The following is a 124,309-nucleotide window of genomic DNA, read 5'->3' on the forward strand; positions in this document are numbered from 1 at the left end:
ATCTCTTAAGACATCAAGAGGCTGATTTAGTCGTTTGAGAGGCTGGTCCCGATTTCGGAATCAAGGAGCCATTCGAATTGGTTGTTTTGGATAGGACTCTGCTGTTCCATTGGTTGACTGTTCTCAATGTCAGAAAGTCCTTCCTTATTTCTAGTTTGAATCTCTCCTTGATCAGTTTCTATCCATTACTCCTTGTCTGGCATTCGGGGTACTTTGAAAATAGCTTGATCCCTTCCTCTCTGTGGCAGCCCCTCAAATATTGGAAGATACTATCCTGTCTCCACTGGTCCTTCTCTTCAGTAGACTAGCCATGCTCAGTTCCTGCAACTGTTTATCTTATGTTTTAGCTTCCAGTCCCCTCAACATCCTGGTTGCTCTTCTCTGCACTTTTTCTAGAGTCTCAACGTCTTTTTCATAGTGTGGTGACCAAAACTGGATGTAGTATTTTAGGTGTGGTCTTAGAGTGGTATTAGTACCTCCCTTGATCTTGATTGTATCCCTCTGTTAATGCAATTTAGGATTGCATTGGCTTTTTTGGCTGCCGCTGCAAAACGCTGGCTCATATTTAACTGGTTGTCCACTAAGATTCCAAGATCCCTCTCACAGTTACAGCTATTAAGTAGGGGTGGGATTGAAAAACTTTATCAACTGGTTCTCTGCCCAGTTGCTGGGTGGGCGTGGCCATGGGGGCGTGGCCTAGTCAGTTTCCTGCACCACAGCCGTGGGAGGGGTGTGGTGTTTTCACCCACACCAGGCTCTGGAGGCTTTACTTGAGTCTCCAGGAGGGTGAAAATGGCCTCCCCGGGGCTCTGGAATCCCTCCGGAGGCCAGAAACAGATCTGTTTCTGGACTTCCGGTACTTCCAGTAGGCCCGTTTGCCCTCCCCAGGCTCCAGAGGCCTTTCTCGAACCTCCGGGAGGGCAAAAACAGCCTTCCCCGGCTCCAGAGGCTCTTCGGAAGCTGGAAATGGACCTGTTTCCAGACTTCCAGGACTTTCGGTAGGCCTGTTTTTTGCCCTCCCCAGGCTCCGCGCAGGCCCTGCACTTGATGAACAGGCCGCGTGGAGATTCCTGGAAGGGGAGGGGTGGGCGGCATCAGCTGGTCCTTGTAACTATCACTTTGGCGAACCAGATTAAAATTAACATCCGTTTCGCCTGAACTGATCCGAACCGGCTGAATCCCACACCTCCTATTAAGCCTGGTTTTACCCAGTCTATATGTGGTTGCAAAAGGGGATCATGGGACACTGCAACCGTCATAAATAGGAACCAACTGCCAAGGGGCCGAATGTAAATCCCATGACCATCGGGAAGCTGCAACGGTCGTAAGTGTGAAAAATGTTCCTAAATCACTTTGTTCAGTGCCGCTACTTTGGCCCAAGTCACTTCAAAGTTACTTGTAACTTCAAACGGTCACTAAATGAACTGTTGTAAGTCAAGGAGGGCCTTTATTTGTTTATTTATTATCCCACCTTGGTATGGAAACTAATCAAGGAGAGAAGCAACCTGGAATTGAGGAGAAACTTCCTAATAGTGAGGAGAATTAACCAGTGGAACAGCTTGCCACCAGAAGTTGTGAGTGCTCCAACACTGGAGGTTTTAAAGAAGCGACTGGACAGTCACTTGTCTGAAATGGTATCGGGGGTTGGACTAGATGACCTCCAAGCTCCCTTCCAGGTGTATTCCGACTGATTGAAGACAGAAGCACTGAATAAAAGTCTATTGCTATTTTTGTCTCAACTATCCTGAAGTGCTTTTTTTTTTCCCAAAAGGAAACTGGACTTAATTTTATCTTGGAAAATGCTTCATTTTTCATCCCAGAAGCTTCTTCAGTTCAGCTACAGGTAGTCCTCGACTTATGACCACAATTCAGCCCAAAATGACTGTTTGCTAAGCAAGACATTTGTTAAAATGGGGTTCTGCCACATTTTACAACCTTTCTTGCCCTCGCTGTTAAGCGAATCACTGCAGTTGTTAAGTTAGCCCCAGGGTCATTAAATGAATCTGGCTTCCCCATCCATTTGGCTTAACAGGAGTGCGCAAAAGGTGACCACGTGACACCCCCCCCGAGACATCTCGACCGTCATAAATACGAGTCAGCCCCCAAGCACCCGGATTTTGATCATGTGTCCAAACGAGATGCTGCAACTTACGGCCGTAAGTGTGGAAAAACAGTGCCTTTTTTCATGGCCGTTTGTAACTCCGGTCGCTAAGCGGACCGTTGTAAGTCGAGGATACTACTTGCAAATGGATTTGTAGATTTTTTTAAAAAACGATTTCCACCCCATCTCAAGTTCTGTGGAGATTTTTTTTTTTTTTAATTTGAAAGGTGCCCCTTTCAAATCCCCTTGAGCGACGACGGCCTTCCTCCCAAGACGAAGCATTTAAAAGAAAGAGCAACCGTTGTGCAACCATCTTAAGAGAAAAGATTTAAGCCAATCCATTCAGCTATTCCAACAGATTTTTCTCTAAGCCTTCCATCCACGCCCTGCTCCTCACACTCAGTCCGATAATCACATTACTTTTGTCATTAAAAGGTCTCCGTCCTCTTTATGGCAAGGCCTCAGCTCTCCCTGGGGTTCCACAGATTAGGAAAAACAAGGCCAACGGAAGTAATTTGGTGACCCTTTTTCAAGTCCTCCTAAACTCTGAAGATCGTGCTCTTTTTTTTTTTTTTTAACAACTTCCCCCTTCAAGTGAAAAATTGCAGACCCATCTGGAATAACTCTTTGTTTACGGTGTGGTCAATCGTGAAAAAACTTGTAAGTAAAAAAAAAATACAACCGAAGTCGGGGTGTTTTCTTAAATACAATACTGCCCCCTTAAGTCCATGTTATAAATAGCATTTCACATTGCGTTTCTTCAGAAAGAAGGTGCAACTTTTGGGCCTATACGGTAGCCCTCAACTTACAAAAATTGCAGACCCATTTAGAATAACTCTTGTTTACGGTGTGGTCAAACAGAAAAAAAACTTATAAGTTAAAAAAAATACAACCGAAGTTGGGATGTTTTCTTAAATACAATACTGCCCCCTTAAGTCCATGTTATAAATAGCATTTCACATTGCGTTTCTTCAGAAAGAAGGTGCAACGTTTGGGCCTATAAGGTAGCCCTCAACCTACAACAGCTCGTTTTGTGACCGTTCAAAGTTGACACAGTGGCTGGAAAAAGAAAAGTGACTTAGGACTGGTTTTCCACACTTAATGGCCATTGGTGGCAATCCCCATGGTCTCGTCGTCAAAACGACAGAGGTCCTTATAGTCAAAGCAAGGGTGGGTTGCTGCCAGAATTACTGCCGGTTCGGCGTGCAAAAAATTTGCTCACGTGCGCATTTGCACCTGAAAAGGTCTGAGCATGCACATGTTAGAAAAGGGGGAAATTAAATTTTTGCAATGAACATTGTTCTGCATGCGCAGAACCAAAAATCAAGATGGCGCCACCGACAACAGAACCAGTTTGGGGGCATGGCAGGCCAAGATACTACCTGATCGGCTGAACCGGTAGGAACCCACCTCTGAGTCAAAGCTATGGTTTTCCAATAGTAACGCATGGACCGAGTTGGACCATAAGGAAGGCTGAGCGCCGAAGAATTGGCACTTTCAAATCGTGGTGTTGGAGAAGGCTCTTGAGTGTTCCTCAGCCTGCAAGGAGATCTAATCGGTCGATCCTCAAGGAAATCCACCCTAACAGTCTTTTGGAAGGGAAGATCCTGAAGCTGAAGGGCATGTCCTTTGGCCACCAAAGGACTTGGAGAAGACCGTGATGTTGGAGAAGATGCAAGTCAAAAGTAGACGGGGACGACAGAGAATGAGATGGTTAGATGGTGTCATGGATGAAAGGAGCATGAATCTGGGCAAACTTTAAGAGCCACCTGAAGACAGGGAGCTGGGATGCTATGATCCAAGGGGCTGCCAGGTGTTGGAGACAACTTAGTGACAGAACATCAACAAAACTGATGGCGTCCTCATTACTACTCTCCTAACAGAATGAAGGGGATGAGTAAAAATCAGGAAGAGACAGACCCACAAATACATTTTTATGGCATAGGAAAGTGAAGACAATTACCCAGTGGAACAGCTTGGCTCCAGAAGTTGTGGGTGCTTTGTCAGCATGGTGATGTCTCTGCTTTTTAACATGCTGTATAGGTTTGCCATAGCTTTTCTCCCAAGGAGGAATTTTCTCCAATATCATAGTTTTTCTCTGCTTAGGATTACATCTCACACACAGCATTTTTAACTAGACCCGTGATGGCGAACCTATGGCAGCGTGCCACAGATGGCACGCGGAGCCATTTCTGAGGGCACGCAAGGCATTGCCCTGTCAGTTCCAGCATGCATGCGCACGCTGGCCAGTTGATTTTCGGCCTTGATTTTCGGCCATTTTTCGTCCTCCAGAGACTTTCCTAAAGCCCCCAGAGGGCGAAAAACTGCCCAACGTGCAAACAGGAAGTTCGGAAACAGACTTCCGGTTTGAGCATTGGGCTGTTTTTCGCCCTCCGGGGGCTTCAGGGAAACCTCCTGAAGTCTCCGGAGGGAGAAAAATGGCCCAATGGGAACAGAAGGCCCAATGGGAACAGAAGTCTGTTCTCGAACTTCCGGTTTGTGTGTTCGATCATTTTTCATCTTTCCCAGGCTCCTAGAAAGCCTCTGGAGCCTGGGGAGGGCAAAAAACGGAACTACCGAGCCTACCGGAAGTCGGGAAACAGGCTGTTTGCAGCCTCCGGGAGGGTGGAGGAGGTCGTTTCCACCTTCCCTGGGCTCCAAGAAAGCCATGTGCACATGCGCAGGGCAGCAGGGAGGGTCACGCGCACATGTGCAAGGGCCATGGTGCAGGGGGGCATTAAATTATGGGGATGGGCACGCGCAATAGCGCACATGTGTGTGCTTTTGGCACCCGAGGCGAAAAAAATTTGCCATCACCGAACTAGACTATTATTTTAAAAAATAAATTCATGCTCAAATCTCGGTAGAATGTAGCCCACCAGAGGTGGGTGGCTGCCGGTTTGGATCGGCCGAACCGGTAGTAGCACGGCGGGAGGCCCCATCCACTCGCCTGGACGCTTCTGCGCATGTGCTTTCTGCTGTGTGCGAGTGAGCGTGGGAGTGGGCCCGAACCAGTATTAACAAAATTGGCAACCTACTACTATAGCACACAGTACATGGCACACAGTTTTCAAAGATACTGCTTTGCTTGTAACTCGTGTGGGATGAAAAAACAGAGAGGACAACTGGGACATCCAGCTTGTATCTGGGGTCCAGGGGAGGGGGGGGAAGGGGGTATCCAAAAAGTCAAGACCAGTGAAAGCCCCTCTCTCCTTTTTAAAGTGCTTTCCAGGTTACTTTAAAAGTATTTCTGTATCGCTTCTTCTGATCCCCAATCATCTTTTTTCTCGTTCGCAATTACGCCTGGTTTTTTTGCAGGACATATTTTCCAGGTGTCTTGCTTAGTGGCTCTGCCTGGTTTGTTCAATTAACAAGCATTGTCAAATGGATATGTTGGTTTTCTACTTTTATTAACAGCAGTATTTTATTTCATCACAATCTCATTTTATCATTGTACAAATTGCAGTTCGTTTTCTCAAGAAGAAATAACCAAAATAAAGATCTCCCTCTCATACTCTCTCCATCCATCCATCCATCCATCCATCCATCCATCCTTTCATGCAATAACCTTGGAGGTGTGCAGCCTTTATAGGAAAAATAAGCAAAAATGTTGAGAAACAGAAATGACACAAATTTGTGTCACCGTTGACACCAATCACGTCTGGATTTTGTTCTTGACTAAAGGTGCTTCAAACCTTTGGCCAAAATTTTAAGTGGCAAAACTTCACAACCTATCAGTCTCGCTCAAAAGCCAACAAAGGTTTATTGGAGATTTAACAGGTTGCTTGGATTATTTCTTACGTCCTTGTTCCCTTTTTATTTCCTTCTCAAAATGATTCAAAGCACCTGAAGGCTTTAATAAAAGAGTCTTTCTTTTTACAGTAAACAGTAACCCAGTTGGAAGGGACCTTGGAGGTCATCTAGTCCAACTCCCTGCTCACGCAAGTCTCACGCAGGAGACCTGTTCTAGGGATTCGAACTGCCGACCTTTCTGATCGACAAGCTCAGTGTCTTAGCTGCTGAGCCTAAGAATGCATATTTACCATGATGAGCCTCAATTTGAAAACTATAAAGCCTTTCTTTTGCTGTTGCACCTTCCTTCCATATACAGGCAGTCCTCAACTTGCAAAAATTCATTTAGCGACCGTTCAAGGTTACAACGGCACTGACAAAAGCGATTTATGACTGTTTTTCACACTTACGACCACTGCAGCATCCCCGTGCCCTTGTAATCAAGATGTTTAGCAGCTGGTTCATATTTATGACGGTTGTAGTGCCCAAGGTCAGGTGCTTAATCTTCTGACAAGCAAAATCCATAGAGTAGTCAGATTCACTTAACAACCGAGTGACTAATTTAACAACCGCAGTGATTCACTGAACAACGGCGGCAAGACAGGTGGTAAATTGGGACAAAGTTCACTTAACAAATGTTTCGCTTAGCCACGATAAATTCTGGGCTACGTTACGGTCGTAAGTTGAGGACCACCTGTAGTAATTTCAACCTTCACTGGTGTTAAGGCTGGTCAGAACCAAAATGGCTTAATTTGCAAGGGATTATTTACACACTCCCTTATCTTCTAGCATGGAAGCACAGCACAAGTGGCCACAGGCTTAGCATCATTCTTGTAAAAGTCTGTAAAAGCAATTCTCACTCATATCTGGGTCATTCGCATCCTTTTAGAGGGTCGTTGAGGCCACTTGGAGGTTTGACTGTGTCCTCAGACAAACCTGAGTGGTGCAAATAGTTCCTGTAGTCTGCAATTTTTTTCCTCTGGAAATCCATTCCTACTCCCACATCACGCAATGGGTCTTCCTCCAAAATTGTATAGCCAAAAATCTGTAGAGATTCTCAGTCATATCCAGGTCTTGGTTGTGCCAAAGGTGCTTTTTTTCAGGAGGCAACTGGACTTTCTTGGTGTGTTTTTTTTTGAAGACGTTTCGCTTCTCATCCAAGAAGCTTCTTCAGCTCTGACAGGATAATGGGGAAAGGGAAGGATTTATACTCCTTGCAGACAGCTGGTCATTTGCATCCTTTTAGAGCAGGGGTGTCCAAACTTGGGAACTTTAAGACTTGTGGACTTCAACTCCCAGAATTGAAGTCCACAAGTCTTAAAGTTCCCAAGTTTGGACACCCCTGTTTTAGAGGGTCCTTGAGGCCACTTGGAGGTCACCTGAGTAGTGCAAATGGTTCCTGTGGTTGCAAATTGTTTCCCCTGGAAATCCATTCTTTTACCTACACCAGGAGTGTCCAAACTTGGGAACTTCCCAACTTTGGACACCCCTGAGCTATACAATTTGGGATGAACACCTTTGAAATGGTGTGGGAGTTATGAACAGATGTCCAGAAAAAATGCCAGACTACAGGCAGACTACATTAGCCCTATTCAGATGAAAACCCAAGTGGCCTCAACGACTCTCTAAAAAAGGATGCAAATGACCAGCTTGCCTGCAAGGAGTGCCGATCCTTCCATTCCCCCCACCATCCAGTCAGAGCTGAAGAAGCTTCCTGGATGAGAAGTGAAACGTCTTCGAAGAAAAAAAAAGAAAGTAAGTCCAGTTGCCTCCTGAAAAAGTACGAAACAACACGCAAAGACACACACAAGTCTTCTGCTCTAGGAGTGTTTCCTGGTGACTGGATTTCAAAGTAAACAGCCAAGATCAAGAGTAGGATTTATTCAAGTAGAACGCCTCCCGGCCAATGGCAAGCGACGACAAAGCGTCTCAAGTATTTTGAGCACAAAAGTTCTTCCAAAAATTTGTCTATTCTCTCTTTAATGCCACCTCCTAAGTTAACAGCTGGCCTGCCACCTGTTGCTCCCCTGAATTCCTTAAATTAAGACAATACAGGTAGTCCTCGACTTACAACAGGTCATGAAGTGACCATTCAAAGTTATGACGGCCGGGGGGAGGGAAATGACCTATAACAGTTTTTTACCCTTATGATGGTTGCAGCATCTCCACGGGATTAAAATCCAGATGCTTGACCATCACATTTATGATGGTCGCAGAGTCACGTGATCTGCTTTCGCGACCTTCCGATGAGCAAAGTCAATGCGGGAAGCACTTTGCAACCGTGTTATCCGTTTCACAAGTGCAGTGATTCACTTAAGAAATTGTCTTCTTTTAACAACCTCATAATAGCTTGCAGGGCGGAGTCTAGGCAACTGAATGGAGCTTTGTGTTTACTGGCCCAATGCCCTTCCTGTTGCCAATGCGGAGTTATATTTTGCAGATATAATCTCGACGTGCCCAGAGAGAGAAAAATATCTGCCTCTACCTAGGATCAAACTCACAGCCTCCTGATTGTGAGGCAAGAGCTCCACCTCTAGGGACACCGCACCTCTCTATGATTCACTTAAGAAATGTGGCAGGAAAAGTCAGTGAAAAAGGGGCAAAACTCGCTCAACAAATTTCTCTCTGTGCCACATAGATTTGGGGCTCCGTGGTGGTTTTCGTAAGTCGAGCACTATCTGTATGGAGTCCAGCTCCACATAGAAAGACAGCTAAGTAAGTGGGACACGCAAAGGCAAAGGAGATTAGAAGTCTTCTCCTTCCCCAGTTGTGGGTCCTGCCGCTCAATGAAGAACAGATAGAAATTGTCTTGGCTTCCTATAATGAGAGAGATGGATGGGACGCCACCAGGTGTGGGTTTCTGCCAATGTTACTGCCGATTCGGTGCTCACTCAATGTGCACAGTTGCCTGTAAATAGGTCTGAGCATGCGCAGAACATTACAAATGTCAATAAAACATGTTGCGGTGACCGGGGAACCGGTTCAGGGGCGTCGCGAGTCTGTCGACCCTACCAGTTCGGCGACCCAGTCGCAATTTTGACTACCGGTTCATTCGAACCGGTGCGAACCGGTAGCAACCCACCTCCAGACGTCACTAACCAAAGCTGAGCCGTGTCAGTTCCAGCTCATCTCAAACGGACCTCTTGATTGAGAATTGGGAGAAGCTAAAGAAAGCTGAGCAAGATGAAGATGAAGAAGAGACAATCCAGAAAGGAGACGATCCCCAAAGGCTAACCATTGCCGCACAAAGCCCCCACTATTATCCAGTTACTTTGGGCATTTTTTAACCCTCTTGTGCTTCTGTATCCACAACTTCATGTAGTGGACTTCCAAGAGGCGAGCCTGCAGGACGGAGATGGGGTCAGAAGGGTTGTTGGCACGCAGATCCAGATGGTGAGCTCCTTCCGGGATCATGATGGCCACGAGAGTGTCCGTGATATTCTTTGTCACGCCACCGCCGGACCAAGGATCGAGCCCTCCGTTGCTGGCAGAGAATGGAGAAGACAGGCATTGTATGTTTTAAAGAAAACATATATAAAATGTTCTATCCTTGGCATCTACCACCAATGAGATTGGCCAAAATATATCCGAACATGAATCCAACCTGCTGGAAGTGTAAAAAAACCGCAAGGGACTTTTGATCGTGTATGGTGGACCTGTCCGGAACCTCAAAAGTATTGGATTAAAATTTGGAAATGGATACAACAAATTACAGAGGAACAAATAAAATATAAACCGGAACTCTTTCTTCTGGGAATAACCAAGGGGAAATATAGAAAGAAAATTAAATGCATACTAATACACCCCTTGACTCCAGCCAGAATAACGTTTGCCCAATGTTGGAAACAAAGTAAAATGAATTAGTGATTCAGAAAGTTCTAGATTGTGCAGAAATGGACAAGTTAACATTAAGATTAAAAGACAAAGAGTTTGAATACTATGAAATTTGGGATAATTGGTATAAATGGTTGCATAAGAGGAATAAAGCAAATTCAGCCAAGAAACAATAGAGAAATGTATAGAACTGTAGATGAATGTATGTAAATATAGAAGCGATTGATTGATATACACAGGTATGATGACACAACAATGTTAATGTGGTGATTATAGAAGGAAAAAACAATAAAAAATTGATCAATGGAGAGGCATGAACGGGGTACTTGAAGGAGAATGCAGAGAAACAATAACTACAATAATTCCATCGCGAATCACGATTTGGGTTGCTTCACCTCTCGCATCAAGCATCTTAAATTATGACATCAACACTCAAGAATCAGAAGACAGTTCCTTCTGCATCTGTCCCAGTATCTGATTATTTTTCTTTATTTATATCCTGCCTTTTTTTATTTTTATAAAATTACTCAAGTGGGCAAACATACTTATTGCGGGCACAGTGGTTAGAACACAGTATTGCAGGCTAACTCTGCCGACTTCCAGCAGTTCGATCCTGACTGGCTCAAGGTTGACTCAGCCTTCCATCCTTCTGAGGTGGGTAAAATGAGAGCCCAGATTGTTGAGGGAAAGAGGTTGACTCCGTAAACCGTTTAGAGAGGGTTGTAAAGCAATGTGAAGTGGTATGTAAGTGCTACTGGGAAGGAAGGGAGAGAGGGAGGGAGCGAGCAAGCAAGCCCTGGTGGCGCAGTAGTTAGAATTCAGTATTGCAGGTTAACTCTGCCCACTGCCAGGAGTTTGATCCTGACTGGCTCAAGGTAGTTGATTCAGCCTTCTATCCTTCTGAGGTTGGTAAAATGAGGACCCAGTTTGTTGGGGAGGGAGGGAGGGAGGGAGGGAGGGAGGGAGGAAGGAAGGAAGGAAGGAAGGAAGGAAGGAAGGAAGGAACCATGGGGATTGCAGGTGGTAAAATGAGGTCAGCAAAATGAGAACCCAGATTATTGGGGGGAATATGCAAATAATAATGTCTCTACACTGTAAACTTCCCAGGAAGTGCTGTAAAGCATTATGGGGCATTATAGTATATAAGTCTAAGTAGAGCCATAGTGGCACAGTGGTTAGAATGCAGTATTGCAGGTTAATTCTGCCCACTGCCAGGAGTTCGATCCTGACTGGCTCAAGGTAGTTGATTCAGCCTTCCACCCTTCTGAGGTCGGTAAAATGAGGACCCAGTTTGTTGGGGAGGGAAGGAGGGAGGGAGGGGAAGGAGGGAAGGGGTAGGGAAGGAGGGAGGAAGGGAGGGAGGGAGAGAGGGAGTGAGGAAGGAAGGAAGGAAGGAACGAACGAACCATGGGGATTGCAGGCAGTAAAATGAAGTCGGCAAAATGAGAACCCAGATTATTGGGGGCAATATGCAAATAATAATGTTTCTATACTATAAACTGCCCAAAAAGTGCTGTAAAGCATTATGGGGCATTATAGTATATAAGTCTAAGTGGAGCCATAGTGGCACAGTGGTTAGAATGCAGTATTGCAGGTTAATTCTGCCCACTGCCAGGAGTTCGATCCTGACCAGCTGAAGGTTGACCCAGCCTTCCAATCCTTCTGAGGTGGGTAAAATGAGGACCTAGATTGTTGGGGGTCAATCGGTTGACTCTGTAACCCACTTAGAGAGGGCTGTAAAGTATATACGTCTAAATGCTACTTGCTACTGGTTATGTACAATACAAACTCACCTGAAAATGATGTTACTGTGCGCGCTTATGTTTTTCCCACCGTAAATGGTGGTGATCCAGGAAGGGCGGGGTCGTACCCCCCAAGCTTTGAAACATTCCTCTGAGTAAGCATGGAAGTCCCATTTCTGTGGCTCAAACATATCATTGACACCGTCTGAACACATGGGCATTACCATCTCGGTGCAAGCCTTGGAGACGAGAAGGGAAAAAGGAGAGCTTAATTTCATAAGATCCCCGCTTGGAATAGGTCTGTCAGAGAGACAGACGTTCATATGCGAATCCCTAAAAATGGGAACTCTTAAAGATTTACGTATTACTAGCTGATAAACTGGCATTGCCCAGGTATTTATTTACAGAGGGGAAAATGTCCGGACCAAACATATTTTCTAGCGTTGGATTTTCCTCCTTACCAGAGGGAGCCCCCTTGTGGAGTACGGTGAAGCTGTTACCATGGCAACTCCACTGTGCTGTACAGTAGAAGCCATTTTACGGCAGTACGGAAGAGGCCATTTGAAGGCACAAGAGGCTGTATCTTAACAGAACACAGACATGTAAGTCATCTGTGTACCAAGTTTGGTTGAAATTGCTCGAGGCGTTCCAGAGTTATGTTGGAACACACACACGCACACACAAACACACACACAAACACACTTTTATAGATAGATAGATTTATTATTAAATTTATAGGCTGCCACCTGACTAATAGAGCGACCATGGATAGATTTCCAATACAGGTAGTCCTCCACTTAGAGCAGTTCATTTAAGGACTGTTCAAAGTTACGTCACTTGAAAAAAAAAGGGGGGGACTTACGACCGTTTTTCACACTTATAAACCACTGCAGCATTCACACAGTCACATGATCCAAATTCAGATGCTTGGCCACTGGTACGTATTTATGACGGTTGCAGTGCTGTGTGTGTGTGTGTGATGTGACACCCCCCTTTTTTGGGGAGACATTCTGATCCAGGAAAAGTCAATGAGGAAATCAGATTCACTTCACCACCATGTGACTGACTTATCAATGGCAGTGATTCACTCCACAACTGGGCCAGGAAAAGTTGCAAAATGGGGCAAAATTCACTTGACAAATATTTCCCTCAACGACAGTGATTTTTTACCTCAACTGTGGATGTACGTTGAGGACTGTGTGTGTGTGTGTGTGTGTGTGTGTGTGTGTGTGTGTGTTCCAGCATAACTCTGGAATGCCTTTTTTACCTCAACTGTGCATGTACATTGAGGACTGTGTGTGTGTGTGTGTGTGTGTGTGTGTGTGTGTGTTCCAGCATAACTCTGGAACGCCTCAAGCAATTTCAGCCAAACTTGGTACACAGATGATTTACTCTCTGGAAACAAATACTGTGGGGGGTAAGACACCTCTAACACTCCTTGGGGTGTGCGCTCTGTTAAGATACAGCCTGTTGTGCCTTAAAATGGCCTCTGCTGTACAGCGCAGTGGAGTTGCCATGGTAACAGCTTCACGGTACTCCACAAGGAGGCTCCTTCTGGTAAGGGAGAAAGTCCAACATTAGAAATTACATTTGGTCCAGACATTTCCCCCCTATAAATAAATACCCGGGCAACGCCAGCTAGTAAGTGAATAAAAAGTTGTAAAAGTGCCAAAACGATTAGAACAAAAAGTTACAAATCAAAAAATGACTATGGCTTTCACATTGGAAAAACAAGGGGTGCCTTACATCATGAGGGCTGTTCACCCACCCCTCCCAAAATTGCCATGGTCATGACGGGGTGCACACCCACCTGGTAAGACCAGCCCCGGAGGCCCAAACTTTTCGTAGCAGACCGAGTTATGTTCAAACAGGATGCATGCCCCGTGTAATTGTAGTAGATGTTCACAGCCTGGAAAATATTCTGCAGCAACAGCTTGTCTGGCAGTTTAGGTTTTTTCAGGTATTTGCAGATAACCTAGAGGAGGGGGGGAGGAAAGCAATAGAGAAGAATTGAGTCTCCCCAAAATAGCAGAGGATTAAAGATTCCAATCCTGCACAGAGAAGCTTATTTTTGGCACATCTGCAAAATACAAGCAGGGCTGGACACACAACCGCAAATGACCCCTGGATTTCTGTTGTCAGGTGAGTTTTGCCTCATTTTCGCGACCTTTCTTGCCTCCATTGTTAAGCGAATCATTGCAGCTGGTAAGTTAGTCACGCGGTTGTTAAGTGAAGCTGGCTTCCCCCCCTTGACTTGCGACCTCAGAAGGTCGCAAAAGGGGATCCCATGACATTTGGACACGGCAACGGTCATAAAAATGAACCACTTGCCAAGCATCTGAATTCAAGTCACATGACCATGGGGATGCCGCGAAGGTCATAACTGTGAAAAATGGTCGTGAGTCACTTTTTTTTCAGGGCCGGCATAATTTTGAGTGGTCCCTAAACGAACTGTCATAAGGTGAGGACTACCTGTAAAGGATTCAGGCTACGCAGCTAGACAGGAATTCCTTGTTTTACAACCATTTTTTTAGCGATTGTTCAAAGTTACCCTAGCATTGAAAAAAGTGACTTATGACTGTTTTTCACACTTATGACCCCTGGTCACGTGATCAAAATTCAGACACTTGGCAACTTGTTCCTATTTATGACAGATGCATTGTCCGTGTGTGTGTGTGTGTGTGTGTGTGTGTGTGTGTGTGTGTGTATGTGTGACATGATCCCCTTTTGAGACCATCTGACAAGCAAAGTTCACGGGGAATCCAGTTTCACTTAACAACTAGATTACTAACTTAACAACTGCAATGATTCATTTAACGACTGTGGCAAAAAAAGATGGAAAAATGGGGCAAAACACACTTAACCAGTGGTGCTATTCAGCCGGTTCTATCCGGTTCAGACGAACCGGTAGCAGCGGTGGGAGGCTCTGCCCATCCGCGCGGACGTCATCACGTCCCGTTTTTTTACCCTCTGCGCATGCGCGGAAGGTCCTGCGAGCGTGTTCACATTTGTGAACCAGTAGCGAAGGTAAGTGAATACCACACTTGCACTTAACCAATGTCTCACTTAGCAACAGAAATGTTGGTCTCAATGGTAGACGTAAGTCGAGGACTACCCGTCTTTCAATTCTGCAGGTAAACCCAGTTGGATCGGAATCACAGTGGGGGAAGGGTAGGCAGAATCCAAATCACTTACCCAAATCTGATTAAATTCAAATTAAATTTCAATTAAATTTCAAAAGTCAAATTGTCAGCAAGACCTGGGTTGCCTTGAGAGAGAGAGAGAGAGAGAGAGAGAGAGAGAGAGAGAGAGAGGGAGGGAGGGAGGGAGGGAGGGAGGGAGGGAGGGAGAGAGAGAGAGAGAGAGAGCGCACTCCAGCATAACTCTGGAACGCCTTGAGCAATTTCACCCAAATTTGGTACCCAGATGACTTATTCTCTGGAAACAAATACTGTGGGGGCAAGACACCCCTAAGACTCCTCGGTGTGTGTGTGCGTGTGCACGCGTGTGTCTGTGTGTGTGTGTACCAGCATAACTCTGGAACGCCTGGGCTGCTGAAATGAAAAGGAATGAATTATATCTATACTGTCAAATCACAGAACTTTTGACAGCGATAGTGTGCATTTTAGATTCAGGTGTGTGTGTGTCTGTGTGTGTGTCTCTGTGTGTGTGTTCCAGCATTACTTTGACTTGACAGTATACATATAATTCATTCCTTTTCCTATCTAATACAGGGTTAGCAAAAATAAATACCCGGGCAACACATGGTTGTCAGCTAGTTCTTAATAAGACGATATCTATCTTTTTCCACTTGTCTGAATCCTTTTTCTCAGCTGGAAGGTCCAGGATTTCCCAAACCTTTTCTGGCCATATGGGAAATAAAAGAGTTGCTTTTAAGAGGCTGCAACTTTTATGGAGAGGGGGGGAGGGGAGAGAGCGCCTCCCATTTCTCCAAGGGGACTATTCCCCCCCCCTCATGCCCCATGACTGAAAAGGATTAAACCAATGTATTCAAGCCAGCTGAATGAATCCACCTTTCTAGCTACTCAATAGCTCTCCCCCGGTTCAAGTCTCAGAATAATCACATTAGTTTGGTCACTGAGAAAACCCATCCGAGTTTCTAAACAAAGGGGGGTCAGGAGGGAGGTAAGAGAAGTGACTGGAAAAAGCTTACGCCACCCAGGGGAAGCTGAATACGTTAAGTTTTTCTTTTTTTTTTAAGGATTTGACCAAAGAGGTGGGGGGGGGGCGGGAAACCTTCTTGATTTTAGACTCCGGATGGACTGGAATATCTCGTGTGAAAAGTATCTCTCAGGCGAAGCCCCGTCCCCGCCACTTCATAAACAAACCAACAAACAAACTTGTGAAAAGTATCTGTCAGGGGACAGATCTGCCACCACCATTTCAAAAATAAATAAATACATAAACAAATAAATAAATAAATCTTGTGAAAAGTAACTCTCAGGGGAAGCTCCTCCACCATTTCATAAATAAATAAACAAACAAATAAATAAACGAACAAATAAAATCTTGTGAAAGGTATCTGTCAGGGAAAGCCCCGCCACCATTTCATAAATAAATAAATAAACAAAATAAATAAATACAATCTTGTGAAAGGTATCTGTCAGGGAAAGCCCCGCCACCACCATTCCAAAAATAAATAAATAAATAATTTTTTTTAAAAAAAATAAATCTTGTGAAAAGTATCTCTCAGGGAAAGCCCTGCCACCATTTCATAAACAAACAAACAAACAAAATAAATAAATAAAATCTTGTGAAAAGTGTCTCTCAGGGAAAGCCCCGCCACCACCATTCCAAAAATAAATAAATAAATTTTCAAAAATAAATCTTGTGAAAATATCTGTCAGGGAAAGTCCCACCACCATTTCATAAATCAATAAGCAAACAACAAACAAATAAAATCTTGTGAAAGGTATCTCTCACGGGAAACCCCACTACCCTCATTTCAAAAACACACAAACCTCTTTATTAAAAAGGTTGCAAGCACCAAGGACACCTAGAAAGCTCAAATCATAATTGACAAATCTTAACAAGCCAGGATTCAAGGGTTGCTTACAATAACAAAAATCCAAGAGCCTAAAATACAGCATTTCTCAACATTAGCTATTTTAAGATGGGTGGACTTCAACTCCCAGAATTCCTCAGCCAGCAAGCTCAACTGGAGCAATGCCGGCTCCTTCCAGTAACACAAGGCATTTTTCAAAGTTACAACCCAGTGGTGCTATTCAGCAGTTCGTGCAAACCGGTAGCAACGGTGGCGGGAGCAATGGTGGGTTCAGATCAGTTTGGGACCGGTAGTTGTATGGTGGAAAAGGCAGCGACCCAGGCCTACCACGCCCCTGAACTGGTCAGAAACTCAACAAGGGAGACAGATCTTCGGAACTCCAAAGCCAACAGAATATGGATAACTTTTATTCAAGATGGAATCTCACCCCTTTTTTCTCTCAGGACTTTAATTTTGGCGTCTTCTGGAAAAGGCCAGTTGTGAGGTGGGTCATAGAAAAAAAAACGAAACAGACATATTGGGTTCAGTTACCTTAACTGGCCAGGCAGGGAGAGGCTGTAAGAAGGCGGCTTCATACGGATAATCTACCATGGCCACGTATGTCCATGTGCCACTCAGCCATTCTCTGAAGGTGACGAGGTCTCTTGTGGTCTTCAAGGGGCTGCACAAACGAAATGTGTGGGAAAGCCACTGTAAGCCTTTCTCTAAAGAGAAAAAAGATCAAGAAATTACAGTTCAACCTCTCTCTCTCTCTCTCCTCTGTCTATCTATCATCTATCTATTAACCATCTCTCTCTCATCTATCTATCTATCTATCTATCTATCATCTATCTATCTATCTCTATCTATCTACCTATCTCTATCCATCTCTCTCCCTCTCTATCTATCTATCTATCTATCTATCTATCATCTATCATGTATCTATCTATCTATCTATCTATCTATCTATCTATCTATCTATCTATCTATCTATCATCTATCTATCTCTATCCATCTCTCTCTCTCTATCCATCTCTCTCTCTCTCTCCGTCTATCATCTATCTATCTATCATCTATCTATCTATCTATCTATCTATCTATCTATCTATCATCTATCTATCTATCTATCTATCTATCTATCTATCTATCTATCATCTATCTATCTATCTATCTATCTATCATCTATCTATTTATCTATCTATCATCCATCTATCTCTACCTATCTACCTACCCTGGGGGTGGTCACTACTGCCTCTTCGCTCGTGTATGCGCCGCTCATGAGCAGTGCGATTAAATTATTCTGCGTATGCGCAGAACCAAAAAACAAGATGAGAACTGGTTCTGGGGCGGGGCAGGCCTGGGTCACTGCCGGTTCCAGTGACCCAGGCCGCCAAACCACTACCGGTTCGGCTGAACTGGTAGGAAAATATTTTTATAGAACTACTTCTGCTTTGTGGGAGTAGCTTGATGGCCATGTGACCAGGGGGGAGTGGCTTGCCAGCCATGTGACTGTGTGGGCGTGGCCAACTTGTAAAATGTGGTGAAACTCACTTAACAACGCTCTTGCTTAGCAACCCAAATGTTGGCTCAGGAACTCTGGCATTGAAGTGTGCAAGTCTTAAAGCTGTCAAGTTACAAGACCCTTGCACCCCTAGCCCTTTAGAAAAAAAACCCCAGGGGTGTTCAAACTTAACAGCTTTAAGACTTGTGGACTTCAACTCCCAGAATTCCTCCTCTCGCTCTTCATCTTGATGATGTGCGGACGGGCGGAGGGAGGGAGCTGAAACCGGTTCTAAACAGCACGGTAGATTTGTGGAATCTCTTCTATAGAAGAGGTTAGAACTGGCAGGAACCCACCCCTGCACTGATCTATCTACTATTCATACCCACCTACCTACCTATCGATCTATCATCCATCCATATCTATCTACCTATCAATCTATCATCCATCCATATTTATCTATCTATCTCCTAGTGGATGATCACTTGAATATGTGCGGCAGCAGCCAAAAAGGCTAATACAATCCTGGATTGTATTAACAGAGACATAGAATCAAGATCACATGAAGTCTTAGTACCACTTCATAAAACCCCAGTGAGACCACGCCTGGAATACTGCAACCAATTTTGGTCACCACACTGCAAAAAAGATGCTGAGATTTTGGAAAAAAAGTTCAGAAAAGATCAACTAAGATGATCAAAGGCCTGAAGACTAAAACATATGAAGAATGGCTGCAGAATTTGGATCTGGCTAGTCTAAAGAAAAGAAGAAGGAAGGGTGAAATGACAGCAGCGTTCCAAACTTTGAGGGGCTGCCCCAAAGAAGAACAGATCAAATTATTCTCCAAAGCACCAGAAGGCATGTCAAGAAACAATGGATGGAAACTAATCAAAGAGAGAAGCAACCTGGAATTAAGGAGAAACTTCCTAACGGGAAGGACAATTAACCAGTGGAACAGCTTGCCTCCAGAAATCATGGGAGCTGCATCACTGGATGTTTTTAAGAAGAGACTGGACAGTCACTTGTCTAAAATGGTATAGGTACTTCTATTATATGCTTCTATTATACGCTTCTATTATATGCTATAATATTTGTGTGTGCGTGTGTGTGTGTGTATGTGTGTATGTGTGTATGTGTGTATGTATGTATGTGTGTATGTGTGTGTGTGTGTTACAACCCCTGGTATGCCCAAATATGGGAGGGAACTCACTACTCCCCCTGTCTGTCTATCAGCTCACTACAGGAGACCATCCAGGCAGAAAACCATATTTTTAATGTTGCCTTTTTATATTTGCGTTGTATTTGTGCTGATAAATAAATAAAGGGAGAGTAGTATAGATCTATTTCAAGCTATTTAGCTCTCATCAGCTAGCCATACCCTTACTGGGATTCGAACCTGGGCTGTATTACATATTAGGTATATGTATTAGCCACTCAGCACAAATACAACACAAATATAAAAAGGCAACATTAAAAATATGGTTTTCTGCCTGGATGGTCTCCTGCAGTGAACCGATAGACAGAAAGGGGGAGTAGTGAGTTCCCTCCCATAATTGGGCATACCAGGGGTTGTAACACGATAGATAGATAGATTAGATTAGATAGATAGATGATAGATAGATAGATAGATAGATAGATAGATAGATAGATAGATGATAGATAGATGATAGATAGATAGATAGATAGAGATGATAGATAGATAGATAGATAGATAGATAGATAGATAGATATAGATTAGAGATATAGATTAGAGATATAGATATATGGATATAGATATAGATATAGATATAGATATAGATATAGATATATATGAGTTACTCAACCTTGACCACTTGGAAGATGAATGGACTTCAACACCCAGAATCCCCCTGCTTAGCAATTACTCGTTAACTTCTTACCTGTGTCAGCAATACGTTTAATGGCCGCCCAGGAATTTCGGATGGTTTCCGAACAGCCAATCCCACTTTTTTTGAAATCTTCGGTCACTATCTTATAAAAGGAACCGCAGGGAACCAAGCTGTCGAACTGCCAAATAGGGGCCGACGCAGCCAGAGCTCTGCAAACAAAGGGGCAAAATACAGGTAATACTTGATTTATAATAATTCTCTTAGTGACCGTCCAAAGTTATAACTGCACTGAAAAAAGGAACAGATGACCATTTTTCACACTTATGACCATTGGTCATGTTATCTACATTCGGATGTCCCAAAATCACCCAGCCAGGTTTCATGCTTAAGGCGGGATTAGAACTCACAGTCTCCTCATGATTGGCCGAAAGTGAATCAGCTGGCTTTCATGCTTAAGGCGGGATTAGAACTCACAATCTCCTCATGATTGGCCGAAAGTGAATCAGCTGGCTTTCATGCTTAAGGCGGGATTAGAACTCACAATCTCCTCATGATTGGCCGAAAGTGAATCAGCTGGCTTTCATGTTTAAAGCGGGATTAGAACTCACAATCTCCTCATGATTGGCGCAAAGTCACCCAGCCGGCTTTCATGTCTAAGGTGGGACTAGAATTTACAGTCTCCTTACGATTAGCCCAAAGTCACCCAGCTGACTTTCATGCCTAAAGCGGGATTAGAACTCATAATCTCCTCATGATTGGCCCAAAGTCATCCAGCTGACTTTCATGGCCAAGGTAGGACTTGAATTCATGGTCTCCTGCTTTCCAACATGGTGATCGCTAAACTTGAAACCTAAGTAGCAACTGAAACTAGTAGTATTTGAAACTAGTAGTAATCAAAAACCAGCAGCGGAGAAATGTGAAGCTAGATTCAGAAACTAGCTGGTTCCAGAGATAGGGCCAGGTTACTCCAGACTTACCCAATTACTACATGGGGATATTTCATTCGGAACCAGGCAGCAAGCATTCCACCATAAGACCCTCCTATAGCTATCACTGGAGTATTCTGCGTTCCAGGAATCGTATTTTTCAAGTGTTGGATAAGTACCGCAAAATCAGCCAGAGCTTGCTGCGAAGTCAGGTAATTCAGATGCTTGGCATCCTGAAACGAGACCACAAAACTATTGTACGGCGTCTTTAGTATATTTACTTACCTTCAGTGGTGGGAGTGTGCTGGCTTAACAACCGATTCGGTGATCGTGGGGTACATGCGCGCCTGCGACTGATGTACAGCCACACAAAACTTACCTTCCATGTTACTTCTGGGGAGCAACACAGCTGAGGCGCGGCAATCCACTCTGCTGCGCAAATCAGCTGAAAGGATATAGGTAAGTAAAGCGCAGGACGGGGGGCGGTCCAAATGATTGTCGGAGCGAACTGGTTCTGGCTCCCGGCTGATGGTCAGAGCTACCGGTTCGCCCAATCTGGTCCGAACCGGCTGAATCCCACCCCCGTCAAAAGAAGAGATTCCTTAGATCAGAGGTCTCCAATCTTGGCAACTTTAAAACTTGTGGACTTCAACTTCTGGGAAATTTTGATTTTGGCTGTCAAGGTCACAAAAGGGGATCACATGAACCCGGGACCGGAGGTCGTATTCAACAGGTTCTGACCAGTTCTGGAGAACCGATAGCAAAAATTTTGAATAGTTTGGAGAACCGGTAAATACCGCCTCTGACTGGCCCCGGCCCCATCTATTCTCTACCTCCCAAGTCCCAGCTGATTGGGAGCAAATGGGGATTTTGCAGTATCCTTCCCCTGCCACACCCACAAAGCCACGCCCACAGAACCGGTAATAAAAATTTTTGAATCCCACCACTGCCTGGGACACTGCAACCGTCATGGATATGAGTCAATTGCCAAGCGTCTGAATTTTGATTCCACGGTCATAAGCATGAAAATGGGTCGTAAGTCATTCTTTTCAGTGCCGTTGTAACTTTGAACGGTCACTAAATGAACTACTGGAAGCCAAGGACTACTTGTATAGATGAGTTCAACGTATGAGCTCAATCCGTGACTACTCTGAATTAGAAGTTGATACTTACGGTGTACGACTTATTTCCAAACGGCAAGGATTCCCCGTAGTATCTGTGTTCGGCAAAAACCAGGATCGCATCCAATTCTTCGGCCACATCCCACATGAAACCCTGGAGTGGAGCAAAGGTTGTCAGTTTGTTTTAAAAATAATTCAGTAAAGAATAATCTTCAATCTTTCAAATGTTTATATTGTAAAAAAAAGCCTGAACTATTTTAACGGGATATGAGATAATCAATAGAATGGAATGGAATGGAATGGAATAGGATAGGATAGGATAGGATAGGATAGGATAGGATAGGATAGGATAGGATAGGATAGGATAGGATAGAATAGAATTGAACAGAACAGAACAGGAAATTGGAATGGAATGGAATTAGGAATAGGAATAGATTAGGGAATGGGAATAGAATAGAATAGAATATTATAAATAGAATAGAATAGAATAGAATATAGGAATGGGAATAGAATAGAATAGGGAATGGGAATAGAATATTACGAACAAAATAGAATAGAATAAGGAATAGAATAGAACAGAACAGAATGGAAGAATGGTAATGGGAATATAATAGAATATTATGAATAGCATACAATAGGGAATATAATAGAATGGTAATGGGAATATAATATTATATTATAAATAGAATAGAATAGGAATAGGAATGTAATATTATGAACAGAATGGAATAGGGAATAGAATAGAATAGAACAGAACAGAACAGAATGGAAGAATGGGAATAGAATAGAATATTATGAATAGAATAGAAATAGGAATAGAATAGAATAGAATAGAACTATTGTCACTTTGAATATACACCAATTGGCATACATTAACAATGAAATTTCGTTGCATACAGCTCTTAAAGGTTCGCCACCTGTAATTTTACACATCCTAAACATGACAAGATAAACAATTAAATGAATACAGAATTATGTATATGCCCTGATATATAATATGACACAGAGAAACAACACAGTCTAGTTATACATGTTTATGGCGAGAAAAACGAATCTTGAGAGTTTACCAGACGGAGGGCATAGGGAACAAAATAGTACCGTATTATTTGCAAACCAAGCGATGTCCCCTTCATTGCCAGTGTAAAAAAGGATTGTCCCCGTGTCTTTCTTCCAGTGCTGGTCTGCGATGAGGTAGCGTTGTTTGAACGTGCAGTCTTCAGCAAAACCAAAGTGATCGATCTGAAACAACATGGGGGAGGGCGAAACCTTAGAGCAGGGGTGTCCGAACTTGGGAACTTTTAAGACTTGTGGACTGGAATTCCCAGAATTCCCCAGCCAACTGGCTGGGGAATTCTGGGAGTTGAAGCCCACAAGTATTAAAAGTTCCCATATTTGGACACCCCTGCCTTAGAGAATACAAAATAACTGGGTTGGAAGCAGGGGTGGTTTCCGACAGTCACTACTGCCCGTTTGCTCGTGGACGCGTCCCTCGTGCACGCACTCTTTGCGCGCATGTGCAGTGCAATAAAAATTGCTCTGCGCATCTGCAGAAGCAAAGATGGTGGTGCCTATGGCACTGCCCAGAGAACCAGTTTTGGGGCGTGGCAGGCTTGGGTCGCTGCCAGTTTCAGCAGCCCAGGCTGCCAAACCACTACCGTTTCGGCCGAACTGATCTGAACCATTAGGAATCCACCACTGGTTGGAAGGGACCTTGGAGGTCATCTAGTCCAACTCACTGCTCAAGCATGGCTGTCCAAACTCTTCTTAAAACCTTGGGTGATGGAGAACCTGCAGCTTATGGAGGTAAGCTGTTCCACTGATAAACTGTTTACACTAACAGGAATTTTCTCCTTAATTCTACGTTTGATAAGCTTCCATCTATTATTTCTTGTTCTGCCCCCCACCCCCAAGGGCTCTGAAAAATAGATTGACACTCCCCCTTTTCTTGCTATCATGTCACCCTTAGTCCTTCTTTTCATTAGACCTACCAAGTTCCCACAACCATTTGCCGTATGCTAAGCCTCCAGTCCCCTAATCATCTTTGCTGCTTTTTTTCTCTGCACTCTTTCTATCTAGAGTCTCAACTGTTTTGTTGCATGGTGACCAGAACCGGATGCAATACTCCAAGTGTGGTTTTTGCCTAGGCATTATAAATTGGTACTAACACTTCATCTGATCTTGATTGCATTCCTCTGTTGATGCAGCCTAGGACTGTATCCTTCATGGAGTTCATAAAAAGCAGAGAAAAAGTTAAAAAAAAACCACACCTATGGACCGAGGACAGCAATAATGTCCTTTCTGCCTAAATGATATTTAGTCTCGCCTGGACTACTGCAACGCTCTCTACATGGGGCTGCCCTTGAAGAGCACCCGGAGGCTTCAGCTGGTCCAGAATGCGGCCGCGCGGGTTATCATGGGGTTACCTAGGTGCTCCCATGTTACACCCCTTTTAGGCGGCCTGCACTGGTTACCGGTTGTCTTCCGGGTGCGATTCAAGGTACTAATTATGACCTTTAAAGCGCTCCATGGCTTAGGCCCAGGGTACCTGCAAGACCACCTACGGCCACCAGTAGCCTCCCACCGTCCAGTGCGATCCCACCGAGTTGGCCTCCTCAGGGTGCCGTCGGCCACACAGTGTCGGCTAGCGACCCCCAGGGGGAGAGCCTTCTCTGTGGGAGCGCCTTCCCTCTGGAATGAGCTGCCCCCAGAGCTTCGCATAATCCCCGACCTCCGCGCCCTAAAAAGTTGGCTTTTCCAGCAAGCCAGCCTGGCCTGTTAATTTTATCTAATTTTTAAAATGTTAGTGTTATATTAATTCGGTTTGTTTCTTGGATTGTTTCTAATTTTCTTTTAAGTTTTGTAATATGTGTTTTTTAATGCCGTACGCCGCCCTGAGTCCTTTGGGAGAAGGGCAGCATATAAATCCAATAAAATAAACAAACAAACAAACAAAAGCATCTAGAAATCATTGCAAAGTAGCAGCTGCCAAGGAAACTAGCTGGGAAGATGCAAACATACATATTGGACACAGAAGATGAAGACTGGACAGGAGGAAAAAAGAAAAAGAGACAGCAGATGGAGCTGTAAGGTAACTTAAATCTCTTTTGGTCCATGTATCTTACCTTATCAGGGCTTATTCGAGACTTTAGAGTTAAAGCATGTAAGACTGCTGTGATATGGTGTTTTGTTAAAATGGTGGGTAACCTTGTTTGTTTTAGCCCAATCCAAGCACTTCAAACTTAATTCCTTAAACTAAAGTCTGAGGAAAAATTATTCAGAATGCATATGATGATGGTCGTACATATTCTAATGCATCTTCCAGACCTTAAAGGAACTTCAAACCAATCGATAGTCCTCAGTTTACATCCACAATTGAGCCCCAAAATTTATGTTGCTAAACGAGAAATTTGTTAGGAGAGTTTTGCCTGCATTTTATGACTTTTCTTGCCACCTTTGTTAAGTGAATCACTCATCGTCTTCATTTAACGACCCCATAATCCCTTGTGGGGTGGACATTGGGAAACTGAACGGAATTTAGCAGAATGTTTTAATGGCCCGATGCCATTCCTGTCGCCAATACGGAGTTCTGTTCAGCAGATATATTCTCATTGCGCTCAGAGAGATAAATATCTGCCTCTACCTAGGATCGAACTCACAGCTTCCTGATTGTGAGGCGAGAGCTTCACCTCTAGGCCACCGCACCACTTCGTTATGTGAATCACAGCGGTCATTAAAATAGTAACAGGGTTGTTAAGTGAATAAGGCTTCTCCATGGGCTTGGTTTATCCAAAGGTCACAAAAAGGGGATCGCATGATCCCCGGGGCACTGCGACGGTCGTAAATATGAGTCAGCCTCTGAATGTAAGTCACGTTGAACGTGGGGATGCTGCAACGGTCATGTGTGTGGAAAATGGTACAAGTCACTTTTTTTCAATGTCATCGTAAGTTTGAACGGCCACATAAGCAAACTGTTGTTAAGTCGAGGACTGCCTGTTATTGATGGGCTCCATGTCACCCCGGAGTCCTCAGGCCCATTGGCCAAACCACATCTTCAGGGCCTTTCAAAAGAGTGTCAAAGTGGGAGGCCGATACTATTTACACAGGGAAATAATGTTTAAGGATGTTACACGGGAAGGGAGCCACCACGGTAAAGGCCCTTCTTCATCCAGACGAAGTTCCATAAGAGAGGGAACCCTTAACATTCCCTGTCTCCCCGATCTGGTGGGTCTGGTAGATGTGACTGTGGAAAGATGGTCCTTTAAATGACCTGGTCCCAAAGCCATGTAGGGCTTTACAGGTGACACCAAGAAGCTTGAATTGGGACCGTCTGGAAGCCAGTCAGAAACCAATGCAGTTTGAGAAAGGTGGCATGTGTGCATACCTACACCTGCCCAAAGCCAAGCTGTTCCCCTGCACTGTTCAGAACCAATGGAAGCGTCTGGATTGTTTTCAAGGGCAGCCCCTTGCGAAACGCATTGCAGTAGTCCAGACAGGCGGTGACTATGGTTTGGATGATGGTGAGCAGGCCTTGTTTTGATTTTTCCTATAACACAATGACTGCTTTATTATATCACTAGCAATTAGACACACGAAAGGAAGGGAAGGGAAGGAAAAGGAGAGAGGAAAGGAAAGGGAAGAGTGGAAAGGAGAGGAAAATAGAATGGAGGAAGGGAAGGGAAAAGGAGAGAGGAAAAGAAAGGTAGAGTGGAAAGGAAATAGAGTGGAAAGGAGAGGAAAATAAAGTGGAGAAAAGGAAGGGAAGGGAAGGGAAAAGGAGAGAGAGAGAAAAGGTAGAGTGAAAAGGAGAGGAAAATAGAGTGGAGGAAAGGAAGGAAAGGAAAGGAAAAGGAGAGAGGATAGGAAAGGAAAATAGAGTAAAGGTAGGAAAGGGAAGGAAAGGAAAGGAAAAGGAGAATGGAAAGGAGAGGAAAATAAAGTGGAGAAAAGGAAGGGAAGGAAAGGGAAAAGGAGAGAAAAAGAAAAGGAGAATGGAAAAGAGAGGAAAATAAAGTGGAGAAAAGGAAGGGAAGGGAAGGGAAAAGGAGAGAGAGAGAAAAGGTAGAGTGAAAAGGAGAGGAAAATAGAGTGGAGGAAAGGAAGGAAAGGAAAGGAAAAGGAGAGAGGATAGGAAAGGAAAATAGAGTAAAGGTAGGAAAGGGAAGGAAAGGAAAGGAAAAGGAGAATGGAAAGGAGAGGAAAATAAAGTGGAGAAAAGGAAGGGAAGGAAAGGGAAAAGGAGAGAAAAAGAAAAGGAGTGGAAAAGAGAGGAAAATAAAGTGGAGAAAAGGAAGGGAAGGGAAGGGAAGGGAAAAGAAGAGAGGAAAAGAAAGGGAGAGTGGAAAAGAGAGGAAAATAAAGTGGAGAAAAGGAAGGGAAGGGAAGGGAAGGGAAAAGAAGAGAGGAAAAGAAAGGGAGAGTGGAAAGGAGAGGAAAATAAAGTGGAGAAAAGGAAGGGGACGGAAGAAAAGGAAAGGAAAGGAAAAGGAGAAAGGAAAGGAAAATAGTGGAGGAAGGAAAGGAAAGGGAAGGGAAAAGAAGAGAGGAAAAGAAAGGGAGAGTGGAAAGGAGAGGAAAATAAAGTGGAGAAAAGGAAGGGGACGGAAGAAAAGGAAAGGAAAGGAAAAGGAGAAAGGAAAGGAAAATAGTGGAGGAAGGGAAGGAAAGGGGGAGTGGAAAGGAAAGGGAGAATGGAAAGGAGAGGAAAATAAAGTGGAGAAAGGGAAGGGAAGGGAAGGAAAAGGAGAGAGGAAAGGAAAATAGAGTGGAGGAAGGGAAGGAAAGGAAAAGAAAGGAAAGGGAGAATGGAAAGGAGAGGAAACTAGAATGGAGGAAGAGAATGCAAGGGAAGGGAAAAGGAGAGAGAAAAAGAAAAGGAGAGTGGAAAGGAGAGGAAAATAGAGTGGAGGAAGGGAAGGGCAGGACAAGACAAGACATGAAGCCACTCTGAAAAAGACTTTCCCCTTCACACAATCAGGAAGCTAGCTTCTTAATGCAGTTAGCCTTTCCTCCAGGTGTTCAGGAAAGAGCAACCGGTTTTAGCAGCCCACTAACAACTCGGAACAAAAACAGCCGTTTCAAAACACTCTAAAAAAAAGCAGAAGTGGAGAGGGAGCGAAGCTGCTCCTCTCTGTGGGCAAAATTCATCCCAGCTGGGAAGGCAGAAGCACCAGATGGCAAAACCGAGCTTCATTGACCCTCGTGCATGAAAGACACAGGTGTACAGGAATCAGCAAAAACAGAAAGAAAATTGTCCTCGCAGATTAGGGGGGGAAAAAAACAGAACACAATTTATTTACTACCTTATGCACGGTACAAGTCGTCCAACAATTACCACCATTTGTTCAGTGACCGGTCGAAGTTGCAACGGCCGGGAAAAAGTGACTGATGACCATTTCCCCCACTTGCTATGATCGTGGCACCATCTCCATTAATCACGTGATTTGACAGCCGACTCGTATTTATGACGGTTGCAGTGACCCAGGCCCTTTTGTGAAGCAAAGTCAACGGGGAAACCAGTTTCACTCAACAACCACCGCGTGGCTAACTTTAACAACCGCAGTGATTCGCTTAACAACTGTGGTGGCAAGGGCGGCTGTAAAAGGGGACGAAACTCATTTAGCAACCATCTTGCTCAATGGTGGACTTCAGCTCCCAGAATTCCCCAGCCTGCATGACCCGGCTGGAGAATTCTGGGAGTCAAAGTCTACTTATCTTAAAGTTCCTAAGGTTGAGAAACACTGTTCTATAGCTCAATGCATGCCATCAGTCTAGGGCAGGGGTGTCAAACTCGATTTCATTTAGGGCCGCATCAGGGTTGTTTTTTACCGGGGGTGGTGGTGGCGGCGGAGAGGGCGTGATCAAGGGGTATGTGGCCAACTCACCATCACCCGTGTCGGGGGTCGCCTGTGGTGATCCAAACACTCTGCCAGAGAAAACGGGCTCCTGAGTTCTGTTTCCGCTGGCAGAGGCACCATGGGCTGGTCCAGTGGTGGGTTGCAGACAGTACGCCCCCGGTACGGGCATACCGGAGCCTGCCCGGAGCACCGGATACTGTTGCGGTACTGTGCTCCGGAGGGCCCACCCGAGCTCCTTACCTGTCTTTTAAGGCTTCCATGCTTCCACGCAAGTGCATGGCATGTACAGCGCCTGCACGACGCTCGGCTGAGCAGCTGGAGCATCGCGGAGGCTCGCAGAGGCGGTAAGATGCATGCGCACACTGTGCGCGTCCATGTGAACGCTGCCGGGCCTGTTCCAACCGTACCGGTTGGAACAGGATCCGGAACCCACCACTGGGCTGGTCCTTTACTGTTTTCAGGGTGGCCCTGTGGGCCGCATCCGGCCCCCGGGCCTTGAGTTTGACACCCCTGGTCTAGGGAAAATAAATGCCTTGCTTCTAAATGTTAGCCTGATATACCTATCTCTACATCAGGGGTCCTCAGACTTTTTAAACAGAGGGCCAATTCACAGTCCCTCAGACTGTTGGGGGGGGCGGACTGGGGGGGGGGCATGGCTAGGTGGTCAAGTGACTGGGTGGGCATGGCGAATTTAGCAATCCATTAAACAATACACACAAATTAAACTTTTATTTGTTATGCTCCTGGGGGTGGAAAGAAGCTAGTGAAGGGATGTGTCTGCCTTGGGGGTGGGGGTGGGGGGGTTGAGGGACTTCTAGTGTGTATGTGTGTCCCTCCCTCCCTCTGGAGGCTGGGGAGGATAAAAACGGGCCCATTTTTGGCCTCTTTGGCGTCCAGAATCACTCTGCCGCCCAAAAACAAAGCCATTTTTGGCCTCCTGGGACCTCCATGCGTCCGGTTTTTGGTCTCCTGGGCCTCCAGAAGGCAGGGGGGGGCAGCGAGTAGGTAGGGCAATTTGGGCCGGGCAGCCTCATGGTCCCACGCGGGCCGGATTAATGGCTTCAGCGGGCTGTATCCAGCCCACAGGCCGTAGTTTGAGGATCCCTGCTCTACATACTCAATAAAGAGAGATCCAACCTAGAACGGAAGAGAATTTTTCGGACAGTGAGAACAATTCATCGGTGGAACCTCCCAACATCGGAGGCTTTTAAGAAAAGACAGGGCAGCCATTTGCAACGAGGGTGTCCTGCTTTTACAGGGGGATGGACTCGAAGACCTCTAAAGTCCCTTCCAACTCTGTCATTCTGTTAAAGCACCTGAAAGGCTGGACAAGAAGCAGTGGGTGGAAAATAATCAAGGAGATGACCAGCCAAGAACTAAGGAAGAGATTTTCTGACAGTGAGAACAATTCATCGGTGGAACAGCTTGCCACCTGAAATTGTGGGTACTCCTTCCCTGGAGGTTTTCAAGAAGAGACTGGGGAGAGCCATTGGTCCAGAATGGTATAGGGTCTCCTGCTTGAGAAGGGGGTTGGACTAGAAGACCTCCAAGGTCCCTTCCAACCCTATTGCTCTACATTCTATCCCAGCCACAGTTTTCCCTCACCCATTTCATCGAGCCGCTTCACGAAAGGAAAACGATGCCTCCTTGTGTAGAGAAAACCTATCAAATCACCCTGAACTCCTGGTAATTCTTTGCTTTGGCTATGCAACAACTGTTTTTCAAAGAATCGTCTTTCGCCCATTTCAAAAGGGCCGAAGGAAAGAAGAAAGGAAATGGTGTCATCTTTTGTCTTGTGGCAAACCAGCTCGGGTGTTGTTGTCGTCGTCGGTTGTTTTTCTGGGTTCCCACTTTTTCCGTAGTCACTTCCCTTCTACCGCGTCCCCAAAAAATCCCTCAGGTCTCCTTTTCCTCAAACATAGGATCAGCCATAAAAGTTAGCATTTTTGTGGGTTGTTTTTAACGTCATGAGACATTTCCACTTTCAGAAACAGCCCCGGGGGGAATATCAGTGTGTACGAAATATCCCTAATTATTGACGGCTATCACCCAAGTTCCTCCTGAGCACAATATTTCCCGCTAAAGGCTGCCCAACTTCCAGACTGGAAATTCACAAGGCAGACAGTCTGCTGAGAATAGCCAATATCCCTTTCCTTATAGAAGAAGAGTTGGAAGGGACCTTGGAGGTCTTCTAGTCCAACCCCCTGCTCAGGTCCTATACCATTTCACACAAATAATTGTCTAATCTCTTCTTAAAAACTTCCAGTCTTGGGAGCATTCACAACTCAAGCAAGTTGTTCCACTGATTAATGTGGAACAAATAATTAACTTGAACGTGTTAAGCCTTCCAATCTAACACCGGCTTCACGGATACTTCCAAAGAGTTTTCTTAGCTACATCTTTCCCAAGCCGGCTTGGATTTCTTGATGGCCTCCCATCCAAAGGTTAACCTTGTTTTCTGGACATTGGCCACCTTTGTCCTCTTTCCTTCCTCCCCTCCCAAAACTTAAAATACAAAACTTCCCCCCAAAAGATTTTTTTTCATAAAAACAGACAAAAAACCCCAATGTGTTTTAAAAGTGCCCTAAAAATCCCCTTCCTCTTTACTGAACTCTTATTGAACTCCTAAAGTTAACCTATTTAACTCCTTACTTAATTTAAGCCTTCCAAATCTATTAGTCTGTTTTATTCTTATGCTTTAATTCCCCAAAGATATCTTTCTCCCCTAAAGTATTCTAAAAGAATAAGTTAGGGGAGTACTTTCTAACTTTAGGAAGTATTCTAAAAATAATAATAATAATAGGGAAAATTCCAGAAAAGTATAGATGGGCTCCCACAATTTCTAGAGGCAAGCTGCTCCATTGATTTAACTGTTGTGTCCTTGTCTGGATATTTCTTCTTAGTTTTAGGTTAGATCTTTCTTTAAAGATCTTCCCACCTGCTATTTCTTGTCCTGTCTTCCGCTTTGGAGAATAGGTCTAACCCCTCTTCTCTAAGCCCCTCAAGTACCAGAAGACAGCTAGGATATCACCCATGCTCCTTTTCTTTATAAGGCTAGGCATCCATAGCTCTCTCCATTGTATTCATCATACAGTTCAACTTCCAATCCCTAATCATCTTTCTTCTTCTCTTCTCCTTCTCTTTTCTTCCCATCCTTTTCTCTTCTCTTCCCTTCCCTTTCTCTTCTCCTTCTCTTCCAATCCCTTCCCATCCCATCTCTTCCTCTTCCCTTCCCTTTCTCTTCTCTTCCCTTTCTCTTCTCCTTCTCTTACCATCCCTTTCTCTTCTCCTCTTTCCATCCCTTCCCTTCCCATCCTCTTCTCTTCCCTTCCCTTTCTCTTCCCTTCCCTTTCTCTTCTCCTTCTCCTTCTCTTCCCTTCCCATCCTTTCTCTTCTCTGCTCTTCCCTTCCCTTCCCATCCCTTTCTCTTTTCTTCCCTTCCCTTTCTCTTCTCCTTCTCTTCCCTTCCCATCCTTTTCTCTTCTCTTCCCTTCCCTTTCTCTTCTCCTTCTCTTCCCATACCTTTCTCTTCCCTCCCCTTCACATCCCATCCGTTTCTCTTCTCTTTCCTTTCTCTTCCCTTCCCATCCTTTTCTCTTCTCGTCTCTTCCCATCCCTTTCTCTTCCCTTCCTTTCCCTTCCCCTTCTCATCCTTTCTTCTTCTCTTCTCTTCCCTTTCCCTTCTCTTCCTCTTCCCCTTCTCCTACCTATGGGCTTCTTTCAAGATATGTTTTTTTTTTCAATATTCCCCAATTGTGTTCCTCCGGCATCACATACAATATTCTATTTTTCCTTACTTCTCTGTCATTTCAACGCCCTACCCAACCTCCCACAATGACACCAACGATGCTGTAGTTGGCCTGGTGGCCTACATGCTCCTTCCTTGAGGATAAGCTTCCAGTAGCAATTACTGCTGAGTATTCATCAGAGTAGGCGGGCTGCGTATACCTCGTAGAAATAACCTTACAGCAACACCTATTTTCTTATACCAAATTTATTTTCTCCCTTATGTAATTCAACATCACTTGAAGGAGAGGCTGGGTGTGTATTTTGACCACCCCAAGGATGATGTAATGGTTAAAGGTTGTGAGAATTCATTTCAGGTCACCTTTAACGACCTTTTCTGACCTAGGCTTCCTGAGAAAACATACCGTATTTTCTGGAGTATAAGACGCACCGGAGTATAAGATGCACCAAGAATTTGAAGAGGCAAATTTTTTAAAAAAAGTTTTTGCACTCTGCAGACCTCCCAAAAACGGCTCGTTTTTCGTGAAAATGGCCCGTTTTATGTCACAGAAAGGGCATGCATAGTCTTTAGGAGGCCTGCAAAGTGCTCCTGGGGTTGTGGGGGGCAAAAATGAGCAAAAAACGGCCCATTTTTGCTCGTTTCTGCCCTCCCCAGCCCCCAGGAGCACTCTGGAAGCCTCCTAAATGCTATGCACGGCCATTTTTGCGAAGGGGGCGGGGTTTCGGGAGGCCAAAAATGCTGTATTCAGTGTATAAGACACACCCAGATTTTCAGCCTCTTTTTTGAGGGAAAAAGGTTCGTCTTATACTCTGGAAAATACGGTAAATCACATTTAGTCCCCCAAACCCTCTTTTATTTAAATGGATGTGAATTATGGTCAGTGTCTCCACTAGATAACTGACAGTCGAGCTGAGACTTAAGTTCATCAACTAAAATGAGCAAACTTCCTCAAACCCCAAAAACAGGTTATCCTGACCTAATCCACGTATCAAAGGATAAGGTTTGCAAACACAAATAGAGTTAATTAAATTAGGGTCTCCCAGCGGAACTGCAGGTTCACATGAATACATACCCACACACCCCTCTCAAGTGTCACCCTAGAATCAGCACATAGACAGTTCCACACCTCCGGATAAGCCCCTCCCCCTATAAAAATCTGCTGCTGTACCCCATTTCTCGGCTGAAAGCCCCTAAAAGCAAACATTTTGGGTTTTTTTGCTTTTAGGAATAAATATTTCTCCTTTCCTCACAGCTGTCTGGATCTCATCTTTATTTATTCTTGCACAACCCCCCAAATTGAGTTGTAACCCCCAAATTATTCTTCTGAAAAGTCCTTCAAACCAACTTTCAAGGTGTAGGAAGTTAGCCCCCACCCCTCTCCTAGAAAAATGAAATATTCTAGGAAATATTAAAAAGGCAGAATGTTATATTTTCCCTGGGTGAGAAATGGAGAAACATGTTTTTTAAGGCAGGAAGCAGACTCACTCTCAATAGCCCCCACCCTCCTCAAGAGCCCACAGCAGATGTCCTGCACTTAAGAGATATAGAGAGAGCTAGGTCTATTCATAGGCAAATGCCCTCACCCAAGATCCAACAAAGGTAAGATCAGCCCTCTAGCCATCTCACCACATGGCACCTGGGGAGATTACATCACCCAGCAAGAGTCAACCAACCCTGGGACTCAGGGCAGCCTACAGAGTGGCCCCAGGGGAGTCTGACAACCAATCAGAATGCAAGCTCAGATTCAAAAGCACAGAGAGGGCATAAAACCCAGAGACTCTCAGCATCTCTTCCCTTTTTTTTTTCTTCACCTAACATCTTCAAGGCAAGTGATCCTGTCCACCATTAAAACCATCTTTGCAAACAGCCGCCATGTTTCCGGTGTCTTTCTCCCCACTTGGAACTGAACTGAACCTAGAAGGGCATTTCTTCCAACAATGGCAACGGGAAACCGTTCTCTTGCCAGACATGTTGGTGCCACGACGGCCAGCTATTTTTAAACGCCAGCTCTTTTCATCCCGATATGCTGATGAACTAAGGGATGGATGTCTCTTAATGACACCCGGACGCGAGCTTCCTCTTCTCTTGAGTCACTCTCGGATTTTAAGTGCAAATGCAGACTTCCCGGCAGACAGATGTTGCCGGAAGATTGCTCCCACACAGCTCAGTTCAGACATGGTACGAAAGAGTTCAATCCATGGTCCTTTGTGTAGATCAGTGTTTCTCAAACTTGGCGACTTTAAGTCCTGTGGACTTCAACTCCCAGAATTCCCCAGCCAGCTATGCTGGCTGGGGGATTCTGGGAGTTGAAGTCCACAGGACTTAAAGTCGCCAAGTTTGAGAAACACTGGTGTAGATCATCATCAACCTGGTGCCCCTCGTTACAGTTTCTTGCATGAAGGCTGGAAAACATCCGAAAGCTGCCTTCACTTCGATTGGTTGTTGTTGCTGTTGTTAGTTGCAAAGTCATGTCCAGCCAATCACGACCCCATGGACATCGTTCCTCCAGGCCTTCCTGTCCTCTATCATCCTCTGCAGTCCATTTAAGCTCATGCCTGCTGCTTCTGTTACTCCTAGTTCAAAGGCCTCCATTCTTTGGCGCTCAGCCTTCCTTATGGTCCAACTTTCTTTCTTTTTTTTTTTTATTAAAAGAGTTTTGTACAAACAAATTTTCCCCCTTTTCACCCTCCCCTCCACACAATATAAATCTCATACAAATGCTATACCCCTCCAACCCCCCCCCCGCAAAAATTCACATTCAAATATTATACCAAACACTTTACCCCCTCCCCTCGCCCCATCTTAAAATAGATTACTCATAACCCCTCTCCTCCCAACAAACACAAATTTCTTATGGTCCAACTTTCACAGCCATCCATTGCAACTGGGAAAACCATAGCCTTGACTATATGCACTTTTGTTGGCAGGGCGATGTCTCTGCTTTTTAGTATGCTGTCTAGATTTGCCATTTGATTGGTGCTTGGCAATATTAAACTTTAAAAAGTTGCATATTACATAGATGGTATGGTAAATCCTCAGCTTGCAACAGTTTTTTTAGTAACAGCACCCAAAAAAGGGACTTATGATCATTTTTCACTCTTCTAACTGTTGCCTTTTCCTGAGGCTGCTGGTTTATTTTTAACCAATAGAAAAGAATGTCTTAACTCCAGACAAACAATCAAGCAGAAACCAATACTTTAATCAAGGAACTACCCAGGAGATAACAATCAAGCAAGCTTAAGACAATATCCTCGTCAAGGAATGATCAAAGAAAAAAATCACACACCTCCACCAACACTGTCAGGGCAAGCTACTCTGAACAGGTAGTCCTCAAATTACAACAGTTTGTTTAATGACTGTTCAAAGTTACAACGGCACTGGAAAAAGTTATTTGTGACCGTTTTTCACATTTATGACTGTTGCAGCATCCACGGTTTCACGTGATTTACATTCAGATGTTTGACAACTGGTTCATATTTGTGACCGTTGTGCAACCATCTTTGGCGATCTTCGGAACGAGCAAAGTCAATGGGGAAGCCAGATTCACTGAATGACCGTTATTACTAATTTGACAACGGTGGTGATTTCACTTAACAAATGCGTCGAGAAAAGTCTTCAAACAGGACAAAGAAAAAGAAATTTTCTCGCTCAGCCACATAAATTCCCTGGCTCAATTGCGATCGTAAGGCGAGGACTGCCTGCTAATGTAATGTAGGAGCCGCTAACGCTGTCTTTAGCAATGCCAATATTGCTACAATTTTGGAGGTTTGGGCAAAACACGCCTGTCACAATAGTGACGGGCTCTGTTATCATGCAAGAATTGTTCCAAAACTCATCCAACTTCCTTTTAAAGACACTTCTGAGACCATCAAAAATCCACATCTGCCTATCCCAGATCTTTGGAAAGGACTCGATAGGACAGGGATCGTCAAACTCAAGGCTTGTAAGCCCGATCCTGCAGGGTGCTTAGATCTGGCCCACGGGACTGCCTGGAAACAGTGAAGGACTGGCCCACGGTGCCTCTACCAGCAAAAACGGAGGTTGGGAGAGCAATATGCGGCTCTCCCAAGTTCCGTTTTTGGCTGCAACGGCCTCCTGCAGCGCTCTATCAAAGGAAACAGAGCTCAGGAACACTGCACACTGCCCTCCCGAGCTCCATTTTTGGCTGTGACGGACTCCTGCAGAGCTCAGCCAGTGAAAACGGAGCTCAGAAGCAGTGCGCGTGGCCCTCCTGAGCTCCGTTTTTGGCTGCGATGGCCTCCTACAGCACTCAGCCAGTGAAAACGGAGCTCAGGAGCACCACACGTGGCCCTCCCGAGCTCTGTTTTTTGCTGTGATGGCCTCCTGCAGTGCTCAGCCAGTGAAAACGGGGCTCAGAGCACTGCGCGTGGCCCTCCTGAGCTCCGTTTTTAGCTGTGATGGCCTCATGCAGCGCTCAGCCAGTGAAAACGGAGCTCAGGAGGGCCGCACTTGGCTCTCCCGAGCTCCGTTTTTGGCTGTCACGGCCTCCTGCAGCGCTCAACCAGTGAAAACGGAGTTCAGGAGCGCCATGCGTGGCCCTCCCGAGCTCCGTTTTTGGCTGTGACACCTCCTGCAGAGTTCAGCCAGTGAAAACGAAGGTCAGGAGCACCATGCGTAGCACTCCCAAGCTCCGTTTTTGGCTGTGACGGCCTCCTGCAGCGCTCAACCAGTGAAAACGGAGTTCAGGAGCGCCATGCGTGGCCCTCCCGAGCTCCGTTTTTGGCTGTGACGCCTCCTGCAGAGTTCAGCCAGTGAAAACGAAGGTCAGGAGCACCATGCGTAGCCCTCCCAAGCTCCGTTTTTGGCTGTGATAGCCTCCTGCAGCACTCAACCAGTGAAAACAGAGCTCAGGAGCGCCACGCGTGGCCCTCCCAAACTCTGTTTTTGCTGGCAGAATGCTGGAGGCTGTCACAGCCAAAAACGGAGCTTGGGAGGGGTGTCCCGGAAATGAGTGATGTTGACATGGCCACGCCCATCCTGGCCCCCCGAGGTCAAACACAACCCTGATGCAGCCCTCAATGAAATCGAGTTTGACACCCCCTGCGATAGGAGGACAAAAATGCCAAATCCAGGCTGAAGATCTGGCTGGCTGTGCAAGGAACCGTAAACCCCAGCATCTATTCAGTTCTGCTTATAGCCGCACTAACTTTATTGCTTTCTCTGCAAACCTTCTGACACATATCGGAACATCTCCTGGGTCAACCGAAGAGTCCTAGAAAGAACAAACATTGCTGCCTTTTGAAGTAACGCCATATTTACAAAGCATACTGAATAAAACAATAAGACAATTTAACTGCTTCCAAACACAAAGGCTACAAGATGCTTTACAAAACATTTCGGCTTTTGCAGTTCATATCTACCCCTTGATACAAGGAGTATTTGTATCGAGGATGTTGAATTTATCCAAGAGTGTGATGTGGAAGAGCTCCAGGGGATGAGACGACTCTTTTCATAAAAACAAAACTTTTATTTCAAACTTTGCACACCTGTCACGAATCATATTTTAGAATGGAGTAGAGCGGAATGGAATAGAAAATGGAATAGAAAATAAAATAGAAAATAGAATATAATAGGAAATAGAATAGAAAATAAAATAGAATACAATAGAAAATGGAATAGAAAATAGAATAGAAAATAGATAGGAAATAAAATAGAAAATAGAAGATGGGATAGGATAGGATGGGATGGAATAGAAAATAGAATAAATTAGAAAATAGAGGATGGAATGGCATGGAATATAGAATAGAATAGAACAGAATAGAATCTGGAAGGGACCTTGGAGGTCTTCCAGTGTAGCCCCTGCTCAAGAAGGAGAACCTATACCATTTCAGATAGATACCATTTCAGAACCTATACCATTTTAGATCAACATTTTGAGACAGATGAATTCAGGCATTTTTTCAAAACCTAAAACATGAATTTGTTTATCACCATTACAGCTAACATGGAAAATTAACCAGGAAAGTTGTTACAAAAAAAAATTGCACTACAGCTAGTCCTCAATGTCCATTCCAAGTTACAACATAGCCCCCCGCCCTTAAAAAAAAAGGCTATTTAGACCCAATTCTGGAGTTCTGATGGCTGTAACCTGTTTTCATTTTCGGTGCTTGGCAATTCTCTACATCTTTACAGCCCATTGCAATATTCCATGGTCCACATGACCTATTTATGATATTTTGGCCTTCCAACTCTGTTATTCTGCTACTGAAACTACTCCATACCTTTCACCCACTAATTGTTTTATTTTTGTTAACTGCCGAGAGTTTACAGGTGTGCCTAGGCTAAGACAGAGGGAAACCGAAAGGAGTCGGAAGGTCAGAAGACAATTACTGTTAACGGCCGAAGATTTATCTCCATAATTAACCACGCAAAATATCATGGCCAACATCATTTAGGTCCATGATGGTGAACCTATGGCCCACATGCCAGAGGTGGCACTCATAGCTCTCTCTGTGGGCACATGCGCCATCGCCAGCTGCTCTTCTGATTTCGGCGCACACGTGCGGGCCAGCCAGCTAATCTTCCAGAGTCCCGGAAACCCGAAGACCAGATGGCTGGCGTGTGCATGCATACCTGGTCTTCGGCGCTCCAGAATGCGTGAAGACCAGCTGGCATTCACGGGGGAAACTGAAGACCAAGGGCGCATGCGCGCGCCGCCCAGCTAGTCTTCGTGTTTCCAGGGCTCCGGCGCATGCACACCAACCTTTGAGTTTCCGTGGCTCTGGCACGCATGAAGACCAGCTGGCGAACCTTTTTGGCACCCAAACCAGAACAGGCATGCGTACGTGCGCACTTGAGCTGCAGAAACTCAAAGACCAGCTGGCTGGTGCGCATGTCTATGCCGGCCAGCTGGTCTTATGGTTTCCAGCACGCGCATGACCCTGGGACAATCCAACTGTCACAAATACATGCCAGTTGCCAAGTGTCCCAATTGTGATCACACGACCATGGGGATGCTGCAATGGTTGCTAAGTGTGAAAAACGGTCGGATGTTTCTTTTTTTCAGTGCCGTTGCAACTTTGGACGGCCGCTAAGTTGTAATTTGAGGACGACCTGTCGTAAATTCGGCAGAGTTGCTTCTATACTTACGACCATTGCAACATGGTTATTAACTTAACAAATGCAATGATTCACTTAACCACTGTGGCAAGAAAAGTCGTAAAACGGGGCAAAACTCACCTAAGAAATGCTTCGCTTGAGCCACATAAATTTGGGGCTCAATTATGGTCGTAACTCGAGGACTACCTGTATCTGATGCCGTAACTTTGTAAATATTCTAGGAGTTGACGTCCCCACTATCTTAACCTTGCCAGTGTCTGAAAGCCACTGATCTATCCTAAGGGAACCTCTTGGATAATGAAGAAATCCAGTGATCTTTCAGTAGAGAACCGTCTAGCAAACCAGAGTTTCAGGAATAGAAACACCTAAACCATGTGGCCCAAATGTTTAGTTTTCAGGTGTGGTGATGATCCCACATACTATACAGGGAAACTTCCGATCATTACGAAGGAGTGGTTGAAGATAGATGCACGCAGGTTTCACAAACAGTTGTGCAACAGGGACACTGAGTAATAATCAAGTACAATCAAGCTTTCTTTTTGACTATCAAAGTTTCACTGGTTCTCTGTTCAAGGCAGCTTGGATTTTATTTTCCAATATGGGAAAGAAGAATTTGCTTGAGCAACAGACTTCCTTCTGCTTTTACTTTTGAATTGTGTCTGTCTGTCTGTCTATCTATCATTTATTTAGCATTATACAGAAGCAGCCTTTTGCCATACTAATGAATATTTGTTTCCTTTTTTTTAAATTATGCATTATGTGCAGTCTGCACATACTGCATTTAGCTTAGGGATCATGTGTGTTTTAAACAAAGTCATGAATCATTTGTCTTATTTACCAACATAAGAGCACTGATCTATTAGTTCCCACTTTTGGAGTTGGGCCATTCTACCAAATAAATCTACTTATTGAATTTATAGAGCCACCCATCTTGCTGGCATGCAACTCTGAGCAGCATACACAAAATGATGTGTGTTGCCTTACAGCACAAAGCCGTCAATGCTCTCAAGTTTGTCAGAACGATATCTACGGTGCAAACCTCCTGTAGATTAAATGGCAATTTATTTTGCACTCTGTGTGGCTGCATTTGCTAAAAGGCAACGTTTCTGCGGGTTCAAAAAATGGCTTTTGAAAAGTCAAAAGAAAGAAAGAAAGGAAAGAGAGAGAAAGAGAGAAAGAAAGAAAAAGAAAGAAGGAAGGAAAAGAGAAAAAGAGAGAGAGAGAGAAAGAGAGGAAAGAAGGAAGGAAGGAAAAGAGAGAAAGAGAGAGAAAGAAAGGCAGAAGGAAAATGGAAGGAAGGAAGGAAGGAAAGAAAGAAAGAGGAAGGAAGGAAGGAAGGAAGGAAGGAAGGAAGAAAAAAAATAAAAAGAAAGAGGAAAGAAGGCAGGAAGGAAAAGAGAGAAAGGAAAGAAGGAAGGAAGTAAAAGAGAGAAAGAGAGAGAAATAAAGTCAGAAGGAAAGTGGAAGGAAGGGAAAGAGAGAGAGAAAGAGGAAGGAAGGAAGGAAGAGAAAGAAAAAAGAAAAAGAAAGAAAAAGGAAAGAAGGCAGGAAGGAAAAGAGAGAAAGAGGAAAGAAGGAAGGAAAAGAGAAAGAGAGAGAGAGAGAGAGAAATAAATAAATTTAGCTCTCACAGGTTACTCTGAACGGGAAAGTAGAAAACAGAGGCTGCTTCAGAAACTCAGTGTGAGAAAAAGGTTTTTACACACACACACAAGCTAAGATGAGGAGTCACACTACTTAAACACACGCTAAACATTCCTGGTTACTGTCTGATTCTGATGATATCTGAAGCTTATGATTTTCTGCAGAAAAATCACAAATCAACCCTCTGTCTGGCTTTAGAACCAGTTCCTGCTGGAGATACTTCCTCCTACACCCACTACACTAACAACCTGCCCACATATAATTTATCCCACTTCCACTCCAGTCAGGCTCCTTCCTCCTCTGAATACACATCAGCAGATTATTATCCAACCTCAACAATTTTAAGATTGTGCTTTTCAATTCCAAGAGTTCCCCAGCAAGAACGAACATTAAAATGTAGGCACTGAAAAAAAGTGACTTGTGACCAGTTTTCACACTTAACATCCTCGTGGTCACGTGATCAAAATCTGGTTGCTTAGCAACCGGCATGTATTTATGATGGCTGCCCTGTCCCTTCCTGGCAGGCCTCCGACAAGCAAATTCAATACGGGGGGGGGGGGGGGGGGATCCAGATTCGTTTAACGACGGCATAATTCGCTTAACAAGAGTGGCGAAGAAAAATCTTAAAATGGAGCAAAACCCACTTAACCATCTTGTAACACCGTGCTATAGAGCGATATTCAAATATAGCTGCTATTGCTATTACTGCCTTGCTTATCAGCTGGAATTGTCATCGTATGTTAAGGACTAATGAAATGAAAAGAAGGATTAGGGGAGACATGATAGCATTGTTCCAATATCTCAGGGGTTGCCACAAAGAAGAGGGAGTCAAGCTATTCTCCAAGGCACCTGAGGGTAGAAAAGAAGCAATGGGTGGAAACTAATCAAGGAGAGAAGCAACCTAGAACAAAGGAGAAATTTCCTGACAGTGAGAACAATTAACCAGTGGAACAGAAGTTGCCTCCAGAAGTTGTGAATGCCCCAACACTGGAAGTCTTTAAGAAGATGTTGGATAGCCATTTGTCTGAAACGGTATAAGGTTTCCTGCCTAGGCAGGGAGTTGGACTAGAAGACCTCCAAGGTCCCTTCCAACTCTGCTATTGTATTGTATTGTATTATTGTAGACTACCTCTCCCAAGACTTTTTTTGGCCGGCAGAATAAAAAGATGATTGAGACCAGATTAGGAAATTATGGGGAAGAGGACAGAGGGGGAGATCCCACAGAAATGATGGGAGTTGTTGGGGGATGCCCTAGAAATGGGAAGGCATCAGACAGACGTAGAGGCAAATAAAATATTTAGATTAAGTATGATTGATGCAAGGAGACGTAAGGGCCCAAGGGAGGAGTATGTGAGATGGGTTAAAAAGCCAACAAGAGTTGAAATACTAAAAAGGGACAAGAGGTGATGGATAGATACAGAACACTTTGTAAGATTTGTCTTATTAATGAAAAAAAGAGATAGAAATTAGAAATTGGGAAAATGTATACTGTCACATAATATATTACTGTGACTACGCACACGTAAATATTAGGAGTTAAAAGATTATTATTAACCACCTGAGGGCAGGACAAGGAGCAATGGGTGGAAACTAATCAAGGAGAGAAGCAACCTAGAACAAAGGAGAAATTTCCTAACAGTGAGAACAATTAATCGTTGGAACGACTTGCCTCCAGAAGTTGGGAATGCTCCAATATTGGACGTTTTGAAGAAGATGTTGGATATCCGTTTCTCTGAAACGGTATAGGGTTTCCTGCCTAGGCAGGGGGTTGGACTAGAAGACCTCCAAGGTCCCTTCCAACTCTGTTATTTTATTTTATTCTATTCTATTCTATTCTTCTATTACTATGTGCATGTAAATATTATTATTATGTATAAGCAAATTGACCCAGACAATACACTGCTCACTAAGCACTTATGTTAAAGAAAAAAGTTTATATACACACACACATACATACATACATACATACATACATACATACATACATACATATAAATTTACAGAGGGATGAGACCATAATTGCTGGAGCTTTCTTATGATGCCAGCCAGTGTCTTGAAGGGAAAAAAAGAACTGTAAATGGGATAGGAAGTTCTTTATATCCGGACATCCTTAAAGAAGTCAGATCTGCAGTGTGACCTACAGATAAGTGCATAGAAATAAAATTTCACTGGGAATATGCAAACAACAACTTCCGCACTTTCCCAGCTATTCAAAGGCTATTGTTTTACCCCGGTGTGGTGTTTTTTTCCCTAGTTTGGGTCACTTGGCTGTGGAAATATCTGCCAGAGAAGCCTCACTCAGACCCTGGTAATCTCTGGGTTAGATTACTGCAATGCGCTCTAGGTGGGGCTAACCCTTGAAGACTATTTAGAAGCTACAATTGGCAAAAGTTGCAGTGGAAGAGTTTTGGACGCCTCTAGGGTGCCATGCATAACACCCTTGTTGTGCAAAGCTGCAATGGTTGCCAGTATGCTTCCAGGCCCAATCCAAGGTGTTGGTTGTTTATGAGATTCTCAGTCACCCTGGTCATAGCTGACCCAAAGGTGCTTTTTTCAAGAGGCAACTGGACTTTCTTGTTTTTCTCTGAAGCTCTTTCACTTCTCATCCAAGAAGCTTCTTCAGCTCTAGACTGAACGGTGGGGAACGAAAGGATTTAGACTCCTTGCAGACAGCTGGTCATTTGCATCCTTTTTAGAGAGTCGTTGAGGCCACTTGGAGGTTTATCTGTGTCCTAAGAGTCACCTGAATAGTAGGGTCACCTCAACAGTGAAGGGACGCAGGGCAGAAAGCATCCTGCAGCCAAGAAGGCGCCACACCCATTTGTACCACTCAGGTGACCCAGAGGACACAGACAAACCTCCAAGTGGCCTCAACGACTCTATAAAAAGGATGCAAAGGACCAGCTGTCTGCAAGGAGTATCAATCCTTCCATTCCCCCACCACCCAGTCAGAGCTGAAGAAGCATCTTGGAGGAGAAGTGAAATGTCTTCAAAGAAAAAAACCCACTGAAATATTGGCGACGGTTCACAGGGCTATAAAAGTACAAGATTTTCAAAGAGTGCAATTCCACAAGTTTTCAGAGATCTGAGGTTGGCAGAGTTTGGAAGGCAGGGCACATCACATCCTAAAGACAGAAGCCTCTTGTATTTCTGATTAAAGCAAGATGGTCACAAGACAGCAAATAAGAGAATCATAGCTAGATTAGAGCTAACTTTTTTTTTTAAAAAAAATTGCTTGCAGAGCTGGGACAACTTTTGGTATATAAAGGTTTTTTTTTTCATTTTCATAACATATAATCACATGTATACTATTACATGGCCAGCATCGTACTGTATTGTTAAATGTTTACATCAATTCATCTTCCCATCAACTCCCAAAAACCAAAAGCTGGGTCAACTTTTATGCAACTTAAAATGCAACTGATTTGCAGGGCTCTCCATGTCAATTACAGATTTATCGTGGCTGAAATAAATTCTGTCATACCCGCCGCCTGCTAGGACGCACAAAAATATATCAACGTTTTTTTGTTTTTCATTTCTGCTTTAAGGAGTGACGCATCAAATGCCACGTTAGTCACCAGTTAATCTGATCACACGCTTCAACTGCAAAGTGGCTAAAAGTACTTGGCTGTTGATATTTATCTCTGGATCAAGAAAAGCAGTCATTATAATGCTAATTTATTGGTACTCCGGTCCTTCCTTAGGCAGGAATATAACCGACCGAAGGGCAAGATGTCAATATTTCCCAGCAACGCCAAGGTGCAGAAATTCTCAAACAACCAAAGTGTCCCAATCATTTGGGTTTCACATTTTGTTACCACCGGATTTTAGCACACGCAACCATTCCACACATGCGCCCGGCCTCAAAAACATGCCTAAATAGGATGGCATAGAGCCCAGGCAGGTGAGCTCTCATCTCACAATCAGCAGGCTGCAGGTTCAATCCTAGGTAGAGGCAGATATTTCTCTCTCTGGGCACAATGAGAATATATCTGCTGAACAAAACTCCGTATTGGTGACAGGAAGGGCATCTGGCCAGTAAAACACTCTGATAGCTCCATTCAGTTGCTCAGACTCCACCCCGCAAGGGATTATGGGGTCGTTAAAGGATAGTTTATGTTTATGCACAGAGATGCAACATCATATTCTTTGCTCTCCGATATTCATATATTTATATTTCATTGAGTTTTCTAGCGGTTCTGATATTCAACTTTCTACCCAAGGGAATGGCCTCTTCTGTCTGGTACATTCTGGTATATTCACCCATCGAGCAAAAGAAACAGCTCCTTGCTTTTCCTAATTTTTGCAAATTATAAAGATTTTCTAAACCAAGTGCCCAGAACCAGAGTGGGCTGAGTCCCACTATCTGAAAGTAGCCTATTTGGAACTGGGCTGTATGAGGAGTGGTAAGCCTGTGTGCATGCACACATGTGCACAGGTCAATTTGCACAAGTCAAGCTGCTTGCACCTACGCGTGTACACTGACCTGCTAGGCACACAGCCTGGTTCCTCTCCTTCCACCCCTCTCCACCCCCCACCCCCCACCAAGCCGGGCTACCATGCCACAAAGTTTGGGGAGAGCTGTTCTACACCACACTAAAAAAATATTTTCTAACAAGGAATCTGGGGGAAGATTGGCATGCTTTTGTAACTTTGCAGAAAGTTCCTAAGCTTAATTCTGATCCAATTTTTACAATTAGAATAGAATAGAATAGAATAGAATAGAATAGAATAGAATAGATCAGAACTAGGGTAGGGTAGGGTAGGGTAGGGTAGGATATGACAGAATAACAGAGTTGGATAGGACCTTGGAGGTCTTCTAGTCCAACCCCCTGCCTAGGCAGGAAACCCTATACCGTTTCAGACAAATGGCTATCCAACATCTTCTTAAAGACTTCCAGTGTTGGGGCATTCACAACTTCTGGAGGCAAGCTGTTCCACTGATGAATTGTTCCAACTGTCAGGAAATTTCTCCTTTGTTCTAAGCTGCTTCTCTCCTTGATCAGTTTCCACCCATTGCTTCTTGTTCTACCCTCAGGTGCTTTGGAGAATAGCTTGACTCCCTCTTCTTTGTGGCAACCCCTGAGATATTGGAATAATGCTATCATGTCTCCCCTAGTCCTTCTTTTTATTAAACTAGACATACCCATTTCCTGCAACCGTTCTTCATATGTTTTAGTCTCCAGTCCCCTAATCCTCCTTGTTACTCTTCTCTGCACTCTTTCTAGAGTCTCCACATCTTTTTTACATCATGACAACCAAAACTGAATGCAGGATTCCAAGTGTGGCCTTACCAAGGCATTATAAAGTGGTATTAACACTTCATGTGATCTTGATTCTCTCCCTCTGTTGATGCAGCCTAGAACTGTGTTGGCTTTTTTGGCAGCTGCTGCACACGGCTGGCTCCTATTTAAATGGTTTTCCACTAGGACTCCAAGATCCCTCTCACCGTTACTACTATTGAGCAAGGTACCACCTATACTGTACCTGTGCATTTCGTTTTCCTTGCCTAAATGTAGAACCTGACTCTTTTCACCATTGAATTTCATTTTGTTTCATTAGCTTGGGATGTCCCAATTGAACAGGATGCAAATTCACCTGGGACAAGAGTGTAATGTTCAACCTATTTGCCACACCACCAGCTTGCTTAATAGACCTATTAGGAAAGCACAAACCACCGTTTAACTTTCCAAATCACGGAGTCACACAGCTGTCTCCACTTCTAACCTGTACAAATGAATGTAACACTGCCACGTTTTGAGGAGAAATGGAACCGAACAGAATTGCAGAGTTGGAAGGGACCTTGTAGGTCATCTAGTCCAACCCCCCAGCCCACCCAAATACGAGAGCCTACATCTGTGATGGCAAACATACAGCACATATGCCACATGTGGCATGCAGAGCCAACCAGCCGTTGCCCCAACCCAGCTCCACAGTGCATACATGCACACCTCCCACTGGCCAGCTGGTCCTCAGTTCTCTAGCGTTCATGTGGGCATGTGCATGTTTATGAACAGAGGGGGCACTCGCACAGCATTCTGGGGTCTCGCGTGGCTCCTCCATGCCCCATTTTGGCTTTCAGTTTGGTGCAGGCTGCCCCACGCCCCATTTGGGGCCTGGAAATCTCCTGCATCAACCTGGAAGCCAAAAATGGGCATGGGGGTGCAGGGCGCATGTGCAGGGAATGTGCACGCATGCACGGGGGTGGGGCGCATGCACCAGGGGTCACTTGCATTTCATTTTGGGGTTACGCGCTTTGGGCACTCGCCACCCAAAGGGTTAACCCATCCCTGCCCTACATCATTTCTGACAGAAGACAGTCCAGTCTTTTCTTGAAAGCACCAGTACAATTGAGCTGGAAAGAATTCCAGGAAGCAAGACTGGAACATATGTTAACTAACTTGCAGGCTTAAGACGACAACCAAACTTCCTATATATATATACATATATAATCCTATACACATACATACATACATACATACATACATACATACATACATATATATGTATTTGTGCTGATAAATAAATAAAGGGAGACTAGTATAGATCTATTTCAAGCTATTTAGCTCTCATCAGCTAGCCATACCCTTACTGGGATTCGAATATCCATTTGGGCATACCAGGGGTTGTAACACAAATACACACACACACACACACACACACACACACACACACACACACATATATATATATATATATATATATATATCTTGCATAGAAGTTGAGCTTCTGAAAACTCAGCAAACTCCCAAAATCACACCTTAAAAGTCAGCATTATTCATCCAATTATTACAGGTAATCTTTGGCTTACAACCGTAGATGATTCACACCTTGGTCAGTGTCTCTTCACACTTCTATTATCGGGCAGAAGCCCAGCCAGCCAAACAAATAGGTTTAAAAAGAGTTTTTATCCTTGGGCTGTTAAGACTCTTAAACACAATCACTCCATGCACACATGGAAACGTATGACTAGTTTTTCTTTCTTTTTTTCCCCCTTAATTACTTGCATAGGGATTATTCTTTATACTATTTATGTTGTTTGTATTTTTTGACATGGATTGCACCAGTGAGGCTAACACCAATTTCGTTGTATAGACGATGTACAATGACAAGTAAGGCTATGCTATTCATTTAGCGACCGTTCAATGCCACCGAAAGAGACTCATCGCCATTTTTCACGCAACCGTTCCAGCATCCCCATGGTCACATGAGCAAAATTCAGACCCTTGGCAAACAACTCATATTTATGACCGATTCCAGATTCACTTAGCAACTGTGTCACTTAACTTAATTGCAGTGACTCACTCAACAACTGTGGCAAGAAAAGGTCATAAAGTGGGACAAAAATGGCTTAACTCTCTGGCTTCGCAACAGAAATTTTGGGCTCAACTGTGATCGTAAGTCAAGGACTATATCAAATGATAGTGGCTTATTTCATTGATAAGCCTGATGTTCAGCATCAAATTTTCCAAACCTCAGAGACATCAGAAAAGCTTTTAAGTCAGAATAATTAATACACAGACTGCCATCCAAGGACCATTTATCTGCAATATTTTTTCATACAATCTTGCAAACTTTCTCCCCAATCTATTCTTCTCTTTCCCAAGCCCTGTTCCTTTCAAAACACCCATCCTAGTCCATCAAAACAAGACAGGTTGACATTATGCATTAATCTAGCATTTCTCAACTCCAACAACTTGGGAGATGTGTGGACTTCACCTTCCAGAATTCCCCAGCCAGTATACTGGCTGCGTGTCAATTGAAGAATTCTGGGAATTAAAGTCCACATAACTCAGTGATGGCTAATCAGACTGAGTGCCTAAAGTGCCCGAACCCCCAAAATGCAATGCATGCACGCCCCCCACATGCCCTCCCGCATGCACACAGACCCCCTGCCCTGCCATACCTGCATGCGCAAGCAGCTGCCTCCCATCGGTCAGCTGGTCATCGGGTCTCTGCCATGCATGCGCGGGGGGACAGTCACATGCAGGGAGTTGAGTGCGCATGCGCAGGGTACATGCAGGGGCATGCGTGGCAGAGACCCGATGATCAGCTGACCACCAGGAGGCAGGTGTGCACGTGTGGTAGAGTTGAACTAGAGTGACGGCTCCTGTGCCCATAGAGAGGGCACTGCATGCCACCTGTGGCACACATGCCATAGGTTGGCCATCACAGACATAACTTAGGTTGAGCAACCCTGATTTAGGATCCCGCCATCCTGCAGCAAATTCTCCTCTGCTGTTTTCCCACAACCTCAGAGTGAAATGCATTGTAGTCCCAGGCATGTCGATGGGTAAGGCCTGCTAAACTGTGTAGGATCAAGGATGTGCTACTAGGAATCCAGCAAACCATGGTTAAAGTTATCACGGCATTAAATCCAGACCACTTTTTATTGGCTTGCTTGCCAGTCCACTTTTCAGATTCAGAGAGTTGGAAAGGGACCTTTGTAGGTCATCTAGTCCAACCCCCTGCCCAAGCAGGAGACCCTACACCATTTCTGACAGATGGCAGTCCAGTCTCTTCTTGAAAGCTTCCAGGGATGAAGCTCCTACAACTTCTGTTCATTTGGTTGATGGCTTTTGATGGCTTCTCTTTTTATTCTTGATTAAGGAGTATTTTATTCTCCTTATGTACACTGAGAGCATCTGCACCAAAGACAAATGCCTTGTGTGTCCAATCACACTTGGCCAATAAATAATTCTATCCTATTCTATTCTTTTCTTTTCTATTCTACTATTTCCTATTCTGTTCTATCCTTTCCTATTCTGTTCTATTCTTTCCTATTCTATTCTATTTTTTTCTATTCTATTCTTTCCTATTCTATTCTATTTTTTCCTATTCTATTCTTTCCTATTCTTTCCTATTCTATTCTTTCCTATTTTATTCTTTCCTATCTTATTCTTTCCTATTCTATCCTATTCTTTCCTATTTTATTCTTTCCTATCTTATTCTTTCCTATTCTATCCTATTCTTTCCTATTCTATTCTTTCCTATTTTATTCTTTCCTATCTTATTCTTTCCTATTCTTTCCTATTCTTTCCTATTCTATTCTTTCCTATTTTATTCTTTCCTATCCTATCCCTTCCTATTCTATTCTTTCCTATTCTATCCTATTTTTTCCTATTCTATCTATTCTTTCCTATTCTATCCTATCCCTTCCTATTCTATTCTCTACTATTGCGTTCTTTCCTATTCTATTCTGTCCTATTCCTATTCCATTCCCATATTCTATTCTATTCTAGAATGCGGAACTCACCGCCACTGGAGACAGGCACCATTAAAAGGGAAACTGAAGGGAGAGGATTCAGGAAGAAATATAGGATGTTTTGCGACGAAGGGGCTCGAGAGGAAGCCGCCCGGCTCTTCCTTCCTTACCTTCTGTGCGATATAGCAAGTGCGGTAAGACCGCAGCCCCACGAGCCGGGAGGAATCGGGACGGGGGGCCGCGTAGAGGCGAGGATGGGCGAAGATGCTCCGGGCACGCCCGAAAACGCCGACCCAGGCGAGGCAGAAGAGCCACCCGCCCCACAGCCCTGCAAACACCCGCATAACCGTACAGCAAGCGACCCAAATCAAGACTGCCGCCGTTTCTCCCCTTTTATACCCGGGTTCTGGGAAGGAGGAGGGGCCGAAAACCGTCTGACCCCGCCCATAACCCGAGACGGACGAATGAGCGGCTCCTGTTGAAAAGAAGCCACGTCCCCCACTCGATGATTCGCCGAGAGAGAGAGAGAGAGGGAGGTGGGAGGAGGGACAGAAAGGCAGGTAAGCCTTCGGAAGCTTTCTGCGATTGGTTGCGGCCTTGAGGCAAAAGCGTAGGCTGTGGCTTTTATACTCGACGTCCCGTCCCCGCCCCCGGCATCCCCGGCTTCGTGGTTGCCACGGCAGGTAGAAACAGCGAAGCCCTCCGATTGGCTAGAAACGAGAGAATGGGCGGGGCTGGGGAGAAAGATTGAGTTGAGGCGGGAAACAAAGAAGGGGCGGGCGTTTGAGCAGTTCCCCTCCGAGCTCCTCGCTGATTGGCGCCCGGGAGAAAAGAAAGTGTTGTCGTCACTTCCGTCTTGATCCTCGAGGTCGCTTCTGGAAGAAGCAGCCGCGTACCTGTTGGAAGGTGTGTTACCATTACTCAGGCGCAGAGATGGAAGAATAGCCGTCTCGTTTACCTCATTATTGTTGTTGTTGTTGTTGTTGTTATTATTATGCATAATTGTTATTTTTTTAAATTTGGAATAGGTTGAAGTTCCTCCTCAGCGATAAAAGTTCCCTGGGCGACTTTGGGCCAGTCCCGTTCAGCCCGGCCTACCTCACAAGGTTGTTGTTATCTTAAAAAATAGGAGGGAATACAATGCAGGCTGCCTCGATCCCTTATACAAAAGGCGGGGTCTGAATTTATTTATTTTTTATTTATTTATTTGGTTGGTCAAATGTACAAGATAACAGGTATAAGTATAGAATAGAACAGAACAGAAGAAGAATAGAACAAGAACAGAAGAAGAATAGAACAGAATAGAATTCTTTATTGGCCAAGTGTGATTGGACACACAAGGAATTTGTCTTTGGTGCATTTGCTCTCAGTGTGCATAAAAAGACAAGATATATTCGCCAAGAATCATAAGGTACAACACTTAATGATAGTCATAGGGTACAAATAAGCAATCGGGAAACAATATCAATGGAAATAGAGTAGAATATAGAATAGAATTTAATACTAGAATAGAATAGAACAGAACAGACGATAATAGATAATGGATTGGAATAGAGGAGAGATAGAAGAGAAGAGGAATGGAATAGAACAGAACAGAACAGAATTCTTGATTGGCCAAGTGTGATTGGACACACAAGGAATTTGTATTTGGTGTATATGCTCTCTGTACATAAAAGACAAAATACATTCGTCAAGAATCTTAAGGTACAACAATCTTAATGATAGCCATAGGGTACAAATAAGAAATCAAATCATACTAGGAAACAATATCAATATAAATCGTAAGGATACAAGCAGCAAAGTTACAGTCCTGCAGTCATAAGTGGGAGATGATGAGTGATAGGAACAATGAGAAGAGTAATAGTAATGCAGCCTTAGTGAATGATTTGACAGTGGGGAGGGAAATATTTGTTAAGCAAAGCGATGGCGTTTAAGAAAAAACTGTCCTTGTGTCTAGTTGTTCTGGTGTGCAGTGCCTTACAGCATCGTTTTGAGGGTAGGAGTTGAAAAAAATTATGTCCAGGATGCAAGGGGTCTCTAGATATTTTCACAGCCCTCTTTTTGACTCGTGCAGTGTACAGGTCCTCAATGGAAGACAGGTTGATAGCACAAATAAATGGGGACAGTAGGACAGGGACGGTAGGCACGCTGGTGCGCTTATGCACGCCCCCCTTTATGGACCTCTTAGGAATGGGGTGAGGTCCACAGTAGACGGTTTGAGGTTGAAACTGGAGGGGTGTGTGTGTTGAGGATGTAACAACAAAGTCAGGTAGAGCATTCCAGGCGTTGACCACTCTGTTGCTGAAGTCGTATTTTCTGCAATTGAGTTTGGAGCGGTTTACCTTTGTTACCAATTGTTGCCTGTATATTATTGAGATTGAAGCTGAAGTAGTCATTGACAGATAGGATGTTGTAGCAGACAATTTAGCGTACTAAGCTTAGGTCAGATCATAGATGGCATAGTTCCAGGTTGTCCAAGCCCAAAATGTCAAGCCTGGTGGCATAAGGGATTCTATTGTGAGCAGAGGAGTGGAGGACTCTTCTCGTAAAATACCTCTGGACCTGCTCAATTGTATTAATGTCCGATATACAGTGTGGATTCCAGGCAGACGAGCTGTATTCGAGGATTGGTCTGGCAAAGGTTGTTCACACCAACCAGATCTGTTCTTGGATTTTTCAGACTTCGCTTTCCATCATCCCCAGCCAGCACTTTAACTACAGTTGTTCAGGCAGCAGCTTTTCTCGCGACTCAAGGCCTCACTGTCTTGGGTGAAACACCAGGGTGGAAAGTTGGGGCAGATGGAAATCCAATTCCTATTTCAAGAGGGAACCTGAATGAAGGTTTCTTTCAGGAAAGTTGAGATTTCTGAGACAACTAGCATTAAGTTGTTTCAACCACTACCCTCAAAACAGCGCTATAGGGCAATGCACACCAGAACAACTAGACACAAGGATAGTTTTGCCCCATGCCATCATTCTGCTAAACAACTACTGTGAGACTGTTTACTAAGATTATTAATATTATTATTCTCATCTTTCCTATTACCTATTTCCTTTTCTACTTATGATTATAACTTTGTTGCTTGCATCTTTATGGTTTATATTGTTTAATTTAGTTTCCTAGTACGATTTATATTGATTCTACCACTAAATGTTGTCTATTATGATTTATGATGTATTTTTATGATGACTATGATCATAATTTATAGCTTTTATGTACACTGAAAGCTTCTGCACCAAAGACCAATTCCTTGTGTGTCCAAATCACACTTGGCCAATAAAGAATTCTATTCTTTGCTGTGCTGTTCTATTCTAGTCTTTCATATCCTATCTTATTCTATCCTTTCCTATTCTACTCTTTCCTATTCCTATCCCTTCACGAAATCAGACTCTTTCTTCTCTTCCAGTGGACGGATTTAAGCTGCATGTCTTCATCTTGGTGGTCTCCAGCTATGTTGGAACCAGCTTCTCTCACCCTCATTATCTAGGAAGAAATTGGGTAGAGCACATTTCCATCTGGCAATTTCTGGTGAGCTATCCATTCATTTTGTCTTTTTTCCTGGAACTCCTGGGTTTGACAAGGTTAATATTGTTGCACAAGGAAAGTGAATGTAACATAGTCAGGGTTAATTAAAACTTATTTTTCCCCCCAATAGATCATTGTGAAAGCACATGAATGGCGGACACTTCCTGGTTGCCTCTGTGATTTCCATCCAGAACAGCAGCTTTGTGTATCCATCATGTCACAATTGCTTTTCCAGAATATCCCTGCAGTTCAAACGGTATGCTCCCTCTCAAGAATTACGGTTAGTCCTCCACTTATGCCAGGGGTGTCAAGCTCGATTTCATTGAGGGATGCATCAAGGTTGGGTTTGACCTTGGGAGGGAGGGGTGGGCGTGGCCAGGATGGGCGTGGCCAGTTCAACATCACTCAGGTCAATGGCGGTTCCTGCAATCCTCTGCCAGCGAAAACGGAGCTGGGGAGAGCCACCAGCGGCTCTCACCAGCTCCGTTTTCAGGTGCGGGGGGCCTCCTGCAACACTCCGTTTTTGCTGGCAGAGGTATTGTGGGCTGGTCCTTTGCTGTTTCCAGAGCCAGATCTAAGCACTCCGCGGGCCGGATCTGTCCCCCGGGCCTTGAGTTGACACCAGTCATTTGTTTAACCACCAAAGTTACAACAGCACTGGAAAAAAATGTGACCGTTATTCACACTTAAGGCAGCATCCCCATGGCCCTGTGATCAAAATTTGGACACTTGGCACCTGGTTCATGTTTATGACAATTGCCTGGGATCAATACCGCGATATACTCAACCTCTAATAAGCTCTACCTTTCTCAACAAACGGAACCAAGGTTTGTTTCTGTTTAGAGGCTTAAGTTGTGGCAGGTGCGAGACTAGCCAAGGCCTCCTGCAGTAGTGAGGCTTTTCATGATACAGAAGGATCTTGACAAACTTGAACATTGGGCGCTATCTAACAAAATGAAATTCAATGGTGAAAAAAATAAGGTTCTACGTTTAGGCAAGAAAAATGCACAGGTACAGTATAAGTGGTACCTTGCTCAATAGTAGTAACTGTGAGAGGGATCTTGGAGTCCTAGTGGACAACCATTTAAATTGGAGCCAGCAGTGTGCAGCAGCTGCCAAAAAAGCCAACACAGTTCTAGGCTGCATCAACAGAGGGATAGAATCAAGATCACATGAAGTGTTAATACCACTTTATAATGCCTTGGTAAGGCCACACTTGGAATACTGCATTCAGTTTTGGTCGCCACGATGTAGAAAAGATGTGGAGACTCTAGAAAGAGTGCAGAGAAGAGCAAGAAAGATGATTAGGGGACTGGAGGCTAAAGCAAATGAAGAATGATTGCTGGAATTGGATATAATGAAAAGAAGGACCAGGGGAGACAGGATAGCAGCATTCCAATATTTGAGGGGCTGCTACAGATAGGAGGGGGTCAAGCTATTTTCCAGAGGGTAGGACAAGAAGGAAAGTTATAGAAACTAATCAAGTAGAGAAGCAAATTAGAGGACAAATTTCGTGACAGAACAATTAATCATTGGAACAACTCGCTTCCAGAAATTGTGAATGCTCCAACACTGGAAGTTTTTAAGAAGAGATTAGACAACCCTTTGTCTGAAGTGATGTAGGGTTTCCTGCCTAAGCAGGGGGTTGGACAAGAAGACCTCCAAGGTCCCATCCAACTGTTTTTCTATTCTAACATTTAAATCCCTTCATTGTCTTTCTTTTGTCAGATACAATTGCCAGAAGTGTGGTTGTTCGGGCAACACCAAAGAAGCAAACTACAGATACCGACTTTCGTTGGAGGTAGCTGACACCCATGATGTTTTTGAGGTCACCGTATTTGGAAGCTGTTTAGATACCTATTTTGGAGTTACAGCAAAAGGCTTGCAAAGGTAAAGAAAGGAATTACTATGTAGAGAAGCATCAGGCTGTTCCTTCCATCTATTTGAGTGATTTAATTATATCTCTCAGAACAGTTGCTGTTCAGTTTGCTGCCTGGATACCAAGCTGGTATATATTAATAATGGCAATTAATTTCACAAAGCTATAAAATTTGTGGCAGAGCCAGTGTGTAAAATGGAGAAATGTTCTCAACTTGAGTCTAAAAATTCTTCGAGTTCACATTTCCCTGAATTCATAATTAACCTCTGGAAAATTATCCCTCACCTTTCTCTTCTCTCTATAAGAACACTGGAATATCTTCATTAACACCAATTCTCTATATTAAAAGAAAATATAGCTGTTGGATTCTTGCCCAGAACATTTAAATTCTGTACTGAAAATGGGTAGGTAAGGTAAATATTTTTCCCCCAACAGTGTAAGGTGGTCTAATTTATTTTAAACCAGCCGATAACCCAGCGTTGTGTGGATATTTATTTATAGGGGGGGAAATGTCCGGAGCAAACAGAATTTCCTTTGACAAAGTGACAAAATTAGTGGACCAGAGGAATGCCATCGATATAATTTACCTGGACTTCAGTAAGGCATTTGATAAAGTAGATCATAACCTACTACTAGATAAAGTAGAAGAATGTGGGTTGGACAGCATCACCACCAGATGGATCCGTAACTGGCTGACCAACCACACTCAACGTGTAGTCCTCAATGGAACTGCATCTACATGGAGGGAGGTATGCAGTGAAGAACCCCAAGGCTCTGTTTTGGGCCCAGTACTCTTCAACATCTTCATCAATGATTTGGATGAGGGAATAAATGGGGAACTCATCATATTTGCAGATGACACCAAGTTGGCAGGAATAGCCAACACTCCAGAAGATAGGCTTAAGATACAGAAGGATCTTGACAAACTTGAACATTGGGCACTATCTAATAAAATGAAATTCAATGGTAAAAAGAGTAAGGTTCTATATTTAGGTAAGAAAAACCAAATGCACAGGTACAGTATAGGTGGTACCTTGCTCAATAGTAGTAACTGAAAGGGATCTTGGAGTTCTAGTGGACAACCATTTAAATATGAGCCAGCCGTGTGCAGCAGCTGCCAAAAAAGCCAACACAGTTCTAGGCTGCATCAACAGAGGGATAGAATCAAGATCACGTGAAGTGTTAATATCGCTTTATAATGCCTTGGTAAGGCCACACTTGGAATACTTGCATTCAGTTTTGGTCGCCACGATGTAGAAAAGACGTGGAGACTCTAGAAAGAGTGCAGAGAAGAGCAACAAAGATGACTTGAGGCTAAAACATGAAGAACGGTTGCAGGAACTGGGTATGTCTAGTTTAATGAAGAGAAGGACTAGGGGAGACATGATAGCAGTCTTCCGATATCTCAGGGGTTGCCACAAAGAAGAGGGAGTCAAACTATTCTCCAAGGCACCTGAGGGTAGAACAAGAAGCAATGGGTGGAAACTAATCAAGGAGAGAATCAACGTAGAACTGAGGAGAAATTTCCTGACAGTTAGAACAATTAATCAGCTCTGCGCATGCGCACACTGGGAACAGGCTCCAGCTGTTCCTCCGCCTCACTGCTGTCTAGCTCTGAAGGCAGCTGAGAACTGTCAAGACGGCCTCGGCCCCCTCTCTGCCTCCAACTCAGAGCCCTCATCAGAGCCTTTTCCAGCCTCCAGAACTGGCCCATGTTCCTCCCCAACCTCCTCACTGTCCGAATCTGCTGCCAGCTCTGCTGGCCGCTGGCGGGCCACAACAATATCTGAAAACAACTGTCAGTTGGGAAGGCAATTCCTGTGTAATTGACAACATGATTTCCATGATTCTAACCACGCATTAGAGATACCTAAGGTTTTCTGGAAGAATCTGATGTATGAAGATCCAGTTGAAAAAAATGTATCAGCAGACAGTTAAACCATCCAGAAGGATTTATAACTTACGCAGATAAATGATTATCAGCAAAAGAGGAATTGGGTCAGAAAGCAGAAATCTGTTGCTTGTTTATTGTGTCCCTCGAAATCCTGAATTCAGCAACATGGGCTGGGTTTTTTAAAGAGCTTGTGGGAGATGTTCACAAGGAATATGAAACATTTTGTATTTGTTTGCTTTCCTTCCTGGGTTGTAACTTTTAACAAGTGTTGTGAGAGTGCTATTAAATTAGACATTGAATTATTCTCCATCAAGGTACATCAAAGAATTGAACCGCGAAGCAGGAGAGGACGAAAACAATGCCGTGTTTGGTGCCGTATCTCATGCCGTTGAAACTTGCTTTGTTGGGAAAAAGTTTGTCTTCAGGATTAAGGTGACGGTTCTTTTCGGAATAAATCTTTTAGGAAACATGCAATTTAAGCATGACGGATAATTTGCTTTGTTGGGCAACCTTCTGTGCATGCCTGGCCAGGTTTCCTCTGTAAATTATGAGCATCCTCATCATTGGCATTTCACAGCCTGAAATAGTCCCAAAGGTGCTTTTTTCAGGAGGCAACTGGACTTTCTTGTTTTTTCTTTTGAAGACGTTTCGCTTCTCATCCAAGAAGCTTCTTCAGCTCTGACAGGATAGTGGGGAATTGGAAGGATTTATATTCCTTGCAGACAGCTAGTTATTTGCACCCTTTTAGAGGGTCCTTGAAGCACTTGGAGGTTTTTCTGTGTCTTCAGGGTCACCTGAGTGGTGGAAATGGTTCCTGTAGTTTGCCATTTTCTCCTTCTGGAAATCCATTCCTACTCCCACACCATTCAAAGGGTCTTCATCCCAAATTGTATAGCTAAACATCTGTAGAGATTCTCAATCATCCAGGTTCAGGGTTGTCCCAAAGGTGCTTTTTCAGGAGGCAACTGGACTTTTAGCTGTATAATTTGGGGTGAACACCCTTTAAAAGGTTTGGGAGTAGAAATGGATTTCCAGAACAAAAACTGCAGACTGCAGGAACCAGGAGCACCGCTCAGGTGACCCTGAGGACACAGGTTAACCTCCAAGGGCTTCCACTACCCTCTAAAACAGTGGTCCTCAACCTGTGGGTCGGGACCCCTTTGGGGGTCGAACGACCCTTTCACAGGGGTCGCCTAAAACCATCGGAAAACATATATTTTCGATGGCTGTAGGAACCAAGACACCAATTTTATGGTTGGGGGTCACCACAACACGAGGAACTGTATTGATAGATAGATAGATAGATGATAGATAGATAGATAGATAGATAGATAGATAGATAGATAGATAGATAGATAGATAGATAGATAGATAGATAGATAGATAGATAGATAGATGATAGATGATAGATAGATTAGAGATAGATTAGAGATAGATGAACAACGTGGATAAAACAGGTTTCTGAATCCTCCCTTGTCAGGTCGGTGAGCAGAGGAAGACGGTCCAGGCCTGACATTTAATTTCATCAACAAATAACTGAATTTCATTTCTTTGCAGAGTTCTGACACGCCCTGCGTTGCCCCTTCTGACAAGCCCTTATTGCAGAATGGCCGCCAAAGGGAGAGAAGCACCAAAGGTCTCATCGCCTGTGAGATGTTCCTACCCCACCCTGGCCTTTTGGGCTACACCGTTATCCACTATATCGAGCAGCAGCAAAGTTGTCCGTTGAAGCAGAGTCCTGGGGCTTTACGGCCTCCGGATCATGTCCTGGCATCTGATCACCCAAGCGGAGAGTTAAGGAGCCTCCATCTCTCTGGCGATTTGGATGTGACTCAATCAAGTCACAGAGATGGCTTTTTCACCCTCTGGCCTTACTCGTTCGAGCTAACTTGGTCATCCGCCTCATCGGAAGGCGTAGAACCTTCTGCAGCTTTAGATACACGCGAGGCCAGCTCGGAGAATCGAAAAGACGAAGATGGAGCTATCCCGTCACACAACCAATCAGTTTACAATTTCAAAGGCCAAACTTTGACGCCAGATAATGGAGAGGTACACAAAGGTCAGAAGTCTTGTTTGTATCCTTCTCCGCAGAGTCTCACCCCTAGGGACGAGCTAGGAAGTAGACGTTCCACAAAAGGAAAAGATGGTGATATATTAGAAAGCCCCTTCGCATCGGAGCGGAAAGATTCTTCCTGCAAAATCAGCATCCAGTCCAGCTATGGTCTAGCAAATCCACGGCACCTTTTGCCCCATCAGAGACCTAAGGAACACCTTGCTACAGGAGGTGTAACTGCTCCAGAAGCCTCCTCCGAAGGCTTGATTGAATTTCTTGCCAGGCTTGACAGTGGCAGCTCCCCTGCCGATCTCTCAAATGGTCCAGAGTGGCGTCCTGCCTCGGTTCTCGGTGAAAAATCAGGCGACAATAAAGAGAATGAGCTGCTCGCAGAAGAACCAGACTGTTCTTGGAGAGGAAGGGATATCTACTGTTTCCCGCAGGCGGGTTCCAGTTGCCCTGAGGCTAATTTTGATGCTTCAGCAGATCTTTTTGATGTTAGCGTCGGGGGATCGACGAAAAGCACTCCAGCAACATTACACAGGCCCCAGATAGTCACGCCGCGAACTGGCAGGCTCACCCCAATCTGTATAAAATCAGAATTCATGCCAAGGGAAGGGAAGGGAAATGCTAGCTGGACTACTTCTCATTATGGGTTATCGTTATATGATACCATGGATGTCTCGATCCCCAAAACAAGTACTCCGATTGCCAGCTCAGGGTTCAAGTCTGAATGCAGCCCTGTTGGTACCCTGGACTTCACTCCCGATCCCCTCGCAAGGCCTTGTCATCCAGACAGCCTCCCTGGAGGGAAAGGATCCTTTCGAAGCCAATTACCCCTGAATAAATTGCCTTGGGACAAAGCCAGGTGTAAAAAGCCTAGGCTCCCCTCTAAAAACTCTTTGGTGAAACAACTCGTCAGCAAGTTCTCGCCGTCCGCAAGTTCAAGCAACACAGAAGCTGACACGAACAATCCATGTGGACCTCTGAGTCGCCTCTCGGCGCAAGAATTGCTGTCCGAAGATGTTGGCCAAGAATGGAGTCTTCCTTCAGGGGAAATCCAAGGTCAGGATGTAAAATCGTGGAGAAGGAAGAGAAGGAAAAGCTTCATCAGGCTTCACGGTGATGGGCGAGTTATAGAGGATTTTCCTCTTTCTGAAATTCAAGGAGGAGCCTGGAGTCCAAGAAATCTTTCCAAATTAGCAAAGGTCGGATTTCTTCCTAAAAAGAAGCAACCGGAAGAAGCTGATGTTGGAGGCCAACTTATGTGTCAACAGAGAACGATGCTTGGTCCTCCAGTCAACGAATCGCCTGACAAACCACCTTTGGTAGACTTCAGACGACCAAAACTGCTTCCCACAACTTCTCCCGTGCCTGATGTCGCAGACTGGTCTTCTGAACTCTTCTCCGATCATGAGCAGCTGCCCAACAAGGAGGCCACCATCACGAGAGATGATGATTTAAACTGAGCTTGTTTGCAAAACCTCTAGCTCGTTCCTTGGATGAGGAGACAGTTGAGTTACAGTTTCATCTCTTTGATGTACAGGTGCTTCTTGTTTAATGACCACTCATTCAGCAACCATTTGAATTTATGGTGGCTTCTGAATGAATGGTAAGTTATGACCAGGTCTTGCACTTAAGAGATGTCACAGCGTCCCTTCGCTTTATGTGATCATGATTTGTGATCTTCTGTGCCAGCTTCCATAAACAAAGTCATTGGGGAAGCCAGCAGGAAGTTAGATGCTATCATCAGGTGAGATCCTCACTCAATGGCCCACCCATTGTTTAACAATGGCAACCAGGATTGCTGGAACTGTCATTGCTAAGCAACATGAACACATTATTTGACTTAAAACTGTGTTGCTTGATGGCAGACTGTCTTGTTCCAACCAGCATGGTTAAATAAGAACTAGTTGTATTTGTCTACTGTTATAAATTTTGATATTGTGAATTGCTGGAAGTCCTATGGCTGTATATAAGAACTGTAAATAAAATAAAACAATAACTCTATGGAGAGGTGGTGTAGACATTCAAGATTACAGATTAACAGAGTTGGAAGGGACCTTGTAGGTCATCTAGTCCAACCCCCTGCCCAAGCAGGAGACCCTACGCCAGCGATGGCGAACCTTTTTTGGCTCGCGTGCCATAAGTGGGGGGAGCACAGGGGGATCGTGTGCAAGTGTGCCGCACCCATAATGCAATGCGTGACCTCCCCAAGTGCGCATGCACGCACTACAGGCGCAACCCCCCATTTTTACATGCTTTTTTCGCCCTCTCCAGGCTCCAGAGGCTTTATAGGAGCCTGGGGAGGTCGAAAACAGCCTCCCCCGCTCCCTGGACGCCCTTCGCATGCGTGCTGGCTAGCTGACAGGGCAGTGCCTCGCGTGCCCTGACAAACGGCTCCACGTGCCACCTGTGGCACGCGTGCCATAGGTTCGCCATCACTGCCGTACGCCATTTCTGACAAATGGCAGTCCAATCTCTTCTTGAAAGCCTCCAGTGATGAAGCCCCCACAACCTCCGAAGGCAACTTCTGTTCCATTGATTGATTGTTCTGTAAAATTCCTCATTTCCAGGTTGAAACTCTCCTTGGTTAGTTTCCATGCATTATTCCTTGTCTGGCCTTCAGGTGCCTTGGAAAATAGCTTGACCCCCTCCTCTCTGTGGTAGCCCATCAAATATCGGAAGATGCTATCATGTCTCCCCTAGTCCTTCTTTTCATTAAACTAGACATACTCAGTTCCTGCAACCGTTCTTCATATGTTTTAGTCTCCAGTCCCCTAATCCTCTTTGTTGCTCTTCTCTGCACTCTTTCTAGAGTCTCAACATCTTTTTTATAATGTGGTGACCAAAATAGGATGCAGTATGCTAACTAAGTATTCTTAGTAATGCTTTATAAAGTGGTATTAGTACCTCACTTGATTTTGGTTGTATCCCTCTGTTAATGCAATTTAGGATTGCATTGGCTGTTTTGGTTCACAACTTGGAAGAAGTTTCAGATCAAGTACGTCTGCTACCCACCATCTTTCCCTCAACACTGCAAGTCGTATTTTAACCCTAACTTTATATTCATGTAGTCCTTGACTTACAACTATTCATTTAGTGTAGTGGTGGGTTCCTAACCAGTTTACTACCAGTTCGCTGAGCATGTGTGAACAAAAATTGGTCAGGAAAAAAAAGGAAACAGCTGCTGCTGCTCTGGATCAGCTGGGCTTCAGAAGCTGGAATAAAGATACCGTATTTTTCGGAGTATAAGACGCATCAGAGTATAAGACGCACCAAGGTTTTGAATAGGCAAATTTTTTTAAAAAAGTTTTTGCATTCTGCAAACCTCCCAAAAACGGTCCCATTTTATTTCAAAGAAACGGCATGAAAAGCCTTTAGGCTTGTAGAATGCTCCTGGGGGTTGGGGGGGCAAAAAGGAGCAAAAAATGGCCCATTTTTTGCAAAAACAGGCCTGTTTTTTGTCAAAAAAGGGCATGGATAGCCTTTAGGTGGCTTATAGAGTTCCTGGGGGTTGGGGGGGCAAAATTGAGCAAAAAACAGCCCGTTTTTTGCTCATTTCTGCCCTCCCCAGCTTTCAGGAGCACTCTGGAAGCCTCCTAAAACTATGCATCGCCATTTTGGTGAAGGGGGTGGGGTTTTGGGAGGCCAAAAATGCTGTAGAATGTATAAGACACACCCAGATTTTCAGCCTCTTTTTTGAGGGGGAAAAGGTGCGTCTTATACTCCGAAAAATACGGTATAACCCAGGGGCGGGTGTGAGGGCCCACTTTTTAAAAAAAGAAGAGAACCCGTTCACTCTCTGTTTGAAGGCAGCACTACCACTTCGGGAGAACCGGTCCGAACCAGTAGGAGCCCACCTCTGATTTAGTGACTCCTCAAAATTACATCAGCACATGAAAAAAGTAACTTATAACCGCTTTTCACACAATCATTGCCGCATCCGCGTGGTCACGTGATCAAAATTCAGAGGCTTGGCAACTGGCATGTACTTTATGGCGGTTGCAGTGTCTGGTCATGTGATCTCCTTCGCGACCTTCTGACAAGCAAAGCAAAATGGGGAAGCCAGATTCCCTTAACAGTGTTACTAGCTTCACTGCAGTGCGATTCACCGCAGTGGCAGGAAAGGTCATAAAAACGGGGCAAAACTCACAATTGTTTTGAATAGCAGGGGAAATTTGGGGTTCCATTATGGTTGTTAGTCGAGGACTACCTGGACGGAATAAGAGAGTTCCCACTTTCGTTAAACGAACATTGGAAGCTGTGTCCTCCATCTGCAACGATGGGTAACTCTTGTGATTTCTGTAACAGTAATGTTGGACTTTGAAAAAGAAAAGTAAACGGCAAGAAAGAAAGAAGGGAAAAAAGCAACGCTTTTAAAATGTCAGCTTTATTCTCAAAAAGGCTAAAATTTTTAGCAGCTTTATTTTAATGCAAAAGGGGACATCAGTCACAGTTTGAGCACAATTCGATCCCCCCAAACATCCTGTACCAGCTGGCCCACTTGAATTGACGATACGACTGCTTTTACTGGAGGCTGATGTGGTGTAGAACCTCTGCACTGGATACCAAAAGCTCATTTGCTTCTTCCAATTACGCTCAATACGGAACATCCAGCCATGGCATGCTAATCTTAATAACCGTGGTGAGCCCATTGCATTCCAGACAAGTCAATTTGCCTCTCTTCAAGGCATGCAAGTGAAGCACCGATAGGGGAGGAAATTTGCGTTGACTCCTTGCAATTCGATGTTGGGAGTGCTGAATTTGCCAACTTGTGCGCGAGAGACTTTTGTGCGTTATCGTCCTTCCAGCAGCAGCGAGGCTTTGGTTCAAGGGTATTGCTTACACACCGTTCTTTGTGTACGCGCACAAGGGCACGCGCACCCACGCACAACGAAATCCCAAGTACAGCAAACAAAACGAATCTCCCAAGTGACTGTGGGAAGTGGGCTTGTATTTGTGCCTTTTAAAATTAGCTTTAGAGAGCTACGTACTCTGCAAGAGGATCGCAGCCTCGATAAAGCCGCCTAAAAGATTTAGAACGTGCTATTTTTTCCCCGCCCCCTCAACCGTATTTTTACAAAAAAAAAAAAAATGAAATTGTACACGCCTTTTTCCAACAAGAGAGCAAATTCCAGAGCTGGTGCTAGTGGTCTAGTTAAAAGCAGGATTCAGCCATGAGGTCTACCTGCTACGTTGAACAGCTCATTTCAAGAGGGACTTCTAAGAACTTCCCAGGACAAACACAGGACCATCCATGCCCCATTCCTCAAATGCATCAACAACAAAGCACACCCCACGTATGACATGTGTGCATAGGTATAGCCCCCCAGCCTCAGCGCTGCAGCATTCTCTCAAACAGCAGCATCCGAAATCCAGATTTCCAGGATCCAGCATTTCTCACAAAGAAGCTATTTTGGCTAAATCCAAGACCGGTGGAGCGTTATGTATAAACACTACTTCACCAGCTCTTTTCTGCAAGAATCGAAGTGGGTTTGGAAGCCCCACCGTATGGCAAAATGCTGAGCTGAGAGACAAAAGTTTTGGAACACTTATTTGATCAGAGGTGCAGGGATAACTAGTGGCCAACTTTTAAATTTGTGTCATTGGTCTCTATCCTCGGAAGGAGCAGTGCCCCGCAGGCACGAACTAACCAAAAGACGGCTGCATTTACGATCCATCCCTTTACAAGGAACACATCTATCTGTGGAGAAGAGAGTAAGCTGACCCCAGAGGAAATTTAGCTTCGGGAATACAAGAACCGAAAGGGCAGCCGTCCAATCTCAAGAGCTGCTGATTGCAAACCACCAGTTTATCCCTCTTTTTTTTTTAACTTCCACGTTTACCAAAATCCCAGAACACAGATGCATTAATACTTAGGTTTTTTTTTTTAAACAAAAACAAAATCACATACGCACGCAACACACACACTCGGTGGAGTTTGTGCCATACAAAATGGCACTCTGGGTCCTGGTTTATATAAAAGCGTTGTCAACTTAGCTGGCGCAACCCGCAGCCGTTTTCTAACGCGCCTCTCGTTTCCCCTTCTTGTAAAGATGTAAAAGGCAGGCACAATTCATCCTGAATTTCCAAGGATCCCAGATGCTTCCAAGAAGTAAAAACCATGACCTGACCAGCCGCTACCTAGCACCTTTTTTTGAATCTTTAATCTCCAAATTTTGAGGGCTCCGGGATGGGACATGTGTTAAAAAGAAAAGAAAAAGAAAAAGGGATTATATTCTAGACTGACACTTGAGACAAATGGCCAGCTTGGCATGCTCCATGATTGGGTGCCTGACTATCTCCACCAGTCAGACCGGGTCATAGCAGCCTTTGCCTCCGGAGAGAGGCCTGTAGAAGGAGCAGTCATAACTCTTGGGGTTCGAATGCGGATCAGTTAAAATTGCAACAAGTCAAATAACTGATATTTTTCCCTTCGCCGGGCAACGGAGACTCCACATTGTTGAGCAGGGTGTTCTGTCTCGCTTCGCTGATCAGCCGACAAGCCAAGTCCAAAAAGAGTTTTTCCACGTTATCGGATTCTTTTGCCGAGGTCTCCAGATAGTACATATCCTGGGCTTGGGAAAACTCTTCGGCTCTCTGTTGGGAGACTTCTCGCTTATCGGATAAATCAATCTTGTTTCCTAAAGAAAAGAAACAGGAGGGGGAAGAAATTAGGCGGGATCGAGAAAGTAATGAAGCCAACAACTGAACAAAGGATCTGCAAAGAGTAAGCAAAACCAAATTGGAAGGGGAAGAAATTAAGCGGGATTGAGAAAGTCATGAAGCCAACAACTGAACAAAGAGTAGTGATTCTTACTGAGCTGAATATCAACTACCGTATTTTTTGGAGTATAAGACGCACCTTTTTCCCACAAAAAAGAGGCTGAAAATCTGGGTGCGTCTTATACACTGAATACAGCATTTTTTGCCTCCCGAAACACCGCCCCCTTCACCAAAATGGCCGTGCATAGCCTGTAGAAGGCTTTCAGAGAGCTCCTGGGGGCTGGGGAGGGCAGAAATGAGTGAAAAACAGGCTGTTTTTTGCTCAATTTCCCCCCCCCCCAGCCCCCAGGAGCACTCTATAAGCCTCCTGAAGGCTATCCATGCCTTTTTGACAAAAAACAGACCTGTTTTCACCAAACATGGGTCGTTTTTGCTCATTTTTGGCCCCCCACCCCTCAAGAACACTCTACAAGCCCCCTAAAGGTTATTCATGCCATTATTTTGGGAAACAACAGGCCAGTTTTCGTGAAAAACGGGCCGTTTTGGGGAGGTTTGCAGAGTGCAAAAAATATTTTTTTAAAAAATTTGCCTCTTCAAAACCTTTGTGCGTCTCATACTCCGGTGCGTATTATACTCTGCAAAATACGGTATATAAGTGGGAGGTGGGGGGAGCTGGATAAAAAAAAGATTTGGGTTGCCCAAGTATGGCGAAGTCTGGTCCAGAGTCGCAGGAGGGAGGGACTTTCTCCCTGAGAGTAAAGAGGTAAAAAGTAAAAAGCTTGGGATATTTGGTATGCAGGAAAAGGGTGAAGATGGACCCTCCGTAGCCCCTCACAGAGAACATCTAATGCTTATGCAGGTCGTTGCTTTAATCTGGCAAGGTGTAGGAGATGACCAGGCTGAGGGAGGTGTCGAGCGCATCATCAGTTTGGAGTCCCTTTGTGTTCACAAGAGATCTAAATCCAGCCCACCTTGAATTCCATTCATTGTTATCTACCGCTAATTTGCTTTGACCGTTAGTAGCTCAGATTCTTGTTGAGAGCGTTAGCACGCAATAAACCTGAAGCCATTTGAACCGCCTTGCTTCCTGATCGGTTGCGCCTGACCGATCCCTGGTACGGGATAAACACGCCAATGCCTCTTACCAACTAGGACGGTGATAACCTTATTGCTGGCATATTGCTCGATTTCCCGTAGCCATTCGGAAAGGCATCGGAAGGACTCTTCGCAGGTGATGTCGTAGGTCAGGATTAACGCGTTGGCACTGCGATAATAGCTCTGCGTAATGGAACGAAACCTTTCTTGGCCCGCTGTGTCCCAAATCTGCAGCTTTTGTTTTTTCCCCACAACAGGGAAAAGAAGGAAAACGAAGGGTTGGGGAAAAGAAAAAAAAAATAGAACGTGTTAGCACTGACCCCAATGAAACCTGGGTCCTCCTAGCCCACAAATCCTCCAGGTGTTCCCATCCATATCAAGTGTCCACTTCTATTTCTTTCAAAACCTTTTTTTTAAATTTTTTTAAAAAGTATAAAATATAAAAAAGCAAAGAAACGGAAAATGTATTGATAAAGGAGAGTATTTGTAGTTCATGGTCGAAAGGAGGAGTCCTTGGTGCTCTCTGAGCTTGATGGTGTGTTTTTTGGGGCAGATGTTTCATTACCCAACTAGGTAACATCATCAGGGCTAGAAGGGAGTTGAGTTAGCACCGATGACGTTACCCAGTCCGGTAATGAAATGTCTGCAAAAAAAGAACCCGACAAAGCTCAGGGAGCACAAAGCACCTCACGGCTAATGTATCTTCCCACCAAAACATCTAATGGCATTCTCCAAAAGGAAAAATAAAAAACTTTTTACAACCCCGCCAAAAAAAACCTACTTAAAGGGAAGTTTTGTTCCGGAGACTCGCTTAAAGTAATGTATACCGTACTTGCAAACTATTTTTCCCCAAGCGAGCAAAAGATTGCCTTTCCTTTTAAACAATAACTGTTGTTCTCTGGCCATTAGCCTTTCATCAAATGTACCTGTATTAAAATTGCAGTATTTGCTGTTTTACAGAACATTCCTGCATGTCTTATTATGGCCTCTTAACTTTACATTACACTAAATACTAAATCAATGGAGCAGTAGACAGACTGACTACTAATACATGATATCCAAGCTGGGTATGCAGCAAACTAATAATTTATCCTCATCTTTTAACCCAGGAGTAGACAACTATGGCCCCTTTATGACTTGTGGACTTCAACTCCCAGAATTCCTGAGCCAACATGGCAAACTTTGGCCCCTTTTAAGACGTGTGGACTTTAACTCCCAGAAATAACTCAAAGTGCCAAACACACACACACAATACAGTACTCCTTCCTCCTATTTTTCCCACAACCACCACCCTGTGAGGACTGACAAGAGAGAGAGAAAAACTGGCCCAAAGTCATCCAGCTGGGTTTCCTGGCTAAGACTGGATTTGAACTCACAACTCTCATGCCTATAGACGAAACTGGCTCTCTTTTCTAACTGTTCTGACCGAGGCTTCCGAGGAGCATGAAGCAAACAGCATGATCCCAACAAAAAACCCTTTTATTAATTGACTGTGAATTCTGCTCATTCACATCCGGCAAAGTCTTTCGAGGGAGGATTTACAGTCACAGACCTTTTCTGGCTTGGAGAGCTGCCAGGCCGATCTCTGCAAAACTTGGCCAGGAGCTTCGAGAGTCACGAACCAATTAAACGAACTAATTGTCTCCTGCAAACTCCACTCCCCTTTCGCTCCTCTTTGATTTCCCCTTGGGAGGGGCCATTCATCGTTCACCTGTGGCCTTACTCCCAAGTCGACCCCTGTTCCTTAGCTGCTCCCTTCATCTGACAACTCTGCACATGCGCACACTGGGAACAGGCTCCAGCTGTTCTTCTGCCCCACTGATGTCTGACTCTGAAGGTAGCTGATAACTGGCATAGGGCTCTGGTCCCATCTCTGCCTCCGACACAGAGCCCTCATCAGAGCCTTCCCCAGACTCCAGGACTGGCCAATGTTCCTCCCCAACCTCCTCACTGTCCGAATCTGCTGCCAGCTCTGCCCAGCAGCTGGTGGGCCACAAGAGTAACACAGAACGTGATTGTGCAATTCCATTAACTTGGAATTCAAACCACATAAATGGTTTTTTTTAATGCCCTTTCAGCAACTCTGCCGGAGCAAAGAGACTGTTATTTCAGCTTTGCTGGTGAAGTGCAGCCCTTGGCTTTAGCAGGAGAACCAAAAACAACTTAAAAGCAACTGGATTCCTACTGAAGGAAAGCAACCACAGATGCTAAACTGCAGGCCGAGCCAAGCCTGGCTGAAACCATTATGAAGGCAGCTAAAGTTAATGGGTCTTCTGCTTAAGGGAGCCTATCCGAAACGGGCCCCTTCCAGATGCTTTGGGGACATGTGGGGGACGGGGGATACGCTTTAGGATGGAAAGGATTGGCTCCTTTGGCGAAGCTCCAAAAATTATCACAGCAGTTGGCATGAGCTGGAAGAAATGAAACTACCCTCGCCCTTGCTTATATTCTAAAGGACACAAGACCGAAGGAAAGAGAGAGGATGAAGAAAGAGAGAAACACACATTTTTCTGAAGATCGGTTTTGAAAGTGGCAAAGTTCCTAAAATAATCGGCTTGAAAGGGCAAAGAGAATAAAGCAACAATCTCCATCGCTTCCTCTTTCTTTCTCTTTCTTTCTTTCTTTCTTTCTTTCTTTCTTCCTTTCTTTTTCTTTCTCTTCCTTTGTTTGCCTCTCTGTTGCAACTGATTATCCCATATTTCCTTCCTTCCAGCCTTCCTTCCTTCCTCCCTCCCTTCCTTCCTTCCTCCCTCCCTTCCTCCCATCCTTCCTTCCTGGACCTCTCTGTTGCAACTGATCATCCCACATTTCCTTTCTTCCTTCCAGCCTTCCTTCCTTCCTCCCTCCCTCTCTTCCTTCCTGGGCTTCTCTGTTGCAATTGATCATCCCACATTTCCTTCCTTCCAGCCTTCCTTCCTTCCTCCTTCCCTCCCTTCCTCCCATCCTTCCTTCCTGGGCCTCTCTATTGCAACTGATCATCCCACATTTCCTTCCTTCCTGCCAGCCTGCCTTCCTTCCTTCCTTCCTCCCTCCCATATTTCCTTCCCTCCCTCCTTCCTTCATTCCATCCATCCATCCATCCATCCATCTTGGGCCTCTCTATTGCAACTGATCATCCCACATTTCCTTTCTTCCTGCCTGCCTGCCTTTTTCTTTCTTTATTTCCTTCCTTGCTTCCTTCCTTTCATTCCTCTATCCCTCCCTCCGGTGCTCCAATATTTTAGGGGTTGCCACAAAGAAGAGGAAATCAAACTATTCTCCAAAGCACCTGAGGACAGGACAAGAAGCAATGGGTGGAAACTAATCAAGGAGAAAAGCAACCTGGAACTAAGGAGAAATTTCCTGACAGTGAGAGCAATTAATCACCACTTGCCTCCAGAAGTTGTAAACGCTCCAACACTGGAGATGTTTAAGAAGAGATTGGACTGGAGACTAAGTTCCACCTAGGAAGCATACCATGCTTCCTTTAAGTTGTCCTCAGTTGCAACACACATTTTTGGGACATGAACAGATTCCCAGCTGAGGCAGGAAAGTTAAACGAAGGCTTACCTTTACTTTCTCACCATTTATCTCCACCGTCTTAATCATAAAGTCAACCCCAATGGTGGCTCCTTGGCCTGGTGGGAAAAGTCCCTTAACAAAGAAAGAAAATAAAAATTATTCAGGCTACAGTTTCAGCTCTAGCGATCGTTTTGCACAACATTATTTCAAACTTGGATTAGCCCAACACAGACACTCCTTGACTTACAAACCATTCATTTAGCAACGGTTAGAAGTTTAGCAACGGCACCCGCAAAAAAGTGACTTGCAACTTATCCTCCTGCTTACATCCATTAGAAACAGTGGTGGGTTCCTACCGGTTTGGACTGGTTCGGCTGAACCGGTAGTGGTTTGGTAGCCTGGGTCGCTGGAACCGGCAGCGACCCAGGCCTGCCACACCCCCCAAACCGGTTCTCCTACGGGGCTGCCATCTTGACTTTTTTTTTCCTTTTTAAATGTTTTGCGCATGCACAGACCTATTTATGTGCAAATGCGCACATGCGCAGCAGTAACTCACCCCTGATTGAAACATCTGCATAGTTGTGTGATCAAAATGTGGACACTTGTCTGGCAACCAACCAACCAACCCAGCCTATGTCAGGCTTGGAAGGGAGGAAGAGCTTGGAATGTGAAGTCTAGACAATAACAAGAAACTGTTTCATGGGAACCAAGGACGCTTCAGCAGGTGTCTGCCAGAGTTTTCCCATAACAATACCTGGGCATCTAATTGGACGATGTGACCTGTACTAATGGGGGGTGGGGGGGAGACTCTCACTTAGCAACAGAAATTTGGGGGCTTGATTGTGGTCTTAAGTCGAGAATGATATGTAGATTGTGTTGGGCAGAACGGGGGGGGATTTAAAAAATCAGATCAAAGTTCTAAAACTTGCTCACATTTGGATGTTCATGTCATTCACCTAGTAGAAACCAACTGGCTGTCAATGTCACTGCGTTTTTTGTTTGCCAGCTGTGCTTAAACTCAAAGACATACGGTAGACTGATCTGACTCTTATCACTAAACTCACTACGCATGTCCACATTCTTTTCCACATCATTATTCTTTGTTCGCCCGCCAAGAAGGTAGGCAGGAACACTGCCAAAAATGTAATCATCAGCTAGTAAGTTTTGTTTTCATTTTCTTTAGAATAAAATGTGTTTCTCAGAATATATCCTTGGTTTATTTTTCTTAATTATGAAGTATACTTCAAGGAAAAACCACGGTTCATCCCTCATTAAATACAATTACCCCAGGAGGGGAACAGGGCTGAATTTCCACCCTGACAGTCAAGGTTTCAAGTAATAAACCCCACAGCAAGCAAAACTCCAAAGCAGGTGAATTCCTCAAAGAAAAGCTTTATTGGAGAGAGCATATTGGCACAGATCTGGTGAAAACCGACTCTGGAGATTCCCAGAGTTTTCACCTAATTAAAAGTAAAAGTTTTCTCTCAACCCCAAACAATCTGTCACATGGGCCAATCAAGATGATGTCTGGTTGCCTGGTGAACCTTACTCCTCCTTCCTCTGGCCAGGTGTGAGGATGTCCTTGGTTCCCAAGAGAAAGCATTTTGTTTTGGCTACAAACCCCAGCTCTCTCTAATCTGCCCTCCGTATCCCTCAGCTCCAATTTTGAAGCTCCAAGATGGCTTCGGCCAGGCCAAGCTTCAGTTATAACACTGGCATTAAAATAGCCAGGTCATAATTGAAAGCCTTTTCCCCCCCCATCTCCTTTCAGACAGTTGGCACCGGAGTTTCCCAGAACTATTGTATACCTGGAGCCCAATCTATCAACATTTTAAAAGGCCCTAAAGCCCATTTTGTCTGCAGGAGGCTGCGTGAAGCTGGTTTAAGTATTAATTCTCCCTGCAGAAATGCCTTGTTGTTTGTTTCCGGACGGGTTTTAAGGATCGCTTTCAATATTACGAGCCATCGGGGGGGGGGGGGGGAATGGAGCCTCTGTATTTCAGCGGCGAACTTCAAATGGATTTGAGCAAGCAACTGAATTAATTATTGATGCTGGGATGTATATTGCTTTGTGTGGCAGCTGGCTTACAGGCACATGACAAATAAAACAATGATTACTTGCTTCTGAAGTGTTGTTTTGATGTGGTAGACAAGAGACAGGGATGGGTTCCGGATCCCGTTGCAAGCGGTATGGTGCAACGGGGCCAAACCTCCACTCCATTGCACTCGCGCATGCGTATTTACCGCCCGCGATCCTCCACAACGCTCCAGCTGCTTGGCGGAGCTTCGCGCAGGGGCCGTACGCCCCGATTGGCTCAAATACAGGTAAGAAGGCAGGGGAGCCCTCTGGAGCACCAGAACAGTACCTGGTGCTCCCAGCAGGCACCGGTACACCCATACCAGGGCGTACCGGTCGTATCCCACCACTGACAAGAGAGTAGATGGGAGCAGATTCCCTAAGCTGTCATGCCCCCATTGGAAGCCTGAATCTGAGGAGTAAGACGAGCTGGAGCCGAAGGAGAGCAAGGGGGTGGCTTCATTGGCTTCAGAGGAATGTGGGGAGGAGCAGGTCGAGTCAGGCGAGGGCCTTTGAGGATTAGGATGGCTTGTAGGCAGGGAGGAACGGGGGCAGGATAACCAAGAGAGGGCAAGCAGTGAACATGAGGAGCAACAGAGCTCAGACAAGGAGCAAGGACCAACAACTCCTGATCCTCGAGCACGGAGAGTGGAGAGAAGGCAGGAACAGCGCAGGCTGACTCAATGACTCGGGAGGAGAGCGCCCCGCCCCTCTTCATAAGGCACACCTGGGGACTGAGACTTAAGGAGACACTGTGGGGAGGGGCGTTCGTTGGGAACAAGGGCTGCATTCGTGGAGTTTTGGGTGCCGTTGCCGACATTTGAAGTTTCCTGTACTTCTTGCTTTATTTCTTGCTCCCTGGATTAATTGCCTTGTTCCTTCGCTTCCTGGACTCATTGACTTACTCCCCTGCTCTGCTGGATTTCTTACTTTGCAGCCATTGTGCTCATAGCATTGGGCTGGACTATTTGTAGCTAGAGGCTGCTGGAGGGGTGTGTGTGTGTGTGTGTGTGTGTGTGTGTGTGTGTGTGTGTGTATTTGTAGGTCAGCACTTTGCTCTGGGACTTGCCATCAACGTGAGAGCGTTTGGGGGAAAGTTGGAGCGATTTGAACTATCAGCTGATTGTATTATCATATTTTTAGGAATATAAGACGCACCAGCGTATAAGATGCATCAAGGTTTTGAAGAGGCAATTTAAAAAAAAAAAAAAGGTTTTGCACTCTGCAAACCTCCCCAAAACAGCCCATTTTTTGCGGAAACAGGCCCATTTTTTTTTAAAGGGCATGGATAGCCTTTAGCAGGCTTGTAGAGTGCTCCTGGGGGGTCCCCCCCCTCAAACAAGCAAAAAATGGCCCGTTTTTCGTAAAAATGGGCCTTTTTTATCAAAAAAAAGGGCATGGATAGCCTTTAGGAGGCTTGTAGAGTGCTCCTGGGGGTTGGGGGAGGGAAAAAACTGAGCAAAAACCAACCCATTTTTGCTCATTTCTGCCCTCCCCAGCCCCCAGGAGCACTCCATAAGCCCCCTAAAGGCTCTGCACGGCCATTTCTGTGAAGGGGCGGGGTTTCGGGAGGCAAAAAATTGCTGTATTCAGTGTATAGGATGCACCCAGATTTTCAGCCTCTTTTTTGAGGGAAAAAGGTGCGTCTTATACTCCGAAAAATACGGTACTGCTATGCCTTGCCTCAGGTCATCACACAAGCTTTTTTAAATCAGATTCATGAGATTCAGCCTGTCCTGAGAAAACTTGAGGCATTTGTTTTTTTAAAGAAAATATCCTGAGATTGGATCAGATAAAACGACCAGCCGCTTAGACCAGGCTGGGGAATTCTGGGAGTTGAAGTCCACAAGTCTTAAAGTTCCAAAGTTTGGACACCCCTGGCTTAGACCTTAATTTGTTAATTTATTCACTAAATCTATAAGGCTGCCCGACTCTGTAACAGCTCTGGATGGTGCATGATTCAAAAACAATTAGCAAACAATGCAATTAGAGAGCAACTATGGTTTGCTACTATACACCGACTGACCGACCTACATTGGTGAGTTAAGGTCGTATGTCGCATTGGCCATTCAGCGGGTCAGCCTGTGACTATGCCCAATTTTGCAATCTTTTTTTGTGAAGGCCCTTTAGCAAACGCAGCGGTTATTATATAAATGCCACGGACGTTAAGTGAACTCCAGGATTCCTAAATCAATCCATTATGCCAGGGGTGTCAAACTCAAGGCCTGTGGGCCGGATATGGCCCGCAGGGTGCTTAAATATGGCCCGCGGGGCCAGCATGGAAACAGAAAAGGGCTGGCCCACGGTGCCTGCCAGCGCCCCCCCGGGGCACTCTCTTTACCACAGCGTCCTACATCCCTCTGCCAGCGAAAACAGAGCTGGGGGTGTGCATGGGAGGCTCCCCTGGGCTCCATTTTCACTAGCAGAGGGCTGCAGGAGGCTGTCATGGCTGAAAATGGGGGTCATGCAGGGGGAGGTGCACGCAGTTACCCCCCCCCCTTTTCCGGGTTCCAATTTTGTTGGCAGAGAGCTAGCCAAACAAACAAAACAAAAGGATAAATCCAATAATACAATAGCAGAGTTGGAAGGGACCTTGGAGGTCTTGTAGTCCAACCCCCTGCCTAGGCAGGAAACCCTATATTGTTTCAGACAAATAGCTATCCAACATCTTCTTAAAGACTTCCAGTGTTGGGGCATTCACAACTTCTGGAGGCAAGCTGTTCCACTGATTAATTGTTCTGACTGTCAGGAAATTTCTCCTCAGTTCTAAGTTGCTTCTCTCCTTGATTAGTTTCCGCCCATTGCTTCTTGTTCTACCCTCAGGTGCCTTGGAGAATAGCTTGACTCCCTCTTCTTTGTGGCAACCCCTGAGATATTGGAACACTGCTATCATGTCTCCCCTAGTCCTTCTTTCTCTTAAGCTAAACATACCCAGTTCCTGCAACCGTTCTTCATATATTTTAGTCTCCAGTCCCCTCATCATCTTTGTTGCTCTTCTCTGCATTCTTTCTAGAGTCTCCACATCTTTTCTACATCATGGCAACCAAAACTGAATGCAGGATTTCAAGTGTGGCCTTACCAAGGCATTATAAAGTGGTATTAACATTTCACGTGATCTTGATTCTCTCCCTCTGTTGATGCAGCCTAGGACTGTGTTGGCTTTTTTGGCAGCTGCTGCACATGGCTGGCTCCTATTTAAATGGTTGTCCACTAGGACTCCAAGATCTCTCTCACAGTTACTACTGTTGAGCAAGGTACCACCTATACTGTACCTGTGCATTTCGTTTCCCCTTTTTGCATTTGAGCATGCAAGTAGGGGCAGGAAATAAAATAAAAATAATAAATGAAATAAAAACAAAATAAGATAAATAATGAAATGAAATGTATCATCTCCCTTCAAAAGCAAATGGCTCAAATCGGATACGGAGCTCGATAGCGAATTGGGGGGGGGGGGGGAATCCTATCATATCCAGCCCTTTTCTCCCCGCTATGCAAAAATACCGACAAGTCTCCCATATCCATTTAATCCCTTCTTACCTGTGTAAACCGTCGCACTAAGCAGGTCTTCCCCACACCAGCGTTCCCGATTAAAACTATTTTGAAGAGAAAGTCATAATCTTCCATACTCATTTACCAAACTGCAAGGAAAAAGAAAAAGGGGAAAAAAGGAGAGATAAATGAATTGATCCAGAAGGAGAGACAGTATATAAATATATATATTGAGCTTTCTAACAGAAAGCAGCGGAGAATCTAGAGAACATTAACACAGGAGTAGAAGCAAAACGATTAGGTGGCAAATCCAGTGACTTTTTTTGATGACAAACAGACTTTGCTCCTTCAACTGTGCAGGACAAAGGTCCTGGGTATATTGGCCCTTTCTTCCAACACCACAATATTTATTGAAATGTATGCTAGAACTGCCAATCCTCAACTTACGACCACAATTGGAACCAGAATTTCCTTTGTTAAGCAAAGGAGGCCATTAAGTGAGTCGCACCTGATTTTACGGCGGTTTGGGCAGGGGGAGGGCACAGTTGCTACATCCTCGCACTTAGGACCGTCAAAGCATCTGTTCTGACCGAGGCTTCCCGAGAGCATGAAGCAAACTCCTTGTCCCGAGAAAAACCCCTTTTTATTAATTCACGGCGAATTCTGCTCTTTCACATACAGCAAAGTCTTTCGAGGGAGGATTTACAGTCACAGACCTTATCTGGCTTGGAGAGCTGCCATGTAAATATTTTCCAAACGCAGTGCAGTGCAAGGAAAGACTTGGCACAGAATCTTTGAGATTCGCGGACAGATCTTCACACTCCTGAAACGACCGAACGAATGAATTGTTTCCTGCAAAAGCCCACTCCCCTTTCGCTTCTCTTTGGTTTCCTATGGGAGGGGCCATAGGAATTCTCATCTGCCTGGAATCGACACTGTTTATCGGACATTAATGAGATCGAGCGGGTCCAGGGGTATTTCACGAGAAGAGTCCTCCACTCCTCTACTCATAATAGAATCCCTTACACTACCAGGCTCAAAATTTTGGGCTTGGACAACCTGGAACTGCGCCACCTACGGTCTGACCTAAGCACAGTACACAAAATTGTTAGCTACAACATTCTACCTATCAACGATTACTTCAACCGCAATCGATTGTTTACACAGGCAAACAATCGGTACAAACTCAAGGTAAATTGCTCCAAACTCGATTGCAGAAAATACGACTTCAGCCACAGAGTGGTCAACGCCTGGAATGCTCTACCCGACTCCGTTGTTACATCCTCAAACCCCCCACAGCTTCAACCTCAAACTGTCTACCGTGGACCTCACCCCATTCCTAAGACGTCCGTAAAGGGGGCGTGCATAAGCACACCAGCATGCCTACCATACCTGTCCTACTGTCCCCATTTATTTCTACTCATTTCCTTAGTTCATGTCCATGTTTATATGTATGTCTGTTATCTTGTACATGTTTGACAAACTAAATAACTAAATAAAAAATAAATAGAGTTTAGCAGGAAACATAGCTGTGGGTTAAACCAGCAGGACAAGAAAAATATACTGGGAAAAGGCCACTACAAATCACTCCAAGAAATTAACTGGACGTTTGAATCATAGAAGATCTCACTCTCCATGTTTTTAATGGCTTTCCTTATAACAAATATCGTACTGTTCTCTCCAACACTCATAAAATCCTAATCAGTTCTGCCAGCTATTCTACACATCCAGTAGACAAGAAAGTGGAGAAAAATAATGGCTTAGAACAAGGGTGGTATTAACTTACCTTCCCTAAAAGGTAAAAGTTCCCCCGCACATATGTTCTAGTCGTTCCCGACTCTAGGGGGCGGTGCTCATCTCCATTTCAAAGCTGAAGAGCCAACGCTGTCCTAAGACGTCTCCGTGGTCATGTGGCCAGCATGACTAAACGCCGAAGGCGCATGGAACGCTGTTCCCTTCCCACTAAAGGTGGTTCCTATTTTTCTACTTGCATTTTTTCACCTGCTTTCGAACTGCTAGGTTGGCAGAAGCTGGGACAAGTCGCGGGAGCTAGGGATTCGAGCCGCCAAACTGCCGGCCTTTCTGATCGACAAGCTCAGCGTCTTAGCCACCGGTTCGCAAATGTGAGCACGCACGCTCAGTCTTCCGCACATGTGATTTTGCATGAAAACGTGCCTAAATGGGACGGCATAGAGATGGCCCACCCGCGATTTCCACAACTGATTCGCATGAACCGGTCCAAACCGGCCGAATACCACCTCTGGCTTAGAAATCCTGGAAGCACCAAAATCTCGCAAGAGCTGAAGCTCCCAAGATGTTTGGGAACCTGACCTTCTGGCTTTTTTCTCTCGGCCGATAAGGACTTCCGTGTGACCAACATGCCACAGAGGAAAAAATCCATGTTGGGGGGGCGGCGGGGACGCGTGTAAAAAATTAGGAAGGAAAAAAATTCAGATGGCTGTTTGCTAATCTATGGGAAACTGAAGACGGAGAGAAAGCCAGACACGTACTGGAAGGGACAAGGGCATGAAATGTTCTCTCCACATAGTAAATATTTACTCGGATTATCTGGTTGCTGCAGATATATCTGGAACGCCAGAACAAGGTAGTCAAAATGTATAAAACTCGGCTGGGAGAATTGAAGCGCCCCTCCCCCCCCCGCCCCCACAATAAGGCTTCCAGAGGTCATAAGGACCAGAAACTTGTTCCTTCCTTTTTGAATAGGAGCAAACGCGTGTACAGGTAGTCCTGGATTTAGGACCACATTTTCCATTGCTAAGCGAGACCGTTGTTGAGTGAATCTTACGACCTTTCTGGACACCGTTGTTAAGTGGATCGCTGCAATTGGTAAGTTAGTAACACCATTGTTAAGTGAACCTTCCCCACTGCCTTTGCTCATCAGATGGGCGCAAAAAGTGGGATCACATGATCCCTGGACACTGCAACCGTCATAACGATGAGTCCATTGCCAAGCATCTGAATTTCCGATCGCATGACCATGGGGAATGATTTCAGTTGTGAAAAATGGTCGTCCAAGGTCCCTTCCAACTCTGTTATTCTATTCTATTCTAGTCTAGTCTAGTCCAGTCAAGTCTATCCCACATCCCATCCCATCCCACTCCTATTCTAATTCTACTGCTAATTCTAATTCTAATCTATTCTCTTCTCTACCCTACCCTACGCCATTCCATCCTACCCTATTCTAATTCTACTCCTAATTCTAATTCTAAATTATTCTATTCTATTTCTATTCTATTCTCTACCCTACCCTATCCCATTCCATCCTATCTTATCCTATCCAGGGGTGAAATTCAATTTTTTTTTACTACCAGTTCTATGGGCGTGGCTCGGTGGGTGTGGAGGGGAAGGATACTGCAAAATCCCCATTCCCTCCCCACTCCTGGGGGAAGGGCATTGCAAATTCTTAATTTCCACCCTACTCTGGGGCCAGCCAGAGGTGGTATTTGCCAGTTCTCCAAACTACTCAAAGTTTCCACTACCGGTTCTCCAGAACCTGTCAACCTGCTGAATTTCACCCCATTCCATCCTACTCTATTCTACTCCTATTCTACTCCTATAATCCTCCTATCCTATCCCATTCCAAATTCTGCATTAAAGGCATGCTATTGTGCAGCAGAATACTTTGCTATCAGTAATGCATTCCTTTTAGTGTTTATCTCCAACTGCCTGTCGGGAAGAAAAGCTACTTAGCCTCATCAGATGATAGAGGGACATAAATAATGATCTCACCCTACAAGCTTCTTCAGCGTCATCCAGACAGAGAATTCCTCCCTCTCAGCAGGATTCGTACACAGCCCTTCTCAAAACCGTTTCTTTACTAGTTAAGGAAGATTCCGCAGACATTGCCTAGGCTGGTGCTTGGCTCAACTATGGGAGCTTGAAAACATGGGGGCTTCAACTCCCAGAATGACTCCTGTGGACCACTGCTTTCCGGTCTGCAAATTGAGCAGCTGGTTTTGATTTTGAGTTAGTGTGCATTATTCTAGCTTTTTTGAGAGAGAGGGGGGGGGGAGAGGGAGAGGGAGGGAGGGAGGGAGGGAGGGAGGGAGGGAGGAGAGAGAGGACAGGGAGAGGTTGGAGTAGCAGGGTGCTGGCATCTTACCATCACGAGAATTGTGTGGAGTAGATGAAACAGAAGGCTTGTTTGCAATGGGGCATGGTGCCAGGCTTAGGGTAAACCACAGTTAAGACATTTGGCACAGGGAGAATCAGTTTGTGGGTTCTGACCATCCAACATTTATTTTCCTTCCTTCCTTCCTTCCTTCCTTCCTTCCTTCCTTCCTTCCTTCCTTCCTTCCTTCCGTCTCTTGCTCCCACCCATGCAATTTCTTTCCCTGCCCTTGCTCGTCCTTTAACTCATTATCCTTCCTCCTCCCCCATACATTTTCCTTTCCTTTCCCATTATCCTTCCTGTCTTCCCTCTTCTATGCCAGTCTTTTCAAGCAAAAGGGCACCTTTTCTTGCAAGGAATTTTCTCTTTTTCTTCACTTCTGTTCCAACACTGTGCGTTGCGTTGAGTTGAGTTGCGTTGCATAGATAGATAGATAGATAGATAGATAGATAGATAGATAGATGATTGATAGATAGATAGATAGATAGATGATTGATAGATAGATAGATAGATAGATAGATGATAGATAGATAGATAGATAGATAGATAGATAGATAGATAGAGTAGGTAGGTAGATAGATGATAGATGGATGGATGGATAGATAAGGTAGGTAGGTAGGTAGGTAGGTAGGTAGGTAGGTAGGTAGGTAGGTAGGTAGGTAGGTAGGTAGATAGATAGATAGATGATAGATAGATAGATAGATAAGATAGATAAGATAGATAGATAGATAGATAGATAGATAGATAGATAGATAGATAGATAGATAGATAGATAGATAGGGTAGGTAGGTAGATAGATGATAGATGGATGGATGGATGGATGGATGGATGGATGGATGGATGGATAGATAAGGTAGGTAGGTAGGTAGGTAGGTAGGTAGGTAGGTAGGTAGGTAGGTAGATAGATAGATAGATGATAGATAGATAGATAGATAGATAAGATAGATAAGATAGATAGATAGATAGATAGATAGATAGATAGATAGATAGATAGATAGATAGATAGATAGATAGATAGATAGATAGATAGGGTAGGTAGGTAGATAGATGATAGATGGATGGATGGATGGATGGATGGATGGATGGATGGATGGATAGATAAGGTAGGTAGGTAGGTAGGTAGGTAGGTAGGTAGGTAGGTAGGTAGATAGATAGATAGATAGATAGATAGATAGATAGATAGATAGATAGATAGATAAGATAGATAGATAGCATTAATGCATAATCAGAGCTGAGATTCGGCCTCAAAAATTCCTACGTTATACTTCCCGCTCCTTTCCTATCTTTCATTCCCCACCATACGGTAACCAGTTAAAACCCTGCAAAGCTGTTTTCCTAACGCTCAGTTCAATGTGCTCTGGTATGCTTCTCCCAATTTCTTCCAGTTGGGCAACCTTGAAGCAGCATTTGGAGAAGACACAGCCACTACTTTCACTTTCCCAAGTATGCCCCCCTTCATCCTCCTTTCTCCTTAGTTCATGGCAGACTATCGTTGCATCTCAGCGAAGCACAAGCAAGCATGAGGTGGCACCGAACATTGTCCTTCTGCAATCGCATAGATAAGATTGAGGTGGGGAGAGATCTATATATTATTTACAGCAGCCATGCTGGCTGGGGAATTCTGGCAGTTGAAGTCCACACAGCTTAAAGTGCCCAAGGTTGAGAAACTCTGATCTATTAGTAACGTTGGTTTGCTCTTTCTAACTGGGCTTAGAAAAAAGTTCTTTGCTCATATGTACAGAGCACAGAGTCCTATGATTGAAATCCTGCAAAAAGAAATGAAAAAAATAAATAAAAAAATACCGTTTGATTATCCATTCATTTTATATCTACCTATTTCCTTCTTTCCTCTGAAACCTTCTGTGGAGGAATGAAGAGCAAGGGTGAAATGCTCTGAAGTCTGCTACCGGTTCGCTTCATGCGCACATGTGAGTTTGCATGCATGCGCACTGCAGGCGCTAAGAAGCCTTTTCTGAGTCTGCAAAGGAAAAGTAAAACGGGGGGGGGGGGGGGAAACAGCTGTGACGTGCGATTTAGATTCGCTAGGAAGCAGGATTTCCGGCTTTCTAGCTAATATAAATCACACGGCAGAGCTGATTGTCGCACAGCCAATCGTCAGAACTGTTAAAACTTTTTTTTTTTACTACCTAGTCGCCTGAACTGGGAGTAAAAAAAAAATGCTAAAAAATGTTTTTAAAAAAGTTTTTAAAAGTTCTGACAATCAGCTGTGTGGGTGATTTTTACTACCTATTCGCCCAAACCGGTAATGAAAAATGCAAAAAAAAAAGTTTTTTAAAAAAGCTTCCCATGATCGCATGGCACAGCTGATCGTTGGAACTTTTTTTTTATTTTTTTAAAGCATTTTTTTTATTACCTATTCCCCCCCAACTGGTAGTAAAAAACGCTAAAAATGTTTTTAAAAAGTTTTAAAAAGTTTTGACAGTCAGCTGTGCAACAATCAGCTGTTCTGCGTGATCTTCGGAACGTTTTTTTTTTTACTTTTTAAAGCATGTTTACTACCTATTCGCCCAAATCTCGCACAAGGAGAAATATCCCGTTGTCTTTTCTGCCTTTTGAGTTTTAAACTGGCCTAAAATCCAAAATCCATTTCGGGAGACCAGTTAATTAGAGGGCACTTTTAGGAATTGATTTTGAAATGGGAGGCTTAATGAGAAAAAATTAAGGTTTGGCCGCAGAGTTTTTCTTTGGGGTTTTTTAAAGGCAAAACGGAGAGGTTTATAGGAAAGATCTTTTTTCTTAACGCAGGTGGAAAGGCTGAGCATAAGTGCGATGGGGTGCTGTGAGATTCTCAGATTGGTAATGGTGGTTATACTGGCTGACGATTACAACTCTGCGATCAAAACCCTTTCCCTGGTTTTAGGGGTTTCTCAATATCAGGAACTTTTAAGTTCTGGAAAGGAAGGAAGCAAGGGAGGGAGGGAGGAAGACAAAGGGAGGGAAGGAAGGAAGGAGTGGGGAAGGAAGGAAGGAAACAGGGTGGGAGGGAGGGAAGGCAGGCAAGAAGGAAGGAGGAGAGGGAGAGAGGGAAGGAAGGAGAGAAGGAGGGGAGGAAGGGAGAGAAGAAAGGAAAGGAAGGAAGGCAGGCAGGCAGGAATGAAGGAAGGAGGAGAGGGAAGGAGGGAGAGGGAGGGAAAAAAGGAAGGAAGGAGGAGAGGGAAGGAGGGAAGAAAGGAAGGAAGGAGAGGGAAGGGGGAGGGAAGAAAGGCAGACAGGCAGGAAGGAAGGAAAGAGGGAGGGAGGGAGGGAAGGCAAGAAAGAAGGAGGAGAGGGAGGAAGGGAAGGCAGGAAGGAAGGAGGAGAGGGAGGAAAGGAAGGAGGAGAGAGAAAGAGGGAGAGAGGGAGAGAAGAAAGGAAAGGAAGGAGGAGAGGGAAGGCAGACAGGAAGGAAGGAAAGAGGGAGGGAGGGAAGGCAGGAAGGAAGGAGGAGAGGGAGGGAAGGGAGGGAGGGAGGAGGACGGAAGGGAGGAAAACAAATGCAGGGAGAGGGAGGATTTTGCATTTTTGTCATCCTATCAATTACTTTTTCGATTATTATTACCATTAGTGTTATCCCCTGAAATATGAATGTTGTAATAGGTGAATACAAAAATATTCAATAGGTTATGGATACAACAAACCATAACTAAACATGGGTGAAGCTACCACTGGCATCAACTCTGTGTAGTTTGCCTGGGCATAGACCATGTTGCAAACATGGGTTTAATGATTACTATGTTGAATGGAGAAACCTCCTCTTCCTTTTATGCAAACCCTGGGCCAATCTGAAACTTTTGGGTTATGTAATACTTTCCTTATCATCTTTCCAAGGGAACATCACCCCCTTGTGGAAGACATAGGCATTTCACAACCTGAGCAATTCACTGGTAGGTAGTCCTTGACTTACAACCATCCATTTAATGACCATAGTTAGAAGTGGTGCGGTGGCCTTAACGGTGGAGCTCTCGCCTCACAATCAGGAGGCTGTGAGTTCGATCCTAGGTAGAGGCAGATATTTCTCTCTCCGGGCACAATGAGAATATATCTGCTGCGAACTCTGCATTGGTGACAGGAAGGGCATCTGGCCAGTAAAGATTCAGTTCCATTCAGTTGCCCCCATTCCACCCCGCAATGGATTAGGGGGTCATTAAACAACAATCCCAAAAAATTAATGACCATAATTACAATGGCACTGAAAAAAGTGAGTTGTTTTTCACACTTACGACCCTTGCAGCATCACCTGATCAAAATGGCAACTGATTCATATTTACGACGGTCGCAGTGTCCTAAGGTCACGAGCAAAGTCAAGCGGGAAGCCAGGTTCACTTAACACAACCATGCAACTAAAGCTAAGAACTGCAGAGATTCACTTAACGATGGTGGAAAGAAAGGTCGTAAAAATGGGGCAAATTTCGCTCAACAAGTGTCCCGCTTAGCAACAGAGATTTTGGGCTCAGTTGTGGCCGTTAAGCTGAGGCCTGCCGGCATAAAAAGCTGTGTGTGGGTGTGTCCGTCGTTTATAAGTGGTTGCAAATTGAAAAGGCAGCAGCTGGGTGAATAGGAACCATCTAGTAGTGGAAAGGAGACCACCAGGAAACCTTATGGATGAAACCTCTGGAAAAGGATAACAGCAAACCCCCAGTGCCCTCTGTCAGCAAAATTAAAGGATATCCTCCCCATGATGGCGAACCTGTGGCACGCATGCCACAGGTGGAACATGGAGCCACCAGCTCCGGCGCACATGCACGCACCGGCCAGCTGATTTTTCGCCCTTCTGGGGATCCAGAGGAGGCTGTTTTCGCCCTCTCCAGGCTTCAGAAAAGCCTCCGGAGCATAAGGAGGGGTCATGCCCACATGCGCGAGGGGGAGGCGTCACTCATCCATGCACAGGTGGGCGGGGAAGATTTAATTGGTGTTGGCATGCGCGACAGGGCACAATTTTGGCACACCGTAAGAAAAAGGTTCTCCATCACTGATATACCGTCTCCCTGAAAATAAGACCTCCCTGGATAATAAGCCCCATTGGGCTTTTATCCACGTGCGCTAAAATAAGCCCTCCCCTGAAAATAAGCCCTCCGTGAAAATATTGCAACACAGCAGCAGCCATGAGGTGACCATGCTCGCCACCTCTTGCACCTCAAAAATAATAAGACCTCTGCCAAAATAAGGCCAAGCGCTTATTTCAGGGAGTCAAAAGAAAATAAAACCCTCTTATTTTCAGGGAAACTACAGGTCTCTGTATTGTCAGCAAATGCCACCCAATATCTCTATTTTATGATGTGCTCTCTCTCCTTGCAGTTCCAATGCTGGCACAGCTGTGGGAAACAAAGCATATTTTTGCTCACCGCTCAGGGCTGCCCAAGGACAAGTAGAGATAAAGATTGTTTACTTTCCAACAGCTGATAGCGTGATAAACCCCTTTAATAAATAATTATGGCTGCCAATAACTTCCCGTAGATTATCCCCCTTCGACTACTCCAGGGGTGTCCAAACTTGGCAACTTTAAGACTTGTGGACTTCAACTCTCAGAATTCCCCAGCCAGCAGAGCTGGCTGGGGAATTCTGGGAGTTGAAGTCCACAAGTCTTAAAGTTGCCAAGTTTGGACACCCCTGGACTACTCCAATGGCAGTTTTGCACACGCGTGCAAAGACATCGCCGTGTGTCCAGGAAGTCAAATAAGGTTGCAAACCAAGCTGGATTTTTAAAAAAACACAAAAACTGTTGTTTCATTCCCACGGTCCTGCTTTGAAATTATATATATATATATATGGAGAAGACAAGACAGAGGAGAGAAGCAACTTAGAACTAAGGAGAAATTTCCTGAGAGTAAGAACAATTAACCAGTGGAACAACTCGCCACCAGAAGTTTTAAGAAGAGTTTGGACCAAAGAAGGACTAGGGGAGACATGATAGCAGTCTTCCAATATCTCAGGGGTTGCCACAAAGACAAGGGAGTCAAACTATTTTCCAAGGCACCTGAGGGTAGAACAAGAAGCAATGGGTGGAAACTAATCAAGGAGTGAAGCAATCTAGAACTAAGGAGAAATTTCCTGACAGTGAGAACAATCAGTGGAACTACTTGCCTCCAGAAGTTGTGAATGCTCCAACACTGGAAGTTTTAAAGAAGATATTGGATAATCTGAAGTGGTATAGGTTTCCTACCTAAGCATGGGGTTGGACTAGAAGACCTCCAAGGTCCCTTCCAACTCTGTTATTCTATGCTGTGCTGTGCTGTGCTATGCGATACAATAATACAATAGCAGAGTTGGAAGGGACCTTGGAGGTCTTCTAGTCCAACCCTCTGCCTAGGCAGGAAACCCTATATTGTTTCAGACAGATGGCTATCCAACATCTTCTTAAAGACTTCCAGTGTTGGGGCATTCACAACTTCTGGAGGCAAGCTGTTCCACTGATTAATTGTTCTAACTGTCAGGAAATTTCTCCTGAGTTCTAAGTTGCTTCTCTCCTTGATTAGTTTCCACCCATTGCTTCTTGTTCTGCCCTCAGGTGCCTTGGAGAATAGTTTGACTCCCTCTTCTTTGTGGCAACCCCTGAGATATTGGAAGATTGCTATCATGTCTCCCCTAGTCCTTCTATTAAACTAGACATACCCAGTTCCTGCAACCGTTCTTCATATGTTTTACCCTCCAGTCCCCTAATCCTCTTAGTTGCTCTTCTCTGCCCTCTTTCTAGAGTCTCCACATCTTTTCTACATCGTGGCGACCAAAACTGAATGCTGTATTCCAAGTGTGGCCTTACCAAGGCCTTATAAAGTGGTATTAACTCTTCACGTGATCTTGATTCTCTCCCTCTGTTGATGCAGCCTAGGACTGTGTTGGCTTTTTTGGCAGCTGCTGCACACGGCTGGTTCCTATTGAAGGGGTTGTCCACTAAGACTCCAAGATCCCTTTCACAGTTACTATTGTTGAGCAAGGTACCACCTATACCGTACCTCTGCATTTCATTTTCCTTGCCTAAATGTAGAACCTTACTCTTTTCACCATTGAATTTCATTTTATTAGACAGTGCCCAATGTTCAAGTTTGTCAAGATCCTTCTGTATCTTAAGCCTGTCTTCCGGAGTGTTGGCTATTCCTGCCAGCTGCAAATTTGATGAGTTCCCCATTTATTCCCTTATCCAAATCATTGATGAAGATGTTGAAGAGTAGTGGGCCAAAACAGAGCCTTGGGGTACTCGACTGTCAAACCACTCCGTCAAACCCCTTAGAGAGGGCTGCAAAGCCCTGGGAAGCGGTATATAACTCTAGGCGCTATTGCTATGTCTAGGACTACCTATCACGATGATTCACGCTCTGTACTCCTTGTTCGCTTCCATCCCAGCTTTTCCATCCAGGAGTCAAAAGAGTTTTGTCCTCATTAAAGGTACCGTCTCAAGGTTGACTCAGCCTTCCGTTCTACTGCTACTCCAAAAGTGCTATTGGGTCTTGGTATCTCGAGGCAGCTGTTTACATTCAGTGGCTTGCTTTTCTCTGCTTCAGTGGCTTGCTTTTCTCTGCTCAATAACTCCGTTTTGTGTGTGTTTGTGTGTGTCGCAAACTTGGTTCTGCTCTCTTTAACTCTGCATCCAACTCGAGGGGGCAGCCAGCCGGTTTTCCCCCCCCACCCAACCAGCAGATGCATTCCACAAAGTTGTGCTACGTGAAGCTCTTTCTGCAGCAACTAAACTGCGACGCCAAAGCCTTTTTAAAAAACACACACCAACATTTAAAAGATTTGTCTCGAGAAAAGCACTGCCTGTCCTGAGCCAATTGGGCCTTTTTCCCAGGGTCAAAATGGAACAGACTGCGTCATCAAAGGGGGAGAGGGAGAAGTGTGTGTGTGTGTGTGTGTGTGTGTGTGTGTGTGTTTTATCCGGACAATCCCCCCCCCCTTTTCTTCAAATGGCTCCCACTTCTTACTGAGCTATTCTAAGAACTAAATGGTGCAGCGATTTACAACTGGAGATTTCCATGCGCTGCTTTTCAATCTGCAAGGCTGCATAAATTAGCCCACAATCTTTGGGACTGGGGATAAAGAATGCGGAAGCCACATCTCCACGAAAAGGAAAAAGCGGAAAGAGAGAGAGAGACTTTTCTTTCCTAGCTGCTTCAAACTGCAATCAAACTCGACGGCAGAGACTGCAAAAGGAGGTCTGAAAAACTAAGCCCTCCCCCGCCTTTAGGGACTTCTGTGGACTTCAACTCCCAGAATTCCTCGGGCCAGCCATTCTGGAAGTGGAAGTGTAGGAAGTTAGCACCCACCCCTCTCCTAGAAAAATGAGGTGTTTTAGGAGATATTAAAAGCGCAGAATATTTCCCCCTAAAAGGGAGGGAGAAAGTCAGCCCCCCACACACACACCTTTGTCAATGGGCTGTTAAGGCCTGGGCCAGTCTATTACAATAATAATACAATAATACAATAGTAGAGTTGGAAGGGACCTTGGAGGTCTTCTAGTCCAACCCCCTGCCTAGGCAGGAAACCCTATACCGTTTCAGACAAATGGCTATCCAACATCTTCTTAAAGACTTCCAGTGTTGGAGCATTCACAACTTCTGGAGGCAAGCTGTTCCACTGATTAATTGTTCTAACTGTCAGGAAGCTTCTCCTCAGTTCTAAGTTGCTTCTCTCCTTGATTAGTTTCCACCCATTGCTTCTTGTTCTGTCCTCAGGTGCCTTGGAGAATAGCTTGACTTCCCTCTTCTTTGTGGCAACCCCTGAGTTATTGGAAGACTGCTATCATGTCTCCCCTAGTCCTTCTTTTCATTCAACTATACATACCCAGTTCCTGCACCTGTTCTTCTTATGTTTTAGCCTCCAGTCCCCTAATCCTCTTTGTTGTTCTTCTCTGCACTCTTTCTAGAGTCTCCACATCTATTCTACATAACAAAGATCTACCTTCTTCAGGCAAAGCCATAGGAGGAATTGCCCAAAGACCTTTCATTACATCATCACCCAGCAAGAGTCAACCAAGCTTGGGATTCAGGACAGCCTATAAGGTTGCCCCTGCATGGCCCGGGACCTCAAACCATGTGGTCCTGTCCACCACCATTAAACCATCTTTCCAAGCAGCCTCCAAGTGTCTTTTTCCCCCCACTTGGAACTGAACCCAGAAGGGCATTTCTTCCACCAGAAGACTACAGGTTTTTAAGTTCCCAAGTTTGTGGGAGTAGATTGAGCCTCCTGAATGCAAGCAAGGCAGCTCTTTTGGTTTCCTGGCTCCTAAATAATCAGCAGGCATGACGTGGAATCGATCGTCAGTTACTGATTTAAATAATAATAATAATAAAGATTTCCCGGGACATAGGGACCTTAAAATCAGACCCCACTGATGGCTTTTCTGAGTGAGAGTAAAGAAAAAAATCTCAGCCAGCTAGGAAAGCTTTGTGGTTTTCCTCTGTAGGAAGGTAAACCCCACCCCTCTCCTAGAAAAATGGAATATTCTAGGAAACGTTAAAAAGGCAGAATATTATATTTTCCCTGGGTGAGAAATGGAGAAACGTGTTTTTTAGGCAGGAAACAGACTCCCTTTTAATAGCTCCTCCTCAATAGTCCACAGCAGATGTCCTGCTCTTAAGAGATATAGAGAGAGCTAGGTCTATTCATAAGCAAATGCCCTCACTCAAGATCTAACAAAAGTAGGATCAGCCCTCTATCCATCTCACTGCATGGCACCTGGGGAGATTATAATCACCCAGCAAGGCTCAACCAAGCCTGGGACCCAGGACAGCCTACAGAGTGGCCCCAGGGGAGTCTGACAACCAATCAGAATGCAAGCTCGGATTCAAAAGACCAGAGGGCATAAAACCCAGAGACTCTCAGCATCTCTGCCCTTTTTTTATTTCATCTTTTTTTAATTACATCTTCAAGCCACGTGATCCTGTCCACCATTAAAACCATCTTTCCCCAAAGCCGCCATGTTTCCAGTGTCTTTTTCCCCACTTGGAACTGAACCCAGAAGGACATTCCTTCCAATAGCTCTAACAGAAAACAGGGCAAAGTTTAATGAGGGTTTAACTCCAAGTATGATAAGGAGCCCTGTTTTGCTTTGGGGTTGTGTGTTTGTGTGTGTGTGTGTGTGTGTGTTGTTTCTAAAAGGCACCTGAAGAAAAAGCCAGGGGAAAGAAAACATATACGAAGGGCAGAGATCAGCCCTGTTGATTTCCTCTGTTGAAACCCCGCTGAAGGTCGCAGAGATAAGGGGAGAAAGTTTGTGAGGGCTGAGAAAGAAGCAGGAGGGATTAATCAGAATAAAGCTGGAAGGGACCGTGGAGGTCTTCTAGTCCAACCCCCTGCTCAAGCAGGAGACTGTGAAGTTTCCAAAAGATGACCTAATTAATTTGCGAGCCTTGAGACAACGTTCAAAAGAAACCCATTCATTTATTAGGATCAACATTTTCTCCGCATGTTCTTCTGCGGAGACGAAACTGATTTCCACTTAATTGCGTTTGAACTTTACCCCTCTATCCCCTCCCTTCTGTCTGTGTCATAAATCACATCCACCAACAAGGTGCTGCAGCAGGCTACAAACATGCGCATTTCACACGCCAGTTGAGGGAATATGAGACCTGACTCTGGTCAAAGTTATGCATGGAATTCTCCTCCCTTTTCCTATGGCAACGACAGTAGTCATGGAAACGCTTTACAAGTTAACAGAGACCCTATATCGGGGTGGGGGGGAGGGGTTCCTACCGGTTCGGACTGGTTTATCCAAACTGGTAGTAACTTGACAGCCTGGGTCCAAGGTCGGTAAAAGGAGGACCCAGATTGTTGGGGACAATAGGCTGACTCTGTAAACTGCTTAGAGAGGTCTGTAAAGCATCATGAAGTGGTATATAAGCCTAAGTGCTATTGCAAATGGAGGGAGGGAGGAAGTAGGAAAGGAAGGAACCATGGTAATGCAGTGGTTAGGATGCAGTATTTCAGGCTAACTCTGCCAACTGCCAGGGGTTCAATTCTAACCAGCTCAAGGTTGACACAGCCTTCCATCTTTCTGGGGTCAGTAAAACAAGGACCCAGATTGTTGGGGGCAACAGGCTAACATTGTAACCCACTTAAAGGGGGCTATAAAGCACTATAAGCAGTATATAAGTGCTATTGCTGTTGCTACTTTCCCAGCCAGGTTCTTACAAGGGGGCAAAGCCAGAGTCACGTGCCTGTCTAACCACTGCCTTGCAGCTGCCCATTGTTCAGTCTAACTATCCTCATTCTCGCCATGAAATGCTCTACCGACAGTTTCTTAAACCACAGACCAGTTCCTGAAGCGAAGCCAACCCCCTAATTGCAGGAACTCCTGCTGATTTGTGCTGGAATAGACGTTACCTAAAGCTCGACTTTTCCACTATGCCCCTGAAATAAACAAGCTTCAAACCCAGCTGTAGATTCTGCAGAATAACAGAGTTGGAAGGGACCTCGGAGGTCCTCTAGTCCAACCCCCTATTGAAGCAGGAGATCTTATATAGGTAGATCTCAACTGATCACAATTGAGCCCAAAATTTCTGCCGGTAAGCGAGACAGTTACGAAGTGACTTTTGCCCCATTTTACGCCCCATTTCTTGGCCACCGTTGTTAAGGGAATCACTGCAGTTGATAAGTTAGGACACCCGGTTGTAAAGTGAATCTGGCTTCCCCATTGATTTTGCTTGTCGAAAGGTGGCAAAAAGGTATCGCGCGACCCCGGGACGCAGCAACCGTCATAAGTATGAACCAGTTGCCAAGCATCTGAATTTTGATCACGTGATCGTGGGGACGTGCAATGGTGAAAAACGGTCGTAGCTCACTTTTTTTCAACGGCGTTCTGACTTTGAATGGCCATTAAATGAACTATTGTAAACCGGGAGACTTATGATCATTTTTCACCCTTACGACCGTTGCAGCATCCCCAGGGTCACGGGATTTACATTCGGATGCTTGACTCGCATTTATGACAATGGCAGAAGGTGTCCCTGCCACCTTCTGACAGGCAACGTCCATGGGGAAACTAGAATCGCTTAACAACTGTCTTATTAATTTAACAACTAATTTAACATCCATCCACTCAGCAACTGCGGCAAGAAAAGTTGTAAAATGGGACAAAACTCGCTTAACCAATTTCATAACTTAGAAACGTATATTTCAGGCTCAATTGCGGTCGTAGGTTGAGGACGACCTATAAAGCGGTTATCTGATAGCTCAATCTCATCTTATCTCTGTGAAACTAGCTGATAACCCGGCATTGTCCGAGTATTTATAGACATCGAAGCGTTTGACAGGTAGCTACTGAGAGGTGCCTTTCTTCCCCCTACTCTCATGCCCATCATCCATGCCCTCTCCCTTCCCCCTCCCATGCGCTCCTCTTTCCCGCCCTGTCTACGATCCTGGCACTTTGCCCCAAATCCATCAGGCGCTTCCCTATTGATCCACTGGAAGGTGAACGTCACGGCTGGCTTTCTAGAGGAAGCTGGGAAGGAACTGACATCACAAACAATTGCCGCTTTAGGACACCGCACTCGCTCTCCTTAACGGCCAAGGCCCTCCCTTCTCCCTCCCATGACATCACAAACAATTGCCACTCTAGGATGCCACACTCGCTCTCCTTAACGGCCAAGGCTCTCCCTTCTCTCTCCCATGACATCACAAACAATTGCCGCTCTAGGATGCCGCACTCGCTCTCCTTAACGGCCAAGGCTCTCCCTTCTTCCTCCCATGACATCACAAACAATTGCCGCTCTAGGATGCCGCACTCGCTCTCCTTAACGGCCAAGGCTCTCCCTTCTCCCTCCCATGACATCACAAACAATTGCCGCTCTAGGATGCCACACTCGCTCTCCTTAACGGCCAAGGCTCTCCCTTCTCCCTCCCATGACATCACAAACAATTGCCGCTCTAGGATGCCACACTCGCTCTCCTTAACGGCCAAGGCTCTCCCTTCTCCCTCCCATGACATCACAAACAATTGCCGCTCTAGGATGCCGCACTCGCTCTCCTTAACGGCCAAGGCTCTCCCTTCTCCCTCCCATGACATCACAAACAATTGCCGCTCTAGGATGCCACACTCGCTCTCCTTAACGGCCAAGGCTCTCCCTTCTTCCTCCCACGACATCACAAACAATTGCCGCTCTAGGATGCCGCACTCGCTCTCCTTAATGGGCCAGGCATTCCAGAGTTATGTTGGAAAACACACACACACACTCTCCCAGTATTTGTTTCCAGAGGTTGTCATCTGTGTAACAAGTTTGGTTGAAATTGCTGGAGGTGCTCCAGAATTATGCTGGAACATATATACATACATACATATATATACATATACATAAACACATACATATATATATTTATATATTATGAAGAAGAAGAAGAAGAAGAAGAAGAAGAAGAAGAAGAAGAAGAAGAAGAAGAAGAAGAAGAAGAAGAAGAAGAAGAAGAAGAAGAAGAAGAAGAAGAAGAAGAAGAAGAAGAAAGCAGAATTTAGTGGCATATAACCAAAATAAGTTCATGAAAGTACACAACTTTCTTTGTCAATAATATAGCACAATGCTATCCTTAAGGTCTAAGAAAGAGGGTGAAGCTACAACAGGAAACCCACCCAGAAGACTGCAAAAACAGAAACAACATTAACCAAGTCCACCAACATCATCTGTTCCATTATGTTTGGATCCGACGCTCAAAACACACCCTTTTTCCTAAAGTCTTCGCATAGTTTTCTCATATTCACATTTTGTCAATTTGTCAAGGGAAGTCTCCCTCCCAATGCCATTTGGAAGCCACGTTTCCCAGTTTTTCTCCTTTTTAAGCCAGGAGGGGGAAATTTTAAAAGCAAAAAATAAAAATCCAAGCTCCATAAGGAAAAAAAATAATTCTAGGGAAGACTCAGGACTGAGGCTTTATTGTTCTTTTTTTAAAAAGAAAGTAAGGGAGGAATAAAGAGATCAGATCTCATTAAAACGAAAGATGCTTTTTGGCACACAAAACGGCACCAATGATGGTATTCAGCCAGTTCGAACCGGTTCTCATAAGACAGTAGTGGCACCGCCGCCCCGCTGCTATGCTGTCCTATTCGCGTTTTCTAAGCCGTGCGTATGCGTACAAGCCACGTGCGCTCACATTTTCAGTGCGCGGCAAACCGGTGGTAAAATGTATGTGAAACCCATCTCTGAACGGCACCATACAAGATCAAAAAATATCAAGCCGCATGTTAACACCAGATTAGCCACTCTGGCAGTGTTTACAAATTTGGGCAACTCAAAGAAAAGGGGATGTCATTGTTCAGCCAGCTCTCGTGTCGTGCAAGCACACACACACACACACACACACATACGAGAAGTTTGCCAAGGAACAAAACAATGTTGGTTACACAAGAGATGAATTCAAATAAATCTTTGCGGTCATTAACAAGAAACAGCAGCTGGAATGGATCTGGCATTTGGGGCCCATGGATTCAATTCCAGATATCCACACACAGCGAAGGCCCAGCCAACAATCCCTCAGGCTGCAGATTACGCAACACCTTGCTGTCCTATCCATTTACTCGCACCCGAGTAAAGCTTGCTAAATCTAAACTACTCTGAATAATAGCAATATCACTTTAGACTTATATGCCGCTGCACAGTGCTTTACGGCCCTCTCTAAGCGGTTTACAGAGTCAGCATATTTGCCCCCAACAACCGGATTCCTCATTTTACCGACCTCAGAAGGATGGAAGGCCGAGTCAACCTGGAGCCGGTCAGGATCAAACTCCTGGCAGGGGACTGAATTAGCCTGCAATACTGCATTCTAACCACTGAAGGGGAGGCGAAAAACAACCCAATGCGAAAACTGGAATTTCGGGAACGTGACGTCCGGTTTGCTTGTAGAGCCATTATTCGCCCTCCGAAGAGCCTCCCGGGGGGGGGGGGAGGCCCTTTTTGCCCTCCCCAGGCTCATAGAAAGCCCCAGGATCGCCAAAAGCAGGGGGAGGGCAGGTGTCGCGCATGCCGGATTGCGCAGGGAGGTGTCTCACACACATACGTGTGGGAGGTCGCGCGCATAGTATTATGGATGTGGCACACCAGCGTACGACCCCCCCGAGCTCCCCCCACTTTTGCCACACGAGCCAAAAAAGCTTCGCCATCATTGGTATAGGGTCTCCTAACAGTTGGACTAGAAGACTTCCAAGGTCCCTTCTAACTCTGTTATTCTGTTTTCCCAGAGTTTTTGCTTCAGCCTTGAATTGCATAGCAAGATATGGGGCAGAAGGCAGGTTAATAAAACCGTCTGCTTGCCTCCTCTTTCTTGCTGAATCATTCCCCCACCCTTCTTTTCAAAGTAGTTATGGGGAGAAGACCTCCCAGCTCCCTGGGCGTTGCTCCTAAAGACAAAGTGTGAAAAGCTTCATTGGTTTCCAGTGAAACAAATACCAACTTTGGCTTCTCACCAGAAGGGACTTCACTGGAAGGATGAAAAGCCGCAGTGTTAGCCCAAAGAATGAAAGGAACTTCGCCGGCCCGACCGACTTTCTAATCTTTTTTTCTCTGTCTCTCTTTATCAGTATATATAAAAGGCAAATACCACTCACTCAGCACGAAATCTCCAGAACCGTAAAGCCTACAAACTTGAAATTTGGCACATATGTTCCTCTTGGCTTCTTGGATTTTTCAAAATGACCATCAGATCGTTAGTATTTCTTATACAGTAATTAACACACTGTGATGCTAAGCAGTTCTACTCCCCCTCCCCACCTGAAAAGAATTCTGTTCCAACTGCCAGTTGCCTCACATTCCGTTACCTCAGTTCAAACTGGCAGATGTTCCACTCCTTCACTCAGGAGCGGTCTGAGGCTCCTTACAGTACTAAACGTTGGTACCTCACCAAAATGTCTACGCCTTCCACCTATGGAACTGCTTTCAGACTCAAGGCGGCGGGAGCGATATTCCCTTATGTGTTTCAATCACCGACCGCCACTGAGCCAACGGATTGTGAACCAAATTTCTCCTACATAGCCGGATCACACAGTTTCATTGCAAAGCACGGCTATCAAGCTAATTAAAGTAAAAAACATGGGGTTTTGTTTTAAGAGGCAAGGGTTTGGCAAAAGTTTCTTCCCTGTGGATCAGACATATTAGGAGAAGAATCCTGAAAGCTGGATTAGAACACGGGCGCATCTCCCTTGGTATGGTCTCTGCCAGCGCTTCTTTTACCCACCTTGGAAGGCTGAGTTAACCTTGAGCTGGTCAGGATCGAACTCCTGGCAGTGGGCAGAGTTAGCTTGCAATACTGCATTCCAACCACTGCGCTGCCACGGCTGTTGATGATGGATGGATGGATGGGAGACAGACAGACGGAGACAAAAATAGCACTTATATACCGCTTTACAGCCCTCTCTAAGCAGTTTACAGAGTTAAGAGTATTGCCCCCAACAATTTGGGTCCTCATTTTACCAACCTTGGAAGGATGGAAGGCTGAGTCAATCTTCAGTCTGGTGAGATCTGAACTGCCAAATTGCAGTCAGTCGGCAGTCAGCAAAAGTAGCCTGCAGTACCGCACTCTAACCACTGCGCCACCACGGCTCAATGCTGAACACCAAATCAGGTTGAGCCGAAAGTGAATAAGCTAGTCCTCGACTTACAACAGTTCATTTAATGACCATTCAAAGTTACAATGGCACTGAAAAAAGTGATTCACAACCATTTTTCACACTTATGACCGTTGCAGCATCCCCATGGTCACACAATCAAAATTCAGATAGTAGGCCACAGGCTCATATTTATGATGGTCGCAGTGTCCGGGCGTGGGGGGGAGGGGGGCTATCCCCACATGGACCATAAGGAAGGCTGAGCGCCAAAGAATGGAGGCCTTTGAACTCTGGTGCTGGAGAAGACTCCTGCATTGAGTCCCTTGGACTGCAAGGCGATCCAACCGGTCAGTCCTAGAGGAGATCCACCCTGACTGCTCTTTAGAAGGCCAGATCCTGAAGGGGAAACTCAAATCCTTTGGCCACCTAATGAGAAGGAAGGACTCCCTGGAGAAGAGCCTCCTGCTGGGAATGATGGAGGGCAAAAGAAGAAGGGGACGACAGAGAATGAGGTGGCTGGATGGAGTCACTGAAACGCGTGCTCTATCTATCTATCTATCTATCTATCTACCTATCTACCTACCTACCTACCTACCTATCTATCTTTCTATCTATAGATCTATCTGTCTATATCTATCATCTATCTATCTATCTATCTCTTTCTGTCTATATATCTATTTGTCTATATCTATCATCTATCTATCTATCTATCTATCTATCTATCTATCATCTATCTATCTATCTATCTATCTATCTATCTATCTATCTATCTACCTACCTACCTACCTACCTACCTACCTATCTATTGTATCTATTGTATCTATTGTATCCATTTTTGGTTCCAGGAGACTTCAGGGAGGCCTGCTAGGCCTAAAATGACCTATGGGGGAAGGGTCATGCACGCACGTGCAGGGGGGGTGTAGGGGAGCAGGAGGGGCTTGCACGTGCATGCGCAGGGGGGCAGGGCACACACGGAGGTCTCACGTGCATCACATTATGGGTGTGAGCGCACACACGCTCACTGTCGCACACACACGGAGCTTTCGGCAAGTGAGGACAAAAAGGTTAGCCATCCCTCACCTGGAGAAATGTTGTCCATGGGGTTGCGATGGGTCGGACAAGACTTCGCAACCATCAACAACAACAACAACAACAAAACACCATCCAGCCCTATCCTAAAGAGCTGCCAAAAAAGCCGACACAGTTCTAGGCAGCATTGACAGAGGGATAGAATCAAGATCACGTGAAGGGTTAATACCACTTTATAAGGCCTTGGTAAGGCCACACTTGGAATACAGCATTCAGTTCTGGTCGCCACGATGTAAAAAAGATGTGGAGACTCTAGAAAGAGTGCCGAGAAGAGCAACAAAAATGACTGGAGGCTAAACCATATGAAAAACGGTTGCAGGAATTGGGTATGTCTAGTTTAATAGAAAAAGGACTAGGGGAGACATGATAGCAGTCTTCCAATATCTCAGGGGTTGCCACAAAGAATAGGGAGAAACTATTCTCCAAAGCACCTGAGGGTAGGACAAGAAGCAATGAGTGGAAACTAATCAAGGAGAGAAGCAAATTAGAACTGAGGAGAAATTTCCTGACAGTGAGAACAATTAATCAGTGGAACAGAAGTTGCCTCCAGAGGTTGTGAATGCCCCAACACTGGAAGTCTTTAAGAAGATGTTGGATATCCATTTGTCTGAAATGGTATAAGGTTTCCTGCCTAGGCAGGGGGTTGGACTAGAAGACCTCCAAGGTCCCTTCCAACTCTGCTATTCTGTTCTATTCTAAAGGACAAGGTTGATGCTATTGTGAGGCCAGGATTGCTGAGCACCACAAACGCCTCATGATCTCACACTGTGGAAACACTGCAATGTTTAGAAGTTGTGGCGAATTCAAAGCAATTCCTTGCAACTAAACAAAGAGTGGGTCACAGCTGCCAACTTTTGGGGGAAGGAGTGGGGGGGAGGGGGAAACCTCTTTCGAACAGACTGAAAAGATCTGACTGAGAACTTCTGCAGGGCGTTTTGAAGAAGCCAAGATCAATCTTCACTCTCTTCATGTTTGCTCTTCTCCCTCCTCAGACTGTCTCTCTTCAAAGTCACCATTTCAGCTGGTGGCCAACTGCATTGCACGTCCTTTTACTCCCTCCCCCCCCCCCCAATTAAGGACCCTCCCACTGTTATCACAGCAAATCTCCTTCGTTTATGACTTGACTGGGATCCATTTGAAACTAATCAAAGTCGGAGGGTCGAAGAAGAAAATTTGCAAAAACGGAGTGGTGGAAAAGAGCTTTCTGACAATTTGTGCACTGAGGGAGCTCAACCAATCTCATTGTACACGTGTTGTGCACTGACAAATAAAGTATTATTATTATTATTAATTCTTCAAACCTCTACAAAGCCTCCGTAGCAGGAATCTTTTAATTCTCTATAATTTCTCCTGTTAAGATTACAACCTTTTCAAACCTGCTGAAAGTAGAAAAAGCATAGTTCCAAGTCGATTTCACCTCCAGAGCAAAGCCAAATCCCCACCTTATTTGCAAGGAGGCCTCTTTATAGGATAACTACTCTTTCTTACAACTGTAGTAGTCCCCTTGACACCCAGCTGTGAGGTTGTGTTGGGCATTTATGGGCAGAGAGCAAAGGCGCACTCCATTGCAAGACAGTTTAAAAAGGCTGGCTTTTTTTAAGGATCCCCTGAACTTACTGGGATTTACTCCAGAGTAGATAAACTCATGAGATGAAGCTGGCTTGTTTGTTTGTTTTTTAAAGAGAAAAATAAAACCTTTCATGTCTGTCACCTTTGAAAAAGGATAGAAGGGAGAAAACACAGCAATCTTCTGCATTTAGGAATGCCTTTTCGACATCAAAGCAACCAACAATGAAAGGGTGGGAAAAAGGACCAGGAGCCGGTTTTATAAGGTGTCATCAATTCACACCCATTGCCCCCTCCCCAAATCATCCAACTTGTCATTTTCTCCCTCCTCCCTTCCCCCCCTCCCGTATCCCCACCTGGCAACACCAACCGATACCGCCACCCATTCTTCCATCAGGCCCCGAGGCTCCCACCCCAACATCTGGAAGGGAAAAAGAAAGAGGGAGGGGAGCGGGGAAGAAAATGCTGCTGCCCGCCCCATGCGTTTTCTGCAGCCAAGTCCCTTTTCTGCAGGGTATGCATTTGGAAGGAAGGAAGGAGGGAGAGAGGATAGTAGCAAGGAAGGCAGAGAAGGAAGGGAGGAGAGAAATGGAGGAGGGAGGAGGAAAGGAAGGAGGAAAGGAAGGAGATGAAAGAGGAAGGAAGAGGAAGGGAGAGGAAAGGAGGATGAGAGGATAGTAGCAAGGAAGACAGAGAGGGAGGGGGGAGGAAAGACGAAGGAAGGAGAGGGAGGGAGGGAGAGAGGATAGTAGCAAGGAAGGAAGACAGGGAGGAAGGGAGGACGGATGGAAAGGAAGGAAGGGAGAAGAAGGGAGGGAGAAAGGAAAGAAGGAAGAAGGAAGGAAGGAAGGAAGGAAGGAAGGAAGGAAGGAAGGAAGGAAGGAAGGAAGGGCAATCTATCCTTGGATAAACTCTCAAGCTAAGTAGCTCAGAAAGGGGCATTGCTCTCACATCCAAGAAAGGGGCGACCAATCCCGAATATCCCTACCAATTTTCCAACTTCGGGGTGATGCTGCGTCTCCTCTCTTCCCCCCCTAAAAAACCCCCACAGGAGACAAAGCGTCCCCTGTTGCGACGCCAGCAGAAGGTTAGGTTTCACAAGCTCAAGACAGCCCAAGCTGATTTTTAAATTTTAAAACACCCCAGAAAGGAGAGCCGGGAAAGACACAGCAGCCCCAATAAAGATAGATAGATAGATGAGAAAGAAAGAGAAAAAGATAGATAGAAAGAGAAAGAAAGAGAAAAAGAAAGATATAGAAAGAAAGATAGAAATAGAAAGAAAAGAAAGATATATAGATATAGATGATGTAGATATTGAGATAGAGATAGATAAACAGACATGCAGACAGACAGACAAATAAATAGATATAGAAAGAAAAAAATAGATAGAAAGAGAAAGAGAAAAAGATAGAAAGAGAAAGGAAGAAAAAAAGAAAGAGTAAAAGATATAGATATTAAATAGATAGATAGATAGATGATAGATAGATAGATAGATAGATAGATAGATAGATAGATAGATAGATAGATAGATAGATAGATAGATATAACCCACCCTTGTATTTATATAAATATAGAAAGCAAGCGACAGGACTCACCTGGTTGGGGACTGCCGCTCCCTCTGCCCCGTTTGCCAAAGAATAGAAAACGGAGGAAAATCCAGCTTTGAAAGCAAAGTCACTGGGACATTGGGGGGGGGGGGGCAAAGCTTGCAAGCAGCAGCAGCTTCCTTAAAGGATGCAAAACTCGGGATTCGGGATTCGGGATTCGGGCTTTTTTTTTCTTTTTTTTAAATTGGTCTCAGCCCCCACCCCCCTTTCTTTTATCCCTCCCCGCCAACCCACCCACTCCCGCCCCCTTTCGCTGGGGAGAGTTAGCGGCTGTGCCCTCCCTGCCCTGGCTGGGTTTACACGGCACAATGAATTGCAGTGCAGGAGGAGGAGCGCTCCGCCCTTTCGCCCGCTTTGCCATTACATCATCCTTCTGAAGGTTCCGAGCGGGGAGGGGGGAACTGGCTCGGGGAGGGAAAAGGAGGCTTTTCATTGGCTGCCTTTTGGGCGGGCGCGTCTTCGCCGCGTGGCATCATGGGAAAGGGAGTTCCCAAAGCCGGCTATTGCTGTTCCTCGAGCGCGGCCAGAACTACAGCGCCCGTCAAGCCCCGCGCCGCGCAGCCTCCAAGAGGGAGAAAGGAACCACAGAGACGCCCGACCGGAGGGAGGGAGAGGCTTCTTGCTCCGAGAAGGCGAGCGGCCATATTAGCTCGAGTCGTGGCGGAGGGTGGCGGTAACGTAGTAAGAGCTTCGCGGCTGGGAAGTCCCTTGAAAAAGCGGAGAAGAGGCCGTCGGGAGCCGCGCTTCGTAGGTCGGTGGAAGGAGGAAAAGGGGTGGGTTGTAATAACGGGCTTCTTCTCCCCAAGGAGGGGGTGGGGGGAAGGTGCTCTTGTCCTCCCGGCGGCGGGTTCGAGGGCCAAAAGTGTTTCAGTCGCGTTTCGTAATAGGTGCTTTCTCTCTCGGTCTCCTCCCCCTCCCCCTTGCAAAAAGAGGCGCGCGCGGGGTTGGGAAAGGGCCGGCGCGTCGCTATGGCAACCTTGCGGAAAGACCCGCATGCGGGTCTTTCCCTCCGCCTGGTTCTGTTTTTTTTAGGAATTCCACGCGCACCTATTGGTCGAACGTTAGCCGTAGCCTAGCGATTCCCTCGCGCTCTTTTGCAGTTCGAAAGGTTGCACGTTCGAGTCCCGGTGCCCGCGCCCTTCATCGCAAGGATTCTCTGAGGGGGGGAAAAAAAAAGGGGGGGGAGCTGTGGATGATGGGATCTGGAGTTACCGCTTCTCTAGCAGCTGCCATGCCTAAAGAAAAGGGAGGGGGATATTTCTGAGCCCACCTCGCTGAGTGGTTGTGATAAAAAGGTTGTGCTGAGGAGGGCAGTTCAAACGATATTTTTTTTTTAAAAAATATTTATGACAGACATTTATGGCCCCAATTCTGGATGGTAAGCATTGCATACAGGTAGTCCTCGGTTTAGTGACCGACGTTACTGTGGCACAGAAAAAAGGGACTGGTGACCCAATTTTCACACTTAACGACGGTTGCAGCATTCTGTCATATTAAGATGAGGACAACTTGGCAACTGGTTCATATTTACGACGGTCGCCATGTCCCGGGGTCGCGTGTGATTCCCCTTTTTGTGACCTGGCAAGCAAAGTCAATGGAGAAGCCAGATTCACTTAACCCTGTTGCTAACTTAACGACAGCAGTGATTCTCCTGTGGGGAAAAAGGTCGTAAAATGGGACAAGACTCCATTTTAACAACTTGTCTGGGTGTTGTTAAAATTGCAGGAATTCACTTAATATGGCAAGAAAAGTCACGTAAAATGGGACAAAGCTCCCTGTCTCACTTAGCCACAGAAACGTTGGGCTCATTTGTGGTCGTAAGTCAAGGACTTCCAGTAAAACTTGAAAAAATATTAATCGCAATCGGGGTAATCTAACCCAGTCTTACCATAGCTGTGATTTAGAAAAAAAATTCATTTATGGGCTCCTGGGAGAACATCCAGGTTTTTGTGGCTTTATTTTGTATTTATTTTATTTATAATCAATGAAGTGATCAATTTATACACCCACCCTATCTCAACCAGACTTTGGAAATGCCCGCAAGGCCAAGACCCAAATTGTCCTCAATAACTTTTTAAATGTATTTCTGTACGTTCCAGCATAACTCTGGAACGCCTCCAGCAGTTTCAACCAAACTTGGTACACAGATGATTTACTCTCTGAAAACAAATACTGTGGGGGTAAGACACCCCTAGCACCCCTTGGGGGGGGGGGGTTCTGTTAAGGTACAGCCTGTTGTGCCTTAAAACGGTTTCTACTGTACTGCTGTAAAATGTATTCTACTGTGCAGTGCAGTGGAGTTGCCATAGTAACGGCTTCACAGTACTCCACAAGGGGGCTCCTCCTGGTAAGGGGGAAAACCCAACATTAGAAATTACATTTGGTCTGGACATCTTCCCCCCTATAAATAAATACCTGGGCAACCCCGGGGTTATCGGCTAGTTAATTATAATGAAAATGTCCCCCCAAAGTATTGCATTTATTCAAGGCCAAGCTTGGAATAAATAAGAAAAGCAGCAAGATTAGTGAAATGCTTTGGATTTGGCAGGGATTAAAATAAATCAAAATGGATTTTTAATTGTCGAAGACAACAGTGAGTGGGGAAAATCAAGAACTCACCTGTGTTTGCTGGATTGAATTCTTATAAAACTCCATAAGATTTTTACCTGCGTACAGGATTACAATCTTTTTATGGCACTAGCTGAGATATACTGGTAGTCCTTGATTTAGGACCTCTTGCTTAGTGACAGTTCAGAGTTACAGCAGATCTCTTCAGAGGTACTTAGGGGCCCAGTTCTGACAGCCAGACTCCCACCTGCGGTCAGTTGGGTATTTGGCAATCAGCCTGCATTTATGATCATTGAAAAGGGTGTTTGTTTGTTTTTTGTGATTACCTGCTCCCGTGTTTCACACTATCAAAGTTTTGCCAAAAACCAGCATTTATTTCCCAGCTTTCAACAAAACCAGCCCATAGCAGACTATTGCTTAATTTACTGGCCACGGTGTGTGTTTTACAGCTGCCGCAAAAAAAGAAAAAAAAAGAGGTGAAATGGGATTGGTAGGAGGGTGACCCCTTTCACGAGCATATATTCATGTGATAGGGCAAGATCCATTATGGTCATAAGTCGACTGACTAGCTTTGGGTGATTGTTATGTAACTTGATCAGGAGAAAGATCCTGCAACCTTCAGGCCTGGCTGGGAATTTGAAAAGAAAAATCTACGAGAAAAGCTGTTAACAATCTTTTTCCTAGCCCTGCACAACTGCCTTCGTAAAACCTAGAATGGAGCGTATCCCAAGGAAAGTTTACTAAATATTGACAAACTGTTTAATACTTCCTTAACAAATATTTAAAGCTTTATCTGAAAGCCTCAAATGGCAAGGACTTACATTGCAGAAAGGTAAGTGGAAACTCAAAACACTGTAGGCTGCATTTTTATTCAGACTGCAAATCCTTTTTGATTACCTAGAACACTGGTTCTCCACCTGTGGGTCAGGACCCCTTTGGGGGTCAAATGACCCTTTCACAGGGGTCACCTAAGACCATCGGAAAACACATATTTTTGAAAAAATACGGAAAACATAAAATAATTTTATGGTTGGGGGTCACCACAATATGAGGAACTGTATTAAAGGGTCGTGGCATTAGGAAGATTGAGACCCACTGACCTAGAATATTTTTAACAATATTCTATTTTAAAAAAAGACTTTAAAATAACTTAATTTTAATCTGCATTTTTTTTTTTATATTTTCCCTTGCAGGGTGTTCATCGTTTTGGAGATTATCAAATGTTTTGTTTGTTTGTTTACATTTCCTCTTGGGAGTAGTTAAACTTACCTGAAATCCTTATACTAAACAAGATAGGTATCTTTCCAGCTTATATGGGAAAGATAAAGATTGTTCTTCTGCTTGTTGGGTAAAAGGGGAAAAAAAGTTGTAGATACCTACAATTGTAAAAGTATAAGCTTCGATTTTATTTTGGAGTCTTCCTAAGCTAGAAGGTGGTGAGTTAAATCCTAGATCAGTGATGGCTAATGTTTTTGGCGCCAAGTGCACGCACACACACCAGTGGTGGGTTCCGGATCCCGGTTTGAACAGGCCCTGCGGCGTCCACATGGATGCTTGTAGCATGCACATGCGTCTTACCACATCCGCAACGCTCCAGCTGCTCAGCGGAGTGTTGCACAGGCGCTACATGCGCCGTGCATGGAAGCCCCAAAGACTTAAATGACCGATAAGGAGCTCGGGCAGGCAGGTGGGCCCTCAGGAGCACTGTACCAGAACGGTATCCGGTGCTCCAGGCAGGCTCTGGTACACCCGTACCGGGGCGTACCGCCTGCAACCCACCACTGACACCCATAATGCAATGCGTGCGTGACCCCCCTCCCCATGTGTGCTCTACCCCCCACGCATGCACATCTCCTGCATGCTCGCCCCCCCCCTATGCATGGCAGAGACCCAAAAACCAGCTGACCGGTGGAAGGCACATGCACGGCTGAACTGAGCTAGGGCGATGGCTTGTGTGCCCGTAGAGAGGTCCCTGCAGCCATCACTGCGCTAGATCGATTCTATCCAGTGTGGCTTTTCCTAATATTTTGGAGGCCCCTCCTGAATCACAGGCAAAATTAGTGTAGCTGTAGGACACCATAGTCATTTCCCTGTTGTTATAGTCAAGCTCTCTGCATGCATCCACTATGCCTTTTGCAACACTGAATGTAGACAACTGCTTCTGGATAAAATATAGATAGTCTTTGACTTACAACTGTTCATTTAGTGACGGAAGTTACGATGGCATCCAAAAATGTGACACAAAACGACAGTTTTTCACAGTTACGACCTTTGCAGCCTCCCCTTTGCAGGATCAAAATTCAGTGGGGAGCGTGATTCACTTAACAACCGGGTTGCTAACTTAAAACCCACAGCGATTCGCTTAACAACTGTGGCAAGAAAGGTCGTCAAATGGGGCAAAACATTCTTAACGTGTCTCGCTCAACGACAGACGTTTTGGACTCAACTGTGGTCGTAAATTGAGGACTACCTGTAGCCTCTCTTTTTTCCCCTCCCCTCCTGAAAATTGACTAAATATTGGCACCTTTCCAAGACCTTTCTTAATCTGTTTTTCCACAATGTAATCCAATTCTATACTGGCTTCAAATTCTGGAGTGGCAATTCTAGTCTGTCTGGAAGGATGCCAGATTAGGAAAAACCCCTTCACGCCTTATGCAAGTATTTAAACCATGTTTTTCTGTGGGAATTTTTTGGGCTTCAAGTGAGGCAGTGATGGGAGGATTTCCTCTGGCTTGGCGTGTGAAGCAGCGCGATCCTTAAACTAACCGCCTTCTCGGGAAATTCCTCCAAAGGCCCTTGAAAACTTTTTTGTTTCTTCCAGGTCAGTTTGGGAAGGTGACAGGTAAGATTCATACCGAGAGAAACAAGATGGGATAATATGCTCCATTTTTTTATATACCAGTGTTTCTCCACCTCAGCAAGTTTTGAGATGTGTGGACTTCAATTCCCAGGATTCCCCAGCCAGCCGTGAATTCTGGGAGTTGAAGTCTCTGTTGTGTCTTAAAACTTGCACAGGTGGAGAAACAGGTTATCCCATGCACATTTTTTAAATTAGCAATAACACTTACATTCCGCTTCATGGTGCTTTACAGCCCTCTCTAAGCAATTTAGAGAGTCAGCATCTTGCCCCCTACAATCTGGGTCCTCGTTTTACCCACCTCGGAAAGATGTACGGTTGAGTTAACCTTGAGTCCCATCGGGATTAAATTCCACGCTGTGGGAAGGGTTAGCCTGCAATACTGCATTCTAACCATTGGAGTGGTGTGGTGGCCTAGAGGTAGATCTCTCATCTCACAATCAGGAGGTTGTGAGTTCGATCCTAGGTAGAGGCAGATGTTTCTCTCTCTGGGCACACAGAGAATGTATCTGCTGAACAAAACTCCTCATTGGCGACAGGGAGGGCATCTGGCCATTGAAACACCCTGCTAGCTCCATTCAGTTGCCCAGACACCGCCCCGCAAGGAATTATGGGGATGATGATTGCGTTCTAACCACTATGCCACCACAATTCCTTCCATTAGTCCTTTTGCCCCAAAAGCAAGCTTGCGAAAGTAACCAGAATTGCTAGTCACAAACGATGTTTGTAGCACTTGGATGGTTTGAAATATTGGGGCAAGAAAGGGGAGAATGGGGTTTGGAACGTTTTAGAGGGGGAGATGTCCGTACGTTTCTTCAGGACTAAGATGTGAGTGTAAATATACCCTACTAAATGTGCAGATTTACATTCTCTTTTCAGGAGCTATGAGAGCAACGGATGTGAAACGCGACTTCTGTAGCACCTTCTCTCCGGGACAGTCACAATCCGTAGTTTGTTCCAGCTTGGGAGTAATCTACTGTTCCTGAACGATGAATCCGGAAGGGGAGAAATTTAGGCTTCTCAACCTTGGATCCAGTAGGTTGAGATCACAGTGTAAATTAGCATGATGAGAGGGAGCAAATCGTATTTTTGAACCTCTCCTTCCTACAGACGGCGTGTGGAGTATGTTTATTCCACGTGCTTTTCTAGATAGTGTCGGGCTTTGTTGGCTCTTGACCAAAACAATTTTTTTTTAAATGTAGGACTTAGGTGTCTGACTGGGTTATCGTGTTCCTCTCCGGGTGAAAAGAACATTGTGTTTCTCTGCTAATTAAATCTCGCTTTGAGCCCCTCCCATTCCCTTCCTAGGTGAGAATGGTAAGTATTTGAAAAAGCAACGGTAGGATTTGCTTCAGTGAAGAAGGAGGCCAATCAATTTGTTGTCTGCAGGGATAGATAAAGCTGTGATTCCCCCAGTAGCAACAGCACGTAAGACTTATATACCACTTCACAGCCCTCTCTAAGCAGTTTGCAGAGTCAGCATTCCCCCCCCCCCCCCCAACATTCTGCATGCTCATTTTACTGACCTTGGAAGGAAGGCTGACTCAATCTTGAGCCTGTCAGGATCGAACTCCTGACAGTGAGTTAGCCTGCAATACCGCATTCTAACCACTGGGCCCTCGCGGGGTATTGCGAGCATTACACTTTAAGCTTTATTCAGAGCTTCCTGCAACTGCATAGCGTTCATTTGCATACCTGCACTGCAAAAGGGATTGATAGACAAGTAAGTCAAGGTTGCAGAGGGGCCAATGTGTGTACCCACCTCCCGAATCCCAACTGGATGTTGTGTGGAGATGCTCCCAACTTCCTGTTCTATGTGTTGCTGTTTGAGCGCCCCCTAGCGACAATGTTACACATTTGCCGACATATAAATGCAAAAGTTATACAGCCGTCTCCAAACAACGCATACATAACGTTCCATGATGTGCAGTGATGTGGAAGTCAAAACCAGTTTTTATTTGGACACCAAACACCCACTGAGATAAGAGGACCTTTATTGTCACTTTACACACCAGTGCACATTAAAAATGAAATCCTGATGCCCATTCTCAAAAGAAAATAAATATATGGCCCTACATGTACATGAATATACATATGCTGTCTGTCCATCCGTCTGTACACACATATATACATACATACACACAAATCAGTCCACTTTGAATACATGAGTTGTGTTTGTGTGCGTGTAAGTGCCTTAAGAGCCAAATGCTACTTGAGGTAAACCAGCATATGGTTGATTGCACATCTGTAATGTGAGCTCTTTCCAAAATCATCTCACCTGTCTTCAAAATTTGGAATTGACCAAGAACTGGTCATTATGTACCGGCTCTGTTCGGCGTCACCAAACTGCCAAGGCTGGATTTCTAACGAGCTTCCCTTAAATCGCTGCACGTTTTAATCCGTGCAGTTTTATCTGTTTTGTCACTGGAAACATTTGACTAACTTGTGTCCTGGCATTAATTTTTTTTACAAATAAGTCTGCGAGGAATACTATTTTCTCGACAACAATAACAACCCTGTGAGGTAAGTTGGGCTGAGAGAGGGACTGCCCGAAGACCAATGGATGTTGTTTATCAGAAGTCCGCTGAGAAATTCACAAGTGCTGGCCCCAGGGATGCTCGCTACTTAAACCACCCAAATTGCGTTCAGGTGGCTGTGAGGATGATGTCAAATGCAAGAACCATAAATGTAAAGGACTTTTTTTTCCGTCACTGTCATGAAATGGTCGCTAAAAAAAGTCAAAGGACTACTTATATTTATAAGTAGTGATAGTGATAGGACTTCTATACCGCGTCACAGTGCTTTACGGGTTAAACCCTCTTAAGCGGCCCAGCATTTTGCACCCGGCAATTTGGGTCCTCCTTTTCCCAACCCTGGAAGGATGGAATACGTGAGTCAAACTTGAGCTGGTCAGGATTGAACTGCTGGCAGTGAGCAGAATCCACCTGCAATATTAACCACTACGCCACCTGTGTTTATTTTGTGGAAATTCATACAAAGGTGCATTTCTGCTACACCATAATATGAGCAGGAAGCTTATATCTGAATGTATAGGGGTGGAATTCGGTCCATTTGGATCAGTTAGGCCAAACCGGTAACTCCGACGGTCAGCTGGGGATGATTTACTTACCTATATCCTCTCAGCTGATTTGTGCAGCAAGCAGAGTGGATTGCCGCATCTCAGCTGTGTTACTCCCCAGAAGTAACGTGGAAGGTAAGTTTTGTTAAAACCAACACGCGATCACTGAACCAGTTCTTAAACCAGCACGATTTCCCCACGGTTTGTAGAACTTGTTTTGTTTAACTAGGCTACTGTGAGCCAGGTTCAAAGAACAGAAACTCCGTATTATGCCCCTCCAATGAAGGGGCTCGCAATTGAAGTCAGCTGCCCCAATTTGCCTAATCATTTTCCGCCTGCACACCCTTGCCGCTCAGCCTGATATTCATGACGCAAATAATTAAAACATCCTTCACTAGGAGTCCGTTTAATGAAAGTACCTTTGACCACAACTACGATAACTGGCAAAGGTGGCTTAAGGTCAAGAAAACAAGGCTAACCTTTGGATGTGAGGCCATCAAGAAATCGAGCTGGCTTGGGAAAGATGTAGCTTTTAAAAAACCACTCTGGAAGTATCAGTGGTGCCACCTGGTGTTAGATTTGAAGGCTTAACACAAGTTGATTATTCCACGTTATTCAGCGGCAGTGGAATGACTTGCCTCCAAAAGTAGTGAATGCTCAAAAACTGCAAGTTTGTCTTAAATGGTATAGGACAGTGTTGGTGCACCTTTCCAGCACCAAGTGCCAAAATGAGTGTGCACGCACAAGGCAGTGCCAAAAACCACAAGAGCAGCTTCCTGGTGTGCTTGTGTAAGAGCATGTGCATGCCAGGAATCTGAGCTGGTTTCCAGCACATGCATGCTCACTGGCCGTCTGCTCTTCCAGCATTTTCAGGTCTGTGCATGCACTCTGGAACCCACAAGAGCAACAGGCGATGACTGGCATACCCAGAGAGATGGCTCTGTGTGCCACTTCTGATACGTGTGCCATAGGCTCACCCTCACAGGTATAGGGTTTCCTGCCTGAGCAGGTGGTTGGATTAGAATACCTCTAAGGTCCCTTCTAACTCTTACTCTATAAGTTTCTTTAGGGTTAATAATGCTGCTGAGTCAGCAAGTGTCTGCTTGGGAGATACGAATGGTAAACAGCTTTGCGGGTGTGGTGTTTGTAGATGTAAAGAGCTGAGACCAGCGTTAAAAGAAGCCCAACAATTGTTGGCATTTACATGCCAATTGCTGGCTGACTTAAGCACAGTGCAGGTTTCTCTGCTAGCCAGTGTTCCTTGCTTGCCATTTCTCCAGAAACCTCAGCAATGGATCATTTCTCTGCTGCCTGGTGTTTGAAGAAAGCCAGAAAGTTTACCTTGAACCTTGGAATATATCTGTACCATCGGGAATCGCATGACTGGTTTGTCTCTCAGTTTACGTAGGGCATTTTCTCCTGCAAATGTAAGTGGAGGTAAGCCATTTTGTGCTCGTGGAAGATTATTACGGAGGGTGGAAAAGGGGGCCTATGAAGGAAATAGAAGAGAGACGGAAGAAATAACAGTTCAGCCACTTCTGCGTTGATTCAAAATACTATATTTTCACTTCTTGAAAGGAAACAAAAATGCTTTCATTTTTCATTTCTCCCAGCAGGTTCGGTGGCAGCAGTAGTGCAAATCCTCAGCTTTTGGGTCAAAAGAGGGGGAAAAATCACGCCAGTAAAACACTCCCACCCAAATAACAACTTTTCCTTACGGGGCCCATAGTCACACAAGACAAGCAGCAAAAGATAACGATTGTCTTTCAAAAGCTTTCCCTGGTGCAAAACGTGGACCATGGAGCGTGTGAGAATTGATTTTCAGGATTGGAAAAGGACGAGTCAACACTCTTGTGTCTAGTTTGGGGTGTGGGTGTAGAAATGTCCTAAACGCGCTCAATTAAATGCCAAAAACACACGACAGCCAGCCAAGACGCAGCAGGGCGGTTGTGAAATCGCAATGCCCAGTGAGCTGATGACGGGAAGCAAACCTCAGCAACAAATAACCCAGAGAACATCAGCCATGCAATCAGTTTCCCAGCAGGCAAAATGTAAAATGTTTCATTGCTGACAGGGTTCGTGTAGGAAACGGCCCTAGATTCCAGGTTTCCATCTTGGGAGTTGCTGCACCTGAATGAGGTGAGCAGAGGAGATGTGGCTGTAAAAATTGCAAGCCTGGAGAGTTTTGAATGCTGTAACAATTCCTCCCCCTCCTTTAAAATGCGAAGAAAGAACAAACACCAAGCAGAGGCCTCCACCCAAATGTGTCAGAGGCCAGCTTAACAGTGAATCTTTTTTTTTGCAGGTTTCCGGGTCAGCAACGCACAATACAGGATCTCGACCTGATTTTCCAGGAATGCAAGAATTTGGGGAAGAGTTAAACCTAGAGGGCGGTGTTATCCTTGCAACAACCTCACATGGGCAGTTCCCCGGTTCGGTGAATCTTTTAAACAACCATTTAAATAGGAGCCAGCCGTGTGCAACAGCTGCCAAAAAAGCTAACATAGTTCTAGGTTGCATAAACAGAGGGATAGAATCAAGATTACGTGAAGGGTTAATACCATTTTATAAGGCCTTGGTAAGGCCACACTTGGAATAATGCATCCCTTTTTGGTTGCTGTAAAAACGTGGAGACTCTAGAAAGAGTGCAGAGAAGAGCAACAAGGATGATTAGGGGACTGGAGGCTAAAACATGAACAGTTGTAGGGACTGGGTATGTCTACTTTAATGGAAAGATGGACCGGGGTGACATGATAGCAGTCTTCCGATATCTCAGGGGCTGCCACAAAGAAGAGGGAGTCAAGCTATTCTCCAAAGCCCCTGAGGGCAGGACAAGAAGCAATGGATGGAAACTAACCAAGGAGAGAAGCAACCTAGAACTAAGAAATTTCCTGACAGAACAATTAAACAGTGGAACAACTTGCCTCCAGAAGTTGTGAATTCCAACACTGGACTTTTTAAAGAAGATATGGATAACCATTTGTCTAAAATGGTGTAGGGATTCCTGCCTAAGCAGGGAGTTGGACTAGAAGACCTTCAAGGTCCCTTCCAACTCTGCTATTCTATTCTATTCTGAAATCTACAACCATGTGAGATTAGCTACCAGGAGTTTTGTTTTTTGGGGGGGGGTGAGTTTGTAGGATTACCTGGTGTTAGCAGAGCCCAGGCATTACGAAGCGGAACATTAGCTGAATCTGAATAACAAAAGTTGAAAGGGACCTTGAAGGTCTTCTAGTCCAGTGGCGGCCCTCAACGTTTTGGTTCACCAGGGACCAGTTCTGTGCAGAGGTGGTATTCAGCCGGTTTGGACCAGTTCATCTGAACCAGTAGCAGTAAACTGGGTGGGCCCACTCTGGCTCCAAAACGTCCTATGTAGCCTCATTTTTGATGCCATGCACATTTGTGCATGCTGCACATGCGAGCGATACCCGTGCGTGGAAGGCGCACACGCACGCTAACAGTTGCAAAACACAGCTAAACCTAAGTGAATCCTACCACTGGTTTCATGGACAGAAAACTTTCCCACGGACTGGAAGAGTGGTTCCGTCTGCTGCCTGCACCCCACAAATGGGGCTTCCCTTTTTTTTCGTGTCCCAGTTTCCGACTGGTGCTGACCCACGGACTGTGGGTTGGGGACTCCTAGTGCAACCCTCCTGCTCGGGCAAGAAACCCTACACGTTTTCAGACAAATGGTTGCCCAATCGCTTCTTTAAAACTTCCAGTCTTGGGAGGACCCACAATCTCTGGGGTCAGCTGCTGTGACTCAGTTCAATTATGGCCACTCAGGAGGGGTGGGCTTTGACAGGGCAGGTAAACTGGAACATAGCTGGGAGCTTACACCTACCTGGGTAAAGTCCTGGCAAATTTCCCAGCAACTTTCTTCAATGCTTTTTTTTTTAATGCAACCAACATGGATTGCATGCATATGTCCAAATGTTAATTTATTCATTTATTTTTTGCTCCCTACAAACCTGATCCTTTCAGCTATAAGAAAGAACAGGCTTGCTTAAAAAGTGTTCTATGGAGTTTGTTTTTCTCTGAGCTTGCTCATTTTCTTGCAGACATTTCACTACCCAGCTTGGTAACATCATCAGCACTACGAGAAGGTTGGGTTTGCTCTCTGTGTACTACTGATTTGCCTATCGGTGTCAGTGGGAGCGGTGGTGTTTGTAACTTTGAATTTCACTTTTAAAAAAAGGCAGGAATGTATAAACTAAGCTGGGGGATTTACAGATAAGTCCATCTGGGTCCCCAAGAATGGAATTCGCCCTGAAGTACAGTTTACTTTTTAATATTTTTTCACAAAAAGTATCAGCGTTGCTTAGGTGACATTTGCTTAAGCCGGGTTTTATAGCCTGCTATTCACAGTCCAGGGGACAAGCACAATTGGTGCTATACTATTCAGTGATGGCCAGGCTGAAACATGGAGTGGTTTGTGATTAGGTGTGAATTCAGCCGCTGTCATTTTGTGCAAGTGGGTTATGTAACCCCCCAAAACACCAAAAGACGTTTGCAACACAGCTCTGTTTTTTAGTGCACAAAATTTCTGGACTCGCCTTGGGAACTGGAGCAGGAAAGCTGATATGTGTAAGTATACTAACGTGGTTGCTTCATTTGCAGGGTTTGAGCCATTTTAAAAGTGCTGTCCACTTCTAGTGTGTGTGTATGTGTGTGTTGCATTTTGTGTTAACAATACAGCTTTTTTCCTCTCTTTTTTTGCAGCTACTCCAAATTGTATTTTCCAAATGGAAAGCCGCCATTTGTTTTGCCAAATATTCAAAAGCACTCTTATCTTCTTTCTCTTTGTGCTTTTCAACAACCTTAACAGTTTACTCTTCTCAGGGACTCAGTGGCAAAGACGCTGTGCTTGTTGATCAGAAAGGTCAGCAGTTTGGCGGTTCGAATCCCTAGCGCTGCGTAATGGAGTGAGCTCCTGTTACTTGCCCCAGCTTCTGCCAAGCTAGCAGTTCGAAAGCACGTAAAAATGCAGGTCGAAAAAATAGGGACCACCTTTGGTGGGAACGTAACAGCGTTCCATGCGCCTTCGGCATTTAGTCATGCCAGCCACGTGACCACGGAGACATCTTCGGACAGCGCTGGCTCTTTGGCTTTGAAAAGGAGATGAGTACCGCCCCCTAGAGTCCAGAGATGGTATTCTATTTTCTTCACTACCAGTTCGGAATCGGGAATGCGCACATCTGGGCATGCGCAGAAGGTTCTTGATGACATCAGGTGGGCGGAGCCTCAGGCTGCCACCACTACCGGTTCGCCCAAACCGGTGCGAACTGGCAGCATATCACCTCTGCTTGAATCGGAAACAACTAGCACATATGTGCAAGGGGATCCTTTACCTTTAACGGACTCTTCCCCCCCCCTTCATACCCCGACATAATGATCCATAAGATCTGCGTAAGCCTTGTGTTTTCTTTTTGAAACATCCCCCGTGTTTTTCTCATTAGGCCTGTCCGAAAGGCCAGATTACAGATCGGAGCTGATCACTGCTGGGATTGAATTCCTGTCTGACTCAATCGCCGGTGGCTTGACTCATAAATGTAAAGTAAACACATCAGAGTCATTAGCCAAGGTGACTCAGGTTTCATCCGGTAAACAATCAGTTTAAAATAATCCAGACGGGGCAGATCTCGAGAGACTCCGAGACTCCAGATCTCTGAGAAATGGATCCCTCCCTCTTGCAGTGAAGCTGCTTGGCAAAGCTTCCATGTTGACAAAGGCTAAAGCAATTCTTAAAACCGGACCGCAGAATGAAAAACAAAGCTACTGGGGTCTATTTATACAAGCTGGGGTGATTTGCATGAGATCTGATAAAAAGCTTACCGGTGTGCTACAACAGTGGCAGAAGCCGATAAACTGGTTCACCTTTGTGGTGTCACCCAGTTCTCCCCTGTTTGCCACAAACTCGCTCAACCACCTCTGGAAATTGGATTAATGCAGACTAGGGAGATTGCAAAATCTGAATTCATCATACAGCCTCAAAATTACATGGAGGAGGTGGCGGTAAGGACAGGGTGATTATTATTTTTTTAATAGAGGAGAACCTGGGCTTTTGCATTCAAAACTTGGTTGCAATTCTCTCCACCACCACTACCCCAACAAGATATTGTTTAGGCAGGCTTTTAACAGATTAACAGAGTTGGAAGGGACCTTGTAGGTCATCTAGTCCAACCCCTGGCCCAAGCAGGAGACTCTACACCATTTCAGACAAGTGGCTGTCCACTCTTCTTAAAGTGATGAAGCGCCCACAAATTCTGAAGTTACTTGTTCTCACTGTTAGGAAGCTTCTCCTTAATTCCCAGCTGCTTCTCTCCTTGATCGATTTCCATCCATTGTTTCTCGTCCTGCCTTCTGGTGCTTTGGAAAATAAGTTGACCCTCTCCTCTTTGTGGCAGCTCCTCAAATACCGGAATTCTGCTATCATGTCCCCCACTAGTCCTTCTTTTCTCTAGACAAGCCATACCCAAATCCTGCAACCGTTCTTCCTGTGTTTTAGTCTTTAGGCCTTTAATCATCTTAGTTGCTCTTCTTTGCACTTTTTCCAAAATCTCAAACCTTTTTTTGGAATGCGGCGACCAAAACCGGATGCGGTATTCCAGGTGTGGCCTTACTAAGGCTTTATAAAGCGGTACGAAGACTCCACGTGATTTGGATTCTATGCCACCACATGGTTTTGTTTCTCGAAACTGGTCCTCGCACACAGTAAATTGTTGGGTTTTAGCATGGGAGCAGAAGGCCATGAAATGTAAGCATTTGATCAGCCATGACGCCCCCCCCCCCATCTTTTGGGGATCAGAAGGGCCAAAATCTTTTGTGGGCTTTTGTGATGCAAAAAAATTTTTTTTTGCAAAAACATTTTCATCGTATTTTAATAACTACCACTGCACTGTCGTGCCTGCACAGAAGGAACGCTGGTTACTGGGAAAACCTGTTGTGCCATCTTATTTTAAGAAGATGCTTTTTTTTCAGGCTGTGAGCTGGAAACGACCTCAATTTTCATTGGGGTTGCATTTTGATACATCAAAAGCATGGAGCCCTGAGGGAAGATGCTGTAAGTACTGGCTGTCTGACGAAGTTTTTTTATTTGTTCGTCGGCAGATGACTGCAAGCACTTCCAACCTCCCAAGGTTGTGGCTGGCTTGGCTATTTAGGATTAATTCAGGACCATGTGGCTTTCCTTCCCTTGTGAATCACACTGACTGCCTATGGCTGTGATGGGGAACCTATGGCACGCGTGCCACAGATGGCATGCTGAGCTATATTTGCTGGCCTGTGAGCTGTCAGCTCCAGCGCGCACCAGCCAGCTGATTTTCGGCCTTCCGGAGGGCCGGGCTAGGCCGTTTTCACCTTCCCCAGGCTTCAAGCAGGCGGGGCACAATTTTGACACACCTTTAGAAAAAGGTTCGCCATCGCTGGCCTAGTTTGTGGACTTCAATTTCCGGAATTTTTGTGACCCAATGAAGGAGGTAACTAGAAATTGCCCTCGTCTTACAACATGAGCATTTGATGTGATGAGGCTCGGGGGGAAAAATGTGGCTCAGGATCGCTTTTCACACGAACGTTGCAGCATTCCCTAGGGTGACGTGATGGAAATTCAGCCCCTCCGCAAGTGACTCATATTTATGACGGTTGCAATGTCATGTCATGTCATCCCCTTTTGCGACCTTCTGAACAACCGAAGTCAACGGGGAAGCCAGGTTCAACTTAAGAACCATGGGACTAACTTAGCTGCAGCGGTTCACGTAACGACGGAGGCAGGGAAGATTGTAAAAGGGGGCAAAATCCAGTTAACTGTCTCACTTAGCAACCTAAATGTTGGGCTCGGTTGTGGTCATAAGCTGAGGACTGCCTGAGCTGAAATGCGAGTGGCTAGTTTGTGGCTTAAAATCTACCCACAGCTTGGCTGAATCCATCCGGGGTTGCAACAATATATTAGCTAGTCCTCAACTTACAATCTGAATGGCGCCTTACACGAAACAACCATCGCAGCATTCCTGATCAAAATTTGGGCACTTGAAAACTGGCGTGAATTTAAGAGGGTTGCAATGCCCCCCGGGATCATGTGATCGCCCTTCGCAACCTCCTAGTCAGCTTCTGACAAAGCTTTGTCTTCAGGAGCACTTGATCCACTTAAGAGCTGCGGTAATTCACTTAACAACGGTTGCAAAAAAAATTGGCAAAATGACATGCAACTCTCTTAACAACTGTCTTCCGAGAGCTTATTGCGGCATGCGGGGCACTGCCACGTCCTGCACATATCTTCACAACACCCTTGCGGAGTAGGCTGTGCTATTTTATATCATTAAACGGTACAGGTAAGTGCCACCTCCCATTCCTAGCTCAATCCATGGTACAGATAGGATTGTGTGCAAGCTGCAATGTTACATCTACTAATGTCGGTCCGTGTTGTGCGCTGCGCAGAGAGTAATGTCAAATCTGTCAGTGGCGGGTTTCCAATACTGGGTTAATCCATAACCAGACTTGGTTAGTTGTAGTAAGCTAAGCCAAGCCCACCTACTCTGATTTCTAGGTCATAGTTTATGGCCTAATGGCAAAGAGCCAGCTGTGGTTAATTCAATGACGCAATGAAGTAAATTATGTCAGAGTTTGTTGCATAAATTCAAATCCAGAAAGCACACACAGATAACTGATGCAGCTGGATTCATTGACTTTTTTATATACATAAAAGATGAATAAATTTACAATACCAACAAGCCACTAGCTTCATTTCAGCAGACGAGCCCAGACAGACTGCTGAGTTACTTCTCAGAGCAGCAGATTGCTTAAGACAGCTAAGCCACACCCAGACTTCTTACCTTGCTATTTCCATTCTCTGCACAGACTCAGATCTGTTTAAGCTGCCATTGGCTGACTTAGTTGCTATGCCTATTCATTGGTTGACCTTGTTCCCATGTCTCTCCCAGCCATGAATATTTTAACAAATTATAAGATATGAAGCAAGCCCTGGTTGGTTGGCTTTTCACACATTGCCCTAAAACCATAAATAAATTCATTTTATTTTGGCTCGATATATGGCCACTAATTTGCAGATTAACTGTCCAATGTGTTTAATGCATGTCTGAAACCTCCACCTGTGTCTAAGATGGGAAGAATGCTGCTATTGTTATATACAAAAGGAAAAACGGTAAATGCGAATGCAAAGACTAGTTGTTCATTTTGGGGAATCTATTCGTTTCATTCATCCACAGGTCACTGAATAATGTATGACTATGACAGGGGTGTCCAAACTTGGAAACTTTAAGACTTGTGGACTTCAACTCCCAGAATTCCCCAGCCAGCAAACTTGGGAACTTTAAGACCTGTGGACTTCAACTCCCAGAATTCCCCAGCCAGCATGGCTGGCTGGGGAATTCTGGGAGTTGAAGTCCACAGGTCTTAAAGTTCCCAAGTTTGGACACCCCTGGACTATGAGAAGCAAACTTTTATTATATGCTTCTTGACTTAAAGAAAGCATCAAACTAAAGGGAAGAGGTTTAAATTATGGGGCATTTTGCATGGATATATATATATATATATATATATATATATATATATATATATATATATATATATATATATATATATATATATATATATATATATATATATATATATATATATATATATATATATATATATATATATATATATATATATATATATATATATATATATATATATATATATATATATATATATATATATATATATATATATATATATATATATCCCATATATATATAGGGTTGAAGGTAAGTTGTTCAACGTGATTTCGAGTAAAGCATTTGAAAGAATACATTGAATGTTTAATAGATGGTTTAATATTAAGCCCGGGGTAAGATAAGATGGGGTGCTGTTCCCTTGGTGGTGGAATATACTTAAAGATAAATGCGCAAAGAATGCTTATGATAATAGTAGAGATGTGCTTGCTGCAAACAAGAATGGGTAGTTTGCGGAGGGTGTTATGCTGAAAAGCTGAACGATTTTCCACAAAAGTTATATTCTATGGCATCATGAGACGGACAAGACTAACATTTTTTTTTAATACTTACAGGTTTATTACTCTACTATTACCATTTCATTTTATAAAATTTTGTCCCCTGTGTTTGACACAGAATGAATAATTGCAAGCGTGAGTAAATGTTGAGACACTACAGCACATACAGGGGCTGCTCCAAAAACTACTCCAGAAAAAGTGGGGTTACTGGCCATCAAAACTCAAAAATACACTTTTCCCAAAAGGTTTCCACAATTTTGGCCATTACTGTAGGTGAATTTTTGTGGCAAGAAAGGTGGTAAAATGTGGCAAAACTCACTTGACACCTGTCTCGCTTAGTGGCCAACATTTTGGGCTTCATTGTAGTCATAAGTCAAGTATTACCTATAACTAATAGCATTAATTTTTCCAGGGTTTCTCCAAGTCTTTCTGAACAAAAATAATCCTAAAGTTTGAGGTGAGAGCACTTGCGTCTCCCTGTGGATGATTTAATGAGATCACCGGGGAATTGGAGAAAAAAAACCAGGATTCCCAAAGGTTGTGGACGGAATAGAAATAAAGTGCAAATATTAATATTTAGCTGGTGTCTTCGGTTAGGGAATATTGGAGATGTGAAGCAAATGGCTTTGCAGTGTTTCTAAATGCAACATTATATCGAGCCAGCTAGCTAACCTGCTCTTCTCATCCTTGAGCATCCTGAGAAATAAGTGGCTGGCTGAGGCATTCTGGGAGTTGAAGTCCACAAGTCTTAAGTTGCCAGGTTTGGAGACCTTCTAATATAAACAATTGTAATTGGCTGGGTGTTCTTTTATTAACAGATTTCCCATTAGCACAAGGACGGTGGGACTCCTGAAAATCCAACAGGGAGATGGGAAAAGAACTTGGAGGCAGGATTAAACAGGTGTAGAGTGCTTAGATTTTCTCATGCCATTCTGTTTTTTTTTCCTGCAAATATTCCCTTTGATACTGTTGGAAGGAATTTTCCCGGTTCGTTCCCAGCTGGGACACACGACAGACGATGCTGAGAAGAAATGGATACAGAAGCCAGCTGCCAGAAAGTGGAATTCTTTTAATGTAGGGAGGCAAGAAGCCAAAAGTGACACAGCTCCAGAATTCCTGGCTTGCAAGCACCTTGGGAATCTGAGCCTTTTATGCTTCATTCCCCTTTGAAGCTTCTGCAGGTTTGGTGGGTTTTGATGTGTTTCTGATTGCCCTGGGGTTTTTTCCCCTGTTTTATTGGGTTAATCTTGGTCCCAGGTCTTTTGTTTTTCCCCTCCTTGGGGTTTAATCCTGTCAGGCACAGGAAAAAGGGAGTTTCGGTTTACCTTGGAGAATTTATTTTTAGCCTGATTCCCCTTATCTTAATGGCTCTACTTAAGTGTTTCTGTGTTCAGCTTTGTTACTTTTTTAACAGCCCTTAGCACTGCTGCTCTGAGTTTTCCTTTCAGCTGGTGCTTCTTGGTTTTCTTAAAGGGGAAGGGTTGGCTTAAATCTTTTGACACTGCTTTGGTGATTCCTGGCATTGTCCTTTTGGGGTGTACTTCCCACAGTACTTTTATTAAAAGTTTGTTTTTTCTTCCAGGTACTAGAAGTAGCGGTGCAGCTTACTTTCCCAAAGCCCCCCCAATTCAGGAGCATTTGGAAAAGAGGCATTCGGAGAGCACCCACCACACAGATACACAGTCACTCTTAAATTTTATTTCTTTACGGTATTAAATTTATATACCATTCATTCTGCTTTCGAACAACTTCTGGGCAGCATTACAACAGTACAAAAAAAAATACAATGATAAGAACATTTCCTGACAGAACAGTTAATCAGTGGAACAGCTTGGCTCCAGATGTAAATGATCCAACACTGGAAGTTTTTAAGAAGATGTTGGATAACCATTTGTCTGAAATACTATAGGGCAGGGGTGTCCAAACTTGGGAACTTTAAGACTTGTGGACTTCAACTCCCAGAATTCCCCAGCCAGCATGGCTGGCTGGGGAATTCTGGGAGTTGAAGTCCACAAGTCTTAGTTCCCAAGTTTGGACACCCCTGCTATAGGGTTTCCTGCTTAAGCAGGGTGTTGGACTAGAAGACCTCCAAGGTCCCTTCCAACTTCTATTCTATTCAGGGGTAGGTTCCTGCTGGCATTACTGCCAGTTCGGTGCGCAAGTTCAATTGGGGGGGGAGGCAGATTTGTTCAATGACCATAAGGTAAAGGTTCCCCTCGCATGGTTCCTATTTTTCTACTTGCATTTTCTACATGCTTTTGAACTGCTAAAACAGAGGAAATCCTAAAATCACTTCCATGCAATTTAAAGAAATAAAGGCATTTTTTAAAAAAAAAATCCACTTTTCCTCTCTCCCCTCCCCCCCTTTCCTCTTCCCTTCCTGATAACACAATAGAAAATGGGTATTAATACGGGTCGTCCTCAACTTACGACCTCAATTGAGCCCAACGTTTTTGTTTCTAAGCGGGACAGCTGCGAAGTGACTTGCCCCGTGCTAACAACCTTTCTTGCCACAGCTGTTAAGTGAATCGCTGCAGTTGTTCAATTGATCATACCGTTGTTAAGTGAGTCTGGCTTCCCCCAATGACTTTGCTGGTCAGAGGGTCGTAAAAAGGGGATCGTGTGATCATGAGTCAGTTGCCAAAGTGCCTGAATTTTGACCATGTGATCCTGGGGAATGCTGCAACGGTCGTAAGTATGAAAAAAAAGGTCGTAAGTCCTCCTCCCCCATTTAGTGAACAGTCACTAAATGAACTGCTCTTAAGTTGAGGACCACCTGTACCCTAGCCTAGCTTCCGTATTTAGCTCTGCCCCAAGTCAACAGAGCCTCCAGCTCTCTAAAGATTTGATAGAAACTAGTATTTGTAACTCAGGGTTAAAAAGGGGGGGTCTTTGGTACTCTCTGAGCTTGGTGGGGTTTTTGCAGACTTTTCATTACCCAACTAGGTAGCATCATCAGTTCAGGGTAGAAAAAAAGGCAAGAAGTTTGGCTGAAAGGTCCCTAAGATAGTTAAGAAGGAACTAGGTGTACTGACGATGTTATCTAGCTGGGTTATGAAACTTCTGCAAGGAAACAACCAACCTCAGAGGCATCAAGTGTCTCAGAAAATTACCCATCCTCAATATCTACCTACCTACCTACCTAACTACCTAACTACCTACCAGTGACATGCAGTCAGGGGAAGCAGGGGAGGCAGAGCCTCACCGCTCTCATCATGAAAATAAAAAAAAAATATAATAATTATAATGAAAATTTTTAAAAATTACTCCGGGAAGCCGTGAAAGTGGCTGGGAGAGGCGCGCGGCTTGGTTTAGCCTCCCTGGACATCTCAGCAGCAGCACCAAGTGTGCCGATCTCGCCATTTTTTGCATCGGGCGAGCCCGGGATCCTTGCAAGGGGAATGGGACCACGTGTGCAGGCGGCTCCTCAATGCCAGCCTCAGATCAGTGCAGCCGCGGTCCCCTTCGTGTTGGCTTAGGAAGGAGGGGAATGGGACCACGTGTGCAGGGGAAGGGGATCACGGCTGTGCTAATCTGAGGCTGTGCACTGCTGAGGAGCTGCCTGCACACGTGGTCCCATTCCCCTTGCAAGGATCCCGGGCTTGCCCGATGCAAAAAATGCCTAGGTAACATCATCAGTGCTAGAAGGGGGGGGTGGAAAGGAGGAGAAAGGAGAAGTTTCTCTTCTCAGAAATGTCTTTTTAGTGGACCTGCAGCAGCCTGTCTGTCCCTTTCTGACATTTCTGAGAAGAGAAACTTCTCCGTTTGGGCTGCACCCGTGCAATCGGAGCAACCACGCGGTTTGATGACGTCACCAGCCTCACCAGTCATAAACCTCACCGCACGTCACTGCTACCTACCTACCTACCTACCTACCTACCTACCTACCTACCTACCTACCTACCTATCTATCTATCTATCTATCTATCTATCTATCTATCTATCTATCTATCTATCTATCTACTTTTTTAAAAGGCTGTATGTATGTATATATGCTCCGGCATAACTCTGGAGGGCCTCAAGCAATTCCAACCAAACTTGGTACACAGATGATTTACTCTCTGCAAACAAATATTGTGGGGGTAAGACACCCCTAACACCCGTCGGGTGGTGTACTCTGTTAACAGCCTTGAAATGACTTCTACCGTACTGTCTTAAAATGGCTTCTACTGTACAACGACTGTGGAGTTGCCATGGTAATGGCTTCACAGTACTCCATAAGGAGGGGGAAAATCCAACA

At 44.8% G+C, this 124,309-nt stretch overlaps 3 protein-coding genes across 6 annotated transcripts; 1 reads left to right on the forward strand and 2 right to left on the reverse strand.

Annotated features, from left to right (window-relative positions):
• Positions 1-5,468: 5,468 nt before the first annotated feature.
• Positions 5,469-50,744, reverse strand: PRCP (prolylcarboxypeptidase; the record flags this gene model as incomplete). Of its 2 annotated transcripts, none has more annotated exons than XM_081951221.1 (9): positions 5,469-9,377; positions 11,521-11,708; positions 13,280-13,444; positions 17,027-17,199; positions 19,874-20,031; positions 20,800-20,981; positions 21,922-22,023; positions 22,968-23,108; positions 50,571-50,744. In XM_081951221.1, the coding sequence occupies 9 exons, from the start codon at positions 50,742-50,744 to the stop codon at positions 9,161-9,163; spliced, it is 1,500 nt and encodes a 499-aa protein (XP_081807347.1). In that variant the 3' UTR covers positions 5,469-9,160. The 2 variants fall into 2 exon arrangements, with proteins under 2 accessions (XP_081807347.1, XP_081807348.1); XM_081951222.1 differs by lacking the exon at positions 50,571-50,744 and adding an exon at positions 21,128-21,193 and having other exon boundaries at positions 22,968-23,099.
• Positions 50,745-51,167: 423 nt separating this feature from the next.
• Positions 51,168-61,784, forward strand: DDIAS (DNA damage induced apoptosis suppressor). 2 transcript variants are annotated; one of them, XM_081949954.1, is made up of 6 exons: positions 51,168-51,306; positions 53,808-53,929; positions 54,057-54,206; positions 55,655-55,816; positions 58,014-58,131; positions 59,257-61,784. In XM_081949954.1, exons 3-6 carry the CDS (start codon positions 54,073-54,075, stop codon positions 61,219-61,221), a joined length of 2,379 nt encoding a protein of 792 aa, XP_081806080.1. In that variant the 5' UTR covers positions 51,168-51,306; positions 53,808-53,929; positions 54,057-54,072; the 3' UTR covers positions 61,222-61,784. The 2 variants fall into 2 exon arrangements, with proteins under 2 accessions (XP_081806080.1, XP_081806081.1); XM_081949955.1 differs by having other exon boundaries at positions 51,172-51,306; positions 54,057-54,182; positions 59,257-61,783.
• A 2,340-nt stretch (positions 61,785-64,124) lies between these two features.
• On the reverse strand, positions 64,125-101,704 carry RAB30 (RAB30, member RAS oncogene family). 2 transcript variants are annotated; one of them, XM_081951120.1, is made up of 6 exons: positions 101,545-101,704; positions 82,609-82,753; positions 76,692-76,792; positions 71,126-71,209; positions 67,627-67,810; positions 64,125-66,399 (listed from the first exon to the last, which is right to left on the reverse strand). In XM_081951120.1, exons 3-6 carry the CDS (start codon positions 76,782-76,784, stop codon positions 66,149-66,151), a joined length of 612 nt encoding a protein of 203 aa, XP_081807246.1. In that variant the 5' UTR covers positions 76,785-76,792; positions 82,609-82,753; positions 101,545-101,704; the 3' UTR covers positions 64,125-66,148. The 2 variants fall into 2 exon arrangements, with proteins under 2 accessions (XP_081807246.1, XP_081807245.1); XM_081951119.1 differs by lacking the exon at positions 82,609-82,753 and having other exon boundaries at positions 101,545-101,701.
• Between the last annotated feature and the right edge of the window lie 22,605 nt (positions 101,705-124,309).

The sequence above is a fragment of the Natrix helvetica genome (genome assembly GCF_964273705.1).
Source record: "Natrix helvetica genome assembly, chromosome: 4".
In the NCBI taxonomy this organism is placed as follows: Eukaryota; Metazoa; Chordata; class Lepidosauria; order Squamata; family Natricidae; genus Natrix; species Natrix helvetica.

Excerpts from the sequence above, each read along its gene's own strand:
- DDIAS (XM_081949954.1), top strand. The coding sequence starts at position 54,073 with ATGAATGGCGGACACTTCCTGGTTGCCTCTGTGATTTCCATCCAGAAC. Across the intron at positions 54,207-55,654 it reads GCTCCCTCTCAAGAATTACG|ATACAATTGCCAGAAGTGTG; the intron begins GTTAGTCCTCCA and ends TTCTTTTGTCAG. Across the intron at positions 55,817-58,013 it reads ACAGCAAAAGGCTTGCAAAG|GTACATCAAAGAATTGAACC; the intron begins GTAAAGAAAGGA and ends TTCTCCATCAAG.
- RAB30 (XM_081951120.1), bottom strand. The coding sequence starts at position 76,784 with ATGAGTATGGAAGATTATGACTTTCTCTTCAAAATAGTTTTAATCGGG. Across the intron at positions 67,811-71,125 it reads TAAATGGTGAGAAAGTAAAG|CTGCAGATTTGGGACACAGC; the intron begins GTAAGCCTTCGT and ends AAAAAACAAAAG. Across the intron at positions 66,400-67,626 it reads GGTTATCACCGTCCTAGTTG|GAAACAAGATTGATTTATCC; the intron begins GTAAGAGGCATT and ends TCTTTTCTTTAG.